This window comes from Acipenser ruthenus, chromosome 8 (assembly GCF_902713425.1).
Source record: "Acipenser ruthenus chromosome 8, fAciRut3.2 maternal haplotype, whole genome shotgun sequence".
Classification (NCBI taxonomy): Eukaryota; Metazoa; Chordata; class Actinopteri; order Acipenseriformes; family Acipenseridae; genus Acipenser; species Acipenser ruthenus.
Window position 1 is genome coordinate 6,287,859 of NC_081196.1, and position 123,732 is coordinate 6,411,590.

Sequence of the window (123,732 nt, forward strand, 5' to 3'; positions counted from 1 at the left end):
AGGGTGTCTTCATGTTTTCTCCGTGCAGCTGCTCCGGCCTGTATCAAGAGCTCATTTTCACTTTCATGACAGGATGGTTTCCAGAAATGGACTCAGTCTAGATGCAAAGCTTGTGTGCGTAGAGCTTCTTGAAATGGCTTACTCTTGAGATGTGTGACAGGGCTTTGAGTTCCACTGTTTTTTGGCTGTTACGTTTTTTAACCACCCATGCTACTTCAAGCCAAACCTCCCTCAGTGATCCTTCAAAATGAATTTCACTGGAGGCTGTCCTTCCGGCCCCTTGCAGTGTGCTTGTTTCACTTTGTGGAGGGGTACAAATGCATGCCCGCTGCTTGGCTCTGTATTCAGAATGTTTTTTTTTTTTTTTCAAACAGCTTAAAGAAAGTTTAACCTCTTGTATTTGCTTTTAAATATTGAATTTGACAATAACCATAGAAAAGTGCAACACAATTAATGTAAACATTATTTGTAAAAAAAAAAAAAAAAGGTGAACAACAACATTTTAAAAGCAGACAACAGCTTAAAGTTATTTCTTGATTTCATTCTTTCAAAAAAAAAAAAAAATACAAAGTCACAATAAAAAATAAGTAACAAGTTTCAGACACAAGTTGGCCATTCTTGGTTACTTTCTCTATACCCTTGTGTTTTTAGTTTGTAAACGCAAGCTGAAAATAACTTTAGGGTAATCATCTTAAACTTATCCTGTATATACCATTTGGAATAAGACCAACCAAACAGTGGTTCGCATAGATGCTTAAGCTGGTCAGCAGTTCAATTGTCTTTTCTCAAACCAATAGTTTTGGATTTAATTATGGTGGTGCTATCCTTTTAGTGGCTTTTAGCAGTTTTCGTTATCACAGTTCTTGTTATTTGATTCTTTTTCAAAGTTGATAAAAGGATATGAGTGTTGTAATTTAATTATATTCTAGGGTTATACTTGAAATACATCCATTTTTAGCAGGGCAGTGTTGCAATAGGAACTGAAGAAAGGAACCTTGGTTTTTAAAGTAAGTATGCCATTAAGGCAGCATTTAAAAAGACTGTGAGTTAAAAAAATCTGTGTTTTCATTTCTGTTAGCCATTGGCACTGGCAGATGATACATCAACGCATCACACAGTAGATCACGTATACACTCAGCTGCAGTTCAATCCTGCTTTGTAAAAAAACTGTAATATTCTTCACTATAGTTAACCTGTTTAACTTGTGCAGCACTGAATGAAATACCAGGGATTAGTGGATTACAGAAGGATAAAACATGCACATTTATATACAGTCACTTATATTAATAAACAGCTTTTCCACAGCTGATTAAAAACAGGCTTATATGTGTACAAATTAGGAACATTAGTGAGCTCCTCCGTTGTGTTTGTATGTATTCTGAAGAAACCCTTGGAAGACTGATGCACATAGCCCCCATATCGTATTCCAACAGCTTTGCTTTCCAAAGGCATAGTTCATTAAGACACTATACCATGCTGCCCAAGTACCGTGTGTGCATTTGTAATGGGCAATATGAAACTGACCCTGTTGCTAAGTATTATAACTCACAATTTGTTTTGAAAGGTTTCTGATCTTGCATAACCATCAACATAAAGTGTTTCTTTTTTCTGTGTATATATTTGACTTTAACCTTGGAACTGAGATTTTCACTGCAGTTGTTTTCATCTATCTTACTGGACCATTTTTTCAAATTACATCATGGTTTGGTTCTTGTACTGAGAACAAAACAGTGTCGAGCCAGATATAAATATACTGAGCATTAATGCCTTAAAAGCTGCACCTATTCAGTATCATCTTCATGGACTCATCTATGTATTCTTTCACTGTTCTTTCGTGACACAGTGAGAAGACATGCGCCACTGGAGAATGACCAGAATTTGCTGTAAAGCTTACGAAAAATGTTTGCTAAAATGAACCATTCGTAATAGTTCAGACCTCCAGTAAAGTCTGTTTCACAAAGAAAATGTTTGTTTTTCGAAAATAACATTGTTAGTATTGGCGATATCAGGTACTAGAGTTGAGAACAGCACGTTGATTCTGAGGGAACGTTACGTCTCGTTCTGTCTTGCTGTTTCTCTATCAGGACTTCACTCCCTTGGCGGATTCTGAAGACTGTCGGACATCTGTCCATTCCAGCATAGTGTTCTGGAGCGCCTGCGTCTTCTCTTTGTCTACCTGCACGTAGTCCACCTTCTCATCTGAGGTAATAGAGGACGTGGAGGGCTGGGGAGGAGACAGAATTGATTTAAAGATGTTAAAATGGTTAATAGTAAGAAGCACCACTGAAGTAATCCAGCTGTCCCAGTCCAAGCACAGGAGGGTGCTTTATTATTTACCTTTCTGTGTGGGATCGGTGAATTCGGTTTAAAGTCCAGATCTAGATAGTCGACATTGACGCACTTCCTAGGAGCAGGGCTGCTTGTGCCACTGTTTGCAGGAGAGGTAGAGACAGGGTTTTGCTGTTTGAAAGCATAAGAAATAAGGTAAGAGCTTTGAAAAACATACAGCTCATTATTTATTTTTTTGTATTTTTATAACAGAATGCATTATAATTCTTAATAAAGTGCTCGTCCTGTATTCAAATATTGAATGTAGGTAAAACCTTACTTTACATCAATGCTGAATTCTCAGAACTGAACTATAATTCCACATACCATTGCAACATAGTTATCTTCACTGTCCGCTGAATCAGTACTGGTAATGCTTTGTGTGGATATGGGTCGACAGTTTTGTGTGGAGATAGAGTTCATGACTGGCCTGCAATAAAAATGCAACAAAATCAGTTTTTACTTTGGTGCTACTTGAATGCAAGTTTTTTTTTCCATGATATTTGGTGAGATTTTTGTACAAATAGAAGTGATACATACACTGGTCTAATCCAGGACTTGGTGACTGGAGACTTGTGTGGGAACTCATCAATAACAAGGTTGTTTCTCAAATCCAGAGGTGTTGGTTTTGCTGAAACAGACAGCATTAGAAAAATGTATTAATGAGGACAGGAGAACTGAAGGCAACACACTGGCTTATAGTTGCATAGTTAAAGACTGGGATTCAATTACTGTTTTGTTGGCTATTGTTTGTTTTGTTGTGCGGTACTTCTTTAAAGGTGGATATAATATTTTTTAACACATTTTGAAATCAACAACTGATTAGCTTTATAACTTTTAATACAAAAATGTTGCGCTGGAGCAAAGTAAATCTGGCCTCTTATATGCTCACGTTTAAGGTTGCGGTCGACGGGGGGAGGTGTGATGTCACTGAGACGCCCAGGTCGATGGCACGGGGAGGCAGTGCTGCTCTTGCGCGTAGGGAGGGTTGCCGAGCAGACCGATGGGAAGTGGAAGTGGTGTGGGCCGGGGCTCATGGGAATGTAGATGCTCTGAGGGTTGTTGGCTGACGCAGTGTTAAAGGGAGAGGAGGAGGAGCCCGGGTTCATTGGCACATAGTTGTCTTCAGAGTCGCCGCTGTCCGAACGAGCCACAGAAGCTTTTGTCCTCTGTAACATAATCAGATATCGTCACAGGTGAAAAAGTGGCACTGTTTTATATGCGTTTTTGTTAAATGTCATGTCTCCTTCATCATTTGTTGTACTTTATGATATATTTCGTGCAGAAATATTTGATAATTTGTGAACTTTAGATATCAATGACTAGGTAACGTATGCTACCATTAATTTCCTGCACAATTAAATTCAGGTTTAAGCCCACATTTAAACATTTTCCAACCAGATGTTATTCTCAAAACAGTGCAGCTGAAAAATGTCAGCATTCTTAAAATGAGTGCATACCGTGCACAAGGTACCTCCAGTAACCGCTGTAGCCTTCTGTCCTAATAGAAAACTAAACAAATTCACTCTCTGCTAGTTACTGCAGAGTGCCAGTGAAAAACAAGGGTACAGTAGCTGTAAATGAGCCAGACAAGTTGTTGTTTTTTTTTCTTTTTACAGAGGTATAGGTTTCAGAAATCCTCAGAAGAACAATCCCCACTTTTAGGAGGTATTGACTCTGCCGCTGATGAGAAGCCGGGACTTACAAGATAGGAGCTGAACCCGTCGTGAACCGACTCCACGGACTGGCCGGTACTGCTGAAGCTGAGTTGCTGAGGGTGGTCGTTCGTCTCAAAAGAGGAGGCTGTGACAAACAAGACAGGCACTAGTACCTTTTAGAATAGCTACATATGTTTTAATGTCCTGCTAATCCCTCTATCCCAGTCATAACAATCATATTAGAAAGGTAAATGATACAGTAACACAGAAGTTAATCCATACATTCTATTGATCTAAACAGTTATTCGTCTAAATACCTCCAATATTTATATATTAAACATAGACCAAAGTTTTACTTAAAACAGACTCACACACACTGTTACAGGTGTTTGTTTTCACAAAGTCCCCTTCTGTTAATGATTTAAATGGTTGCAGTATTGCGATCAATTGAATAGACCCCTCTGTCTCTTATTGTATAATATATGGTATAATGGTGTAAGTAAAAAAATAAGAATATTGTTAATAGCAGATTCCAGGTTTGCATGGGACCTCCACAGAATATGATGCAGCGTGCCTCATGTACTAAATGAAGCCTCTGTGCTCAGACTGATACTTCCTGATAAAAGCCTGATGGGATTACCTCGATACAGCCTGAAGTTCTCCACTGCGGGCAGCGTGTTCCTCCGGGGGTTGGCAGCCACAGAGGCACTTTCCCCGTTGTGCTTCATGATGCCCCACTGCTCAGATATCTGTCCCGGTTTGGGGGGCCGCGGCGGCGGAGCTCCGGCCGAGTCGGTGGCCCCCATGCCCAGCGCATTGTGGTTCGTGTCGAAGGTGAAGGTGCGGGGGATCTGGTAGACTGAGCCGGGCAGGGTGGGCAGGTCATAGTTGTCGGTGGCCAGGGTGTTGTTGGGGGTCTTGAAGGTGTACACCTCCTCATTCTCCAGCTCCAGCTCGGGCAGGCTGGCCCGCACGTGGCCCTCCGAGCCGAAGCTTCTGGGCAGGTCGTAGCTAGAGTCCCGCTGCTGCTCCCCCAGAAAGGGGTGCTGATGCTTGCTGGGTTTGGGCAGGCTGTAGAAGCCATGTAGCTGGGCGCCCATCCCGTTGAGGCAGTGTGCGAAACCTTGGGACAGCTTCTGCACCGCCGTGTCACTGCCGATCAACAGGGAGGACCGCGTGGCCTGGGAGAAGCTGGCACTCCTGGGAACAACAATGGAAAATACATTTAGTTTCATCACGTTTCTTATGTATTATTAGAAATAAATAGGGTGCAGTAAATGACAAGGCAATACATTTAAGGGGCTGTGTAACCTTTTTTTTGCAGCTCATGGAGAATGACAATTGTTTATATATTTACTAAAAAAGAAAACGTATGAAAAAATTGAGCACCTATTTAATTCCCAGCAGACCACGATGTTTGTGTAGCTGTTTGTGAACTATAATCTGTCCCCATTTAGAGAATGAATGGAACATATCGAAGTCTTTGAGGCTCAAAGCTGTGTTTGAGCACATAGGTACAACCCATATAGCCCGTTAGCTCTCCACTCAGTAGACTGATTCTACTGTATTATATAGATGCTACTCCCATTGGAACCTGAACATATGCCTCCTGCATCCGATAGTATAGCTGCCCCCCGACAGTATCAGGCACAGTTTATCTCAGTAGGAGGGCAGTGTATTCGGACAGCTAGAGCAAGCCACAGCTACTTTACTGTAGGCATAATTGATTGAGTGGTAGTGCAACAGCTTGCCACAAGATGGCAGCAGACTCACAGTGAGCAGTCCAGGGTTGAACTCCTTTCCCACGACAATACTGGGTGTTGTCAGCGGTTGACATGCAGTTTACACAGTGCTGTTATTTTATAACAGCTGGAGGGATTCCAAGATTACTTGATAGTTGTTGGAGAAAAAATCAAACATCAATTGCCAGAGTAACTGAGAAATGTTTTATGTAAATTACAGTATTACTGTACTGTAAGGGCCAAGGGATGTTTTCCCACTTTTTTTTCTCATGTTTATTATTTTAGATTCCACTTCCAGATCATTATTTTGTATAGTCCCTTTAAGTTCCTAACCAGTCAAGTTGAGATAAAACAGATACATCTCTAAAACGTTCCACTTCATCATATTATACATACAGTCGGATTCAGCCCGAACTACAGTGACCTATTTAGTGATGTGTAGTTTTTTCTTGTACATCCCTGAAATCTCTGCTTGCATGCAATCACATTCATCCTGTGTGAACTACATCTCCCAAGAGCCTTAGACATTCATCTGTAGGAACAATTGAGTAGTTTCCCGTTTCAAATATTATTTAAGTTTGTAGAAATTGAGGATTTCATTATGACCACCAGCACTAGACACAAAGATGGTTAAATAAATAGCACTGTCGTCCCCAACGGGATCAACACGGTATTTATGTGTTGTCATCTTCTTTGATTCTTTACCCATAACTGTGGGACTTTTCCTAATTAAATAGACTTGTTCGTCCAAACAGTCCTCCTTAATACCCGCCACTCTTTTTCTATCTCACGGGCTGTAACCTCTTCCTACCCATATTGTCAAGGAGCAGCATTTTGAGTTTTCGAAGGTTGAGAGCATCGCGCTCTTTTTTGGCCTGGTTTGTATAGTCTCTTACAGGTAGGGGTCCGTGGTGAAAGTTTCACCTCATTGTATGTATACAGTCCAAATATAGTTTAGTTTTGTTGGAAGTCTTTATATAATGTTCTGGCCAGGTTCTCATGATGACATCATCCTTTGGCTTGTTTCTGATCTTTGTGTGTCTTTTATGACCAGTATTATGTGCAGCAAACAGCTTTCCAAATGGACAGAAACTTTAGAATGCTCATTACATATTGAGTCAGGTTGCCAGTTCCTACTGACTCCTACTGTATTTATTTAGCTAGGTTGCCAGTAATTCCTCCTACAAGTCTGGAGGACCTGAGATCATAGGTTGTCGCACCACCCAAAGGAAGAAGGAGGGGGCACGGCTGGTACAAGGAACAGACTTGATTTAAGATAGAACTGATATCCTTATGATTTTTATTTTATAATACTCATACCAAGTTAAATCACAACTGGTTCTTCCTTTATGTACCTGGTGGATCATAAGAAATACCACATTTTGTAGGAGAGGAGAATTGTTACTGTCCTTCCAAAGCGGATGTTTCATTGGCCAATTGAGTAAAACTTTTTTTTTTAGTGTAAAAGGAAAAACTGAATAGTGAATCAGATGTGGATTCAGGAAAAGGTTAGGCTGTTCTTGGCATTTATCTCCTGCATGAAGCAGCTCTATAGCGAACTGTCTTAATTACTTTCCAAACTGAATAGGCAGCCATCTGCAGTCATCAATGGACTGGCAGCAAGTCACATTTAATTGCACAAATATGAGTCAGTTTCAGGGTGAATGCAATTAATATAACTATGCGGCAACACACAGAGAGACAATAGTCTTGTTATCGAAAGCAATGTACTGCACACTGTACATATAGGACTGGAACTATTAAAAGCTCAAGGTAACATCATGCCAGCATTTGAACGTGATTGCTCACTTCAGAAGGAGGCCTAACCCCATTGTGTGGGAAAGCTCTGGAATGAAGAATAAGGCTACAGTCGGTATCTGTTTTTATAAAACATTTACCCTGAGCCATTTGATCAGTCACTGCGTGGTACCTGAGATCACCTGGTGCGTGTAGTCTTCTAGTCTTCTTCTCCGTGTTTCTGTGCTGTGATGAGTGGAGGGGTGCGGGGAGGGGTGCTTACTAAAGTGTTAGGAAGCCTATAACCACCTACTACATTACAGAATTAAAGTGGCTATAGCTAATGAAATAATGAAAACAAATTGTACACGTCTTGCATTTTCATTTGCTATATAGGATTCATAAATAGAGCAAGACGTAGAAAAGAGTGTTCTTATTATAGTACTGCACATTCTTTTTAAAAACTATAATTACACACTGTAACATGTTTCTTTTAAAAATGTACATTTGAGGCCTATACTATACAGCATGTGGCAAATGGAATTGCATGATGGGTAAGATAAATGGACTTATTTAGATACAACCAATTTAATAATTAAAACTCACCTACTACATTTCTACACATTACATTCAAAAATGTGAATTTTACTGTTGACAACCCATATTCTAAAATACTGCCAGACCCGGTGTCTACACGAGACCACAACAGTTCATACAAAATACGTATAATTCATCCTTCAGGTACATTATCTCATCGACTGACACTGACGTAATGTACACCGTGGAATTATTTAATGTGTATGGTTTCATACATTATTTTAACATTGGATTATGTTAAAATAAGTATTAGTCAAAGTATTAGTCTTTTGATTAATTTTACACAGAACATTTTTATTTTGATATCATTACAATTTTGTGTTTTAGATTCCATCCACATCACTGTTCTTGACAGCCAAGTGATTTGGCTCACGGTTATGTTGACCAAGGTTACCGTAGCAACTGGTTGGCAGTGACTTACACTGTACACCAAGAAAAGATTATCACTCTGGAAAAAATCTTGTTTTTATATTGTCTTTTATTATTGTTCTGAGGGAAAGATACTTGCTAGACTCAATTAAATTACTAATTTAGTTTGGTTACCAACTATCCAATAATCCTAATGCTCTTTATTGAATGTACTTCTATTTAAAAAGTGTACAGCGCTGTAAATCCCTGGCTACTTAAATAAGGGACACATGTTCAATGCATGCAGGCCTTTCTTTTGTATAGATAACAGGCACCACACATCAAGGTACGGTTCCGCCTGACCTCAATGTACGCCAGGTGTTCCAGGCCTCTCCAAAGATATTGCAGCGAGTTGGCCTGGGATGAGCACATCATATTGGATGATTAGTCATAACCGTTTTGAAGTCAATAACTAGGCTTCTTCTTTTCCATATGTATGTAACGATGACTTGTAAAAACATGTATATTTTAATGAGTATCATTCCTCTGCAGTTGATTGTTGATACACACCTAGCATGTCATGAGGTTTGTGACAGGTAGGACCCTGTGGCTGGTTCACTGTGCATATGCGTGCCTTTGTGGAAGCAGCTGCAGCCGCATTGCCAGGCAACCAATTGAGCAGGAAGGTTCGCCCGGGGCGGAGCTGATCGGGAGGTCCTGATTGGCTAGGGGGCGTGCCCGGGGGAGCCTGGATCATAGATCCTAGCGACTGCAAAGCCGTGGACTCACAGACGTGAGCTGAGTCAAAGAGTCTGTTCACATTGAGGAGGAGGAAGAGGAGGGGGGCGTCCGCTCCAGGGGGGGAACTTACTGCACAGAACCCTTGCATTTGCAGACGGGGCCCGTGAAGGCCTTGCCTAGCTGGGGCCGTCAGACGGAGCCAGAGTCGGCGGTAGGATGCCGGGACTCTGGCAGCAACATAACTAGGTTAGTTTAGGGGATTTCAATCCCATAACAGTATAGAGAGGGTTTCGTAGTGTAGTAGGTTCCTGGCCTTGTGTGGCAAACTTTTATTTTTAGCTTTGTTTAATTTTGTTTTGTCTTTATTAAATTTGACACTAGGGTTGCCATTGCTGGTACCCTAGTGGCAGTACCTGTGTGGTGTGTAAACACCCAATGCTCTGTCTGACTCATAAATACTATTAGTGTTAACTCATTGTGTGGAAATGTGTGGAATAATGCGGTCGGGCTGGGAATAAACAGCACCAGGAATGAGCTTCCAAAGGCAGCTCGTTCTTAGAGACTACTGCAGGTTAAGAAAAGTATTGCTTACATAACACTGTTGCATTTCATTTAAAGGAAAGAAAAGATATACAAATACATAATGATATAATATAAATATATTATATACAGTATATATATATATATATATATATATATAGCTATGGCCAAAAGTAATTCTCTCATATTGCCCACAGCATTCATATAGTGTTTATGTGATTAATCAAACAAGTTCCATAAATCTACCTCAAGACCCAAAAGGCATTACAAATGACATTTTTCATATATTCCTCTACATTATAAATTTATTACCGCACGGAAATAAAAACAACCTGGCAACTTGCATTGTAATGTAGTCGTAGTGGAGGGTGATTAATTAGTGCAACTGCTAGCCATTGCTTCACGCTACCTAGCAATTTCCTATGCAGTGGTCTGCTTTACAGAATGACACATTGGCACAATAGATTAGCACAATTGCTATTCATCCCTCACCTTCTGACAACCGGGCAGTAAATGCAGTAAATGCCCTGACAGAAAGCAAAAATGAAAGTGCACTGGGATATTGATGTCAGTATTTCTGGAGCAGCATGTTGTGAACATTTTTAATGGACATGTTTTAAGCATGCAGATAACATTTTGTGGCTAAAATTACAACCCCATTAGGACATTATTATTACTTTCGATTATTTTGTACATGCGTCGAAGAGGCAAACATGCTCTATAATACCATGCTGCACATTTAATTTAAACAAGTATTTTATGGTTCATTCTTTGGTTCATTTTCAATGGCTGCCTGCTGCTTGCCAGTGTTATTGTGCATGTAGTATGAATTGTAAAGTTCAAGTATGCATGCATGCCCGTGTTCAAAATAGCCAGATAAAGCTTGTAAACAACAATCCTGGTGATAGATATCACAGTCTGGGTGTGACTTCATTCTGCTGTATACTTCTGCACATTACAAAACCCTTTCATGTTTAACCTTTCTCATTTAAAACTCTCAAACTACTGATGTAATTAATCAGTTACCTTAAGAAATAATTATACTTGTATAATAATAACAAACAGGCGTAGGTTTGTATTGAGTATCGCTTTGAAAAACACCTGAAGCACATTGATTTGCACCTCAGTTTTGCTTCAGCACACACTATGCTCAGGATTTCAAAGACGATAGAAAATCTATCAGACCTGACCTTGCACTTGTACTGCTGCAGCTGGCTTAATGTTCATTCTGTCTGTGTGATGCTTAATAGTTACAATATAGGTCACATCAGAACTTTTAACTGAATCACACATTAAAACAACCGGATGTGGATGGTGCATTGATGGAAATGTAATGTAAAACAAATGGACATAACATGTACGTGCACTTATGGTTACAATTTTAATGCATTCTTCAGCACCACTGCAAATGGGCAGGGCAATGACGCCATAGCAAAATTGCAGCATGATCAAAATCGTGGACTTGCTAGTCACTAATGGCTCTTCTGCCCATAGAGGAATACAAATAGGATGAATTGTTCTGAGATATGAGATCTGCTTTCCCCAGGAGAAACACTGCCCTTAAATGCATCCCTGATTCTTACCTGACGTTCTCACTTTTCATGCTCCTGCACTGATGTAGGAATAGATAATCCTGGGGGGCGCTGGTGGAGAGAGTGGTCTGGGAGTGACGCAGTGGGGTGTCAAAGGTGAAGAGAACAGGCTGACTGGAGTGTGCGGGGGCTGAAGATTTCCGCTCCCCTATTAGTGGAGGGATAGAACCACTCAGATCTGCTGGTGTGGAGCGGGGGGCATGGATTGAAGACATCATGGATCTGGTAGCATCTGCATTACAAACAAAAAAAAAACAGACGATTGGACATCTCAAGGCTACAAGCCCAAACCTAACACTGCCTTACCCCCAGGTAATAAAAGTATGTTCTAGCTAATATCCTGTCTATATTTTCATTGATAAGAGGCATCTGAAAGGTTTGGGAAGCCAAAGGATTGCTCGAAAGTAGGAATGGAACTTTATGAGGTGTAGATTTGAGGGCGAAAAACAGTACAGACCATTGTAAAGGTGAAGATGGAGAATGGAGAAACGTATCATTTAAGACATTTAGGGGTAGATGTACTAAGATGGGCCAGTCGCAGCGCAAACATACCGCAATTTGCATTTTCGTTACGACAATTCACAAAGTGCACATTTTGTCGTATGTACTAAGAAAAAATATGTTAATGAAGAGAGCTGCAATATACTCATTTAAATATTATTTGCGTCATCTTAGCGAGATCTTTAGCGAGAGTTGTGCGACATTTTTTCAAATAAATTAGCGGCAGCTGAGGTGTGGTTTGCTGCAGCAGAGAGTGCCCGAAGGATAACGTTTATACATGCAAGGATGCAAGAATCAAAATAACATTGTTTTTGTTAAATGTAAACGTCATCTGTACAATGCATTCTGTTCCGTCTTCATTTTACCCATTTTAATACTGTTATATATAAAAAATGAAAAGCAGTTTAATCCCATCAGATTCTATAGTGGGGTCCCAACCTTCACCCCCAAAAAGCTTTTCATAATCATACAGTAGCCCTTCGCTGAACCGGATATGTTTGCCCGACATAAGGAGGTGTTGGGTTTAAAAACAATACAATAAAATCTCACACACACATACATTTACAGTTCTCGGTGTATTTTAAATACTGTGGCTGCAAAGCATTTGTAAAAATGCTAACAGCGTTGCGTTTGTTTAGTACATTTCATGCTACACTTCTGACTGGTTTACATGTTGTTTGCAACAATTATGACAGACATCTACCCCTTAATGTCTATGTCATAATTCGAAAAATCCAAACATGGATGGTTCCTTATTTCAACATTATTCACAAATCATAAATATCTATTCCTTTGTAATTCATGTGGACATGGATTACCATAGTCTGTATGCTCCTTAAGTCATCTATAGTGCAATTCATTCTAGCAATTTCTCAGTTAGATCGATGCAGTCAAAGGGTAGGAAAATTCAATGTTGTTTTTTTTTTTTAAACAGTGACAGCTCCCCTGGCTAGTTTTCAATACTCCTCAATTCCCTTACCCCAAATCAATGGGGAAATCCCTGTAATCAAGCAGGCCTCTCAGTGGGTATCTTCTTAAAAATCAGCTACAGATGAAGACCAGCCCTGCATTAAGGGACAAATGTTGCCATTCTCTACCCTCGCAGAAGTATTTCAGTAGCCCTTTGTATTGTATTACAGGTGATTTTTGAAGATGATTACAAACCCATATCATTTACTGTATTTTTTTAGGTTGTTCCGAGTAATTAGATCCACTGAATATCCATTACGATTAGAGCAATTGACTGTATTAAATGAGCACTTGGTCTCAATTAAAAAGTGATGACTGTCTCTAGTCTAGGGTTGGGAGCCATTCCATGCGAGAAAAAAGAGGGACCAATACATCACAGAGAGATAAAGTGATAAAGTGCATAATAAACAAAAAAAACATGTTCGGTTTTTGTGATCAAATCCTTGTTAAATAAACACCTTGTTCCAGTGATGCCATTGGAGTATTAGTAAACGTACAAGCACAACGCCTTTGAGTATGAATACCAGTATGAATACAAGTAATGAGTTTTCTGCATACCCTTGTTCTTCACATCATTCCCAGTACTACTTGAGAAAGCTTTTACAGGCGTTTTATTCTGCATAAGCCAACAAGCTCTAGCATGTACAAGGGAATAATATCTATTAGAATCCTGATGTTAGAGCAAGGAACCGAAGGTTAAGAAATCCTGAATGAGCAGATCTCAAAGCACACCCTGGAGTGATCCGTGATGGAGATTGTGCCCTGACCCTTAATAGCTGTGTGCACTCATAAGTACAGTATTAAAACCTTCACGTCAACTCTGCAGGAAATTCTGCAGGAAACCATCCCCAATATTCTAGAATTGATGGGACAGCAGCTACACCCACATGGATACCTCACAGGACTTCTCCACCTGAGAGATTTTATTTAACATCATGCAATCAAAGAAACTATAAAATGATATCGCAAAAGTCTACTGGAAGCCATAATAGTAGTACAGTATTTCGAAATGTCACATTTTTTGATTTCTGTCATTTTTTTAGTTAAGTATATGGAAAATTACTTAGCGGTATGCAATTCAATATGTTAACATAATATTATTCAGCAGGTTTCATCAGACTTTATGAAGCAAAATGAATGAATTCTATAGGGTGATGCAACGCTATTGGCTATAACTGTAAGTGGTGCCCCTCGTAAACTGCCTTAAACTCATCCTTTTGTAACTGCTTCTTGTTAATGGCGTAAACGCTTTGAATTAACAAATAAATTGGTAAGAGACCACACATGGACTATTCTTTATCCAGTGCAGATGTCAATTTGAACAGAACAGGCCTACACACAGTAAAATGAATAATGACAACAATCGGACTGATCCAACGAGGTCAGACAAATTAGGTCTCAGGTGCCCTGAGGCAGAAAAGGAGCGCACCATGACGTCAACTAGCACGAGTAGGAACATGAAAGTGAACTGAGGGATCTGCACCAGTGATAGAAATGTCAAAGGGACATTGTGTTGTGTTTCATAAACCAGTGGTGGCTGGCCCCAGAACAGAGAACAAGTCTCTTTGAACCCAGCTTTATTATTCCATTGTTATCTGTGTCTGGTGTTCTGATGGCTACAGATACACCACTGACTCGATCTGCAAAATGCAGTAAAAGCTCTTATCTTCCCGAGGGAGCCCAATCCATTGACAGGGGTATTGATTTAAAAAAAATAATAATTACCATCATACTCCCCTGGCTCTTACCTGAGCTCTGGGAAAGCATTAGTCTGGAGAGCTGAAACCGATCTGCTTCATTAGGTCTGAGAATGGATTCCTTTGTGGTTGGTGGAGACACCTCCAAAAGACTCAGGAGACCTCCTCTGTACCATTAGGATCCACAATTAGAGGGTCCTTCAGAGTGCGTTCAATTATTCGACACACTTTGCAAGCCCAGTAGCTGAATGGCATTGCTGTACTGTACAGCCAACCAGTAGGATTCAGCTATCACATTGCATGAGGATCCCGGAGAACAGAATAAATGGTATTTCTTGTGGTGGTGTAGTGCAGTGTTACACAGCTAGAGTGTTTTCTACTGAAAACTCAAAACAGGTGTACAGTAAAAATGATGCATGGTACTCTAAAAGGTTCATAATTGTTATTGCATGGCACCTTTAGTATTGTAATTACACACTGTAACCCACATTGCATGGAAGATCTACTGTAATTGGAAATAACTTGGCACCAGGAGATCATAGCATTAAACTACAGCACAAATAAATGAGAAAATACAGCTGATTATTTATTCCACATTGCTTTCATTAAAATCTTCTTCTGGTATGATAATTGCATAACAGCCAGTGCCACCTGTGTCAAAACCAGGTCATTCAATAGTGTTATCAAAACCACCAGGGGGGCCAACTGTAATAGTGGCAAGAGTTTTACAAAACATAACTTGATTTGTTTACAGTTATTATAATGTTAACAACCTGACCTACAGCCTTGAGTTTCAAGACTTGGTAAGAAGAGTTTAAGAATAAGTTGTTACGACTTAATGTAAGTATAAATCTGCTTTACTTTGTATTTCCAATTAAATGTAATGTTCTGTTTTGCTCAGTGAAATTATGGTGTTATGCTTTACATATGTAAACATGCAAAAATATGATTTGCTTTTTTTTTTTTTTTAAATTTCCAGATTTACCAAAAAGCTTTGAAAATAAGAAGCACAGTATGTAAAACTATTATGACTTCATAGTTCAAGCAAACCCCCCAAAATGTATCTGGAATGTATTGTACTGTAATAAAAAAAACACTGTTATACAAATATAGTGTGTCTAGAAGTCAGTTATGTAAAAGCTTTGATTACTAAGGCATAAATCTTGACATTTATTGCATGTCAGGCTATGGGTCCAATTTTTAAGGGCTTGCCTGAGCATTAGTAACAGAAGTTTGCTGCGGTTTGAATCTTAGGAAGTGAAGCCTAAGCAGTAACTCAAAGTGCATTTTAAAAATTATTTTTAACTACTACCAGTCATGTTTGCCTTCTGTGAGAGAGAGTGTGGTAGCCTTCACAAAGTACCAAAGCATGTTCCCTTTGGGAATTTTAAAATCCACTAAGTATGTGTTCAGTTGTGAGTTGCATCGAGATAATTACAACAGACATGAATTATTACCTTGAACTTTGTAACACGGTTGTTGTGTTTTTGTGAAGCTTGATGCTCACAAAGATACATTCATGCTTATTCATTTTCTATTTCATTTTTTTGTACTGTAGGTGAGGGGTGAGCAGCAGGAAAACATGAAAAGTGTGACTGATTTTTCTGTGCCCTGGAAAAACAGTGGAGTAAAACAATACTTGTGACTGGCCTGTGATACTACATTAGGTGTTATTAAAATGTTTTAGGGGTTATATTAATCTCAGACAGGGTTGTTAATCAAGCGGAAATAAAAAGGAAGAGAATAAATGCGATTCATTTCTACAAATGACAGAATTTAGGCTCAGTATATCATTTTCCAACTTTTGATTTATTACAATTCTAGGTGCAGAGGAAATCAGACAAAACAGAGATCAATAGAAGCCAATCAATGACTGGAAAAAATACATAAAATACTGCCTCAGCACTCTGTAATACCAATAGGGTACTCACATTCTCACACAATGTGAAAGGCATTGTTGTGTCACTAAATAAGTACAGATATGGCCAAAGGTTTTACATCACCCTATAAAATTAACAAATTTTACTTCACAAAGTCGAATGAAACCTGCTGAATAATGTTACGTTAACATATTGAATTGCATACCGCTTTGCAGTTTTTCTTATTTCTGAATCCTAAAATTCTAGGTGATGCAAAACTTTTTGTATATTTAAAAGAATTGATGATGGAGTAAGGCACTTATTAAATTTAGGCTGCTTGCATGTTTCCTTTGATCTGTATGTCAGTAAATAGGCCACTTATTAAAAAGGACAAAGAAAAAACATATTTTTAACAGTTGATTTCCGCGTATCTTGCTGGAAACAAAAGGCATTCAGAAAGTGATAAACCATACCACACAGAAAAAAATTGAATTCCCTAGTCCATCAATTACACAAACCAGCAGATCATTTCTGAACACAATATGAAATGAATCAAAGCAGAGATGAAAAGCAGTAATTTTAGTTTAGTTTCTCATACTGTTCAGTATATAATTAACAATGATGGATCCACCCAAATCGACCACAAATACCCTTATGAGAACCCAAGTGAATGCCTTAATTATAATCATCAGCTTGCATGATGGGTTTCAGTGAGAAGTAATTGAAAGTTGTAATTCATGTTGTAGGCGAGTGTTGTTCACACACAGCCCCCCTAACCACAGAGAGTGGGATCTGGCATGGATGCCTGCTGTTTCTTATGGTCACTTAAAGCTAAAGACAAAAACTTGAGACTTGTGGGGGAGTAAAATAAGATAAACAAACACAAACTGATTTTGTTCAGCTATGAGATGAGACTGTGTTATATAACTGGAAATGTGAAATATTTAGCAGTGTAAACTTTGCGTAAGATTATTAGCTTACTTATTTTTCATGTCAGCATTGCCCAGTATACAGCAGTCTGCTTGGGTAATATTTATAAACAATGTGCATGTCTGTGGAGCCTATTCAGTTGATCTAAACAGTGACAACTGATCTCCACACATACGCTGTTTAGGTAAAATAGAGGTATTTGAGATATAGAGATATTCTAGTATTCTAAAAGTATTTTGTTAGAATTTCTAAATATGTCAATTTGTAAGCTTATTAGTGTACTGTATAATATTAATTGTACTACACATGGCAACACTTAGTATGCTTAAGATGGGAATTCTCCATGGTTTTCCATGCTTTGTTGTGCTTTTACAATGGTAAAAAAGATGACAACTGGTATTTATGCAAAAATCTGCCGTGAAAAATCAACAGGCTGATAAAACAAAGGGCAATCTCTTCAGAGAAGCTAAAATGTGACTGTAGTGGAACAGCAGTCTGATGCTATTTACATTAAATAACCACATTAAATACATGACAACGGCATGCCTTCTTTTACATGTGCATCCAATATGTGGGGACATTTAACTATTTGATGATAATAAATATAGCAGACACTATGTGTAATTACAGTCATGGTTAGATTACATTAATAGGGTTCTTTGGAGATCAAGGTGTGACAGGATCCTGAACCTGACCCACACACACCACTCAAGTCATCCGTGCCACAAGGTTATGCAAATCAAACATCTAATAGTGTCTTTAGTGTATTTTGTGTCTGTATGTTTAAACCCCATGAAAGGGTCCTATTTTAATGGGTTATAGGACGGAAATATTTAGATCTGATATCGTTCGATCAATGAATAGGCCTCATACTCTGTAATATATAAATGCTATGCCTCCCTACTACAATTCAGTTCAAGTCATGATGAGCAAGACTGAAGATCTGTCAGCCTTTAATATATCTTTAATTGGTTTTAAAGATATATATATATATATATATATACATATATATATATATATATATATATATATATATATATATATGTATAGTTTTCTTTTTTTTCTTTCAACACAACTGAAGAAGGGCTTTTGTCTGAAACGTTGTGAAATAAATTATTTTTGAATAATTTAAACCTTTTGAGTATATCCAAAAAAAAAACAACAATATTACTAAACTGAAAATAAGCTTTCAAGCAGCTGCATCCTGACTATTTCTTGAAAGAAACCCATTGCAACCCTGATTCTCTGGAAATGTTCCTCCCTTTTATCTGTCTTTTCTACACCCAAGGGCCAAAATGACAGCTGTAAACCTCCTTAAATGCTGCACCTCTTGGATAAAGTGATGAAACAAAGGGATCCCCGCCCATAAATCATCTGGTCTGCTGACACTTTATAAAGCTGTGCGGCCCCATTCAAACATCTTCCATGGTCACTACGGCCAGCACTCAGGCCAAGTTCACTCGTAGCCAAAAGTGATAGATTCAACTGAATTATACAGTTGTGTGGGCTGTTCCTTTTTAAAGGAATATTACTGTGTGTATTACAGACAACTCCCTATAAACAGAGCTGTGCTTCAGATCTCTGCATGGAAAAGTGGGGCTGAGGATTCTGCTGTAACCAGTATCTACTGAGACTATTCAGATGGAAAATGTGAGACAGAAAATGGCAACACTCATCCAACAGTTTCTGCTGTATCTACTGTAGGGCCACACTAGGTTCAGATCCCAAGCTGATAGAAGTTGTTGGATTCAACGCCCATAACCTCAGTTACATATGATACAGAGAGAGGTACTATGTTTGGCTATAATGCTTGGTTGTGTGTTGAGTCACAGCTCCGACCCACGTTCAGTATGTACAGTACAGTATTTGCAGTTAAAAACTGCTGACAAGTCTACTAATTTATATTCTGTAGATATACCTGAGTTTGGTTGTATGGATACAATGGGGATGATTCCCATGGAATACTTTCCATTTTATAAGGTAGAATAGTCAATGATGATGGCAAATGATGGTTAGAATTCTAAACTTTGATGATATATGGTGGAACATTTCTTCCACCAAAAAATAAACCACATTTACATATGATTCAAGAGCCACTGGGTTCCAGCGGGTAACAGGTTACTGTGTAGTGGTATATCTCCGTACATAACTTTCCATGTCACCATTTGTGCAATTACTGTAAGTAATTAAGTTATGGTTTTAGATTTTGACAGCTTTAGTCCAAAAATATGACAAACAATTAGGTCAAATCCTTTCACTAACCACATACCTTGTAACACAGAGATTTAAGGAGTACGCCTCAAAAGCAAACTCCCAGAATCCCTGAAAATATAGAAAACACTAAAGTTAGTGAAAGAGAGTAAATATAGAATTACTGAAAAGCTTTGCAAAAACAACATGCCAGTACAGTAAATGGTATTTGTGTTACTCCCTCATGTCGCCCTGCATAGCATGTCTCATCCTAATGATCTACTTATCTGTGGGCTATAAAAACCATTTAGAAATATGAGCGTTGTCAGAAAGCATGATACTCCCTTCACCGACCCCCAAAGGAGCATGAGAAACACTGAAAATGGAGCAGCCGGGATCGCTACATGGGATCAGCAGCAGTCTGACCTCAATGCATTAGAAGGTCTCAGTTATTTTAACAAAAATCAATGCCTGTGAAGGACAAACAGGAAAACACGAGAGCAAGCTTAGCAACCATCCCCATCAGTGCGGAGCTGGCCTGGTCCGCTGCCCTTGGCTAACCTTGTAGAGAGTCCCAGGAGGTCGTGACTGACTGAGAAATCAGAACGTCAATATGGGCCACTGCTGCTGCTTTTACTGTACACTACACCACTTTGTGTCAGTTTGGATAACAAGAGGCAGCAGGAGGATAGAGCACACTGCTAGGTCCTGGTCGCTGTGCCTATTGTTAGAAACTGTATTTAGGCTAGCTTCACGTTTTTATTTAGGCTGCATGCATAGTTATGTTGTGCTTGTTAACGGTGTAATGTAAACAGTTCATGAACTATGTGGCTCATATTAGGAATTGAGTATACAAAACAAACATATTAAAGGCTTTGTACTGTATATGTAAGCTTTTGATACCCTTTTTTTAAAAAAGGGTATTAAAGTTGATGCTACATAGTAAACATAAGCAAGAGGTTACATCTTAAGAGGTTAACATCTTTATTTCTTTCAGAAAATAATGCAGACTGCTACAAGAAAATGTGCTGTTAAAAACACTGCCAAACTATTATTTACACCATTTGTTGTGAATAATTTGCTGACCCTACAGTTATTAGCAGCTGGTTTGCCTATGTTATTTCCTGAATACTGTACGCACATAAGTGGTGTGGAAACAATACAAACACAATACAAATTATTTTGTGGCTTCAACATGTGCTACCATTTCCGATAACAAAAAAAATTAAAATAATAATATAATAACTTTCATTTATTTTAGCACCTTTCACACAAAGGTGTCTCAAGGCGCTGTACAAAACAATCAACAACAATTAATTAAAGAAAATTTAATAAATAAATAAAATACAATAAAATAAAATAGATAAATAGAAAAATAGAATCAATCATCAAGATATTATAAAAAAAACATTGCAGACTGCAGTAAAGAAAGAGTTTAAGAAAAAGCAGCGGAAAATAAGTGTGTCTTTAAAACTGAGCTAATATTGTAGATTCTCTAATAAAGGTTGGTAGTGAGTTCCAAAGAAAAGGAGCAACACAGCTATAGCTATGCCCTCCGAGTGTAACACGTTTTGGAAGCATGCATTTGAACAATCCAGAGTGAGAGGATCTAAGCTGCCTCCCAGGGATGTAAGGGCTAAGAAGGCCCATTATATAACTAGGACCCTGACCGTACAAAGCCTTGTAGGTCAACAGTAATATGTTAAAGGAAACACAGGACTGGACAGGAAGCCAATGCAAACGTTTCAGGACCGGAGTAATGTGCAAAAACAAATTAATAGAGACTGTTAGGTCTAATAACAAGCATTTTAAGTTTTTAGGCATCTGGGAATATACCAGATTTTTAAGTTATAGTGGTTACGCTATTTTGAATCTCAAAAGACTGCTTGTTGTGATAACTACAGTATGGTGCAAAGATTAATGAATCCAAGGACAGCCACATGTTGTTGCTGCTTACAGAGACCCAGCCTTAGACGTTATGTCTGGAAGCTGTACTCCTGAGCACTGGACACAAACACCTTTTCACCCAACATAAACTTCAGTTGGGTTTTCATTAGCAAGCAGAACAGACATTCTTCTGGCAGCCTTCTAGGCCCAACTGTCAATCCTTGCTTCAAGACAGGTCAGGCCACTCCCACATCACTACACTACCTCATCAGGCTTTCTGGTGCCTAGCAACAGTAGGGAATATGAACAGACATGTACTGGTTTTGTTACCATTACCTAGTTTTAACAATAACATTGGGATATCAGGGGAAAACCCTTGAAGACCTTAGCATTATTACAGTTTTAATAGATCGTGGAAATGGTGGAGTATCTCACTGGCACTGACATGCTACAACGGCTTATATCATTAGCTGCCCTTGCAATGCCTTAGTAAATAACCATTGCATTACCATTGTAGTGTAGGCTACTAGTCCATCTGGTTTACAAAAACCCAGCACAGCTTCACAACAGCTTCATTTATTTGACAGTCCCGGTATATATCTCCCCACACAATAATGGTAAATTTTACTGTTTACTTTCCACAGACTTCCATTCAGGCAAGAATTGAGGGTGGAGCACTTGGCAATTTTAAATGACTCAAAATCGAACGGAAAATGGAAACAGAGAAGGTCAGACAGGAGTAAAGTGCAAAAAAAATAGACCATGGTATCCCTTTAACAAGGTCGAATTTTACACATTGGGGTGATGGAATAGCAAAGATGCATTGCTGGGAAGATGAATGCAGTTGTCTGATTTTCATGCATTACTAGCAACAGCTATAAAGAGATGCAATGCCATTACAGTGGCACATACATCACTGCTTAATTCACCTTGCTTTTAAATTGAGTGCAACATACCACAACATTCCTAATAGCCTTGGCTACTAACAATAGCACCACAACAGAGACTTCAATTATTTCCTAAATGGCTAAATCAACCTTCATGAGTTTTTGATTCATTACAATACTAGCGTATCAATATATAGTGGTCAGTGTGACTGGGAATGAATAAGTGTGCATATCGGGCAGCTCAATGTCACATTGAATCATAAGCAGTTGAAGTGTATGAGACCCAGGTCAGAATAGCTGCACTATGCAATAGGTCCCTAGTAAGACCATGTGATTTGCAGTTGTTTGGGGGCGTATGTTGTATAGCACAGTGACTGATTTTTTGTTAACATCCATACTGTGTGTTTATTGGAGCACGTATCACAGTGAGAGCCAGGTGTTCATTGGGGAGTGCACTATTGAAAGGATCTTTACAGTACATGGGGTTTCCTAACGAAATGCATTCATAAAATAGCTGGACCAAAACGGAAAAAAAATAATTACATTAAAAGAGAACTAGTGGGAACGGTCCTTAAAATTCCCCAGTCAGTGTTATATACTGTAGTATGTGTCCTTTCTTTATATGCCTGCACTAGTGGGTGTGTAGGCAGCTGTGTTAGTTCTGCAGTTTCAGTGGAGATGGGGGTCAGGCTAGGGTCTCATCTTGTGCTTTTTGCCAGAAACATGTGGAATGAGTTTCTCATCACTGCACTGGAGCACAGAGCAGCTTTCTCACGGTCTGTTAAGAGATTCTGTGCTCATCATGAACCCTCTTGTAACCCCCCATTAACACTACTACTATACATTTATACACAGGAGCCCTGCCTTTAGAGCCGAACCTCTAAGGTGCAGAAGTCAAGAAGTGTTATTGGAGTCAGGACCAAATGGTGCAAAGTACATATTTACAGCAGGCAGTCCTCAAACTGGTACATATCCACAGTGACTGCAATGAATCACCACCAGCCTGTTTCTACTTTCCATTCAATTGTATCAATCGTTTTTCTGTATTCTATAGGGCTTTTATAAAAAGCTAATTGTGAAAATATTAATGTTGTAGGTAAAAGATAGCAAAAATATTATGTGGGGAAACAAGGGAATCCTCTTTTTTTAATAATTTAGTAGTTGCCAATTGATTTTACCCTGTTTTTCTCCCAATTTGAAATATCCAATTGTATTTTAGGCTCAGCTCACTGCTACCACTCCTGTGCTGACTCGGGAGCGGCGAAGACGAACACACGCTGTCCTCCGAAACGTGTACCGTCAGCCAACTGCTTCTTTTCACTCTGCAGGCCCACCATGCAGCCAACCCAGAGCTACAGCGTCAGAGGACAACACAGCTCTGGGCAGCTTACAGGCAAGCCCGCAGGTGCCCGTCCAGTCTACAGGGGTTGCTAGTACACGGTGAGTTGAGGACACCCTGGCTGACCTAAGCCCCCCCCGCCCCCGGGCAGTGCTCAGCCAATCTTGTGCTGCCCCCTGGGAACTCCCGTCCACGGTCGGCAGTGGAATAGCCTGGACTCGAACTGATGACCTCCAGGCTATAGGGCGCATCCTGCACTCCACGCGGAGCGCCTTTACCGGATGTGCCACCCCGGAATCCTCTTTTTTTAAGGTTCCTCACATTGTTCATTACATTGATTACATTCTGCTGATGTGGTGGCAGCATGATGAGTATGTTTGACTTTTGAAATAGGAGCAAGTGTAATGGGAAAGGAAGCTTGTGCCCTGCAGGTAAATCCACCGGCTGGGGCACAAGCAACATTAACTTAACTAAGGAAAAATTTACCAAAGAATAACATAGCAGAACATTGACATTTATTACAGGAGAGAACCACTGTAAATACTGCAAACCGCTTGTAAAACATGGCGGACCGCACACAGGGTCTAAGGTTTACTAATGTTCCTGGAAATATTGTATAAGAGGATACTTTCAGCAGCCAAATCAGATGGAACTTGTTTAAACTGCCAGCTGGAACATTTCAGTAAGCCACGTGTGCGGAATCACTTTGGAACTGCCCACGTCTATTTAATGATCTAAGCAGAGGCAGATGTGTTAATACCACTGTCTAATGTGGACCTAAGTTAGAAAGGGTGTCAGTGAATGACATCTGAGGGAAAAAAACACAAGCAGCATTACTATAGAGTTGAAGGGTGGTGGTATTTAGATCCACTGCTATTTAGATAATTAAAATAGACCCCGTTGTGTTGCTGTATCATCTGTAGGATAGATTGCAGGTATTTCAGCTAGGTGAAAGGACCCAGTGGTGTCACTGCTGTCACAGGGAAATTCATCGGTCTTCATCTGTCATCGGTCTTTCCAATTGCCTTGATTGAGAAAGTGACTAAAAGAGTGTGTCATATCTCAGACTGCAGACAAATAAAAAGCAACAGAACTAGTGGAGACAGTTAATTACCTAAAAACAAGCAAATGGTTACTAGAAATAAGCTGCCACATGTATCTTCTTATTGGAAATCTTTGATCTTTGCTCAATGTCCTGTTGCTAATATTTTAGACAGTAGAAGCAACCAGCGGTAAGCCACGGTTTGTACAATTGTAAAGGTATCTTGTTTAACTAATGTCAGCAGTACAGTTAAAATCGAATTGCTGTAAAACTGTCCTGGGTTTTTATAAAACAAAAGATAATTAACCAGTAAATGTGTGCTCTAGTTTAAAGGTTGCTGGCAAGCAAACCAGAGAATATCTGATTAGTGAGGAGGCTCAATATTCGAGTATGAAATGTGTGTAGTGAATTATATCTATTGTTCATGTCTTGAAGGAGAGTTATGTTCACCTGCAGGCCTGAAGCAGGGACCAGAAAATGGATAGCAAAGAAAGAAGACAGTCAGTCAGAATAAATTAATTATAAGAGGCACGCTATTAATCAGAAGTGCAGTACTGTATAATGAGATTAGAATTTAATTTAATGAAACCTTAAAGTAGCACAGACAGGGGTCTAGGTGGCTTAGAATCTTGTCTATGCCAATGGGACATGAAGCTTTTCTGTCCTGTTGCTGGGTCAATTCCAGCACAAGCTAGTAGAGATTAAAAGTCATTTGTGTACGAGCGGACAGATATAATGATTAAACAAATGGAAACTCCTTATGAGGTCAGAAGGCTGGACAAATGACATCAGCATTTAGCATTTTAACTCCTGGAATGCCTTTTTCTAGACTACAATAAAAAATGTATAGGGGTCTTCACATTTTACAACATAGATAAAAACATACAAAAATAGTCTGTAGCATTTTATGTTATAACAATTTTTTTGGGTGGAAGTTGTCATAATGGTACTGTCTCCTAGCAACCAAATGTTCCATCCCATGACGTAGAACCCTGCGTATCAACAGATAAAGCCTGTATTTCTCTCTTTGAAGGTCTTTTCCATTATTGAGCAGAAATGACGTCTTTTTCACTGTGAAATGTATTAAAGAACACACTAGAGAATAGGGGCTGTCAGGATGCCCCAGGAAATCAAACGCTTTTTATATTGTTAACACGCCAGTCTCGAAAACAAGGCCCTCTGTGGTTCTCTACTACAACAGTTTCTATTGTACTGAAGATGACGGGCAAAGGCCAACACAATTCTGTCTTTACAAAAAAAAAGAATTTAAAAAAAAACAACACAATCGAACCTTTCAGACCTATTAGATGTGGTGATGCTTTTCCTGCTATACTTACTCAAATGAAATAATAACAATTAAAAAAAGATTACTGCTCATGGCTTCATAACTGTTCCAAGTTCTGAAAACTTCCACTGCTCTGTTTAACTCTCTTCTGGTAGCTAACTAAAAAAAGAAAAACATGAAGTAGCTGTAGCACCTTCCTGAAGAGTCACTGGCCACCGCTGGGACACGCAAAGCTGGCATTGAGGGCTCCAGTGTAACTATCCTGGGAGTCTGCAAATACAATATGTGCAATACTGTTGTCCATTACTAAAAGTATCCCGTTTGTCAGCCTACTTTGAACAGGACACACAATGTACAGTAGCTGCTAAATATAGTGTAAAAATACATAAAGGGTGAAAGGTGCAGACATATTATTCATAACTACCACTGGTAGTGGCACAACTAAAGAAGTGACCTGTATGCTAACATTGTACTTGGTCATTTAAATGCAAAAAAAGGAACACGGTTCTAATCACTGCTTCCTGTGAGCTGATAACAGTTGCATATTGACAAACAACAGAACAATTGCTGTATTTGTGAGTCTGACTTTGGTTACAGACAGACTTCCTTTGTTCCTAAAGACCAACAGGAGGGCTCCCTTAAGGCAGGAGGGCAGGCTGTGCTTTGGAGTGCCAACTTGCTTATCACTGGAGCGTCAGGCAACCTTGCAGCTGTTACAATGCAATACAATGCAAAGTTATATAGTGCCTTTCATAGTTATTCATCACAAGGGGTGGCACGTGGAAACAACACCACGAAATCAAGGAAATCAAGTGCTACGATGAGAGAGGAATGACATTCTAAAGATAATGGATGAACTGGACATCTCCTGGAAAACATTGCTGAGCAGGATGGGCTTGGATTACTGAAAGCTGCCACCCTGGGAGAGGGCCAAGCTGAAGGGGAGAGCCATCTGATGACCTTATTTATAGTGAGAGTACAGAACAGCAGCATATCATACAGGTAACCAGGTCCTTTGGCTATTTAGAGCTCTATAAGTAGGTAAAAGTACAATTGTTTTGCCTGTGATAGCAATCAAATGAATTATAGGCACAGCAAATTCATATCAGTCTTTCTTTTCAAAGTAAATTGAGTTGTGCAACCACGGTAAGAATTCCATTTTTTTTTTTTTTTTTGCAATCAACTTTTGATTTTGATTTGAGGAACAAGTTATAAATAAAGGTAACCAGTAATACACCTTAAAGGGGGGGTTCAAATGAATTTGCCTCCTTTTCTCTCTGGCCCTGTATTATCTGTTAGCACAGGGCCTCGGAAGGTTTGCTGTGGGCTTGATTGTGCTGGCAAAGACCACAGCGAGGGCTCCACAGTGAGGACTAACAACACATGAATTAATCAAGTCCCTGTGGAGCTTTTCGTTTTAGTTTTCTTTTCCGTAGAAATGGGATGTACTTCCCAGAGTGCTCATTTGAGGCATTCATGCTGAGCCAGCCTAGTTGGAGTGTGTCCTACTAATGACTGGCAGCAACAGAACCCTATGGACAGAGCAGATTGCCATTGCTTATTCCTTTTGTGACCTAATTAGCTGGGCCGGTGGGAGAGAAAAGCAAGGGGTCTACGGAAAACCTTTTTTCATTATCTGTCTATTTATGGAAATGAGTATTGAATGTGTTGTATGAATGGGGATGAGAAAGGTTTCAAGTATGTGCAAGACCACCCCCAGCAGTCTTTTATTCTATTTTGTTATTTTAAATAACTGTGACATTTTATGAACTTGTTTATTTTTAAACTTGTTTATGTGAATGTAATGCTTGTGGAGGGAAAGGGGCGATGGTGCTGGTCAGGCATGGTGCACAGAATTCATAGACATTACTGTCAAGAGAGAATGCTGAGTGACATTTTATTACAGATTAATCTTGCGTTATTCAGTCAGCAGGTTTGCATTATTTTGTCAAAGCACCCAGGCTTTACCAGTGTAGACTCAGACCCTGTGCAACAGTAATTAGGACCCCAACTAAAACTTCATTTTCTGCACATACAGTTCCTGATACCTGCTGCACAGGAAGTGGGTCTATAGTGGTGTGCCATGTTACAAAATGTAAAGTTATTTATTTTAACCAATAGTTCAAGAGACATCCAAGACTGAAATTGCCTGATTAATCTAACTTATAATACAGTACATTCACATACTGCTACCATAAAAAAAAAGTAATATAAGATAGCTGTCAAAACACAATCTGTGTCTATATCACCCACTACACTCAGTTTTACTCCAAATGTATCAGGGAAACATCGAAATCAATTTCTACCAGAGTTTCACAGCACAGATATGGTTGCAGTCACTCCAGTCTTGCTACATTTTAGCCAACATGCTACTGCTTCAAAAAATCATTTCACTTCCTCACCCCACAAAAATGAATTATTTTCTTGTTATACAAGTATCACTGCTGTGCCTCTCTTTTTGCTATTGACACATAATGGGTGCCACTCCCTAATTTTCATGGGAAAGGACCAAATACTCATATCAGTGAGGAAGGCTCGCGTCTTATTAATTTTACGTCACTATTTAAAAATTCATAGACAGACAGACAGGCAGACAGACAGACAGACAGACAGACAGATAGATAGAGAGATAGTATTCCTCAGCTAGGGATAGTGCTTTTCACCGTGATACTGAATTGAACGTGTTCCTAAGTCTGGACCGGGCAGGCAGATATACCGTTGTTCTCCTCGGACTGGTTGAAGCCGCAGATCTGGCAGATGCTGCGCACCCACTTGTTCATGTCGTCCTCGGTCTCGGCCACCAGGTAGAAGGTGCGGTCGGAGGTCTTGATGTCGAAGACGAAGCTGTCCTGGAACTCCTTCCTCTTGAAGGTGAGCCCGGCGTCCACCTGCTCACAGCAGTGCAGGTCGATGACGCGGATGGGCTTCTTGGAGTGGTCGTTCTTGTAGTACTCGAGCACGTCTGGATCCCCGCTCATCCGCCCGCTGCGAAGGATGAACCAGCGCTTCTTCCACGCCTGCAGAAGAGACAAGCAGCAGGGCAGGGTTATCTACTGCCTTAATACACAATCATATTAACATTCCTTAACTAGTATAACATTATATTCAAATGAAAACTGTGCTTTTGACCCCTCTTAACTGAGAGAGATATTATTAACCAATGGGGCAGTTTTTAAAGTGCAATGGTCTATTGGCTGTCAGGTCACACATGCCCTACTGTATATCTGTTGCAGCATCCACAATCATGTTTAATGTTGAACTAAAAACAATTCCTTAGTGTCTCTTTCTTGCATACTTTCAGAGTTTAGCCTTCTATCTGCTCTACTTTATCAGAAAGCATATTGCTTACACGCCCCCACCAGACATTAAGCTGTAGGCACGCAATCCCTTTCCTTGTCTCTATGAGACAAATGTAAACATGATACTGTCACTACTTACTCAAAGCTCAGTAAGGAAAAATGAATCATTTTTGTTAAACAAATTCAATTTTAACAACGGCTTATAATGCGTATGTTGCCTTTCTACTCTAAAACGTACGTATCATTTATTGCAGTAATTACAGAATTACTGAAAACTACTGTACACCTGCAAGGAAGATAAGACTTAGACAATCTAGTGTTGTTATCAATTAGAGAATAACATTCAAGCTGCTGTGGCCTAAAGCAGCACATGACCATCTCTTAAACACACAAAACTGAAACAAAAGGAAAGGGGGGCTTAGCATTGCAGGAGGTGTTGAAAATACACCTCCAGAGATCGGCATTGCACTTCCTGCTCTAATATCAATTCCATGTTCTTCTTCTAACCAAACACAGTCTAAATAGAAGCAGCAACTGCTACAACAACAGCTTTCTCTATCCTTGGTAACAACTGAACTCATTGTGGCAAACACACCTGCAGGGTTACCTTATCCTTCAATCAGCGAGGAGTAAAAGGGGAGGCACCCCCGACCGTCAGCGAGCGAGTCAGCGGGTGACAGTGAGTGGAAAGTCATGTGCTCAAGCAGCTTTGTTCTACTATAAATACTCTGGATATTTGAAAACCAAAACACAGATTAGTGAACTGTACCTGTTTGCCACCAGCATTGATCAAATTAGGTTGGCAGATAAGTATTTAAATTGATCACAATCTTGGAATGTGATGTCTATCTATTGTATTTGTAGCTGGTTTTACACAGTTCATCTGGCTCATTCCAGCCATCGCTGGGTTCATAAAGGGCTTGTCCTAGATACTAGTTAATCTATGTCATACTGTATTTGACTCTAAATGTTGAACTGCCTAATTGTGGTTGCCATAGGGATTTTTTAAGCCAGGTTTTTAGACTTTCTAACCCCTCCACCTTCATGTGGTCTTGGGACTAAGGTCAACATTTTCCTGTATGGGACATCGTTTGTGCTGTTTGTAGGGGGGCCAACTTCACGGAGCTGGGTTATGACCATATACATTTTTACAAAGGAAAATATTCATTCCAACATTTACAATGCTTGGCCTTTAGTTTATATGTCTCAACAGCTCTCCGCACAGTTGAAACTTTTCTAGAAAAGTTTTGCTGGTTTTTCCAATTTTCTAGTTTCTTTTAGTATTACTCCACATTACTCCACACTTTTATAGTTATTGATGGCGTCTATCTTTAATTATTACCCCTGTGATTTAGGGTAGTCAGAATGACCCATAAAGTCCTCAATGTTCAGAATGTTTTTCTGGTTTATGATGTTTTCAGGTACCTGATCCCCAGCTGACAGTCTCATCCTACATCACAGTGTATACAAAACTGTACAAATATTATATAAAACCATTTCTACACATCTTACATATCCTAGAGATATTCCATATTTTGAGTTCTGTAATTCCCTCTGTGCTGTAGAAACACAAATAAGTCTTCAACCTTGTCTTATTTCAGCTGCTGTAGTTGAGTTACACATCCACCTCAGACACAGGCAAGAATGGAATATGACAAGTTCAGGTCACAGTATGCGACAAGGCCGGCCTCACTCCAACAAAACTCTTCCTCTGTGTTCAGCACCTTCAATATGCTGACACATGGTTTACAATTCCAAACTCTTACTCATCCAGGGTACTTTGAAAAAACACTCCCTTTATTAATAATGCAACGCAATCCTTACTTAAAGAAATTGCTTAAAAATACTATCATATGGAATTCAGGGACACGTTACAGATGAGAAAACTAGGCTGGCTTGTGCGTGTACGGTAAGCGTGTGTGTCTGGTGGTTTGAGTGATATTTGTTCCTTTTTAAGGACTTGGGGCAGCATATCGAGAGAGCAATTAGACAGTATCTTGTTTGCTCACTATAGATTTTTATAGCAGTATGCAAACCTTTATGGCAGATTTATGGTCCAAATGAATACCTGCTAAAAGCAGATACTAGAATCTTCAGCTGGGGAGTGTCTAATAAGTGATTAATATAGCTTATATAACTATGCTCTTTTCAGCTGCTGGTTTAATACAAAAAACTCATGTATTGCAGGATGTTGGTAGCAAAAAAGTTTTACATTGTAAAAGTGTAGCCAAGTGTGATAAAGCATCATACAACCATGGGAAAAGCATTGTAAAACTGCAAAAACGTCATGCACAAATACCATGGTAAACTTTTAAAAGGGAAAGTTAACCTTGGCAGGATTCATTCCTGTCGACCTGCACCAGCTTAGGTCGGCCAGGGTGTCCACGGCTCACTGTGCAACAAGCGACCATTGTAGTCTGGCCTGCGGACTTGCCTGTAAACTGCCCAGAGCTGCATTGTCCTCCGACGCTGTAGCTCTGAGGTGACTGCATGTAGTGTGAAAAGAAGCGGTCGGAGGACAGCGTGTGTTAGTCTTCGTCGCGCCCGAGTAAGTGCGGGGGTGGTAGCAGTGAGCTGAGCCTAAAAAATAATTGGCTATTCTAAATTGGGAGAAAATGATAAAAAAAAAAAAAACCAATTAGCGACTACTACATTTGTAAAAAGGCTGTCATTCTGCATATCTGGAGGTGAAAACTGAAACAGTAGCTATGGTTCATAGCGCAGAAGTGTCAGCTTTGAGCTCTGTACGTCAGGGACAGACACTATGTGTAGTCCGCCACCTAACAAAAACTACTCATATTGACACGCTCCCTACAACAGGAGAATGCCGTTGCAAAGATCTCCGCAGATTTGTTTTGTTTTCACTTCACATTTGCACTTTGAGATATGTATTCACTGCACACCCCTATGAAAAAATGTCCCCAATACCTTGTGTTTGTCTTGTCTGTACAGTTAGTATATAGCATATACTGTGTGGCAGTAGCTAGTACTGCGTTTTTTTTTATTTTTCAAACAGGATTTCCACAGGCAGCGAACCGCGTTGATTCCAATTTCATTTTCTGCCACGCTGATAAATGCCAGAGGCTCAGGGCTAAATGAGTTTAATGGGGTGATGGAGCCTCAGTGTGAGTGGACTTTGTGGTACTCTGTCACTGCCTTCGCTTTGTTTAAAGAATTCTCTGATGCTACACACTGGGTAAGTGCTGCTCATGATGATATATGGCCATTTTTATATAGTCAAAGTAATAGTAACGAGGCGTTTTCCCTACTTTAACAACCACCTGTGAAGAATACACAATTTTTCACTGGAGAACCAAAATCCTCGAAGTAAAAACAATTGCAACTTTACATGAAAAACATGGTCTGTAAAAATACTCAAAATTGTCTTTACTCTCTACAACCCCCTCCCCCCCCCCATTTACCAGCTTTTTAAAATCAAACATAAAAACTACACCTACAAATTTCTTGTTATGACCTTTTTGCCATACATTTTCATGAGAAAATTGTTTCTAGTCTGGTAAAAAAAAAAAAAAAAAAAAAGCTTTTAGCTTCAAGATATGTTGTCGTTAAACATCTTGTGACAGTCTGTGGTCTGGAAAGAGCTGTTTGAAAGAAGTGCAGGTGCTGTGTTGTGTGCTGTGTAAACTGTGATGTTATTGTTTGAATTTCCAGCTTATTTGTAGTGTCTGTGAAGTGCATCTACTTCCTTAGGTCTTGTAGAAGATTTTAAATGCAGTATGAAACATAAACAAAGCATGTAACCGTGGGGACAACTCTGGGGAATTCCCTAAACAGGGAAGACATTAAAAAATAAACTGCAAACTCTCCAGACAAGCATCAGTTTCTTTTAATAATGCTGCATTCATTATTTTTATTTGTTTACTTTGTTTATTCATTTTGTATAATTAATACAAGTACATGTGTATACAGCAATCCACAGTGCTAATATAGTGAGCAAATAATATAGCAAGTAGAAAAGAGTTTGACAAAGAAAAAGAAAGAGAAAAGCAGGAAAAGAAAGACAAAAAACAACAGAACTGAAAATCTAGTCACATTTGGTTGAAGTAAACTGGCTCAGGGAGTGAGGGCCTATTCAGTTTTTATTGTTCAGAACATTTTAGAACCACTCAATTGGCATTATGGTAGATCATTGGGACAAAGGGCTCACTGGGACAGCTAGTGTCTCAATAAAGTTACTGCAGTGTGATCAGGGGGCGTTTTAACTGCACTACATGCGTGACAGGTGCTTCATAATGTACCTTGTACAGGGTATTCAACGGTTCACATCAGACACATTTATTTAAAGTTACTACAGGTGTCAACATGCCAGAGCGGGCACTCAACCCCAGTTATGTTATGTTTGGCATCTTGTATGGAATGCCTAACAGGTTATCCCATATCTAAGAAATCCATAACACAAGTGTAGAATGTAAACAAGCAACTTGTTTGTTTTTTAAACTCCTACAGTGTGTAACTTAGTGCAGTACCGTGACTGAGTTCAGCAGCAAACAAACTGAACAAACTGGAAACACTGAACTCTAGGGGTTAATGGTATTTTCCTCCCAGCAACCAGAGGACCAGCGGATACTGTAGGGGACTGTCACAGACTGGCTTGTTGGATGATGTCAGACCACAGAGGAGACAGACACAGACAGCACTGGGGTATATTGCAAAATAAAAGGTTTAAACAGAAACAAAACACTTTACCAAAAGAAAACGGCACAGTGGCCAAAATAAATAGACAGATACAAAACATACATGAAACAAAAACAAGTATCGTGCTGGTGTAAACCAGCATGGGTAGCAACTGCTTTCTAATAATATCGACTCTTTTGTCTCACGACTCACACCTCTCGTTCCGCCTCTGAACACACACTCCCTGTTCAGCCAAAGGTTCTTGTTTTTATATTGTGGCCGAGGGATTAACTGGCTATCAATTACCTAGTTTATCCCCCGACCACATTCGGCACAGGGTTTCTCATATGCGTGGTCAACAGCCACGCATTCTCACGATTTTTAAAAATTTGGAATCACCAATTATTTTTCTTATTTTCTCCCCAATTTGAAATGTCCAATTATTTTTATTTCAACCCGGCTCACCCCACACACTGTCCTCCGAAATGTGTGCCGTCAGCCGTCTGCTTCTTTTCACTCTGCACGCCCAACATGCAACCACCTCGGAGCTACAGCGTCTGAGGACTATGCAGTCCCGGGTAGCTTACAGGCAGGTCCGCAGGCACCCGGCCAGTCTACAGGGATTGCTGGTGCGCGGTGAGCCGAGGACACCCTGGCTGACCTAGACCCTCCCCACCTGAGCGGCGCTCAGCCAATTGTGCATCTCAACTCAACCCCCAGCGGACTGTGTCAGCGCTGTGGCACAACTGGCAGTGCTTGAGAGAGGCCCAGAAATGAATGGCAACTTTGTGGAATTCAGGTAACATTTTTGCAATTTATCTAGGCCTACTGGCATTTTTACGAAACACATATCCTAGTACAGCAATCTGTATTAATACAATAATTCGATTTTTGTTTCACCATACATCACAATGAAACAGCATGCCTTAAGCTTCTAGACAAAATGGATGGTTTGACTGCTAAATACCATACGAGATGTAATGAGATTTTAAAAAATGAATACCACTCTGCTTCTCTCTGATAGTCAACCATTTTACTGCCATCATTCTTACATTTATTTTTATCTTGACCAGTAGCACTTTTGTCTTTGGATTGATTACTATTTTAAGTACACCAATGGGTAAAACTTCAACTGTTGTACAGTAAAGATTTTAAACTTAAAAATAAATTCAGTAATACAATTAGAGTACTGTTCAGACAAGAAGTCTTTGTCATTGTATTCAGTGTAATAATTATACTTATATATAAAAGACATTCACAAAGATCTCTTATAGAAACCGAAAGCAATTTAAGCAATAATAGTAAGTAAATGTAAAACAAGGTGTGTATGTGTGTGATGTTCATATATAACATTGTTGTTAGCAATTACCAGAATTGTGACTATTTAATGATATCCTTTGTCAATAGGACAGATATGGGAATCAGCAAAACAACAGCCAATTATCTACCTTTTTATATACAGATTGACAAACACACTAAGCAAACAGGCACCGCACAGCAGTTGTGAAGGGGAGTGGATGCTACATCCCAGGAAAGTGGTCGAGAATGAACACGTGAGCCCCTTTGTAGTACAGTCACCTGTACAGCTGGCTTCAGGCTTTCCCTGGATCCGAGTGGAGCGCATGGTAGTCTTTATGCAGCTGAGTAAACAGCCACTGGCCTCTGTTCCTGTTCTGTTTGTGCCTTACAGGTGGTTCTTATCTGTCGTCTACAGCACACAGCATGTCCACGTTTACAGTCAAGCTCTTTAAATGTCAAAAAGCGCAGGAAGGCTCTCAGCCTTCTTTACCTTGTCTCAGTGTTCAGTGCTCAGTTTAGAGTGCACATGGAGTCTCTCAGTGTTCAGTGCTCAGTTTAGAGTGCACATGGAGTCTCTCAGTGTTCAGTGCTCAGTTTAGAGTGCACATGGAGTCTCTCAGTGTTCAGTGCTCAGTTTAGAGTGCACATGGAGTCTCTCAGTGTTCAGTGCTCAGTTTGGAGTGCACATGGAGTCTCTCAGTGTTCAGTGCTCAGTTTGGAGTGCACATGGAGTCTCTCAGTGTTCAGTGCTCAGTTTAGAGTGCACATGGAGTCTCTCAGTGTTCAGTGCTCAGTTTAGAGTGCACATGGAGTCTCTCAGTGTTCAGTGCTCAGTTTAGAGTGCACATGGAGTCTCTCAGTGTTCAGTGCTCAGTTTAGAGTGCACATGGAGTCTCTCAGTGTTCAGTGCTCAGTTTGGAGTGCACATGGAGTCTCTCAGTGTTCAGTGCTCAGTTTGGAGTGCACATGGAGTCTCTCAGTGTTCAGTGCTCTGTTTAGAGTGCACATGGAGTCTCTCAGTGTTCAGTGCTCAGTTTAGAGTGCACATGGAGTCTCTCAGTGTTCAGTGCTCAGTTTAGAGTGCACATGGAGTCTCTCAGTGTTCAGTGCTCAGTTTAGAGTGCAAATGGAGTCTCTCAGTGTTCAGTGCTCAGTTTAGAGTGCACATGGAGTCTCTCAGTGTTCAGTGCTCAGTTTAGAGTGCACATGGAGTCTCTCAGTGTTCAGTGCTCAGTTTAGAGTGCACATGGAGTCTCTCAGTGTTCAGTGCTCAGTTTGGAGTGCACATGGAGTTATACAACAGTAATAAGCAAAAGCATACTAAAGATATTCTATAGGGAAGAGAAGCAAGGTAATTTGCACAGAAATATGGTAAAGCTTGGTAAAAAAAAACAAAAAACGTATAGTTTAAGGCTGGGAAAAGAATGGTACAGTAAAAATACTATGTAAATCTTCCTAGGATGGGTGAGGGAATGGTACAGTAAAAATACTATGTAAATCTTCCTAGGATGGGTGAGGGAATGCTACAGTAAAAATACTATGTAAATCTTCCTAGGATGGGTGAGGGAATTGTACAGTAAAAATACTATGTAAATCTTCCTAGGATGGGTGAGGGAATGGTACAGTGGTTATCTTGTTTGTATTAAAACAATTGTTCCACGCTAAAAGCTTGTGAAAAACCCATCATGGGTCAATGACTTAATGTGACCGACTCTGCAGTATAAAGGCCCTGAACAGTTAGCTGTTCAAATTTCCTGGAGTCTGAAAGGTGTATGATTTTGGCTTCTTTGGAGTATCTGTATCAAGGGACCAGCCTTTAACAAGTAACAAATCTCTTCGAAGACAACCACTGATCGACAGTCAGAAACAAGTGGTGACCAGGATCCCCTTGAAATGAGATGTATACCTCAAGGGTTCTGTCCTGGTTAAATAAATACATGCTGAATGCAAGTCGTGAACGTGCTGTTATTAATAATCTCGGTTATCTTGTCCATAACTATTAAACACTCAGTACTGAAAAATGTAGCAATATCAGAAGAAACTTAATAAATGATAAATGTTTCAACTAGAAGTATTTTTCAATGTCATCAACTAGGATATACCAATAAGCAGCAGACCCACTTAAACCCTAAAAGGAGACACTTACATAACCAGAAGTCTGATTGAAAGAATGGACTTCATTCTAATACAGTTTAGTAAAATCCTTTGATGAGAAATCCAGGGATTGAAAATAGAGATACAGTACTGTGTCCATGTATTCTTTCATTTAGAATAGCTTTACTCTAGCTTTAGTGGCAGGTAAAAAAGAAAAGCGTCCACATTAGAAGACTCTCTTGCTGCACTGCAATCACATTAGTATTCTTGGCTTGAAAAGCTGAGAGTGGAAATTGTATTAGCCAGCAATGTCTCTTCTAATTCGATGAATAGGGTTGAGATGCCTTGGCTCATTAGTGCATCAGTATCAGTCGATAGCACAGAGATCTGCGGATTGCGTTGTGACTTGTAGACTTTGAAGGATTTGAAGGTTAGATCTAGTAACAGCAAGAATATGTTACAGTAATACATTGTGCTCTTTGTGATTTAGAAATCTCATTTCTAATGTTGCTGTCTGTAGATTAGCATTTACTCTTAATAAAGGGGGAGCGAATGTTATCAAATAAGCAAGGAATAACAACGGACAGTACAGTACATATGGAACTTCCAATGAACACATTCCATTTAAAGTTTTTTTTTGTTTAGAAAAAAAAAGTAGAAATATTTAATGAATGTTACTATTGGTACTGTACTAAATGGCACCACTGCAAATATCAGAAGATACCACAGGTGCGTAAGAGGGGCAATCCTAATTTATCACCCTATAAGATGCCAACCGACTGGTGTTTCATGTAAAATTTCACCCTCTTTCATACATTGTGTTAGGTCATCCAATTATGTTTTGCTTTTGCAAGATACATTTTCAGAATAATAAAAAATATAATAATGACCAATGGTAGTAGTCAAAGTCTCTGAAATCTAGTCGAAGTCTCTACAGTGCAGGCCTTGAGATAAAGCATGATTTAATCACAGCAATATATCCAGAAATAAGATGCTGATGCAGTATGGTCTTCGATTACAGCATCGCTTTACTGTAAGTAAGAAGCTGAGGGTGAGCTGTACGGGAAAGCCCACAGAGGATCATTACAACACATGTAATCGATAGTGCATCACAGTCCAGGAAAAGAAATGCAGTTTGACATGCTTTCTGTGAGCTTAGCATCTATATGTGAGTGCAAAACACTTGACACTAAATGACAATATACTGGACATCTCATTGAGTATGTATATATATATATATATATATATATATATATATATATATATATATATATATATAATTTTTTTCCTTTTAACAGATTTAAAATTTCCATTATACTTTTCATGTTTCTCACCTGTGTGATAATCATACTACATCTATTCTCGACCATTCTCTGTTGGTGTTTTTACTTAGTTCATTATATACTATGCTGAATTTCTTAAGTGATGTGTTTTAAATAATGACCACTAGGTCTGTGCAACTGTAATTTCGGTCCCCTCTGTAATAGTGATTTTGTACAAAGGTTTTCCATAACTCACAGTTGCCACAGTTGCCACAGTTGCAGAGGGGCAGCAATTACAGTTGCACACCCCTAGTAGTCATCATTAAAACCCCATCACTTTAGAAAGCTTTTAGGAGTCTTTTCAGAAGCCGATCCAGTTGTTAAAAAGAGGCATTAGTTAGTAAGCATGGTAAAAAATGAATAAAGCAGAAACACAGACAATTGGATGTTTAACAGGAAATAATTAACATATTGCAATAAGAACCTGCATAAAGTATGTGTCTCCTACTCTCTCTCCCTCAAGCAGGCATTATGAAGGTCATATGAGTTCAAGGTCATACGACAGATAGCGATAAGTATTGGTTTTAACTATCATGGTAACCTAAAATGTTATTATGTCAGGAGTACTTAGTTCAGTTCAGGCACCAGCCGTGGAAATATATACTTCACAATATAAACAGCAGGTTTGCTAACTGGAAAGTCGATTTGAGCAGTCAGTTCATTTGTTTCCATAGAAACCACTGTATAGAGGTATAAGACAAAACTGGGGTTAATAATTTGTGTGAAAGGGAATGCAGGCAGTTTATTTTAAAACGTGTATGAAATATGACACTGGTGTGATAAATCTGATGGGAACGTTAGCAGAGCCAAAAACGTAACAATAATACATATATATATATGTATATTTAAAAAACACTAAACAAGTGATAGCTTGGGCTTTAAATCTTTTTTTTAATTAACATTAGGTCAGATGATATCACATGCAGTCTACTCTGCAAAAAAGAAAACATTGCCTTTGTTGACTTAACCAAGCTACCTTATCAGCGCAGGAAGTAAACACTACAACTTATATTATAATTGTTTAGCCTCACAACAAGTGCCTGCTGTGCTTCAGTATGCACAAACGCACACGCAGACACACGCACACGCAGACACACACACACACACACACACACACACACACAAAATCTGGACCAATGTTTGCAGCAACAGATGGTTAAAGAACTACCATATAGGTTATCGTCCTTGTGGTTTCACTATAAACAAATTGGCTGTTTGTAATCTTTGTTTGTAGAAATAATTCAATATTTACCTTGGCCTACGGCTAAAAGAGATGAGGATAGCTCTGTACTGTACATCAAGTACATTTTTCTACCAACTTATACATCAGTGTCTGTGATGTGCAAAGAACGCTTCAAAATATATTTTGCTTTTACATTTTAAAAAATGTAAACAACTGAATAAACAGGAAAGATAAAGAAGTGCCATTAGAACCAAAGGTAACTAATACCACCTTAAATGGCAAGGGTAGTGTTCATCATTAAAACTTAAAATACAAAATATGAAGCTACTAGAAATACAGTATGTTTAACTCTCAATAGAAAAAATAATAATTATATGAATTCTAGATAATTCTAGGTTCAAGTAATAAAATGTATAGAGGATAGACAATCTGCTGGTTTAGGACAGAATACCAAAGAGTAATTCTTAAAACAGAATTAATCAAAAGTATTTGAGAGACTCTTCAAATGACAAATAACAATAATAATGATCAACATTTTTATTAAAGTCAAACATAAAAATGATCCATAGTGACTCGGTACAACTTTCTGTCGCTTTGCACTTTCTGTAGACTCTTTTGTGTTTTCTTCCTTCGTAATCTTCCTGTGTACCCCCTATGACCCTTAGAAGTATCCCCAGGGGTACGCATACCCCCCTACAGCATGTATTTAAAGATATGCCCAGGAGCTGTAGGAACTGTTCTTAGTGCCACTAAAAATATATTATACACAAAAGTAACGACATAGTCAGCACAGGGATAGCAGCTTGACATTCAAACTAGTTCAACACGTACCACTCAGCATAGCAATGGCTTTTTACAGACTTTACTCAACCTATATTTAAGTATATCAATTAACAAAACCCAGGGACTTGCTACAGTCTCTTTACAAGTGGCACTCATGGGTAGCTGCTCTTCAGAATGACTCAGAAAAACACAACCTGTAAAGAAAACTCACTACTAATAATTCCTGTTACGAATTTGGAAAAGTGAGCAGTGCTTTGTCACCATTCACTAAAACAGGAAAAAAAACTGTGAGGACTGTCTGTAAATTTGTAGGTCAACTTGAACCTCACCTCACCCTACCTCCAACATAATGGTCGCACTTGCCGCAATGTTGCACAATGATATTCCAGTTAACACTCAAACTTTGTGTCCATTATTTACTACTCGTTTTACACATCTGTGAACTATCAGATAGTTGCCATTGAGGACGTTTCCTTTGTCATGTTCTATTAAGCACAGCACACTAACCTGTACTACTTACCTAAATCAGAAATGATCAATGTTGCATAGGAATATCCTGCTTGATATTCCTATATATCAGGCTGTTTCAGACAGTGAAACAATAAGAATGTTCTATAGGACCTGACTGCAAATGGACTCATTTATCTTCTTGACAGGTAGCACCAAAGGATCCTTTCAGTCAGAACAGAATACATCAGTGTTCAGTGAGGGTGGTGGTTGGGGGCAGTTTTATTAAAGGAACAAGCAGTCATGCTGCTAATGCACTAAAAATAATTTCTTTCAGTCCTTTCAAAGCACAAGTCGAACATTTGCCATGCTGTGCACCCTAACATTAAAAAGGCTGTAAGCCCAGAACATTGCTAGTTTTTTTTCTGTTTAAACATAAATGGATCTGCAGTATTTCAACCCCTTAAAACACATTTTTGTGTTCTTGAAAGTGAAACAAAAGCAGCTAATTTGCTTGCTTTTAACAAGGACAGCGCATACATCCTGACCAGGTTTCAGGTGGACCTGAGGGTTTGGCAGTGTTTTTAAGGGCAGCTCACACATCCCGACCAGGTTTCAGGTGGACCTGAGGGTTTGGCAGTGTTTTTAAGGGCAGCTCACACATCATGACCAGCTTTTGACATCAATCGCCGTTCCCCATCTCTGAGAAGACAAAGACCAGCAGGTTCCTAATCCATTTGAAGTGTACCCATACCAGGAAAACTGAGCATGATGGTGTTTGACTGTGACCTTGGTACATGAACACCCAATTCATTTGATACTCATTTGAATACAGTCAAAGGGGATCATCATGTTCATATAAACGGATAGGAACCTGGTGCAGTATTCATTATAAAGTACTGGTAGATGCAGCTTTACATTCCCTTGTGTTCTGGGGCTTTATAAATATTGAATGGTTAAATTGTGCCTGCATTTTCTTTTTCTTTACATAGTTTTTCCTGACTTTGTATATTTCACAAATTGGCAATTAATCTAAGGTCAACTTGACCTCTAACACTTATATATATATATATATATATATATATATATATATATATATATATATATATATATTCCTGAAATGTAATATTGTGATTGGCCCTGCCATGTTTTGTCTCGTTTTGTGTCCAAAACCTTGCTTGACTTGATATTTTTTGAAAGCGCAAGCAACTTTTAAGAGTCACACAAACATCTTTCATACTGTTAAATAAACAACCCTTCTCGCACCATACCAGACTAAAAAAATATTAATTTAAAACTGTTTTATTTTATATATCTAATGGATGCTGTAGGCTCTAGCTGCAACTTACATTATCTTTCTCAGGTTTCCAAATAGTCAAAACAGAATCTTTGGAAAAATGTCAACCATGAATAAAATCATACAAAGATAAGGCCCTCCCAGTCCACCCACTCATGTGCAGTTTAGTGAAAGGACAGCTGCTAAGCAGAGCGGCAGGCCAACATATGAAAGCTTCATGCCCTGGGTCACCTCAGATGGCCTCGGTTCAGTTCTGGATGGGATTGCAAATGAAATGAGGCTCTGTGATCCAGAGCATATTAGCCCACATAACAACAGAGAGACAGTGCGTCGTGTGTAAACGGGCAGCTTTGCAGAGCAACATATCAAGGTATGGGCTTGGTTGTACTTTTGTCTTTTTTATTTTTTTAAACACCTAAAATAAAAAACAACAACAAACTCAGCTGGATGTCTTTTCTACATTGGTGGTGCTGGCACTGATAGCAAACAAAACAAATGAGTAAGTAGTGTAACCTCTCACGTACGCAGAGCCATGCTTCTCAGCAGCACTGTGTTTACAGCAGACCAGGTGATGACACATCTTACCTTTCCACAGCCAAGAGGCAGATGTCACAGTGTGTGCTACCTGGCCTGTTTCTGTTTACAGCCTAGGCTGTAGTGTTCACTTGAAAACAGAAGAGAACGAGAGCCAGCACCATGACCTATGGGAAGCTAAATTATGATTTAGAGATATCTCGAAATGCATTTCAAGATATCTAAAATTGAATTGGGGATATCTCAAACTAACTCGATTTCAATTGACTTCCAGTCCTGTTTGAGATATCTCAAACTGAATTTGAGATATCTCAAATTGACTTCCTGTCCTGTTTGAGATATCTTGACTTGAATTTGAGATATCTCAAATTGACTTCCTGTCTAGTTTGAGATATCTCAAATTGACTTCCTGTGAAAATGCTCTATGTTTTGAATGGACTTCCGGCCCATTTCAAGATATCTCAAACTAGACAGGAAGTCAATTCGAGATATCTCAAACTGGACAGGAAGTCATTTCGAGATATCTCAAATTAAATTCTAGATATCTCAAATTAAATTCAAGATATCTCGAAATGAATTTGAGATATCTCAAATTGACTTCCTGTCCAGTTTGAGATATCTCAAATTGAATTTGAGATATCTCCAATTGAATTTGAGATATCTCAAATTTAATTTGAGATATCTTGAAATGAGTTTCATATATCTTGAAATCGAGTTAGATTGAGATATCTGCAATTCAATTTAAGATATCTTGAAATGCATTTCGAGATATCTCTAAATGATAATATGGCTTGCCATACATGACCTTGGGCAATGAAGTAGAAGCAACACTCACAAACTCTGTGAAACCTCTCGGTTGCAGAACAAAATGGGTTTTGTTTAACGTTATCAACACAGGATTTATTTACCAGCACGGGGCATTGAATATTTGAATATTATGAAAGTAGCATTAGTCATTTTCCGAGATGGCTAACACTAGATCAGCGATGGCGAACCTATGGCACGCGTGCCCAGAGTGGCACGCAGAGTCGTATTTGTTGGCACGCAGAGTGAGCAGCTATCTGCTTTTTTTTTTTTTTTTTTTTTTTTTTGCACGCCCTCTGATTGGCACTTTGGAAAGCCAGTCAGTTTGATTTGCAAGGACGGCCCCGCCCCCAGTAATTAAGCAGTGCTAACTGTAGGCGTTATAATCTACACGTTCATGGTTGGCTGTTTATGCTGCTGAGCTGCTTTATTCAAGTACCCTGGGAACAAAAAGCTGATCAAAAACAGTAAGTCTGTCCCATGGAGGATCAAATGTAATTGTGGTCAGCTATGGATGTGTCAGCGGGACACGCGGGGAGGAAGGGATCGTTAGCCTGATGCTCGTAGCATTTTACTGACCGTCATCTCCTGTACTAAATGGAGAAATGGCCACAATCTTTCATACTTTACACTTGGGGTCGGGGGTCTGCGAGCCTAAAATACGTTGAAATTACATAACCAAGCACTTTCGGCTTACGTCTTTTCTAAAAAGATGTACAGCTTTTCGCACACGTGCAGTGCAAGGTCTGCAGGTGTCACTGGCGGCAACACGTGTATTTGTGCGTTGAACTTTAAAGCAAATGTCCCACGCAGTTTTGATTGTCAAACCTTTCCCTTGTCATACATACCGGAAATATATTTCACTGTCACATACTCGTATCTCAAATTATGTATTCTTTGTTTGATGTACTGTTTTTTTGTTTTTTAAATACTATCTTAATTACGGGTCATACTGTGGTATGTTACCCCTCTTCATACAGTGGGGAAAAGCAGGTTGTAAATTCTCAAAAAACAATCGTCTCAAAATAAATTATGCCTCTGATATGTAGAGTACATTTGTGGATACTCCTTTTTTTTTCAAGGTAGTTTGACACCACAGAAATCTTTTTCTAATAAGTATGTTATCTGCTACTCGTCTTTTAAATATTTATTTTACAAAATGTAAAAAAAGTAGATATGTTTTATGTAAGTAAATATACAGTTGGAAAAAAATGACGGTACAGTGGTAATGGCTGCCACTGTGTGCAACTGCAAACAAAAAAACAAAACAATTATGGCCAGGGTCACTGGTGCAGCGCGCCAATTGAGCAAACGTCTTATATTTATTGTATGATGCACTGTGATTGTTGCTTTTACTGATGTTTAGCATTATAATTCTAAACTTAATACGTCATGAAATTTGATTTATGTATTTTACTGTAGTTTAGCAATATAATATTCAAATTATGTATTTATTGTATGATGCACTGTTATTCTTTTACAAGCTGTGAAGTGTTTTGAGATGATGTTCCACTATGAAAGGCGCTATATAAAATTAAGATTGATCTTACTTGAATAAGGATTAAAGAGTCATTGTCCAAAATATATAGAGGGGCATATGCAAAAGTTGATGGGTCTCTGAGGTGCACTATCACTATTGCTTTTTATGTCTGTAAATTTACAAAAAAATATAATATAATCTGTGAGCAAAAATGGATCTAGCGACGGAAAGAACATGCATATTCATAATTATTCACGTTTTGTCTGAATTTAATCAGTCTTGCTGCCTCACTTTGCCTCCCACTGGTCTGCAGCGAAGTAGTCTTCCACTGCCTTCTACCACAGCCACGCTCCCCGTCTGCAGTGTCCAGCAAGAACAGCAGTGGGATGGGGTTGAAGAGAGAGAGAGTGTATGTTTGGTCTGGCAGTTATGATGGGGATGGGGATATGGATGGGATTGTGGGAGGGGATGTGGTGGGCAATATTAACTGTGGCCATGTTTTGTTAGGTATGGCACCCAGCAAATATCTGCAATAGTGGGATAGCTGTTCATGCTGAAAGCTGCTGTTGTATAGAGACCTCTTCTGGGGAGATAGTAAGACAACCTGTTTCAGCGTGCTTCTATGAACCACGGGTTGAAAAAATGTCAGCGGATATTCAGCAGCAGAAGTCCCATTAGTCATAGGAATATAAATATTATTCCTCCACACCTGCTCTCCAGACGAGAGGGGGAGGGGGCTTCAGGGTTTGGGGAGGTTGCGAGGGGATGAGGGCGGATGGAGGGGTTCTGTCCTAGTTCATGTAATGTTCTTGATTATTTTGTATTGTGGATTGCTGTTTTTTTGGTATGTTTGCTTAATAAAAACTTAATTACAAAAAAGGAAAGTAAATATTGTTTTAAAATTACCGTTTAGCCGCCATATAACCTTTTACACCCCTAATTAATCATTGGCACCCTTGGCACTTAGTGACGTATATTTTAAAAAAAAATCCAACTTTGGGCACTCCAGCTAAAAAAGGTTTGCCATCCCTGCACTAGATCATAGTCCTTAACTTCTGATGAACCCTGTGTTAAAAAAACAAACTAGTTTCTTTACGAAGAACAGTAGACATGCATAGACTCACACATCCCAGTATCCAATCCTGGCCATCAAAATACATAACACTTATGTGTCTAGCTAATTGCTAGTGGCCCCATATTCACACACACACACTAAATACTGTGTTATAGCTATAATTTGACTGTGCTTTTCAGTTAGGAAGCTTGTAATGAGGTGGTGTTGACTGATAGCTGTGGTTTCTTTTATCAATCTGCAGTTCAGTGTGGTTTCTGCTGAATCGCCCAGTGAATCAATAGGAAGATCAAAGAATGATGTTCTAAAAAGATAAGGTTCTTCAGTATTCAGTCATTTGTAGTAAATACATAAATAAATACAATAAATAAATTATGGACACTTGTGTTGTAAAAGTTCTAAGACTGACATGGGATAAATGATAGCAATGCAGTTTACTGATGTGGGGCACTTTGATTAGCATTATAGGGATTATCAGGAGTAGGGTTACTAGATCTCCCAGGAGAACTAGGATTATCCCAGTTTTCAGCCTTAAATTTTTGTCCCTGTCAGATACAATAAAACTGTTAACGGAAGCTCCTGAGTGTTTGATCTGTTGGCTTAAAACCTGGCTGAGATCATTTTTGCTGAAGGCTAACAATATGCAAATGATGCAAACTGCTCTTTGAAAAAATGTGTCACGAGAAACAATCCTGCTCAACAGTTCGGAGCAATTAACATTCTGCAGTCAGCTCTCTTATGAACTGTCTTGTTGTGATTAAATTATTTACAGCTATAGCCAAACGTTTTGCATCACTCTATAGAATGAACTCTATTTTGCTTCAAAAAGCTGAATGAAACCTGCTGAATAATGTTACGTTAACATATTGAACTGCATACCGCTTTGTAGTTTTCGATATACTTAAAATGTGACATTTCGAAATCTAACATGAAATACTATACTACTATTGTGGCATCCGGTAGACTTTTGCGATATCATTTTGTAGTTTCTTTGATTACATGATGTTAAATAAAAGTTGTAAATTATGTTCATATAGTTTTTTTTCTTTTAAATATGTCACAATGCTGGCAGGGCAGCAGTGTGGAGTAGTGGTTAGGGCTCTGGACTCTTGACCGGAGGGTCGTGAGTTCAATTCCAGGTGGGGGACACTGCTGCTGTACCCTTGAGCAAGGTACTTTACCTAGATTGCTCCAGTAAAAACCCAACTGTATAAATAGGTAATTGTATGTAAAGATAATGTGATATCTTGTAACATTTGTAAGTTGCCCTGGATAAGGGCGTCTGCTAAGAAAATAATAATAATGCTAAAATTCTAGGTAATGCAACACTTTTGGCCATAACTGTAAACTGGTTGGAAAATATAACTCAACTTAATGTCCATAATTAAGTGCGCTTATGTGAATCTGTGCTACAGGGCGCTATCACCAAAAAGTACAGTTGTGCTTTTGTTATACATAAAGAATAGTGTACACTGACGATGTTCTGCTGGATAGAAACACCAAAGTCCATCTACTGCCCATGGTGAATGGCCCTGCAATCTGAACACACCATATTAATTAAGCAGGGGTAACAGTTATAGGCTCAGTGACGTATCCCTTCAAATGTGGGGGTATGAAGTCATCCTCCAAACTTAAAGTTAATTTTGTAATTGCTTTATTCAAGCTTGCCAACGGTTACTAACTAAATGAAATAAGCTAGGGTAAGCAGGGACTGAAAACTAGAGTTAGACTGAAATAATTCCAGACAAATCTGAAATCACTATGTAGTATTGTATGGTTACTCTGCCACAAATTACATTTGTAATGCTAGTGAATTCACTGAAAAAGAAATGTTCTGCATTCAGATATGGGCTACACAAAATCTAGATTAATATGAATCCTGATTCACCACAATCTGTTTAGAATTGGATCAGCTGCTTGAAAAGATGTTCCAACTCCCCTTTGATTTACAAGATGCCCTCTCCAGTCCTACAGCAACTCTGGATGCACCAATCCATTTAAGGAAGAGACAATATCTTAATTAGTTCATCCTGAGTTGATACAATATGTCTCACAAGTAATATATTTCTTCTTGACATTCTTTCTGCATAAATTAATCTTCTCTATGGTACATTCCTGCAAGCAATACATTTCATTAATGAAACCACTACATTATTTTCAGGAAACCAAAGGGATTGTATGCTGGTATAAGCATTAGTTACAGTATATACCGTCCCTGCTGCAAAACACACAAAGGACGCTACATTATCAGTCTATGTTTTATTCCAATGAGAATGGCAAGAAGAAGGACTTTAAAATGTTCTAGAACTCTTTTGATATTCACAACTGGGTTGTCAGAAGGAAAATCTCTGGTTTGAGCTGTATAGGTATCTGTTGCAATCTTCTGATCACTTGATAAACCTTGAACCATTAAACTTTATAATGAAACTAGCAGGTTTGTGTTATCATCCTAGTGACCTGTGTAACAGATGTCAGAAAAGGTGAGGTCAGCTATATTAGTATATCTTTAAGTAGCCTTCCACATGATGAATGAAAAAGGCAAATCCGATACATTTTCTTATTGAAGTGATACATAAAAAAATGCGTTTAGCTATAAGTGCAGGGATGTTGTTATGCAAAGACGTAAGTCAGAGTATAAGGGATGTTTAAATAAAATAATTAATCCAGAGCTGTTGTAGGACTTTTGTGCTATAATTCCTAATGGTGCTCCATAGAAAAATTACATTTAACATCACTATCATAGACACTGAACTAGTCAGTATCCACAGCACAGTGTATTCTCCAGCCTTGATGACCATTTATACAGAGTCCAAACGGCAAAGCATTTAGCATGAGGTCATGTGGTAATCTAGCCTGCCATTGCATGCTATCACGTCATCTCTTAGGGAGCCCTCAGCTGTCATAACAACATAACAAATCTCTCTTCTGTCATTTCTAATACAACTCTCCATCTGTAATAGCAGGCATGGTACTAACAGGTCGCCTGCCTACCCAATTCCCTAATTGCTCCCCAGTGAATAAAGAAGAAAAAAAAAAAACAGCTGACATGTGCGAGAGCTTTACTTTATTTAAGAGTCAATCTCTCGAGCGGGTTCAAACAATTACGTTGCGTGTGTTGTGTTGGGATTGACATACTAGTATGGGACTGAATGATATCAGAGGTTACATTTGCACTGTAAAGGGAGGACTTGGTTTTGTATGTGGGCTACGTAATGTGTAATCATAACTGTTTCAAAGTTCTCTTCCTGTACTTCATAATTTAGTGAAGTTGCCCAGCAAATTAGGGTCTGTTATACAACAACCATTTTTCTAGGTATCCCAGAAGGAATGGTTTTTAAAACTGGAAGGGGACCTCCCTAATCAATGAATAGGGCCTAATGGATGGACTTGTGCAATGCCTGTACATTTAGACAGGGTTCATAAGTGATGCTGGTTTTGCAGTGTCATCACAAACATGTGCAGAGGAATCATTTAAATTTGTATGTTAATTGACAAACATATTTTCAAATCATTGACTTTGATGTTGATGTTTCTTACTGAACAAATAACTTGAGTAAACCTTGACTTCTCTCAGTATAGATGTCTGGCTTTAGTTTTGTAAAATCAACTGGAGTAAATGTTTTTGCCCCATGTGTTCTTAAGAAAAATAAATCACGTCACCCATTTATAATTCAAGAGCCATTTCCAGTTTAAGAATATCTTAAGACTGAAGAGCTGTCAAAACTAAACATCCTTCAGCCACTTCCACCAATTCAGTATTGATTATATAGTTGTTGTGCTCATAGGCTCACGTCTATTACATAGCAACCCACACCTACATAAACAAGCTCTTGTGAACCTGTGCGACCAGTCGCTGTGTTTATCATGATTTTACAATGCTTGTGATTCCAATGAAACAGCACAGGCTGTAAATAACCAAAGAGAGCTGTAATGTAATACCACTTATTTTCCATCCTTTGTGCGGCAGCAGCAATCAGAATTTGTGTTTCTTGACTGCCTAGATACTGTATCACCCGGCTAGTCTTTATTGCTGAATTGTTTTGTATCACTTTCTTTTTGGGTGATATATATATATATATATATATATATATATATATATATATATATATATACACATATTGCAGTGTATTATTATTATTATTATTATTATTATTATTATTATTATTATTATTATTTATATATAAAGTATATTAAAATAATATTTATGAACTTGCTGATCAAATTTGTTATTAAAATCCACTTGAGTCCACATTTTCTAGAATTGCTGGACATTTTGGAACCTGTTAAAAAAATCAAACCCATGATTAGATTTGTGAACGAGAACTCGTACAGTACATTCGATACACTATAATATAATGTCTAGATTATCTCCCTGTATGAAAAAAAGCACCAGCTTACAACAGCCAGAGCCCAACATGCATGAGAGGGTAATATGTTTTAGTCCTTGCAGATCCCGAGATGAAATCAAATTAGTTATCTAGTTAACGGGAGAGGCTTCATAACCCATTACCTGTCCAGCAAGCCAGACACAGCCTCTCTTTGTCTGTTTTCATTCAGAACAGAGGTCAAAAACCAGGAGCTGATATGGGCTGCACAGTTTCAGTTTCAGCCTCCTCTCCTCATGTATATAAAACACCATAGTGATAGAAAGCATATTTAAAATACACAATGGACAACCTTTACTGTCTGGGCAGTGACATGACTGTCTGAGCCAGGAATCGTATTCAGTCTCCCAACAAAGATTAATACCACTGTGCTTAAGAGATTCCACGCCAATACTAACATAATAAAAACACCAAATAGTGATATTATATAAAAAACATATAGTTTATGTTTTTTAGTGTAAAAGAGAATTTGCACAGTATAACTTGCTCTGATATTGAAAAACCAAGGGCTACAGGGATAGGATTTTTGGATTTATTTTTTCATTATATTTTACTCCTGTTTTTCTACCTAATTTAACAGCCCAATTCACATGCTGCCTCACCACTGCAAACAACTTTACCCAACAGGAGAACTAAAGATCAATGGACGACACCCATTCTCAATGTCAAGCCATCATCTCTTTTCACCAGCAAAAACCTAAGCAATGAAGTTACCAAGCTACTGAACGTTGGGTGAACTATTCCCAGCCAAATGGGATCTTAATAAGTTGCGTCCCAAATGATGAGAATGATATGCAGCAAATTAGGAAACATTTCATTTGCCCAAACATGGGTTTATAGAAAATAGTTATAAGCACAGTGATTTTTTTTTGGGCAACATGAATTTGCATTCAATTTGACTCCACTCTGCAGGGGTGGGGTTTGATGGTAAGCACCCGAACGAAATAAAGATGACACTGATAGAAGACTGCTTAGAAAGAAATGAAAATACTGATTTCATTATGCGAAACATGCATTAATAGACCTGCATGAAAAGCATTGTGTATTCTGAAGTATATAAATATCATACCATGCGTTGGTTATAAAGTGCACAGTAAAGAGTGTTGCAAGTGGGTTGTGTGCTAAAGAAATACTAGAATGTGATTATAAATGTCTGTATGTGTAGAACATGGTTAATGCAGGGCATGGAATAGATTAGTGCTCATCTTTAGCAATCATATTTAAAACTGTAGTGACAAGCCTGCATTTATTAGTCTTATCAGAGTCAGGTTAAATGGTGCCCTGCTTTAATTGACAGAAAGTTGTATTGCTGTGAGATTGAATCCTTCTTTAATGGATCTACAAAATGCATTTTTTATGCTTCATTACAGCCCTTTGACATTCTACCAAACACATGGTAAAGAATTTAATGCTGATAAGTAATATATGAATTGTAAACTAACAGGACAAAATTGAGAAGGATTTTTTTATGGTGTGTTCCATTATTCAAACACATTCTGAATAGTATCGAAACCGCAAAAGTACAAAATATGGGCTGAGAAAAGTTGTTTTAAAAAAAATGAACATTTTAAAACACATAACAGTTATTGAATGTTCTGTACCAACACATTCACAAAATCTGACAAAGTACACTAGGCTGTCAATAGTACAAAAAAAGTTATTTTGAATCATTCATGTATATCACCTGAAATACTGGGTGGTACATTTTGCACAGGCTTGCTTCAAGACTGTCTCAAAGGTACAAGTTACTGGTGGCTTTATGAAACATATAAACTTTTCAAACATTGCTTATAAAACTGTGATCCACCACTTTATAGTATCCTTCAGTGACATTGAAAGTGTCAGCACACTTGAGGATGAAGTAGAATCCTTTTACTGTCACTGTCACTGTCCTATGTGTAGATCTGATAAATAGATCTATAAATAGTCTCTCTGGTTTTAGATTTTTCCAGGTTGTTTTGGTTTCTGTGTAAACTTGTGTGACTCGATCATCTTGGCAACATGTTGAAATAAATTCATTTTTCAAGTCTTCACTTTCATACAGCACCCACATTTCTCAGACATGTGCTACATTTTATACGGCCTGGAAGGAGGCAGGCTGCCAGCTCTTACATTACAATTAGCATTGACATCTCAAGGTCCTTCTGTCATCACTTTACTGCTCCTTTTAAAGTTTCACAGTGTCAAGACATCCTGAACTTCAGTAGCTTGAAGAAATACAGCTCATAACTCTTCTGCCATTACATAATTACCAAATAAGGCCATGCCTGTGGCGAAATTTCCCCCGTGCTTCCCTCTTTGAGATGATTCTACACAACCGTACGTCAGTCATGTTTATACTGCAGAGTCCTAATTTGACTGATTGGGACATGGATGGCTTCAAAATAGTAGTTCGGAAAGGCAGCATCATCACAGTCCTTGTCACCTTGTGCTTGCCACTGGAGATAACCAGCCTCAGAAAGTAAACCCAGTAACCATAAAGAGTATTAGAATGAATCATTATCAATTCATATTAATAATTCAGGAATTTAAAGTCAAGTCCAAGCCAAGCTAAAGGCATGTAAAATACATTGTAGGTAATGACCTGCACTTGGACATGGATAATAAAGACATTGATTTAGATTTTGTCCACTGAAATGATTCATATGACATGTCTGTGTGTGTATGTGTGTGTGCTCTAGACAGCCTACCTTACTCCCTCTGCTCAATGTGCTTTTACACATGATAAAGTCACACAGACACAGGAACTAGGGACTTTATTCTTGTTTTTTAAGTTATCAGGGAGCATGTGAAAATTGGATATTTTGTGATGGAGTGTGGAAAGCCACAGGGTTTAAATGACAACCTGATTTTTATCGTTGCTGCAATACACATTTGAGGTCATCAAAACCAGTATGTTTCCTTATGTTTTACAAGAATGAGATAAAACATATTTACTGGGAAGTGGAAAGTGTGTTTCATTCTATACCATGAATGCGTGGTGCGCATCATCATCACACAGACTGTAGATCTAGCAACCCCTGCTTCCTGAGCAACATTTCCTCAATGATGTTGAAACAGTGTGTCCGGTCAGGCGACTGCCTATGCATGCTGATACAGACTGACGCTGCAAACACCATTTCTTTTAAACAGGAACCCACATTCAAATAAATGTTTGAAAACAACATTATCAGACAGCATACGAGACAGGTTAGTTAACGTGGAACCCACAATTGCCCACATTCTATCACACTACAAACCTCTTGTTAGAATATTGTAGTCATTCCATCATTTAAATATATATATATATATATATATATATATATATATATATATAATGTTTATTTTCTACAAAATCACATTACAGCTGATACATTCGTAGAACATGAGTGTATGCTTTATATCGCTTTCCTGTCACATATAACACAAGTCTGTCTCCCCTGCTGTTGTTGACCTGTGATTCTGATCTGAAACAATTTATTCTATCATCGCTACTCTGCTACAGCTTGCTGAGTCAACATTTTCAGCAGGGAAACTGTTAGACACATTGCACACACAAACATCCAAAACACCCCATTGGGCCTCTAGTGTGTGTGGGGGGGTGTAAGGATGTGGGTGTGTTTTCTCTGGCTTCAGCTGCAGTATTCGCTAGTCCTCCTGTTTACTTCGCTCTTGCCCGTCCTCTCGGTCCATCTCTCTCTGTCTCTCCCACACACAGAGCAATCAATTCACAGGGCAGGTGACATGTGGGGTAAGACAAAATAAGGGTGTGCTAAAAAATTGGATTTGTAATTACTTTTACAAATGTAACATTTGTGTGCAAAGTAAAAATGAAGGAAATGCACACGAACAAAACCTGCTCAGCAGTGACATTATAAGACTGCATATAATACTGTGTAATTATATATATGTGGTGCCAAGTCATATTTAATGATAACACTGTATTGCAGACTAAACCAAACGGCCTGCTACTCAGTTAGTGTCAGCTCTGCATTAACATTGTCACATTGCTGCTGATTCCGGCTTTTCAAAGCACTCATCCCAGGCAGCCTGCATGAGATGCACCTTCTCCAGTGCATGCTCCGGCTTTTGGAAATGACTTTGTGACGGGGTGGGTGAATTCCACTTGCTTAGTCAAATACTCTTATAAAAGTTTACCACAGTAAATGTGCGCAGTCATTTTGCAGTTTTCCATGGTTGCACTATGCATTTACCATAGTTTCCCATGCTTCTTACTATGTTTTGCCATAGTTCTCTGCTCTTTACAATGCTAATTTACTATGCTTTTATGGTAAACTTTAATAAGGGCAGGTTTAGTGAAGCTCTGAAGAGACCTGGTGGTGAGTTTCGGATTCCAGATGCAAGTGGTTTCAAAGGTAGCAGTGTGGGTGCTCATGCCCTGTGCAGTTAATGGGAATGCTACACATAATAGCATTGAATTCTCCCAACGCTGCTCTCCTCGAACAATGTTAATGTGAAATCTTCCTTTCATGAGTACCAGGAAATGACCATGCTGAAAATATCAGCAGCTGTGAAATTGAAATACACATTTACAGATTTCTTACTGGAGAGCCAGCTGATATAAAGCCAGCACATGCTGAAGAGCAATTAAATTCATTTAAGACACAGCGATCACATTTTAAACTTAGATTTTTACAGTAAGGTGAATTGAAACGTTTTTTTCTTTTACTGTATGAGGAACGCATTTGACCTGCCTTGCTATACAGAAACATTTCTAATCAATGATCAATGTATGCATTTATTGTGTCTGCCTATTATCTAATGGTAAAGTTTTACATGGCTTTTTCACATTGTTTGCCCACTCCAATAATTAAATTATTCTCATACCTTTCAAATTGGATGCGAGTACTATTCTGTTACCTAACAAGTAAGCATACTGAGGAAATGTACCCTAAATAGAGCTCAATGATACACATGCTTAAAGTCTAAATCAAAGTCACTTGTTGTAAATTAGTTACTATAATAGGCAGTGTGGTACTGTACTCTATGTGCTATAATAAGGCTGGCTAATTAGTTTAAGATCTGTAAGTAGTGCTCAGACTTCTAGTTGAACTAAATGCGACAGAACAATTTATTACTGTACATTACATTCCTTATCAAAGTCACGTGGAGACTAGCTTTTTTAGCACAACCTTTTAAAAGTAAGCAGGAAAATAGATTTTGTCTGGAGTGTAATGTGCCCACATACAGCATTTAAAATGACAACACATAAACTAGCATGTGGGACAGAGTGAAACTGTAAGAGAAAATATGTTAAGGGCCACTGCATGCGCCAATAAAAAATTTGAATACTGGTAGCACCGGGTATTTTGCAGCTTGACATCTACCTAAAACAAACTCTACAGCTCAGACTTTGTGTGCTACAGCCATTTTCACAGTCTACTTCACCACCCAACCAAAAAACAAGTAAACATCCCTAACCATAACCACAGACTCCTACTGCCACATTAACTATATGGGGCCAAAGTGGACCTAATGCTGTATAAAAGCTCATTAAAGATTCTGTTTTGATTAATTCAATAAATTCAGTGACATTTTTAACTGTTGTTAAAAAACAATAACAGTCAATTTAATAACTAAATAGTTGAAGCTTTGTGAATAGGGCTCACTGTCTCAAATACCTTGCCAAAACCGCCCAGTTGTTAGTTAAGCTTTCTGAACAATACTGTCCATCATAAAGCCCTCACATTGATGTGGATTACAGGTGTTTGAGGGGCTTGTAACCATTTTTATCAGTTTGGTACTAGAAGTCACATTAAGCCAGTGGTACACAACTTTGGCCCTTGAGATTCATGCTAAATCCAGGGCTTTATTCAAAAGCCTAATTAGTTAATTGAACCTGATTGGAACAAAAATCCAGACTTGAGTTGTGCACCACTGAGCTAAGCCCAGAACGTAGATAACATAAACTTATTTATTAGAGAGTTCGTATTGAAAAGTGTGGATCAGTGGTGCACAACTCAAGTCTGGATTTTTGTTCCAATCAGGTTCAATTAACTAATTAGGCCACCCCTGGTCCTGGAGAGCCCCTATCCAGCAGGTTTTATAGGTGTCTTTACATCATCAATGGCTAAAGATCTGGAACACATGTTACTCTTGACTAATTAAACCAATAATTGGTTCAATTAAGTAACTGAGCGTTCGGTTGAAACGAAAACCAGAAGACTCTGTAGCTCTCCAGAATCAGGGTTGGAGACTCCTGTCAGGATACTCAAGTATTACCTTTATGTCAAAAGCTGTCTTGAATAACAGAAGCTGTACCTCACATCCTGTATTCAAATCTCAGGATTACAACAACGTTCTTCGAATCATGCTGAATGATCCACCCTCTTCCAGGATGTTTTTAAAAAAGCTTTTGAAGGACAATGGCATCAATGCCATAATCATGTGAAAACAATCAATACAATGTAATTTCTTTCACAGAGAACACTGCAGAGCTTTTTTTTATATAGACCCTAACTGGCATGAAGACAAAAACCTTTAATAAAATAATAGAATAATAATGTAATCTATCATTTTGTATTTGCTGGCAATTTCCCATCATGGGACTCTAACTACTGGAGGTGTCATTTGGTGTCAGTATTGTACAAGCTGCAGGAGTGCGGGTGTCTTCAACAGGAGGCCCATATAAAGATACTCTTTAGAGCTGCCATGACACACAACATGTTGCTTATGATATGCCATGACACACAACATGTTGCTTATGATATGGGCTGGCACAACTCTGGTTCTTACCAACCATTCCACTCCAAGTTTAACAACTGAAGATGTGTAGCCTCATTGTTACACATTTTGACTAACACATTAAACAACTGTGAAATACAATATTAAAAACATTGAATTACTGAGGGGCCCCTTATTCTCAGCAGTACAGTATGTGACCATTTTCTGTCAACATGGCCTAACTGTGAACTAACCTACTTTGTGAATTATCGAATCATGAACTAACGAGGGAGCACTGTAAACCTGCAGTAAGACCTGCATGCTGTAGGGTTAATTGGATCAGTTACCAGTAAAATGGTTGTGTTTCCCTGCCCCAAAACTCTTCCATCCTGTAGGCCCTATACCCTTTTGACAGTGTTATGTAAGGTGTATCTTTTTGGTCCTCTTTCACTCCATTCCAATCCAGGACCTTAATTATTGATTACCAAAGCCCATAGTTTAAATAAAGAATTAAAGACCTGGCTGGAACAAGCCTATGGACCTTTGAATTGAAATAAGGACATTGTTGGAACATGATCCTGGACTGGACTAGATTGGATTGGAAGAGCTACAGGTAAACACCACTGTATGAAAATGCCAATGCAACTTCTATTCAGTCTTGCTCTGTTTCAAACAGAGACTGCTGGCTGTTCCAAAGCATGTACTAATAAAGAGGATTACATTGAAACCACTAAACTCACGTGGCTTGTGAATTCAAGTTGCATCCAAACCTAGTCCTTCAGAGGCAAAATCACAGTACAAACATTAATAATGTTTTTGTATTCAGTGAATATTTTTTAAAGAATAAAAAAAAATAATAACTTGACCTGGGGACTTTCACAACTTTTCACTTTTAGGACAGATTGGTCTCCATAACAAACATAACAAACAAATGATTGAATTGATAAGCTCTAAGTTTGCCAAAAAAAATAATTAAAAACAGTAACTGAACAGTCAAGAGGGATATTACATACTGTATGAGACTGAGGGAATTGAAGACAGGGCTAACAAACCTAATGTTAGATATATATAAAAAATAATTCATTTTATTTAATAAATGCGTCGTACAGCAAATGGTGATGCAGCAGTTTGCAGTAAAAAAAAAAAAAAAAAAAAACAAGATAAAAAAAGAATGGTTAGATACGAAAATAAACCATCCACAGTAAAAATGACATTCCAGACCCGATACTCCGCTGTGATTTGTATTTTTTGGAACTTGAAGTTATTTAAAGGAGGATGTGATTTGTCTGGCACAGACAGGTTACAGTAGTAAAAAGGCCTGTACGACGTAAACACTTTGCTTGACTATTATCAGTCCCATACAAAAGTGAAAGTCTGACTCCTTCAAAACAAAAACAAGGAAAAGGTCTGTTGGAGCAGGAACTGGGAGGGGCTTTCAACTCGCAGTGACCTCCGAGGGCACAGCTATCCCAGAGACCCCTGCAAAACAAAACAGGTCCCAGCACTGCTGCTGCTGTTGCAGCCGTACACAATGTTTGGAAAACTTTTATTCTGTTTTGCCTAGTAGTTGTAAGACGTCACTACTCACATAGCCCCAGGCATTCAGCCTACTACTGCTCAGTGGAAAAGCGGTCTCCACACAGATATGAGCTGTCTGGAATGCTGCATACATGAATATTTCCCAAATGATGTCAGGTATGATAAGAAGAAGCAGCAGTGGGTGTTAATACAGAGCTGTCTGTGTTGGTAGCACGGAGTGGCGAGTTTTGGTTTTCTCTTGGACAGCTCTCTCTGCGTCATGAGAAAAAAGCAAGCCGCAGTCTATCGATACAGAAGGAAAGACCTTTATTCAACCTCTGAGTGACGTCTGTAGGAAGTCGCTGCAGCACAAAACTTTTTATTTTGATGCGGGACACCTTCACAAGTTCCTGTAATGGGAACAGAGATCCCTTGAGGTAGGGGTGGAGGGGATTTAAAACTCCTTGGCCACTTAGGAAAAGGAAGCAGAGCCAGAGAGGCCTTGGACTGTAGTTAGAGCTGAATGCTGGGAGCCAGAATATCTTAAGGACCCCAGGGTCGGGACAGACACTCCCTTAAATTAATAGTGAAAACATTTTTTAAAAAGCCCCACCTCCTCCCTTACTAAAAAGAGTTTACTAAAATATACACAGTAATATTGATATGCTTTCACTATGCATTTACAATTATAACATGTTTATACCATATAGTCTATCCCTGTGTCATTATCCATGATTTCACTATGCTGTCATACCCCAATGAAATAATGTCCACAGTCAGTCAAAATGTTTAATTTAGACATCTCTGTGTTATAACTGTCTTCTCAAGGACGGCTCAACAACTGACTAACAGAAGACACACAACATTATTAACTGACGTGCTGACAGTAGAATTACTCACAAATAATGTGTGCACCATGTTCTTCCTTTAATTAAGAAGATGAATAATTATGTTATATGTACCGGTACCCTGCCACTCATAGTGCATGTAGATACTGGTAATGCAGACAAGAAGACAGGGTCCATACCATGTTAACGTATATGTTCATAACAAAGAAGGGAATAAACAGGAAACATGTGATTATTTGTTCCTGTTATGCTTGAATCCACCCACGCAATTCCTGTCTTTGTACATTAACTTGTGATGGTGGCGTATTATATCTCTTTGCCTTTTTATTGATGGTCACTGTTACAACAGTATAACCCCTTTGTAAGGGATCAACAGGGCCCTGTTCTATAGCAACCTCGTCTCTTCCCTCGGGTGCCCTCTCTAGATCTCCCAACAGAGGCTGTCTGATCGACCCCCGAGTCATCACTGATCTGCATGATGCAACCCTGTCTGAGCAGCAAAGCTGGGTCAAAAGTCACATTTCATCTTGCTACTTACTTGATAAAAGAAGAAGACAATGTAATAGCTTTTGTTATTAACAAGTTGCTTATTAAAGTGAGGTAAACAATAACACCTTAAAAAGGTGTTTTTTGTATCCTCCCCACCCACAATACTAGTTTCTTTGCATGGTAATTTGTTATGCACTAATACAATACTGGGTGCTTTAACTGTATTATTACACAACGGTGTCATTCTACAAGCGATACCAGTAAGTGGCATATGCAGTATATACACAAAGCCAATCATTAATCTTCCAGCAAGAACAAATATAATATATTATGATACTATGATTAATAAACAGTGCCTGCTTGGGAAAGGGATGAGTCACTGATTAGCCCCACATTATTGCCACCTAGACTTTGTTTATAATTTACTGACTGTCTAGGAAAGTTTCACACTAACAACTAGACTACTCCTATTTACAAAACTCCAACAATCAGTCACAGCAATCTCCTACTCTCTAGTGCTTAAGACTCAGACAGCCCTTTAATTTTAAATACCTACAAGCGCAGACTTCAAGGATTCACTTACTGCAGCCAAACAGGTGACAGGATTAGCTAGATCTTAAACCTTGATAGTCCTACATAATCACTACTGCATACACCTTATACATGTCCTAATCATAATTATTATTGGATTTCCATTCAAACAAAATCAGCTTGGGAACAAACTCATTTGGTTTGGGAAATACACCATTGTATTGATCATTCTTATGTCTGAAACAGAAGCACAATGCTGCAGTAAGCTGAAGTAAAGTAAAAACAACTTGAATGCCTGTTATCAGCACAGGTTTGGGGAAGAACAGTTCCACACGGCTTGAATATTCTTGTGTGTGAGATGGAACTGTGAAAATCTTCTGTGTTTACATACTGTACAGCTATGGACAAAAGTTTACCATCACCCTATAGAATTAACAAATGTTGCTTCATAAAGTCGAATGAAACCTGCTGAATAATGTTACATTAACATATTGAATTACATACCGCTTTCTGGGTTTCCATATACTTCACGAAAAACTGTGACATTTCGAAATTTAACATGAAGTACTGTACTACTATTATGGCTTGCAGTAGACTTTTGCAATATAATGCTGCAGTTTCTTTGATTACATGACGTTAAATAAAAGATCTAAATTCTGTTCATACTGTTCATATATTATTATTATTATTATTTTTTTAAACAATGTCTCAATCCTAAAATTCTAGGTGATGCAAAACGTATAGCCGCAGCTGTATACCTTGAAGAAAAAAAAAAAAAAAACACATTACATAATCATCATCATTTGCATCAGACTTCCAATTCATATCTTGCCCATGATAATGTCAGAGCGCATTTGCATTTTTTAAGGAAGCTCAAAAGGAATGATAGCACAGCTTTACACCAGGGAAACAAGTATGGTTTGAGTCACCTTTTAGATTACCTGGAATTGAAGCACATGCAAAAACCATGAAACTGAAATACAGAGTACTGTACAGTTATAGCCAAAAGTTTTGTATCACAAATTTTAGGTTTGGCATAATAAAAAAAAAAAAAAATATATATATATATATATATATATATATTTTAGCTCAAAGATATATATATATATATATATATATATATATATATATATATATATATATATATATATATAAATAAAATAAATATATATATAAAAATATATACACACACACATACACACATACTGTATAGGTGTGTGAACATAATTTAGATATTTTATTTAACATCGTGTAATCAAAGAAACTACAAAATGATGCATCGCAAAAGTCTACCAGAAGCCATAATAGTAGTACAGTATTTCACGTTAGATTTCAAAATGTCACCTCTTTCCATTTTTGGCAGTTTTTGGTGAAGTGTATGGAAAACTACAAAACGGTATGTAATTAATATGTTAACATAACATTATTCAGCAGGTTTCATTAACCTTTGTGAAACAAAAGGAGTTAATTCTACAGAGTGATGCAAAACTTTTGGCTATAGATGTATATGGCTATGCAGTAGTATTCTTATCTATGTTTTGGCTGATATCCCACATTACTTTATCAAAAACAGTCACCTTACACTTAATGTGATACAAATGATAAAACCTATTCCAAGAACTAGTTGTTTTTAATTCTCGCCTTCTCTTGGTTGTGCAAATTGGCATATCATGCAAACACCTTAAGTTTATTGAATGATTAACAAGTCAGGTTGGGAAGAATTCATCCTTTTCTTTTGCTGATTAACATGATAAAATAGGTATTTTTCTTGCAGAGCTACAGTTGCCGTTGGAAACCTGTTCCGAAACAGTGTTTGGACTGAAACCTCTACAGGCAATTCGAAGCTGATCCTGTCATTATGTTTTTACAGGGTACAGGAACAGCAGATAATATCCAGGGGTTATTTTTGAATGGTGACACCGTAGGACGACTTAACAGAAAAGAAAGTATTATCGTTGTCATCTCTACTCAATGATTAATATCCTGGTCAACGTTTAGGATTTCTTCCAACAGGATCTAAATGTTAATTTGCACTCTGCACTGTTTACATTCCACGTAAAATGAGAATCCAGAACTTGCAGCCTGTAAAATGATGCAGAGGGTAATCAGAGGAGTTTGCAGTCCCAATTGAAGGTAAAATCACCTCCACCACCAAAGTCAATTTCCTTTTGTCTGAGTATTTTTTTTTTTTTTTTTTTTTTTTAAATTTGTAAATCGCCAATTGTGTTTTTTTTTTTTTTACCCCATTTTCATCCCAATTTGAAATGCCCAATTTTAAGCCTGGCTCACCGCGCTGACTCGGGAGAGACGAAGACGAACGCACGTTTCGGAGGAAGCGTGTTTGTCTTCGTCTCTCCCGTCCGCTTCTTTTCACTCTGCAGGCCCGCCATGCAGCCACCTCAGAGCTACAGCGTCGGAGGACCACGCAGCTCTAGGCCGCTTGCAGGCAGGCCGGCAGGCAGGCGCCCGGGTCAGTCCACAGGGGTCGCTGGTTCACTCACAGGGGTCGCTGGTTGTACCTGCGATCTCCGGGCTATAGGGTGCATCCTGCACTCCCCGCAGAGTGCCTTTACTGGATGCACCACTCTGGAGCCCCTTTGTCTTAGTATTTCTTAAAGTGATTATAGTTAACAAAATAATTCCATAAATCTTACCTGATCTGCAATTCCATTGGCTATGTAGGTCCCAAAGATGCAGTTTTTAAATATACACAACACATAGCAGCAGATGGTTGTTTAAGGACAAGATAGAAGCTGCTAAAGGGGTGGGGACAATGTCACTCTCCAGGTGAAACGACCAAGAAAGTGCAACACTAACTGGAAGCATGGCTTTCAAACACAGATGAACCTAATGTAGTAAAATGTATCAATCGCAATTCTTTAACAGTACATAGCAAAAAATAACTGAGGAATCTCATTTTTGCACAAGTCTTCATCTAAGTGTTCACAATGGTAGGAGCGCTGGCACCAATGCACACAAGCCAAGTACTGGCTTTGTGGCCAAGTAAACTAAATCCTTGTCATATCTAAAAAAACAGCTCCACTTATGCCCAGTGTCAAATCTCCATAACCATATTAACCAGAGCTGAAGGGGCAACTAAGCTTACATTTCATACTCATACTTTAGACGTTGCATTTTGGCTAAATCTATTTACAGAATGATAACATTTGTCAGGGTAATGGGAAAGGCTTTCATGAAGATAGGATAGACACCAGTCCTTTGCAATTACTTTCCCTTGGGAACACTATCTGGCCCTCTAATCCACCCATTCTAAATTTCCATTAAAAAAAAACTCCCTGTAGAAGAGTATAAGACAATTTTAAACACTTATATGATCGAAGCCATCCAGTGTAATTCAATAGGGACTAATGGGAGTAATTCACAAAGACTACTGAAAACAGAAAAGAATACCTGTTACAAAACTACAAATAAAATAACCTTTTAAAAAAGAAAAATGTAAAGAATTTTGTGAATTTCATTGGGGTCCCTTTAAAATGTGAAGCCACATGAAAAAACAAACTTAACCCTAATCTCAAGGAAGAATCCAGAATGTGAAAGAGAAACTGCTTAGCAGTGCTACACCGAAGAGAAAGTCTCTCTAGCCCAATGCTAAACGAAACTGTTGAGCATGAAAGCAATAGCATGCCTCACAGAATCTGCTAATTATTTTACAGTCTAATGGCCCTTCAACTTTGTACTTGGTACAGCGTTTTCCATAAAAATGTTACTAGCTAGATTTCAAAGGTTACAATAAGTTGTTTTAAACAGGCAATACATTTGTATCTTACGTTACAGGTTAGACATGTCTTCTTTCATTTATAAATTCAGTTGGAAAGTTGGAAGCATACAATATTCATAAAAAATTCCTAAAATAAAGCCTTACAGTGTACATGAAACATATTGCGCTGTCTTTGCTGGGTCCTGTGTTGTCCGTAATGCATCATTATATTATTAAACATATTGTTTTTCAATTGTTAATCACTCATCATAAGCCATGAATCAACTGCGCAATACTTTTCTCAACATGCTTGAGAGAAAAGGTCTTCTTAGGATCTCAGTGTATCCAGAACACACTCCCCCCTGCAACAATGCGGCTTTTCTGATCCCACAATGCTTCAATCAGAGCCACTCACGTCAATCGGAACACCAGCATTGTTGCAGGGGGGAGCATGAACTGGATACACTCTTACCCCTTTCCACTGGCACATCCGAGTTGTGAGGCACCAGGCCCTCACGTTACTGCCAGTTTTCCACTGGCTGTTTGTCACAACACATCTGAATCTGACTTGGAGCCAAGCAGGGTTGGGGCGGGGTTCATGTTTTTTGTTATTAAGTTGCGTCAGTCAGTACACTCAAGGATGACAAACAGCTTGGCATGCATCGAGAAGCAGTCTTCTCCTCTTGTGCTAATAATGGGTAGCACAAGTCATCCATAAACCAGATAAATAGCAGCAGGAAGTAGTAGAAATAGCAATTGATTACTGTTCATTTTATTTCTGGTTAATATCCTGCTCTTCTTTTTTTTTTTTAGAATAGTATTGGTTAATAACAACAAACATTTGTGTAATGAATACCAACACTGCGTATGGCTTAAACAAACTCCATATCACGGTAGGGTGGCAGGAGTGAGACAGCACATTCAGTACTGCATTTCATTGCGACATTGACAACTGTCACTGTACTACACAGGAACTGTCATTTAGGTCTGACGCCAAGAGCCACAGAGGAGCTGTAGACCATTGCAAAAGCACTCACCAGCACTTAGACTAACATACTGCTTTCAAAGACATGCAAGCTCCACACCACATATACCCATGTGCAATTATTTGTTTGTTTATAACGTTAAATAATGTGCATGGAATGCTGCGAGGGTCACCTGGAATTGTCTGTAAAATATTATCAATAATACATTTCTTAAAAAAAGAACTGGGTGATTCTGGCTGTCACTTGAATAACTATATTTTGGTGTCCTATCAGATTTCAACTTTGTCCTGTAATAAACCGTTCCAGTCTACAGATGCTCCATTACGAAGATAGTATGCCTTGTTTGGGTCTGTTTAGGACACACATTTAGGGCATGTCAAATGCAGAACAAACAGTGAAGTCAGCATTGCTGGTGGGAGGGTCCAGGGCGGGATGTAAAGACCTTGCACGCCAGTGGGCGTGACTTGGCGTTGTTTTGTCAATAGAGATTTGGCAGTTTGAGCACCATTCTGAAAAGGAGGCATTTGCATACATTTTCATTAATGTTTGTGTGGGATGTCTTCAAAACATGCTGAAGAACAGTCATACTGTTAAATAATAAGATCAAACAAAATGGTAGGTAAAGATCTGCTGGACACTGCCTCCTTCATGCAAATCATTTGAACAGCTTCCCATCAAACATTCAAGATTTTAACCAACGTCTGCTGGAATTTTTCCAGATGAGTAATACATATAAAACACTTTAGCCAATCTTTGCATAAGGTATTGTTTTTACCCCAGTTAAACCTTGACAAATGACCCACAGTCTGTTTTTAAATGTTTTTTTTTATTTGATTTAAATCAGGAATATACTGATCTACGTCAGTGCCAAATAGGATGAAAACATGGCAGGCCCCAATGCAGATAACATGCTAGTGACTTTGAAGATCTCCCTTTATTATGTCATCAGACATTTCAGAAGATAGTAAGATAGCCGAATAAATGGTCCTTATTATGTCTAACCAGACTAGTTTATAAACATCCAGAAAGCGCAATGACACCTGAAGGTTTCGTATTGTCTGGGGTAATCAGTTTATACTGATCACATGCACAGCTGCACTATGTTGAGGATGTTGAGCAATACTTACCGTAACCAGTCTATTAAAGACGCAAAAGAACTGACAGCATACCAGATTTTTTAAGTATTAATTAAAATCGTAAAAAGTTCTATTTTTGAAAAATCTAAGACATTTTCAGCATCTGGTTGCAAGGAGCCTCCATTAAAAAAACAAAACTTAGTATACAGCCGTTTGGCCTTTTCCAGTTTTATCCAGAAAAACAACAACCTTTGGGTAAATTTCCACCTGGCTCGTCAGGTGGAGGTTTGGTGGGTGTAACTTGGCTTGACAAGCAGGAACAGAGGTTCCATGTTGATCTCCAGCCCTCCTGTTTGGATTAGGTGACATTCAAATTGGATGGGAAATAGGGGGGGGGGGGGGGGGGGGTAAAATCAATAAATAAATTAATAAATAATCAGTTTGGATAATCCAGTTTTGCGTTTATGTTGCTACTTGTATATATATAACGTGGTTAAGTGCTGTAGGGACAAAGCAGCAAGCCCTTGAGTTCAATGGCCTTACTTCTATTGTTCAAAGCACACACACAAAAGAGGCTACCAGGGCGGAGACAATCACCAGTTTAGAAGCAGACAGCCATCACCCTGGTATCAGCATTAAGCAAGATTTGTCCATGTCAGGGTTATATTCAAGACAGAAGCGTTCTACAGACCGGCTTAGCCTTAGACATCATAATGCAGAAGGCTATCTTAGTTTTCTAGCTTTCTAATATAGGAATTACCAGAAGCAGCCATAAGAACTGCTTGATCCAGGCTGATAAAAGGCAGATGCATGTTGTGGTGTTTTGAACACAGAAAGTGGCTTTTAAAAACAGTACTGCTTTAGAATGTTTGGCATGTCAGAAGCACAGTGTAAAGTTGCTGTATCTAAAACACTGCAGTATTTCAACAAGGTATTTTTTTTTTGTAATCGTATTGGAAAATAATGTTTGTGTGATCAAGCTGTGAAATTCAAATTATGTCCTGTAATTGCTAGAGATAATAAGCCACAAACAGCAACATAAATGCAGTGTTAACTCAGGGGGTGAACAGAAGGTATTTGCATTGGTTATTAATGGCACTATAAAAGGCTGTAAAAGTTGGCTGGAGTTTTTGATCAGCGAGAATGTCAATAAAAAGGTTTGTTCTCAGTAGCTGGAAAACTGCCTCTGCATAAAATATTATACTGTACATATTGCTTATTCTGGTACATTCACATTATTCTGATAATGTATTTTGCACACTTAATACTCTTTCTGGCAGCACTCTCGTGGTAATAAGAACTACAGTATAAAACGTGGTTACTTAACAACATACTGAACTAATGTCATTATCCCGTATTGATTTTACAAGAAATGACATGTAATCAAACACTGTCCCCAAAGTCTGCATCGCTTAGTTTTAGCTTCAAATAGTTTTCATTACTAACATTCTCACGTATCTGTTAAAACCTACTATCACTGCTTAGACTATTCTAACTACTTTATCAATGGGGAGCAGGCGGCATGCAAGCACTAAAGTCGTTAACGTCTGAGAGACCGTCCCCTAGCAATAAAAACCAAACGCCGCGCGAACAAAAACAACTTCTCTTTTCAAACAACTACTACCAACTGCAGAGCTCTTTACTAGCAAGCGGCACAGGTCAGGAACACCTGCTATAGTATAACCTTTGTTCGGAGACACAAATAGATAAGAGTCTGGAATTGAAAAATACATTCCATACACAATAGTAATACCTCACTGCAACCGTTTGAGCACTAATATAATAGTAATCATATTTCATCTTTGAAGTAAGATCATTTGATACAACTTGATAGAACCCGAACAAGTACCGGTAGCTGTGATTTTAAAAAAACATAGCTCATGTTGCCCGTCTAAACCCATCGTATTTCCATATTGTTTTATTAAAAAAAAAAAAAAAAAAATACACACTTATTCGAGCTATAGTGAAAACTAAACGAATCCTATTTCATATTAAAAAAAATACAATGCATAAATAGACACAGAGATTTTTTTTTTTTTTTACTTACGTATCGCCTTAATTTCTTCTCTGGCGGGGACTTTCTTAACCAGCCCTGGTAGATAATTTCTCCTCCACTCATCCTTTACTGTATTGTAGTTTCCTTTGAATCCAGTTGCAGCATTCACAACAAAACAGAACCCCGTTGAATCCCTGGTCCCATTCACTTCATGCTTGGATGCAGAATGCAGTGCTATCAGTGTCAGACACGCTCTGGTGCAATCTGGTCCCCCAGTAATAATTACAACAAGAACTCCGTGGAACTGTATCCAATAAACAATGCTCCCCTTCTGTTAACAGCTATGGCTAATTATTCCTCCTCAGTGAGACGCGCGTACTGCAAGAGCCAGACTGTTACAATAGATAGAGTTCAGCACAGTCCCGTACTGTAGTTTTAACCAGATATCGAGATGTAGGAAGTAGGGAGACAGCTGTTTGTTTCCAGTATAGCAGATACCACGCCTACAGCAACGGGAAAGGCTGGGCTAAAACGGCCAGCAGGATCGTTTTGTTATGTTTTTAGACACAACATAGTTAACTTACAGTAGAGTACTGTGATTAAAGACCATAACTTTCTTTAAGTTTAATGAGACATTATGGCAGGGCTATAAAGGGTAGGTGCTGTATGACATGATAGTTTTACGATGAGCCATAACGTCACACAATCTCATTGATAAAGGTCTATACTGTTTGTTACTGTTAACGATTCAATCTTTTATATCAATACTGATATACTGAAATAGATAAATTTATATCACAATTGATTCTATATGTGAATTACAATTGTTAGTATCGGGAATGCAGTTATCATAACTAAACATTTCTGATATATTTTTTTAATGGATAATTAAAATACAGTTTAAAGTGGTTTTTTTTGTTTGTTTTTTTCAATACAAATTGCTATTAAAAGAAGCACGGATACCGAAGAGCACTGCAGCGAAGGAAATACCTTGTAACAATTGTAAGACGCCCTGGATAAGGACGTCTGCTAAGAAATAAATAATAATAATAATAATAATAATAATAATAATATGTTCTTATGTACTTGGGGACAATATCTACGGGGACCTTATAATTAAATCTGTGTACAGGCCAGGATAATTACCTTCTCAGATCTCCCAGCCCACAGAAGTTTGTATAGATCTGTGCACTAAAGCACTTTAACCATTAGAACACTAATAAAAGGATTGAGCAAAACTAAAACACTGGCTATGAAATGTAGAAATGCACCACCTAGTGGATAGCAAAAAACAACAACAAAAATCACACCATAATAGCACACATTCACGCATTGATTTACTTATAAAAAAAAAAAAACACTGAAATAGCTGATTGAAAGTCAATCCAGTCTTAACAGTTTGTTTAAAAAACAAAACATTTAATATATTTTATGACATTGATTAATAATATTCAATGGCAAACATTTCTTAAAATCAGTGTTAACCTGACAATACTTGTGTGCCTTATTATGAGGTAATCTTGTTTTGAGAGTTCAGCTCACCCAGTCTATTGCCAGCCTTGTTTGGTGCCTGTGCAGTAGGGGTCGCTGCGGAGTGGTGAATCGAACCAGCACCACATTATTTTGCCACCCTTACCAATGGAAACAATTACAAATGTGGTGCACCCAGCCAAATGTGTGCACTGTGCATCAACCTGCAAGCTTCTGCAGTCAATGTGCATGGACCAGGTGCCTGATACAAAACACATGATAGTGTTAAAATGAACTCCATTATACTAAAATGCTATTTGCAGAAAAGTGACCCATACAATTACATAGATGCAGTATATCTATCTAATATATACAGCTATGGCCAAAAGTTTTGCATCACCTAGAATTTTTGGACTGCGACAATTAAAAATATTAAAATATGAACATAATTTAGATTTTTTTATTGAACACCATGTAAAACACTACAAAGCCACTAAAAACGATATGGCAAAAGTCTACCGGAAGCCATAACAGTAGTACAGTATTTCATCTTAGATTTCAAAATGTCACATTTTTCAATTTGCCAGTTCTTTAAGTATATGGAAAACTACAAAGTGGTTTGTAATTCAATATGTTAATGTAACATTATTCAGCAGGTTTCATTTGACTTTATGAAGCAAAATGTGTTCATTCTATAAGGGGTTGCAAAACTATTTATTTTAAGATACATAATTGCAATGCTCTGCTGTGCATAATTCTACTTCCTTATATTTTAGTTGATAAAACATTACATAACATTGGATTGGGCAATTGTTGCTGACGTTTTTACTAAAGAAGGACATAGCATCTAATACAGCTACAGACAATTTTTTTTAAATCTATATCTATTTTAAGTGGACACATTTCTGAATTATATACGGCAACCCATTTTTGTTTTTTAAATGTTCTATTTTCCCGGCTGATTGCCCATTATTGATTATTCATTGCTTGATATTACACAGCATATTTATATGAGAAAATGCAAATATAAATGTTTTCAGTTCTACAAAGGCACTGTGTTGTCAGGCAGGAAACACCTACAATATATGTGTATCTCTTTAAAAATATAAAAGGCACTTGACCCGATATATAAAAACCCAAATGTAGCTGAGATTTGGTAGATAACACTCACTCCCTTGCAATGTACAAAGACAGAGTGAGTGTTTACCCAAAGTCACTTCTAGATAACCTTCAAATCACACCAGATAAAATCACCCATTGTTTTTCTGTAGAACTGTTCATATTTGTTACTCTAAAAAACATGGTCTGGAAGATGAAATTGCAATTTGCTGACTCCACGTGCAAGACAGATAACCAGACACCAAAGGTAAAAACGCACTCTTTACTTGATAACATTCTGTAATATACAATTCTGGTTACAAAAGACACGAATGGGAGAACCTTGGGAAAGGAATTACATCTTTGATATTGTCAACTCCCAGGATGCACTGCAGATAGCGCTCAAAACCCATCCCAAACCCTCCGTGGGGGGCGGAGCCAAACTGACGCAACTCCAAATACCTGGGAATACAGGGAAAAACAAGTTTCAAGATATTTTAATAGTCCATGAACACTATTAAATTGGATTAATTCATGGTTTATATTTATTTTACAGAAACAAAGTTGGTTATATAACAAGACGCATCAACAAGCTGGCCACATGGAGAGTTTTCTTACCAATGGTAGGTGTCTGTCATCCTCGCCCTATGGAGAAATAAACAAGACTGTATACAGCTCCACAGCGAGTGTTCAATTGATTTTAATGTTATATCCACTTGACTTTTTAAAAATTAAAGGCAATATCCAGGCACTAGATCTATCTGTTCTGCCTGAAAAGGTCTGTCTTTCTTGGAGATATCAGTTACCATGTCAAATGGAAACCAAGCGGAGGAAACAGCGTTGAGACTAGAAGTCTATTTCAATGTCTTCGTAGTGTTTGTAATTTCATTTTAACTTCCTTTTAGTATTTTTAGATACAAGGTTGTACCACCAGGCATCGGCACTGTTAAAAAGCAGGCCACAATGACAAATTTAAAGTACTGTGCCAAGGACATTCCCAGCGGATGATAATCCCTTTAGGGTAAAACACACATCTCTGTTTTCATCTCTGTCACATGATAAATATGTGTGCATCGGTGATCACGCTTAACACTTTTGCTGTGTATGGTATGGATTATCCTGCGATGCTTGTGCAGTAAATGTGAGTTACCGGTCTAGGCGTGATTGTAACAGGTGCAGTCGCTCTTCTCTCAGGGTGCCTCCACAAAGCTCTCCTACCCCAGGCACCAGAAGATCCACTGCAGCGGCCTGATAAACACAACCAGAACAGGGTTTTAACAAAAACAATGCACAGTACTGTTCAGTAGAATGCATATTGTTTCATGATATTGTGCAAGTACTGTATATATTTTATAAAGAGCCCTCCCCACAGTCAAAATCAGGACAGATTGCAGATGCTGGATTTAGAATATTCTAAATTGGCTGGGTAATGTGTTTAAACTTTAGGGTTACAAAACACCCTGCAGCGTTCACAAGAAACACTTTGCTGAATCCTGTGTTGTCTATATCACATCTACCTGCTTTTCAACGTAATCTGTGGAGGTTTTATTCTGAGGAATACATTTTTAAACATTTGCTAGTTTGCTAGGAGACAGAGCATAATTGTATGTTTGGATCACACTCCCTCCTGCTACAATGCTAATGTTCGGTCTGACTCTATCCCATCCACCCACCTCGTGTATCGAATCACAAAAGCATATTAAAAAAAAACAACAAAAAAAAAACATGTATTATACACTGTATGCTGTTGCCAAGTTGCAACACACAGTATGTCAATAATCATCTGAACATGGCAGTGATGCCAGTACGTCCCTGCATATATGGTGCTCGGTTTTATGATGGGTAAAATCAGACACACGTCAAGCGAAGACATTAAAACGATCATGATTTAACATCACATTATCTGCAGACCTCAGTATTGCAGGCCAGTTCCAAATTACTTACAGTATGCTGCGGTCCATCTTCATTGTCCCTGGCGTAGAATGGCTTCAGATCGTATGGGTAGTTGATGACAAACAGCGGGATATTTCCACAGTGCTGTACCAGATACTTCTCATGTTCTGTCTGAAGATCACAACCCCACTGAAATACAATGGCAGATATGTATAAAATAACACATTTATATACTGTAGCTCCTTCCCCATTTAACAATATATTTATTTTCCCCCTAGACGACAGTTTAGACTAAGGTTATCTAAGAAATGGCTCTTTATAGTCCTGTTTGAATGATGAATTATTCCCAATAACTTTTTAATACTTCTTCAAAGGATGATTTATTAACAACAGCTGTTTGGGTAAAAAAAATAAAATAAAAAGGATATGAATCAGCTTTTCCTTAATTTCGCTGCATCAGTAACTTATTTTAAGTGTTTTTAAGTGGTTTGAAAACCTTTCAGTAAACCAGAAGCTATAGAAATTGTTCTAATAAACACTAACAAAATACAATAGTCAAAAGCTTTGATCTTGTGGGTCTGACAATGAAAACTGACTGATAAATAATACACCCCACTACTGATTACTGTTAGTTTCAAATTCTGTTCTGAAATGTGTATAGCTCTACAGTTTATTTAACCTTATCAGCAATGTATCTTGAATCATTTTACACTATTCACTGATTTTTATACAATTATTAATACCACTGGTGCCTGTAAATTTTTTTTTTTGTATTAATGCATTTCCCTTTTATGTTTTGTGCTTGGATGTCTCACAGCTGTATGATTTTTGCAACTCAATACAAATATTTTCAAACTGCCCAGTTATCTGTCTTTAGATAAAAGCTACAACTATTTCTAAGTTAGGCTCTCATTTCAATCTTTTTTTTTTTATTGTACGTTTGATGTATACAATTTATTCGTGCTAATACCAACCATGTTAAAAACCAAAAAAACAAACAAAAGGGAAGTGTGTCTGTCTCACAATTCACACTTCTCTTTTTTTCCAATGCAGCGGAACACTCGATAGACTTATTAATCCACAGAGCCACCTAGGGTTGCATTTTATTCTATAGTTTAACAGTTTGTTTGTTTACTTGCCTCTGGTTTGAAGTTAAACGTTTGTGAACTCTGTTTCAGAACATCTATAGCCTCTGTATAAGAGATCCTAAAGAAACAAAAGCAAAATACATGTAGGTTATATATATATATATATATATATATATATATATATATATATATATATATATATATATATATATATATATATATATATATGTTTAGTTTTGAAAGCTCAAGCAGAATACTTACACTTTGAATTCATTCTGCAGCATGCGATTCAACCTGTCCTTAAATGGCAAGAGGAAGTTAGTTCTGAACTCTCCATTAAAATGATCACAATTAGAAAACAAAGCTGATGGCTAAGATTGCTTTTCTGCATACCTTGTGTCCAGGGGATACATATTTGTGAAACAGGTCTATGTCTTCTGAACACTGAGCAAGAACACATTCGGTAGAAGTTTTAAAAAGGTTCTCCATGACCTGAAAGTGAATAATAATAATAATAATAATAATAATAATAATATCTGCTTAACACATAGAAAATTATATTTTATAAATATTATATAGTTGCACTTAATTTTACAGCAGGTACCGCCAACAAGAATTCAATATATATTTATTTTTATCTGGTCTTTGGAGAAGTGTGTCATTGCATCTGGTTTGACCAGAAAGGATCCACAAATGTGTTCTCAGAAGTTTGCTACATAGGCTTACATCATAGCAGCTTCTTATAAGGTAACTATTGTGAAAATAGGAAAATAAAAGGAGGTGATAGTTCAACTGGCTCTCTGCACTTGTGCCAGCAGCAGTATTACTACCTGGCATCTTTACCCAGATTAAGAAAGCTGACTGCCATTTAGGAGATAAGTGCAGTTTCTAAATTTGTCTCAGAAACAAACTATCCACTTAAGATGAGAGGAAGAAAATAAAGCAAGTGTCTGTTGTGGTGAATTACATCAGCTTGTGAATCAGCTTCTTCTTTTCGGTAAACTGAAATTTGACTCGGTTGTTTCAGTTTCATTTTTGTTCATTAGATGTTCAGTTACTGTTCCAAGATAGCATATTGCAAGCGCTATAATAAAGCAATGCTGAATGGAAAACAGACCTCTCTCACCAACAAGCTGTCTGAGCTCCCAATGATATTCACGATCCTGTCTCCCAATACTTTCTGGAGGGCAGACAACATTCTGCATTCTCATTCATGTTCTTGCTATACGAGTTATTGTTTATACAAGAGACTATAACTGTAATTATGTCAAATAAGACTTGTGAATGGTGTGCAGCAGCCCTGCTAATAATTTAGCTTCTGGTCTTTGGAAAACAACTCCTGTATAATGAAAACATACCTTCATTAGATCCTCCAGACTCTCTGTGAAGGAGATCTCTGCCTCCACCATGTAAAACTCAGCTAGGTGTCTTCTGCTCTGGGAATTCTCAGCTCGAAAAGTCGGCCCAAATGTGTAGACATTAGAAAAGGCCCTACAAATACGCACAATACAAATCTTGTCAGTTGGTAGGTATTTGTTGTACAACATTGTGTATTTTTTTTTTTACAAAGTACAAAGTAACATAACTGATCAACATCAACCCTCACAATACGACAACCTCAAGTTTCAAGGCCATTTAGTGGACGAAGGACAAGGTGAGTTAGTCAGGGGGCGTTTCTGACCATTACTGGCAGTCAGATAGGCTGTCAGTAGTTTCACAACATGTAAGAAACTATTCAAATTTCTAAACCCTAAATTAAAAAAATTCCTCCGAAAGTCTATCTTTCAAAAACGATCATGACAACTGACAGCGAACATACAGTACCACAGGCATTACAGGGTAAATCCTTCAGATTATTTTCTATGGTAGCAATTCTGTGACTATTTAAAAGTAATAATTACAAGGCACAGGAATGGCTATGGCTGCCTGTAACCTTCTATGAATCTACTATACATGTTTTGCACAACAATCTCTAAATACATCCTTTTACAAGTCAATTTACTGATGCAAATGTCTAAATAAGTGCAGGTAAAATAAGTTATAACATGCCTTAATTTCCAGTATCTCAGAATGGGCTACAGGTCTACATAGAACATTCTCGGCTGAAATGTTACCAGCTGTAACAAATGTCTAGTGTATACTTCTGCTATTCTAAAAACCAACCACTGTTAAAACACAAAAAAACTGCCGTTTAAGGGATTATACTAATTGGGCAGAAAGAGGAGTTGCAACTAGCCATCTGCTGTTTCTGATTTAATTAGCGGCCTTCCAGGCTCTACTCTTTTCTGTATCTGATGAGTAACTGATTGAAATAAAATTTGAACATGAACCTGATGTGACTACAACTCTTCTGCATGAGGCGCATCCTGATTGTTAGGATTCCTTTCCAAGAACCACCAAAAAATGGTATCTTAAAGGATCAAAACCACAGGTGTACACAGGAAAAGCTGGCGGCCAGGCAGAGTTCGTCATCACATAGACTTGCATGCAAGTCAGAAATGCAAGTACCGGATACACACTTGCTGGGGCTCCCAGGGCCATGAATTGGGCTTTGTTTAAATTTAGGAAGGGGGCTGTGACAATAATGAGGGTTATTGCTAAAAATGTCTGGGTCAAAAGCGGTCTGGGTCAAAAGAGGTTAAAGAACAGGGGCTTTATTCACGGAGATAAAAACCCTCAATGTCTCCTTCTAAAATACATCCTTGGAATAAAGATCATGTTAAAATATATCTGTATAAAATACACCACATACATACAGTAAGTAATTTATGAAAGCGTATTCATAAAATGTCCTAAACTGAGCGATGGAGGGGGTTAGCGGAGGGATTGAAACAGACTCTCCAACCAGACTCTCCACCAAGGAGCCGTGACTAGATTCCTCGCAAAAATCTAAATGAAAAACTCTTTCGATACTGCAGTCTTGCATTCGATTTCCTTTACCCTGCCATGACTTCCAGGTGAAGCTGTCCTGACACAGTGAGAAAGGCAGGAACGGAGAAGAAATGGGATTTCTCATCTGCTTGCTGCTTCTCTCTGGTAGCCGGCTGGGGATAATAAAACAAAAGCAAAAGGTTGAGAGGTTTAGGTGCATTTATTTGACTGAGGCCCTGTACTTCAAAAGGTACTAAAACAACTGACTTCTAAAAACTGCAGAATTCAAAGTGGTCTTAGTGTAGGATCCAAGAGATTTCCAGAGTTGTCTACAGCTCTGGCCAAACATTTTGCATCACCCTATGGAATTAACACATTTTGCTTCATAAAGTTGAGTGAATAATGTTACGTTAACATTGAATTACATACCGCTTCTTTGTAGTTTTCCCATATACTAAACGACAAACTGACAAATTGAAAAATGTGACATTTCAAAATGTAACATGAAATACTGTTCTACTATTATAGCTTCCAGTAGACTTTTGCAATATCATTTTGTAGTTTCTCTGATTACGTGATGTTAAATAAAAGATCTAAATGATGTTAAGTTTATTTTTTATTATGTCTCCATCCTAAAATTCTAGCTGATGCAAAGCGTTTGTCCATAGCTGTACATGTGTATGTGCTAGTAGTGCAAGACAAATACATATCGACGGGAAAGGAGTCAGATGCTCATTTCCCAACAAATTCAACAGCGTTCAATTGTGAATGCAAGTTGAAAAAGACTTGCTCTACTAATCCAGGTGCACTTTAAAACCACACAAATGCTCAACATACACAATCAACACAGTTCAAAAGTAAAACTTATTTTGTGCATTATTAAAATCTGCAAGACCCACTGTGCTTTAGGGAACCAGTATAAAACTTTTAAAAAATGAGAAAAGCGGATCTTATATTTTCTCACATGAGAAAATGTACTTGTACATTTTGGAGTAGTGGTTAGGGCTCTGCACTCTTGACCGGAGGGTTGTGGGTTCAATCCCCAGTGGGGGACACTGCTGCTGTACCCTTGAGCAAGGTACTTTACCTAGATTGCTCCAGTAAAAACCCACCTGTATAAATGGGTAATTGTATGTAAAAATAATGTGATATCTGTATAATGTGAAATAATGTGATATCTTGTAACAATTGTAAGTCGCCCTGGATAAGGGCGTCTGCTAAGAAATAAATAATAATAATAATACACAGTTTTACAATAAACCGATATTTTGACCATCAGATCAATCTCTTCATACTAGGATATAGATATAGATAGAGATATCTATATCTATATCTATATCTATATCTATATCTATATCTATATATATATATATATCGATATATCTATATATCTATATATCTATATATCTATATATATATATATTTATGGTATGAACTATGTACTCTTTAACATTCAACAGAATATTTCTATGACAACTTCCTAATCATTCCAAAAATAAGACATCATTATGACCTAATCATCATTCACATTTGTACAATTTTGATTTATAAATCAGATACTTTTCACCATCTGCCAGTGAGCCTCTTCTGCTCTTGACTCTGTCTTTTAATTTGCTAATTGACTTTAGCAAGCCGGGTTCTGGACTGCCATTAGGTCATTGGAAATCAACTTCTGGGCCTATATTTAGCCAGGCTTCGTAACTAGGATTTATAGTCCTGTACTGCACAAACCTAACTCATCTCTTTGTTAGTTATAAACTGCATGGGTTGTTTCAGCCAATCAGGTTCCAAGTAAAGCAACCATTGAAATTCACACTGTAGCAGATTAGTCTGAAGCAACACTAACTTAAAATAGCCTAACTTAAAACTTAAAATTGATAATAAATAATTATTATCAATCAGGTAATTCTAGTTGAAATACAATAGTGTGCAACTAATTATGAATGTATAAATACATATTTGGAATTAAATAGGCAATTACATTTAGTTCATATAGCTAATTAAATATGAATTCCTGCAGCTATTTTTCTGTTGCAGAGAGAGGCAATGAGTTTTACAGACAGGATGTCACACATGAATGGGTTCCATTATGACAAATGGCCTGACCTGGAATAATGGGTCTCGGGTTTTAATCACATAAGACCTGGTTTAAAATGATGGACGTATAAATATAGAGCATTGAGTGGCATGAGTGCAGTTATTCCTGATGCTAAAGCAATGCATCAATTCATATCACCTTGTAATTCACCACTTACTGAAATCCTGCAGGACAAAATAATGATAAATGAACTCACCAACACAAAGCTTATGCATAGCTATACTAAGGAGGCGAGGGAGTTAACACACTGGGTATAGTTACATGCAGTACAAGGTGGATACTACTTTGCTCAAGCCTCCTCACAAATATCATGTTCATGAATTGTTAACCCATCACCTCTCCCAGGGTCAGGCTGCCAATTGTGCAAGCTTGGAAGCTGTGGACAATTTTTATGACCATTTATTTGAACCTCACATGTGCAGGAATAGCAAAATGACCAGGATCACATGCACGACATCAGCACTCGTCGGTTAGGATTTTGTCAGGTTCGGTACTGCAGCGTGTAGATCCTGACCTTTTTGCAACTTCAACAGGTTTCATTTCACCTTTAGAAAAGTGTTGAGAAAGTGTTGTAAATGCTCCGCCTAAAGGAACAGGAACTTTGCATAAAAGAACACCTTTTTGGCACTGCTGGCGATTCATTCACAACTGATACAGTACTGTTTTGAAACCTGATAACGCATCATCATCATCATTAGTCGTGTCATTGCAAGAGTGTCTTGAAGCACACTGATTGGTTTATTCAATTTTTCCAGAACCGCTGTCATTTATCATTACCTCGTTTTATATGCGCTGCTGTTTCTCTTGTCATTCTCCTAAAAAGTGTAAAAGTGTTAGCGCTATAATACACAGCATTGCAACACACCTTGGGACAGATTTACAAAGGGCTCTACGCCCTGGTGCAGTTTCAACTATTTATATATCAAACTGCTAATGCTTGAGTACTAGTAAAAAACAAACTGCACTGTTTTTGGTAACATTAATTATCAGGAGGACCAATACAGCTCATTAAGAAGCTACACTCAATGAGCACAGCAATGGCGTGAGGCAGAAAAATGTCATCTTTCAATCCTGCTATTGGATAATTAAAGAAACTGCAAATTATCTACACTGGACAGGCCACATCTTCTACTAACATATCCCAAGGCTACAGGAGCTTTATTAGGAGACCCAACCAACCATGGTTACAGCAGCACTGCACCCTATGATCATATTATTGCTGAAATGAATGATATTGGCTCAGTAACAAAAGCAGGCAACTACCTTCAGCACTAGTCGTTTAATATGGAGTATTAGTTTCACTTACAGACTTTCAAAGAAAAGGAAACCACTTCCTTGTGGTATAAAATTATTCTAGGTATCATTAAACACATGTTTTATACCCTCATGATATTTTAAGGTTAAGCCACCTTTTTGTGTAAAGGGGAAAATAGAATTTAGGAGGTTTTATTTCACGCGGAAAGAAAAAAAGAGTCAGTTTCGGGGCAGTAATGCCTGTTTATTTAACACAATTCTGCTACCGCACAGGGACAAATCCTGTCCTATTTGCTGTGTATTAGGTGTAAATAATTGTGTTCATTTGTTTTGATTAACTTGACTGAAGATCAACACACATCCTTGATCGTGCTATCAAGCTAACTTTTTTCATCCGGTGAACCTAAGCAAGGAATACTGCAAAGCTACTGAACCAGCTGGTTATGAACTAGTAAACCTCTATGAACCAAGATGAACTCTGAATCCAATCATTTTTTGTACCACAAACTTGCCAGCAGTTGCTTCAAATCTCTCAAGGTAGTCACCTGTGCACCACCAGACAAGGATATTATTCGGTATGAGATCTGAACATACTGAGGGGCAAGTTTTGCCTTCAGGGAATTTTCACAGGCAGTGCGGAATCAAAATATCTCCAATAATAAACAGCAATTTGCTTATTTGATTGAACTAGTAATGTTTTTATATATTAATGTCACTGTTAAAACTTTCCTGCTTTACTTACTTCAACTTGAAAGAGTTCACCAGCTCCTTCGCAGTCATTTGACGTGATAACAGGTGTCTGGATCTGCACAAAACCATTCTCCTGAAACAACAAAAGTATATCTTGGTAATCCAGATAAGTGCAGGATATATACTACATCAATGACTACCGGTAATTATTCTATCATTATAATTCTTTCCTGATCAAGAAACTTTGTCTCATTTTTACCTACAAAATGGGGTAATAGTGAGACAACCATGGAGTAATGCTTGATGTCTTAAAGGAGTACATCAATTTGATTTGAAACCGACATACAGCATGGGAGTTTTTTCATGCCAAGATGCAGTAGCAGGTTTTCCTTTTGTATTGCTGTCTTTGAAATATCTACATATTTCAAGTCATAAAATATCAGCAAAGAAACAGAACAGAAAAGAAAACGATCAGTGAAGCTGCTATATAACTTAAGAAATAAGTAATATACATTACGGTGGGTTTTACAATCAAGTCACATGTATGTAGGGAATTAAATCAAGTGCCCCATTTCTTTTAAGTATGAATAACCAAGGGAGTAGGTCTGAATACTATACAACCCTAATCGATTATGTGTTATAGCAGTTGATTTACTACAGCATTTCCTTTCTGAAAGACAAACATAATCAATTGATTTGTCCATGTTGAACAGACTATATTACTACCATTCTACAAGGGAGGCGAGCTAATATTGCAGATTAATGAACATACATGATATTTTCTGCCATAACATGGAAGAGCTGTTTAGTTTAAAGGGCATTCCAGGAAATGGCTGAAATGTTATCCCGCCAATGGCTAAAGCAGTGTTTTATAGCTTATCTTATGTTTGCACAAATCAAGGGCAACAAAGCTTTGCAAGCGCACATTTTTTTATTATCAATTGCCATAAAGAAAATATATATAACATATATCTATATATATATCTATATATATATATATAATGACATGTTACTGAAGTTCCAAAATAATATTCAGAGACAATAAGCAGTGTGGTGTAACGAATCACTGTGTATCGATGAATCAGGACACTTTCTTTACATGACACCCCGCCCTGTAATAGAAGTTATGTATCGTTTGTATCGGCATGCAAGACCAAAAGCACAGCATCCTCATTGTAGTTCACCTAGTGGTTCTTCAATGAAGAATAAGTGTGTTTGATAGTTGGTATGAATACACAATCTCCCCCAGCTCATTTCATTTGTGTCTTTCAACAGATCAGCCGGTCATTAAATTATCATTTGGTCTTATTATGCATCCTGAAAGTAGCTCATCAGGCCCTCTGCACTTTGTATCATGACCTGCTTCTTACAGACAAGTCCTTTAGACAGAGGCTTAGTTCCGGTAATCCCACTCTTCTTTTTGTTTCAGTTGTGAAGCACCTGCCAACCTCTGTATGCTCTACTACTCCATTTAGTGACCGATTGTCTAGTTACTGAAAACTAGCTGCAGGTGCCCCCTTGTGGTTGTACAGGGGAAGAACTAACCTTGATTTGAAATATTTAGTGTAATAGAAACCATACTGTAGGTGTACCGGCAATGGTTAACGCTCTTTGAAAATCATACTCAACTAAAATAAAACTGATCCAAGGATGTAGAGAAGGGGTCTTTAACCCTGGTCCTAGAGAAGCCACAGGGGCTTCTGGTTTTCATTCCAACCAATTCCTCAATTACTTTACTGAACCAGTTATTGGCTTAATTAGTCAGGATTTACATATGTTCCAGATCGTTAGCCACTTATGATGTAAAGACACCTATAAAACCTGCAGGATTTGGGCTCTCCAGGACCAAGGGTGGAGACCACTGATGTAGAGCTTCAGTGTGTTGAACAATCTATTATTTGTAATGGACCAGGTCAAACCTTATAATGGAGAAAGGAAGAATGATGCAATGCCTAGGCTAAATAAGCATACTGTATATTACAGTGCCTGTCCATATGACTTAAATGCAATGGTTGCATTTATTACATCCCACAGGCATATGATGCAGTTTTCAAATGAAAGGTTCCTGATATAAGGTTCATATGGAAGCAGAATAACAAATTCCTTTAGAGATTTTACATTTGATTCAACTTGTTCATGTGTTACACTTGGAATTCTCACTGACATTGCGCTTTAGGTGTTAAAGGGATGCTTTATAACCATCTATTAATATTCTATTATGCATGTTCTGTATCACTCTTTATTGTTGTTTCTTCTTCAACCGTTAGTTGCCATGCTTATAACCTATTCCAGCAAGATTCTGAATATGAAGAGGGGAAGCACATCAGTGTTGCACAGGATGCAGTGAACAATGCTTCAACTGTAGTTTAAGGGGTTTATGAGAATGACAGGGAATATACATTATATGATATTAAACAGGTAGGTCATTACATAGTATTATTATTGCTAAATATTAGTATTGTTCCTAAAATGTGACAAATATTCTGATATGCAAATGTAAAAACAAACACAAAACAAACCTGTGTCTTTAATTTTCCACTTACAACTGATTTTTGACATCTTCAGAGCTAGTGGTTTTATATCTAATAAGCAAATCAAATCTTTTATCACTATTAACTTGAAAATTGCATTCACACAGAGAGAGAGAGAGAGAGAGAGAGAGAGAGAGAGAGAGAGAGAGAGAGAGAGAGAGAGAGAGAGAGAGAGAGAGAGAGAGAGAGAGAGAGACGGTTAGGATTGATTAAAGTGAATTTGTACTTCATAGCCTCACCTTAAAAAAAGACTGGATGGCTGCAGTTGCTTCACTCCGAATCCTCAGCAGGGAACCAAACGAGTTTGTCCGGCACCGAAGATGTGGAAACTGTCTAATGTATTCCACAGGGTGTCTTTCTTTTATTTTAAAAGGAAAAACCTGCAAAAGAAAGACATTTCCCACCTGGTAACTGAACACATTCAGCCTCTTTTTAAAGCAAGTCCAGATGTGAGTGCCTTTAGTGCAGTAAATAACACTCATTTTAAACAGTGATGAACCAGATTGTAACTTCAACAAGTTATTATCAGGGCGTTGATATTAAGAACCAAAAGCTACAGTACTGCCTCCCCATGCTAATATCTACTAACTGAGCCCATGTCTTAATTTGGTAACCGGCTGCACTTATGCAGTGTTAAATTATTTTGGAAACCCCATAGGCTCCTCTTATCTCTTCACTAAATCCCTGAAATGTCTAAACGGGACACTGACACTGGAAAATAAGACTAAATGCTTTCATTATTTCTCTATAAATCATGTAAATGACATGCTAGCAGTGGAATATAGGGGCAATTAGCTTTTTCGTCTGTGATATTTTCAGACTTGTGTTATATTACGAATATACAGAGAAGGAATAGTTCCACTAATAGAATAAAAAATGCAGTCATGCTTTCTTTGTTGCGCAGGGATACTGCTCTCTCAGCACTCTTGGCGAGAACAGTTCCTTCAGGGGTTAGCCAGGCTCAGCTAGGCTCAGCTGGGGAATCAGAGCTTTTAAAGCTGTTGAAGATCACAGCAGGGTAAGTGCTCAACACCAAGCCCTACGCTTTGATTTTACCACTTTGCAGGAATTCTTACAGAGCCAGAACCTCCAAAGGTTTGTAACAGGACCAGGTCCTTTGCAAACTATTGATCAATGCGAGACGTGAGCAACATACATATTTAACAAATAATAAAGATATCATCCCCTTCTGACAAAACCCTAAGAGCAGCACCAGCTGTATTTGTGATCTTTTGTGAAAACACAAGATCAAAAAAGAAAACCAATACAGACAGTAAGTGCAGTTTTCTTTTTCAAATAACACAATATTCATGAAATTGTATATGAGACAATGATTAATAACAACTAGAGCCCCCAAAACAACAGTTATATACCATTAGAGTGTGCACAACTCAAGGGGCTAGAACATTGATCCAGATTTTATTCAAACAACATACCACCGGGTCACAAGGTCCCACCACTCGGATGTTGTCCGCCTGCAGTTCTACACTTTGTTTTTTGTGAGGACTCTTTATCAGGTTTCCAGAGATTTCAACTGCACTTCCATACGTGAGGTGTCTGAAGCCATTAAACAGACAGAGTGTCATTTTGTGACAAAAAAACACAAAGCACACAGTATGTGTCAAAATTACACCTACAGTTGTCTACCTTTATGGCAGCACATAATACTGCATCTGCTAATGTTTACTCTTGTCAAAAACAGTAATGGGCAAGGTGCACATCACCCTAGATCATTTAGTTACAACCTTATAATCAGCTCAAAGAGCAAATTCAGACCAGACTGCTTCAGGCAACAGTCGTGAAACGTATAATGTCACGTTTCCAACTGCAGTCTACAATCCAATCTGCAACCGGACCCTATGCAAAAGTCGCTATACTAAAGATTGACGATATGTATAAAGCTTTTGAATAATTTCCATTTATAAATTAATGAAACCTACCTCCAATATTTCCCTGATAATAGAATTCATTCATAGTGCTCTGTTAAGTTTTGCTTACATTCTTTTTTTCTGAAGTTTAAAACCCAACTCTCGCATCCTTCACATCGGCTGCTAATATTTTGTAACTTCATCCATATGAGCCAGTCACAAAACAGGTGAGATCAAGCTATGTCAGCCCAGTCTGAACTGGCACTGACAGAGGGGGCATAAGCCTCTCTATGGGGTCCTTATACATTTCATATCAAGATATCTTTGAGATATGTTTGATATTGTTTGCTTAGTTTACTCTGTCATCTTACCTGTCATCCAGACTGGGACTAGCTACGACCTGAAGGCTTTGTAGGGAGCTCCCATCATTGACATGGAGAAATAAAACGTCTTTCTGAGACCGGACAGAACGAACCCAACCCTAAAATAAAATAAGAACAATATGTGGATTCAGCTGTCCAACAAAACAATGTTGCGCCCTCACACTTCTCTATCACAAGCTAGAGAAGAGGCTTGTTATTATGATGTTTTATAACCCATCAGTCAAACACAGAAATCTCAAGCATGTATCAGCAATAAAATGGGTGTATTGAAGATTTAATGATCAGTCCCCAGATAAGTAATTTATTTAGGGGAGACATCACGGACAGGTTCAGAAGCACTGGAAGATAAAACTTTTAAAAGGTAGACTGAAAGTAGAAGTGTGTTGTAGTTATAATTTTATTTGGACTATTTATCAAAAACATGAGCAATGGAGACTTTAGTTCTAAACCCTTCCTAAAAGCAAAGAAACCAAATGGCAAAAAGCCAGAGGTGTTAAATTGTTATCATTCCTCAGTGATTAACTAATTCTTTCAGGGAAATAGGGGAATTCAATCTGAATAAAAGTCCGATTTTATTCCCAAATTTTCCTAACTCTCAACCCCTCCACCCCACGAGAAACATTAGCTTGTGAGATGCCGACGCACTTGCCAACCGCTCACTTTATATCCCCAGATTCTGAAGTTGGGTTACTCTGGTATGTAAAATCCTACTATACTATATATTATATCTGTAATACATGTACTGTAAGGAAGATATTTTAATAACTAATCAAACTACCAATGCTTCCCAGGCACCTGACTGCACTGACACAGGTATAGTACCAAGTTTACTTGTATTATTATTTATTTTATTTTTTTTACAACATTTGCATTTTTAATGTTTATGAACAAAAGGTAGGCTATGAGAAATCATGTTACTACAGCTTTAAGACATATTATACAATGCGTTAAAAAAAAGAAAAAGAAAAACAGTACAGCTGCCTTACCTGGATTTTTATGTTTCTTCCGATTTCCTCAGATGCCAGCACTTCACAAATTCGCAATTTATTACCCACGTTTCTACAGTAAAATCTGCACTTAGATAAAACAGTGCTAGAAACACCAGTGAAACGCACAAGCAACGAGCATCTTCTGAGCCGTAACATTGCTTAAATAAATATCAATATAGGCTTTACATAAGCTTTTTCTATTACCATATCCACAATTAAAAATTCACAACGTCAAATACCAGTCAAGGTCACTGCCAAATTCAACTAAAACAACTACACATTAAAACATTCAGTGCCAACGCAACCGCATATAGAGAACCGTTTCTACATTGTATACTTTTACTAAAACTTCCAGTTTACTTCTTGCATTTCTGAGTTATTTAATATAACTGAACGCCACGTTTTCCGCTTGTTTCCTGTAATTCTGCAGTTTGCTTTCCGCTACATTGCCTATTGGCTGGATTCAGATTATTGACGCCCAAACTAGCCATTCGCGAAATGGAGGGTGGTTCTTGCGCAACCTGTGGAAGAAATGCACGCCGGGGGTTGTAGTTTTATCTGTTTTCCTAGTGTTTAAACTCTCCTTCGTTTATTTCCAGCCTTGTTCTTGAGTCAGGCAACTTTACATATTCGCACCTTACATAAACTTGATTTATGAAACAGAGAAACTTTAAAAGCGTTCAAACTCTAAAGTTGTTTTCTTCTCAATTAAATTAAATAAATACATTATATGTGTTGTTTATTATACATTATATTTGTTGAAATATAATATTCATTACAGGTAAGGATTGCAGGACTTAACTTAGTCAATTAACAGTGTAAGTGGCAGTGCCACTACCAGGTCTTGACCGGGAACAAAAGAACTTGTTGACTGAGTAGATAGCAACTCTTCATTATTCTAAACAGTGACTAACATCAACCACTAGAGGGAGACTACGACAGCGTCGTTGTTTCTGTGGGTGAAGCAGGTGATAATGAGACGTGTTTGCAGTATGGTAATGTTTTTATGCATTACCATACTGCTCTGTACTCAACCCTGCTGATCCTGTTACTATGCAGCAGTAAATGTTTAAACAGGAGCTAGATGATCATAGGAACCAAGAAGTCAAACAATAAGAGCTTGGTTAGGAAAATAACCAGTGTAATAAAATACATATATTTAAATATGTGCGTGTCATTTTCAGGTGTATTGTAGAGTTTCATATATAAATTAAAATAGACCCACCCTCCTCCACCCCAATATATTTACAATGGAGAATTCATAATAAAAAAAAGTCATGACAGCACATTCCAAATAACAGTAAGGTAAGGGCACATTTGAAAAGGCATCTACTGTAAGTGTCATTGTTGTGCTTCTGTCTCTAAGAGCCAGGGCGTATAGGACAGTGAAAAGCATCGACCTCTGTGGCCAAGTAATTTCCTGCTTGAGCAGTTGCCTCGGCACACAGTGAGGATGACCTGTAATAGGGTTGCTGTGGTGCTGATCACACTGGGGATCTTTCACGATAAGAAGCATTTGACAGATCGTAGACCCTGACCAGATCAATAGAACAGAACCGCAGTCCCTGCATTGTTACTATGGTGACTGGGTGCCAGTGGAACCAGAACACTCTTCACAGTTACAACCGCTGATGAAATTACTGAAAGATATTTGAACATCATGACATCAGTACTGGATAGGGTTGCCAACTTTCCATTATTTCAAAACCGGACATCACTACCAGTGGTTCTGACCGGACACTGTACAAATTCCCTTAAAACCCCGATGGACTGGACTGATACCAAGTCTCGGCCTAGCGCTCAATGGACTGTATCCAGATTACACAGCATTCATTGGATGGACATGGAGACTGTGCTGCTCCCTCACTACATGAGAGGTTCTCCTTACAGGTGAGAGTCACATTACCACATCCTTACTGTGCATATATTGAGAGTGCTGCCCATCTTACTATTCATGCTATCACAAACATCTCTACCATGGAGAGTGCTGACAACTATAGCAACTTCCACACACACACACGCACGCACGCACGCACGCACACCAAGTGAAACAAAACCCACTCTACAATCTACCCAAGCCCTCAACTCTCTGAACGTAATAGTGTGACTTTTATAACACATTTTCACATGTTTGAGTCTCTAAATAAATACGTTGTCTGCAGAGACTTCTAATGAAATGTACTTGATTTCCAGAGCCATGTAGGCTCTCTCAAGCATGTGCTGCCCTTCATCAGGCTGGAAATAGCAACGAAAATATCACAATCCCGATAGGTCAAGTGTAAAACACATTCAAGCATGCTCACCTCAGTTGTGAGGTTGGGTTGAGAGAAGATTTTTTTTTTTTTAAAGGTGTAGTAGGCTACGTAAAACATAATTTGAACCCACGACCATATGCAGAACTTTGAAACAGTCTATGTACAGTAATAGTATTAGTGGTAGAAGTAAAATAAGTTTTATATTTCTCAACAACAGAAAAAGAAAATATACCAGAGGGAAAATAATATCTCATAGAAAACTATTTAACAAACAAAAATACATGGGGCGTGTGCGGAGTTCAACTGATGCTGGAACTAACCTGGGTTTTCAAAATTCACTGCAGTAAATACCGGCACATCTTTCCTGTAGTTAAGTAAACAAATAGGGCAGTTAACAAAGTCTACTGCCATTCAGATAATAGTGAATGCGCAGACAGCTAAACTATGGAAGACTACCATAGTTACCAAGGAATCTTGGTAGACTTTATTGCCCATAGGTGTATATAACATATGATACAATACTTTACCCCCCTCAGTAGGGCATACTGTATTGTGTCTACAATCCTGCCTTAAAAGCCAGCATTTTCTTATGCAAAACATGATCTTTAATGTTATGTCTGGACCAAGGAACAGGGTCTAGTTACATAAATTGCCATTACAAGCTTAAAACAATGAAATTAAGAACAACATCTCAATCTCCCTCTAGCTTTGAAGCAAATGGTTTGGTTAACTTTCTGTTTGATGTAGAAGCAGACACTGGACTGTTTCCCTGGAGTTTATTCTCTGAAGCGACAGTTCCAACTCCTTTTGGCATTGTCTGCATGCTCAGTGTTTGTGATGGTCCTTTTGCCTGGGGCCTCTCCTATGTTACCAAATGATTGTGTTTAATATTTAGACTTCTCTTTCAAGTACCCGTTTTTTTATTTCATTTATTTCTTACCAGAAGCTATTGCAAACCTGTCAATGCCTGCATTGCCATTTTAAAATGAGACGCAATGTTTTGCCTTAAACAATATCATTTGCCAGAATGTATCATTTCTTTGTCATGTTTTGCACTGTGGACACTTAGTTTAGCTGACACCAGTGGGTCATGTGTCACTCCGTACATGACATCTCGCATCAGTTTAACTCTGTCCTTATTATGTCATCTGTGCCTTCTGCAAATATTTTATGACACACGGTCAGGCATTTTTTGGGTCATTTTGTGTGCAGAGAATTGAACAAATGTGCCTCACACAAACTTTTATGTAACACCAGTCACTGTGTCATGATCCAGAGCCCCTGATATGTATTTAGCCTCTGAATAGTCGTAATTCTTGGGTTATAGATAATCAACAACAACGCATTTGACACAATTCCAGCATCTTGAGTACAGAATTACAATCCAGACTGTAAACCACTGACTGTAAGTTCAATCATTTCTACTCTCTTTGGCACCAGAGCAAAAACTTCAATCTGTTTCAATGATGCTATTATTTTAACTTAACACACCACATACCAATAGATGGCAACCTTATACTGCAGGAATGCTGAGGAGTATTTCTCCTTCACTGTCTCAGAAGTAAGATGCAATAGGGTTGAACACCCACATACTTTTTGGGTTGTACCTTGTTTTTCTATTCACAAAGATCGGTCATTATTAATAGATGTTAGAATGCATTTAGCATCTTGCTATTTTCGTGTGTGTGTGTGGCGGGGCGGGGGGGGGGGGTGTGAGTCCATTAATTCCATTGGAATAACATATGAACTAACACAACTCTTCTCTTTGAGTTCTAATTGAAAAGTAAACATGAATTGTATGCTTATTCATACTGTGTTCGTAACCAAAGTATGGCGCAATATGAAGTATACATGCACTTTGTTTTAATTTCAGCTTGTGTTTGTTCATGATAATGCTGCCCATGTTCATGTTGAATTCATGTTATTGTTGGGGTTCAGTATGAAAAAATGTTTCTTTTGGCAGAGGGACACAGGGAGCCGTGTATATTTGCAAAGCATTTATTCCACACCAGTATGTTGTTCTAAAAGGAAAACAAAAACATTGTTATTACAAAGCTTTAGTTTTAAAACTCCTAAACGTTGTTAGATTTCGGTCTCTGCACTCTATACACTTATTACAAATAATGCTTTGTGAATTTGTGCGTGACATGCAACACTTCATTTTCCAAAACAGAATGATTTCCAATACGGCATCTAAAACTTAGTCCATTATTAATTGAGCAGAAGATATCTCAAATCCATTTAAAGATCCAGAAACATTAAAAAGATACATTGAAGGTAATCTTAGAATCCCACAATCCTGCAGGCGCAGCACTGTCTGTTTCAGCAAGGTCAGCGAAAACACAGGTACAACTCTATTTCCATTTCCATTTCAATCAATACACGACTGGGATCTTCAGACTTGTGCTTTCTCTCTGAGTTTTCAAAAGAAACTGAACACATGTGAATGGTCTCCTATGGTGCAGCTGTTGGTAAAAACACTGTGAAGAATCTTTCTCTCTTGACTATATTCTTCTCATCTTCTTGCACTCTATGATAAAGCAGACAAGTTTCTGGTTACATTAAAGGTATTTTTTCATTTTCCATTATTACTATATAGATGTTGTTTTTATATAAATATAAATAATAATTATATACATGTATTTTATTTTAATAAATATTTTAATATAAAAAATATATGTTACCAAGCTTCTCATTTTTCCCATTTATATTTTAATTTATTAATTTTATTTTTTTTTATTTTAATTTATTAATAGTTTTATAAATAATTTTTTAATTTATTTTGCTTTTTAAAGTTTTGCCTCTTTTCCCTGCCTTGAAGCTAAATTCTCTTTTTTAAATACTGATTTGAATTACCACCAACACTGGCCTCCAAACTCATTTTTTACTGAACGACATTGAGGCTTGACGTCTTTTACAAGATAAGTTCTGGGTATATTGATCTTTGAAATCATCGCTGCTTAATATTGCATGAGTTTAGGTAGGCAACAAAACCTTCTGCCCTAAGGCAGTTTCTTTTTGAAGGCAGCTCCTCCTTGTTGTGTAAGAAGCAATTCCGGCCTCTTGTATCTTTACATTTAAATTAGTACAGTTACCTTAAGCCTACAATGGTGCCGCATATACTCTCCCCCCAAATACAAATCCATCTCCTCCAGCCGTCTTTCAGAACGTGCACATCAATCAAAATGTATAATTGTAGAAATACCAAATGCGCACACATAATCATTACAATCCCTTTTTGAGTTTCTGAAATGCTTTATTTAATGTTCCAATCTGCTGCATTTTAAAAACAAAGCTGTTCTCTTTGAGAAAGAGAGAAAAAAAAAACTTGACCTAACATGTCATAAACTGCTGAGTTGACGAGCCATTCTCCTTGACTTTTCATTATCTGTGTGAACTGAAAGGAGGACCGGTGGCTGTGCTTTGTCCCCTGCTGCCACACAGCTTACCCTGCTCTGCACCTTGAGTCGAACGTCACATGCACAGGCTGCCGGAGCTACTGGCTGCGAGACAGGCTCTATCGCGCATGGAAACAATTGCTCTGGGGTCATGTTCATATATACTAAATTAAATGCTTGCTGTGGTTTATATTACCATATCAAATATTGCTAATCTTAGACATTTTTTATCTGAGAAACTGAATGATCAGCTACTTCATCGGCAAGCACTAGCTATTTAACCTGCCGTGATATCATCAACTAGAGCTCTAAGAAGCCTCTGCTGCATAAAGAGATACATTATAACAGTGATTTCAATTGAGAGTTTACTTGCTTTCTCTTCCCTTGTGCCATACATTTACAATACTTTATTACACTTTGATATGCTTCTACTGTGGTACACAGGCGTAAAGGTTTCTAATGGGATGTTTAAAATACATCTGCAACTTATTTTCTTACTGACCCAGTCTCTCTTTCTATAATTATTCTTTCTTTTCATCGCAAGTTGTCCCAGATTGCTGCAAGGCTGCTAAAATATTAATGAACAACAACAACAACAAAAATAGAAACACTTATCTCTTCTATAAATCAGCTAGCACCTTGTCAATTACAGAGTGTAGAAATGCATGCTCACAGACATACAGTACCCACACAAGGGTTTTCCATGAAGAGGTTTAGAATGAGGGGTGAGGTTTTCCTGCTTCCTTAATAATCATTTATATGGAAGTACAGCACGAGGCACTGGAAAAGATGTTGCCTAATTGCAATACAGTATGTACTTGCTCTCCTTGTCAAGATGAAAAAAGCAATTACTAGTTTATTAAACTGTAACATTTACGTATTTACTGAGAAATTGTCAGGTAATTGTAGCCACTTAAAATGAATCATTACAAATCTGCTGAATATATTAGTTCCTGAAAAGTTAATTGTTATACTAAATTCCTTTAATAAACTGAGTCACCAAGCGTAACTCAATGGAACAAAGAGCATGTCCCAATATAAGGATAATTGGTAACACTTTACATTGTGTCTCTAATTACTATGTATTCACATAGTAGTTACTTGGTAAATACATGTGTACTTACACATAATTACAATGTTATTGTGCATGGTTACAATGTATTTAATGTTTAAATCTTTTTGCACCATATATGTAATTACATAGTTGTATCAGAATATGGTTAAGGTTAGGAGGGTTAGGATTAGGGTTAGGGTTAGGGTTAGGAGGGTTAGGGTTAGGGTTATATAGTCCAAAAACGTTTTACACATTAAGTACTTTGTAACCATGCATAATAACATTGTGATTCTGTGTAAGTACACATGTATTTACTAATTAACTACTAATTAGAGACACTTAATATAAAGTGCTACCGGATCATTTTTTATGACTAAATCCAATAAAGAATAACATTTACATTGTAAACAGAATAGACAGAAGCATCCCTTACAGCAGGGGTCTCCAGCCCTGGTCCTGGAGAGCGACTGGGGCTTCTGGTTTTCCTTTCAATCAATCTCTCAGCTACTTAACTGAACCAATTATTGTCTTAATTAGTCAAGATTAACAGGTGTTCCAGATCTTTAGCCATTGATGATGTAAAGACACCTATAAAACCTGCAGGATTGGGGCTTTCCAGGACCAGGGCTGGAGACCCCTGCCTTACAGTATAGTTACACAGCACAAGAGGAATAATCATTTAAATTACTTTACAGACTACAATAGGCACCTTATTAACTGGAAAAAGTCAAACTATCATGTTGTAGATGCCTTCATTTCAATTACATTTAGGTGCCCTGGAAGATTAGCAAGCATTCATAAATGTCAAAGCAGTTTTACCTCCAAAGTCACACTCATTTCCTGAAGGGGAGGGTGGCCTACTACCGAACCAACAGAGATCCCTGGAACACAATTTTCCACACCTTCCCTTGACTCCCAACCACCAGATCCTAATCCAGTTGATGCCCCATGGGAGGAACATGCAACAGCTGGGGTTCAAACTGCAGACCATTACACAAAGTCACATGCAATCTTTAACTCTTGAGTTATTTAAATAATATTTTTGACAGTCTATAGTATATTAAAATAAAAAGCCAACAAGAGTTTGAAATATTGCCATGAATATCAAGCCAACTCTAACCTTAAACTTGACCCTAACCCAACTCTAACCCTATCCCTAAATCTACTTGTGCCTTTGTACAATAATCTTTTAGAATTAATTTATTTCCAAAGTCAATGGGCATCAAGTCACCATATCCTGATCCAAGTCCTAACCACCTTCCTTTCCTAAACCTAATCCTAACTCAAATCCCAATCATCCCCTAATTGTGTGCCTTTTTAATGTGAGTCTTCCTCTCATACAAAAACACCTGTTTTCCTGGGATTGCGTTCTTATTTGTGGTGTAAACCTTTTTAAGTGTATTTGTCAACAGTGCACAAGCTACAGTGTGTGGAGTCATTCAGTGATACACCATCAGTGATAGCTGTGTAGTCAACCTCCCTTCTGTGGCTCTCTGTTTTGTTGAAAAGATTTTAAGACTAGAATCAGTGTGGTATGACATTTAAATGTGTATCTCATGAAGTATGTGACAGTCTGTTGTCTGTAATACAGAATTGGGCCCAGGGATAGTCTTTCTGTAACAGTCCACCTAATAAATCAGCTTTATTATATCAACAGGAACTCATTTCGGGTGTTCAGAACTTTATTTGCCACAGTTTCCTTGACAACAAATGAAATTCTCTTCTTACATACTCCAGCTTTCCCTAAACACATTATGCAAAACAACTGGAATATAATAAAAAAAAGGAAAATAATACAATTGTACTGGATAACTTTTGTATTTATGCATTACCTAAAATGAGTAAAGCCCTGTGTTGAAAGTAAGTCATTTTTTCTTTAGCAGAAAAGTTATTATCTGTAATTAAAGTGAGTCATTAAGATGTCCTGTGTATACTAAACATGTAACTTTACTTTTTTTTTAAATATCATATAAAACCTTCTTTTGAAAGAAGAAAGCAGATATAGGTTTGGTTTTGGGCAATTCAAATGAACTGTGTCCCTGTACATTTTTAATTTGCATATCTTGTAACACTTTCCTGTGAATTGATTTATAGCTACTCATCCATATCACCAAGTCAAAGCAGATCTAATGAACCGTAGATCACGGCAACAGCACTGTAAGAGGTTGTTTGTTGGAATGAACATCATTACTTCAAATACTCAATCATAATTCTAAAAGGTATTGACAAAGGTATTGACAATGTCGACCCAGGGGACTTTTTCGACCTGAAAAAGAAACAAGGCCCAGGGGTCACAAATGGAGATTAGATAAAGGGGCATTTAGAACAGAGAATAGGAGGCACTTTTTTACACAGAGAATTGTGAGGGTCTGGAACTAACTCCCCAGTAATGTTGTTGAAGCTGACACCCTGGGATCCTTCAAGAAGCTGCCTGATGAGATTCTGGGATAAATAAGCTACTAACAAACAAACAAGCAAGATGGGCCGAATGGCCTCCTCTCGTTTGTAAACTTTCTTATGTTCTTGTTCTTATAAATCCTGAGGTTAAACTGTAAGTAGTGAAGCGGACCAACACTTAGTCAAATGCCTTCCTCAGTATGCCATGTTGTGAAAAGACGAGGGAGAGTTCGAAAAAGTTAAGAGTAAACAGGTTGTCAGCTCTCACTATCATAATAAAAGGGGAACAAATAGTTTATTGAATTGATGTGAACAGTTGCAGTACTTAGATCTGCTACTGTTCAAATATTGAATTTGGAACAAAGCTGGAATTGTGCTTACTTTTAAAGACAGAAATACACTCAAACCCAACCCTAACTCTCACCATAACTCTTGTCTTGTACCTTTTTACAACAGTGAATCCCCTTTTCCAAAGTCTAAGACATCATTGCATACAACAATGCCCGCTTTCCTGCCCTAACCCTAACGCACACTGTTAGAGATAATGCTCCTCACAAAATCCTTTTCTTTTAATGATTTAAATGATGGCAGTATTTATATCCGCCATTGTTAATATCAATTGAATAGACCACAGTAGACCATTACTTGAGGTCCTAGTCTATGAAGAAGGCTCACATAGCTTACAATAACTACACTGTGAGCAAATAAACTAGTTTCTTAAAGCCAACATTTTTTTTTTTTTAGCTCTGCCTAACAATAGGAAGATACTGGCAGCAGCTTCTAGTCAATATCAAAAGGTACTTGAGGCAGACAGATCTTTATACTGACAATGTACTGATTGAAGTTCTGGGCCAAAATATACTCCAAAGAGCCTGATATTCTATCATGGAGAGAAAGACATCTCATCATTCAATGACAGAAAACACAAGCCTGTTATATCGTATTGTGTGTTGTATCGAGTTTTTTCAACTGGGGCATTGTTACATGACAATTATGAACTGCAATGCTTTTATATAGCATAGGCCTAAGTGCAGAGCCTCACAAGAGTTTTGAAATAAAAAAAAACGATGGGCATTTATTAACAGAAAATAGTTTACCTGAAAGCTTGCTATAGGGCATGTTCTCAGTAGTAACATAACAATTATAAACATCATAACAAAGAGTACGAGAAAAGTTGAAGAAAAACAACATTAAGTAAGAACCTGGGCTTCTGTAAGGGGGTGCCCATTTAACCCCCTTGGTGACCCTTGGGCATCTGTGAGGAAGTGCCTGTTTAACCCCATTTCTACCCCCTAAGCCCGAGTGACTTTTTCCCACTGGGCTTTTCTATAGCGGGTGGCCCCAACGCTGGCAGCGGTGCTGGGCCCTCAGGCAGCGCCGGCTGCACTGGGCCCTCTGGAAAGGGATGTGTGGCTGACTCTCTCCGTGCTCCCCTCAGCAGCAGGTGTAGCGGCTGGCTCTCTCCGTGCTCCCCTCAGCATCAGGTGTAGCGGCTGGCTCTCTCCGCGCTCCTCTCAGCAGCAGGTGTAGCGGCTGGCTCTCTCTGTGCTCCCCTCAGCAGCAGGTGTAGCGGCTGGCTCTCTCCGTGCTCCCCTCAGCAGCAGGTATAGTGGCTGGCTGTCTCCATGCTCCCCTTAGCAGCATGTTTAGCGGCGCTGAAGTTGGCCCAGCGGTTGCCCTGTTGACTGAAGCCAGGGGAAGCTCGTCCCCTTCCGGCTCTGACGACGACAGCGGCTCCTCCCCCTTTGGCACTGGAGAGGGCAACGGCTCCTCCGCGCCCGGCTCTGGAGACGGCAGCAGCTCCTCCCCCTTTTGCACTGGAGATGGCAGAGGCTCCTCCCTCTCTGGTGCTGGAGATGGGATCAGCTCCTTTGCTCGCCTCCCCGTTTTTTGTTTTGGGGCAGGCAGTTCCGTCTTCTCCAGCCTTCGGGCAGGCAGCTACTCCTCATCCTCTTGGAGGGAGCAGGATACCACGTTGTGCCCGAACTCTCCGCAGGCAAGGCACCAACCTTGATCCTCGGGGCCACCGAGGAGGTCCTCCAGTCCGCCATGCCACTGGGTTTGGGATGCGTTGGGGTTCCAGCAGATCCAATTATCAATTTTTTTTTTTAGAAATAAAATGTCAAAACAAAATATTAAACAGTTGTAGGCTGGGCATTTGACTTCACTACAAAATAATATAAACATCACCTCACCTAATCCTTCCCCTTCCCTTCCCCTCCCCTCCCCTCCCTTCCCTTCACCCTGACCCTCACCTTCACCTTCACCTCACCTCACCTAATAAAGGATTTAGTTTCCTTTTTATATATGTGGCCACTCCCCAATTAGCAACAATTACCTAATTGGAGAATGGTCACATCTGTGATTGCTGGCAGGGACAGATTTAACCCCATCCCTGCCAACCTTACATTCCCACACACACACACACACACACTATTTACAGCAGCAGGGCTTCTGACCTGCCACAGGCTAGTACATACAACAAAACATACTAATAACTATTAACTATGGGATGTAATGCAATCTATGTAGCAATTCAAGCTACATACATATGTCCCATAACATGTTGCTGCCAGGCTGTGATTTGTTCTAAGTATCATAAACACCAGCCTGAGGGGTTCTTTAACTTGTCAAGTGGAATTTATGTTCTTTGTATATCCACTTACTTTGCCTAGACCTTGATAACTTGAGACGGCTTTCACTGATGACCAATTGTGAAACAATCAGATGGTTGAGTTGGTAGATGCTTGGGAACCTGGCAGTTTGTTAACAGTCATTTGTGACCATGCAGGCAAAATAGTTCCCATATATGTGGACCACAACAAAGAAGAAAATAAATAAAAAGGCCACTTGCAAATGTAAGCCTCAGTGACGTGTGCCACAAGAAATAAGAGGCTGTTGATGTAATGTGTTCCTGAACTTTAAACGGGCAGGCACTTTAGGAAAGACTGAGAAGAAAACGATATCCCTGTAAGGAAAAGCCTGAAAAATGTATGCAAATATTAATCCAAGCAGAAAATACTTTATGTTTTATACATTTTTTTTCAGACTTGGCTATCTGCCAGACACTCACTTTTACAGCCCATTCTTTTTAAATATGAATAGGGCTTGGTTTAACCCAGACAACAACATGTGTCCAGGGGAGGTATGTTAGTTTGAGCTGATTAAATTAGAACATACATTTGTTTCTCCACACTTATTCAATGTTGAACTAAAATAAAATGTACTGTGGTAAAGACCATTTAGTGTGTTTTGTGCAATCCTGACATGACAGCTGGACATTGGGATCAGAACCTGCATAAGTATCACCATTACAGATGCACATTACAAAGGAGGAAACAGATTTGTTTAGTTTTTCTGTAGTTCACAGATTTTTTGTGCTGAATAGATCCACCAGGATTCAGCATCCTATTGTCAGGGCTGCTTGTTTCCAATTTTGTTGGATTTAGGGAAATGGATTTTGGAATTAAATTCAGGGCAGGGAATAATTGCTTTTTTTGTTGTTACTTGTACTGTGCATCTGAAATCCTGTCAGGGGTGTAGTAATATAATATATGAAATATACTTTGCATTCTATATATGAAAAAGGTCATACATATTGCATACTGCTATACTGGATTCATTTCAATCAGAGCTGTCTTCTCAGGAGGCCTACATCATGCATTGCTATATATCTTGATTAAAAAAGGCATTTTCCATGACTATGCTGTAGAACTTATAAACACATTTAAAAAAAAAAATGTAATATGAAAAATACATTCAAAACATATCCAATAAAAAAAATTACCGATGAAAACCTATTTAATTTTTTTTTCTGTGTATTATATTTTACTGAAATAAATAGACCTTAACATGGCATAATAATCATGTATGATCTCAGTGTAATCCTGTTTGTTGCAAATGTATGGGTCTTCTGAGAAAACCTACTTTTCTTAAATGTGCGGACTGCACTTTGATGTACAGCAGAATCAGTTATTGAGCTCATTGAGGCTCCAAACTGCTGGCTTTGTACCCTCTTCCTCTCATCTCTCTTGCTGTCCCCTGGTTTATTATTTTGCATGGTCCCGTAAACCGTAGGATTTGTTTCACAAAGTAAATAAAGTCTTTTGGGACTGTTAAAAGCTGGTTAGAAATTGTTGTTTTCCATCCAGATAAAGGTTTTATATGGTGCTTTAAATCAATGTGAGACCTACAGGATTTCTAAAGCATTTAATAAGAATCCAAAATGAAATGTACCAGACAGCTTCCACCCTCAGGTTCTTAGACTCTCAGGACTCTAGCTGGTGTGCTTTTTAAAGCACTGGGGCAACCTCTTTCTGCTACTCCATGCTATTAATAACTATTACTCCTCTGCTCACTTTAACAACGGGGTGATGGTGGCAGTATTTCATTCCTTTTTTTCACACGTTACAGATCAGTTGACGCACTACCGTGGATAAAATGACCCTGTGCGACTACCCATGCAAAAGCGGTCTGCCCCTCTACAGCTGACCCCTGTGCAGTCTTCTGGAGACGGACAGGTAACACTGCCTCCATTATTTACAAAGTCCAAGCAGTTGGAATATCCATCTGACTATCATTGCAGAAAAACTGAAATCACAATTCAGACTTTTAGACAGCATGGTTCAGACTTGGGGAGTCTTGACAACATCGCCATTTGCCTTTTTACAGTGTATTACACTCTCTAGATTTGAAATGTGTCACTAGTGTGATTACTTTATTACAGATGCACAGAGACATTTTTCATTGGCTTTTTGAGGAGCTTAAGCTGTCTGGAATGCTCATTATTTCCATTGCCCTGCAACATTCTTAATATAAACCCATGTAAAGTAGACCCGTTAGATGCTAATGACAGCTTTGTCTGTTTTTGGTATCGTGTTAATTGTCCAGCAAAAATTGTTTTGTCTGTTTTGGGGAATATTGCTTTATTGTGGAAGGGAGGGAGGCCATTTTAAAGCACTTTCACTTTGTATTATTAGCCACTGACTTAAAATATTCAACTACATTTATGAAGGTGTTTAATCTACATCGATTTCACTTATAAACAGTTATTTTTCATAACATGTTAAGAAGAAAAAAAAAATACCAGAGCTGGAAAATGTAATGGCCAAAAAAGGTAAATTACAGCTGCCCACCACTTCTCACAACACTCTTTCAAAGAACTTCACTGCTGTCTGCTGTCTGCTGTCGACTCAGTGGCAGATAAATAAATTGTTTCATAAACCTGGTAAATAATGATATAAACAGTAACAGCAACTGACACACAAAATCAAATTTTAAACTCGTAAGAGATATTATTAAAAAAAGGCAGATAATACGTGTGTGCCTCAGTTTTACCCTGTGGAAAGAGGTACAGTAATTTTTACATTAGAACATGCGTCAGACCTTACATGTTCTTATTTGACTAAAACAGTGTTTCTTTTTTTTTCTTATACATTTTTTAAACAGATTATAGTGCACTTGCTATTTGTAGGTTATTGATCATTTTTGTTTTGCACCAGAACACGTGGGAACCTAATGAACAGACAGCGCTGGCTTTTACTTCTGTGAGTGATTGTTTTCTGCTTTTAGTGCCAGCAATCCTTATTCAGAGCCATTCCAGTGCCAGCATTACTCTTTACAATAACTCGGAAGATGAGACCTAAAAACCTCTTGAAATTTTCAATAGACCAAGAGTGCCATTATTATACTGGGGCTGGTGGATGGACACTTGCTTTGAAGATATTCCTTAACCAAGAAAAAAAAACACAGTCTCTTCTTTTCATGCAGCTGAAACTGTAGTTTGGTATAGTACTAAGACTGTTGAAAAACAATGGTGACTTTATCAGAACATGCTTTATAAGCATTCTGTGAGCATGTTAAATTGTATAATATATAGATAACTATAGTCTTACAATGTTTAGCTTTCAGTTAATTTGTCGTTTTCAAGAAGCGGTCCTTGAAACCTGCTTATCTCTACTGTATGTGATCCAGTAGAATCTAAAGGACATTTGCATTAAAAAATACATAGAACTAGTATATCATTCTTCTTACATACTGTTGTAGTAAGTAAAGGGGTCACAATGTTTGTACTTCATAAAAAATAATAATACAAAAAAAAAATGGTTTAGGACACACATGTTCATAAATAATAGGTGTTGATATGGATGAGATACAGCCATCTGAGATTTCTTTGTATCAGTATCAATCAGATGGAAATTACGTAATATTAAGATCAGTTATACTGCTTAGTTATTGTATTAAACTAGGTATTACAAAAATATAGCACTGAGTGGTTTAAGAATTGATAAAAGCATTTCAGAATTTTGATAAGTACTGTTACTTGTGTGTGATGTTCCGTCTCTTAGTGCGATCAATAAAACAGTCCTCATAGTTGTTATTATGTTAGCAGAAACAACACATAACTATAACAATATGAATGCACACATGCCCTTGCCACACAAACACATGCACACGTTCTTTTAACATCACTGTTTTTTTTCTATTTAAATGTTTACATTCATCCATAATGAATGCACTGTTTTTAACAAACATCAGCGCTTGTGAAACAGTTTCGATTACATTAAATTAAACCTGCTATAACTGCAATGCAGTCCAATAAAGAGGGAACAGAGAAACTAAAAATGAAAAATAGCTTATTATAATTAGAATAATAGAAAGGGAACTGACAGGACATTTTCTTTAACTGCAGTCGTAATTGCAAGATGTAGACTTCGATATAGAGCATTCTGGGAAAGTGGTTGTCTTATGAATAGCAATTGATACTTGCTATTGCTGCACTGATTTTATTTTAACAATGGAACAGTTGCTTTTTGTAAACTCAGCTGTACTAAACTAAGTCAAATAGACAAACATGTACCTCAGAATTTATGATTGAGTGTTTAAAGTTGATTTTAGTACACCCCTTTTACTCGCCATATCACAGCTGTTTCCAAATAGAGTATATGTATTGGCAATTGATATGAAGTTTGATTAGTTAAAGTCTAGGTGGACTAATACAAAATGATTGCTTACAAGAGGCACTGTTGTGCAAAAATGACTTCTGGGGGTTGCACAAAGGGTATACCACCTCTCCCCTTGGAGAAAGGGAATAGCTGAGGGCTATAACAGGGTCCTTCATGAGCCTTTGAGACCGCTCTATATGACGGGGGATAGCCAAAGCAGTGAATGTAGGGTAAGAAGTTTTTTAGACAGACAAGAGTGCTTAACCCATAGGCGCCTAACCCACATGGGGCAGAAGGGGCACGTGTCCACCCACTTTGAATATGGGGAGGGGGGCAACTATATATTTTGCCACTTTTTTCGTTCATTGTATACACATTATACTATGTTTAACACTGTTTTTGTCTCTAAAGGTTTAAAATAAAATCTAAAAATGGAAAGGTGTTTAGAGGATGGACCACTTTTATAAACACTCACAATCAATTCCCCCTCACTAACATATTGGATTGACCCAAGATCTGTGAGCATTCAGCTAATAATTACAAATTAAAAACAAAACTTTGTTTATTAAGGGAATGGCGGGAATGGCGTTCAAGAGAGATGAAGGTTTTTTTTATTACTACCAAAAACTCTTTGAAAAAAGACAAGGAAGAGAGAGTCAGACCGTTATTAAAAATGAAATAAGCAGTCTGCCGGTTAATGTTGCTGCGGGGCCATGAACGAGTTCAAGTTCAATCCCACCAAAATCTTTAACTTGTGCAAAAGATTGAATGAATATTGTTTGAATTTTTATAACGTTTAAATGCATTTTCAGATTTATTTAGCCTCGTTTAAAACGCTGCTCGGCGTTTGTACAGTACACGTCCCTGTCAGGCTTCTGAATTATCATGTCATTGTCCTTTCGTTGGGGAAAACACTTGTTTATGTTTGTTAATATTAATCATGTACTTACAAAGTGTGCAAAATGCACAGAATTGCTTCATAAATATCGAATGTATATTTTTGTTCAGGTGTCTCTGTTGTTGATAGTCGCTGTCATAAAAGTACTGTAGTGCTGCATCAGCATGGACTGAGCTATCGTGAATCATGCTACTTTCACGTTGTGTGCTGTATATATTTAAGCTATTTCAGTTTGCTGTTATTTACACAGGCTGAAAAACAAAAGGCTTAGCATCAGTGGAGGTCTGCCGCTTAAAGACATGACAATAACACATTTCAGATAGTTATAATGCTTGCAGACCAGCGTAGCAGGCAATCCAATGTTATTCATTTCTGTCTAAATGGGTCTGCTGAAGTACTTAAAAAGCAGCCCAATTCAGTAGCAGGGAAGAAGAGCAGGTGCCTCAGCATGAGGCAGAAGAATCTCAAGTAGGGACGGGGATTTAGGTAGTTCAGTAAAAGTAGGTATTGTCAAATGGTTTTGCACACAAAATGACCGGATCTTACAATCTCTCTTTTAAATCAGACCAGGGATTCAATTAACCCAACTTGGTTATATTAAAAAGGTTACATATACAAACGTGTGTATTTACTAATAATTTAAGCTCACATTCGTTTAATAATAATAAGGTATATTATGAACTGGAATGACTGTAAAAAAATGTAGAAATAAATGCTGATTGATAAAAAGGATGACTCCGTATTTACCAATGTAGCTCATTATGATATACTGAAATCTCTTAGGTCTGGGGCAGGTACATTTTACATACTTGGTGCATCCATTTTTTTCATTTATTTATTTATTTTGGTGCCTAAGGATGCAGGAAGTGGGAGTGTTGTCAGTGAGGCAGAGTGAGGTGAAAACGGATTTGAGTTCCCCCGTGCCGCTGGTGTCTTGATACTGCTTTTTAACCCTACATCACTGATTTTAGGCTGCACAATACTTCTTTAGAGTAACACAGTATACCCCCAAATATTGATTTCTATATCGGCTCCTCCGCTAACCTGAGGAATCAGCAATCAACACATGGGGAGTGTGACAGTACAAAATAATAATAAATCAAACAAACAAATATCAAAATACAATATTGCCTGAAATCCATATCTAGTATATTCTAACATTTATATTTCATTTTCACTTTGTATTTATTCCTCAAGGCTGTCACCTTCCTTTACCTGCATTCTAGAGAATTAAGTCTGGGGTGTTTAATTACTTGTAACGCTTGTTATGAATAATTACTGACATTACCTCAGAAAAGTTTAAATAATAATTTCACACATACTTTATACCTTATCTCATACACACGTATATGAAAACGGGTATGACTAACTGAATGAATATATTCAGACCTGGTTAGGGGGTTTAATTGGTACAATTTAATAATAAGGAATTTGCTGGAACAGAGACCAGGAATGAAAATCCTACCCATGACCTCACCCATTTCAGATTATTTATTTCCTTTCAAGAACATTTACTTTCAAACCACACCTGATGAAGGGACCTGTGCGGTCTTGAAAAACTGTGCTTGGAATATATTTTGGTGTTATATTTGTCAGTGTTTTTCAGTTTGTGACTCATCTCTTTTGTGTTATTCTTTTTTGTATTAGTAAATACCGCATGGTTGAAAGTTAAAAGTTATGGACAAACTAAAGTAATCTATATAGAATAAACTGCAGTTACAATATCAGGTCAATGGTCGCAATATATGCTATGCACACAAATAAAAAAACAATTTTTAATCGGCCATAATGCTCTTGCATGTTTTTTTGCACACTGCGTTTAACTAGTCAATGATATTTTTTATAAAAATGTATTCGAATGTATTTCTTCAGTGGTAACTGGAATTATACATAGATGCTACATAGTTAATTCAATAATAACAATACATGAGATATGTGGATTTTTTTTTTTGTTCTATTATCCAGTTGTCTCACGTGTGCTTACCGCTTTGCCTTTCTAAATCGAACAGCTTTTAAAATTATAAACAAAAGAAAAAAAATGTAAACACAAAATATTCTTTTATTTTTTTTTTTCACTGAAGACTACACTGTTGTAGCTCTAGAAGTTATCTACATTCGCATTTATTTACAGCTTTCTCTTTTTGTTCTTATTTACATGGTCAAATAATACAGTGTAAAGAAACACGATGTGTCGAGAATTTTTTTTTTTTTTTCAAAATGAATCCAAAACGTTTGAAAAAGTACAACGTTACAACACCACAGTTCTCAGTGTTGATTTTACAATGCAGTTCTCAGTGCTGATTTTACAATGCCGTTCTCAGTGCTGATTTTACAATGCAGTTCTCAGTGCTGATTTTACAATGCAGTTCTCAGTGCTGATTTTACAATGCAGTTCTCAGTGCTGATTTTACAATGCAGTTCTCAGTGCTGATTTTACAATGCAGTTCACACAAAACCATTTTTTCATTGCACTTCCTTCACAAAATACAGAACTTAAGAAAAAGATGACAAAAACTTAAACAAAACAAAGTAAAAAAACAAATCTGTGTGAGTTCACTTGAATGGTATTTTTTGACACAATAGAAAACACACTGGTTACACAATTTACCTCAAATAAACCACTTAGTTTCCTTTCAGGCTCCATACTTAATTAAAGTGGCTTTATAAAAAAACAAAAAAAACAAAAAGCTTCTAGCAGCTTGTCCAAGCACTAAGATCGGTGTGAGTCTTGGCAGAGAGTTCGGTGATGTGGCCGATTGACAGGATGGACATTTCATTGACACACCCATGGGGGGGGGGGGGTTTCGAGCGCAGATGACATTGTATTTGTCTAAAACCACTGGCATGTTGGATGAAGCATGGGGCTCTAGAGTTTAATTACCCTACTGGGCTGTGTTTTGTGGACCCCTTCAGGAGAAAAGCAAAGGCTATGAAGGTGCTTGTGTCAGCATCATTTTACAAGTTTATTTGTACCCAACAGTCAATGTGTTAACAGTGTACTCTTACAAGTTAGCGTTTAATTTAGCAATATGGAACTTTTGTTTTAAACAACTTGCTTAGCAAGCTACAGAAAAATAAAAATATTGCACATTGCTAAAACACACGCCACATTTTCAGATTACGGCCCTAAAAAGGGTGAAAGCGATTCTTTACACTTTTTGACAAATAAACCATTACATTTTTTTAAAATTCCCAAACATGTTCATACAGTACTTTATTTCACATGTGCTGGAAACACCCCTTAAATAATATTGTTCAAGTACAACATTTAGCATTGAAGGGACAATATTTCACATTTCTGAATTCACATTTATCATTATGCTGTATTGATATATATATATATATATATAAAAAAACAACTTTGAATAAAATACCACTGGCTGTTCTTTCACATAGATTTCCTTTTTCACATCTATCACAGATTGACCCGAGACTTTTGATTATACTTGTGACCAAAAAAGATAAAAATAAAAGATTAGGGTAATTACAGCAACACTGAACTACAGTATGTATCTGTCCTGTGCTTGTCATTTCAGTCCTTGGCCTCAAACTAACCATTTAATTCACTAATTTAGTCACGTAGTGGCAAACTGAATTCATCTGGATTGTACAGCACGTTCAGTATACCAGAATGCAGAACTGCAATGACATTGCTGCCATGACAACCATGGTCCGTCAATATGAGTACTTAGACCTATAACAATGATCAAGGCATACCACAGCTTTAGAAAATGTATTATGAAAAATTACAATAAGGTACAGAAGTAGATAGGTTCAGCTGGAACATGGACATAAGGACAGGAACAGCATAGGTGACCAGAAAAGTCTCTCTGGGATTTGAAATGGGATTTCAAGTATAAAACCAAGTAAGGAAATGAAAAGGCCTCCTCTTCTTGTCAGAAGCGTGAAAAAGCTGGAATGAAAAAAAAAAAACTCACCACAGACGTCGAGACAACAAAAAAAAAGTCACTCGTACACCTCAGTTCACCTCCTTCTCCTTCTTAAAGTATGAAGATGGCAACAAAATAAATCGGCAACTGTATATTTTTTGTTAATAAAAGTACAACACAGTCAAATAAGTGGCCACGTAAACAGCTGTCTTTGGCAAGTAGTCCTCAATGCTGTCCTTTTTAAAATATGTTCTCCTTAAAAACCTCGGTTTTCATGTCACCTCCTGCCCATCTCGCTCTGTCTCATGAAATGAATGTTGTTCACACTGTCCGACAGCTCTGGGTACTGGTCCACTGAAATCACAAAGTAGCCATCATATCCCTGGACTCTACCGGCGCTCAGCAACTGCTGCTTCTCGCCATCTGTCCACGAGCGTGTCCCTTCCTCCCCCTCCCGCAGTCTCTGCTGCTCGCTTGCCCAAGCCTGGGCCACTGCCCGCTGCCTGGCCAGCTCAAGCACGCGGACTTTCTCCTCGTCCATGGTGGTCCCATAGCGGGTGTTTAAGCACAGAGCTCCATACTGGAGCAGGATGTCCGTGTATCGTCTAGTCCTGCCATTCAGCACTGTGTTGATCTGGGACACGGTCACGTTGACCCCGGTCTCCAGGGTCCTCCTGCCTCCTGTCATGCCGATGAGGGCGAGGTCGCCCTCGGGTGGCCCCAGCTTGACGAAGTAGTGGGTGTCAAGACCGTTGATGGTGAAGTGCAGGTCCTGCAGGTAGTAGGCCCCGTTGAGCACGGCCGCCATCCTCCGGCCATCCTCGTTGGCCAGGCTGATGATGTCAGTGGTGACGCGGCCCTCCTTGATGGCGAATTTGACCCCCTTGCCAAATAAAGAACCCCCAGAGGCGAAGCGGCTCGAGCCCTCGGGCTGGCGACACCCAGCACTGCTCGATCCGTAGATCTGCCCAAAGCGCTCCAGCTTGACAAAGGATTTCAACTGCTTCTGCACTTCACACTGCACTCCTAACACCGACTGCAAAAAACAAAGACAATCGGTTAGTCAATGTTCCTGATCTTTACAGACCACGACACCAAATATATCCTTACCCTTTGATTTCCAACCACGTATAATTACATTTTCATACTTAATTTTGATATAGAATAGTTTTGGAATACATTATTCATATTGCGAAACGCAGGCAGTGTTGTTTTATATACATATATATATTCATATTTATCGTCCAAATAATTCTTACCATTTACAAAAACTTCTGCAAACAAAGAAATAAGTAGTAGTGTATCGTCAGATAGACATAGTGTGAGATTCGGTTTAGGGTTACTAATTTAGGGAATGTGGTTGTATTTTGGTGTGTACATACAGTATGATCATTTGAGACAGCCCTTTTTTTTGTATCCAAACCCAGACCTTAAAACCCTACATTTATATTACATTCACTTTTAGTGTATGAGCCAAATTCTAGAGAGTAAATGGTAACATCACAATGAGTTACCATCATATTAAATTCTGTTAGGTGTGACCTTTTTGAAAAGCCCCCCCAAAAAACACTGACACAAAAAACACTCCTTTAACTGTAAACTAAATTAAACCCATGCTGCTTAATATAGACTTAAACTCAGTGGCTCAGCAGCAAACCTTTCTACTCCCCACATGGACTTTTATCAGTTGTTTCCACCTTTGTTGCTGCAATGTATTTGTGTTTAAAATAGCAGCAGGAAGTTTCAACTGCTTTTTTATGTGAGTCATGCTGTTTCATTAACACTTCAAACATTTAAATATTCACAGTCTGACAATGCTGCAGAAGTGTATGAATGTTGAATCACAAAGCTGAATCACAAAGTGTGCCCCAATTCTCTTTTTAAAGCTTCCATCTAAATCTCCAACGCTAACAATGACCGTCTCACAAATTGGATCAATATAATTAAAATGCGTAAGACAGTGAAGGATTCTGTGGGATCAGATACAATATGGGTGTTGACTTTCCCCCTTTAGCGTTACTTTGGTAAGAAGAAGAGTTCCAGATGCTTGAGTCTACACGAATCATAGCATTAATACAAATGATAGTTAACAGCTCTATCGCCATGCCATGAGTCATATCTTGGTCTCCGATCTTGAGCTTCACCCTTTTAAAGACAGGAGAACAATAAGCGAGTCTGCCACACAGTTTGTCTATCTCACTACCAAGGTCATGAAATGGAACACTGCATAACGTCTGTGATCAAAAAAACATTTAATCTCATGTGACATTTCATCTCGTCTCATTTTTGTGAGTTAAAGGAATTTGGCAGAGTGTGTGCTTTTCTTTGCAAATCCTTGTACGACATGATGTCACAAAGCACAGATTATTCATAAGTGTACATCTTGGTTGCAATGGACCAGTCTGGCCATTCTTTGTATATAAATGAGGCCTCTTGCCCTGAATATTGGTGTGGACCTTTAACATCACAAGGGGTGGCCAATCAGAATGCCAGCATGTCTTGTATTGTAGTGTCTTCAGGGATTTGTCACCAGAGGCCATTATCATCTAACTGCATTACTGTACACTGTCCAAACAGCAAAGTGGCTTATTTATTTGGCTAGTATGTTGTTGCCACTGTTTTCTTGTGGCCTGATGAACAACTTAAAAAGCCACCACATGAGGAGTGAGCCTTGAAAAATGATCCAGCGCCCAGGGTTAGGATTTCCACAATCCCTAGAGGGAATTCCTCCATTACAGCCGATGTCATCATGTGTTCTAATATTTCTTGACAGGCCACGCTTTCCCTGGGATGAGCTTCTATTTTAAAACCCTCAGAATAAGCTCACAGTATAACAGACGACACATCTGGAAACGCTGAGGCCAACACCACAGGGAAATGTTAGTTAAGACTGAACACAACCGTATTGACAAACCCTTTTGAGATGTTGCCTGTCATGTCATTGATGGGCCAAGTGGCAGTATGGAATAAAGGTATTTTTTTGTTTTGCTATAATAAACCGCAATACTTTACTGGCAAGCAGCGATGCTTGGTGTTGACCAGAAGGGTTAGCACTCTCCTCTTCATGGGAAGTGGGAGGTAGAAAGGGTTAGCAAATCAGGAGGAAATGACTTCCCCTTTAATGTGGAATACTTCTTACTGCGCATACCTTTCCTGTGATTGTTTTAACATAAAAATTAAATAAGCATGAATTATTTCCATTATAGTACACATACCCTCACTGGAGCTTATAGTGGGCACAGTGCAGAAAGCAACTGTATAATATGGAACATAATGAACATTACTATAAATAAATGTCATACTTCTTAATTACTAGACGTAATGTATTGTTAAGCATGTGTATTATGTTAATGCTATTTTTCGGAATGTCTGCACATATTGAACGCAACACGAATTGGACATGTGTTTATTATAAAATGAATCAGTTTGGAATTAATTAAAAAAAATCCTAAGAAACACTGTTAAATCACTAAAAAACGAGTTTCTTTCTTTCTTTCTTTCTTTATTTATTTATTTATTTTTATTAACGTTCATCAGTTTTCATTTAAGGCCAACTTATTTTTTGTAAAGTATAACATAAATACAGTCTGGAGAATTTCTGTTGGGTACTGGGTTACAGCACGTCAAAACGTGAGAAATAAATGCATTAAACCCTGGCCTACTGCAATCTGATGCCAGTTACAAGATGGATGATGCTGCATAAAGGTAAAAACTACAAACCGGTGTAAAAACTCAAAACATAGTACCAAAATCACTTCACTGGGCAAAGTATGATTGCACTTGTTTGTGCTCACTTAGCACCCCATAGTCCGGTACTACCAACCTTGGTCTTAACATTAGTGCCTTGCCCTGTGATCAAGATTGGGCCCTCAGAGTCTTCAGCACCTAACGCAGCTTAATACTGTAATACTATTTCATCAGCTAGCAGCTCCAAAGCTGCGGGATCTGCCACAGCAGCCCTCTTCACAAAACACTACAAGAAAATGAAAGACATCATCTTATATTCTGTTTGTACTTCAAGCCCTTTAATATTCCAAAGGCCAGCGACGACATGGTGTCCAATAACAGAGACCCCAACGAACAAACAATCCACTGCAAAACCTTTTCACTGGTAAGAAGATTGCTTGCTTGACGGGTATTGGATTTTAAATGCCATTAAGAGCACCAGGAGAGGGAAGAGAAGAGAGCTCATTTGACAAAACATCAGGTTAAAAGCACACCAGTGATCTCAAAATTACATTGCCAAATACCAATGAATTGGAATGCAATTAAATGCCTTACTTCTTGAATAGCAGGGGAGCTTATAATGCTATTGATGGGGGCGGGTGTGCCAGTGGTGTTTTTAACATGAGTTATGACCAGGTTTGCTGCTCTGAAATGGCTGCAGGCCAGTTAATACTGAAAGATCATCGGGGGATTTTAATAAGATTCACGCACCTGCACAAAGAGGAAATATAGATTTTTATCGATCGTCCTTTTTTTTAATTTAAATTATTATTATTTTTTTAAAACTGAATCTAAATTGCAAATACCAGGAATGTGATTGAATGCAATTTCAATTCGCCTTGTGTGTATGTGCTTTGAAGACGCTCTGCAGGATAATTACGGAAGCTCCCAACAGAGCACCAAAGGCGCTTTCTGGAGCAGAGATGTCCTCTGTGAGTTCTGATAAGGCTGCTCCCAAAGGAGCCCTGCAAAATAATGCATTTAGGAGGCATTCTTTTATTTGCCGTATTTTAATTCAGAACTGACTCCAGCTTGTTAAAGAGACACGACCCCACATACCGCCTACATCCTGAATGAAAGTACTTCAAAGTTGCCGTTGGATACTGGGGGAATGAAGCATTAATCAATAGGCAATAATGCCAACTAGAGGTGTGTGTGCCGGTATACCTTCCCTGCCAGGCTGCAGGCAGTGTTGGGGTATACAGTATATATGTTACAGCCATTATGTTTAACCAGGCATTTGAAGCATTTGGATGATACCTTTTAATAGGACCAGCTGAATATGTATATAAAGTATGCTATCTTTCGAGACCGCTCTTCTTTACATGGTAAAACTGAGGTAAAGAGAGTTCCACTTGAGGCTGAACTGACCTGTAAGATTAACTTTTTTTTGTCATTTGGTTAAATGCCTGGCTTGGCGAAATTCAGTCTTATGTTAGTTCAGGGCGTAATCTTTTGGTGGACAACAAAACAGAATATCAGTCGACTGAGATAACGGCCTATTCTTTAGTTTTGGTTTGTCTGGTTAATATAATATCTCAAAGGCACTGTATTAGGGACGGTGCTTTTAAATACACAACAATAGGTTTCCGGAAATAAAAATGATTGCTGGTACCCAAAATATGCAGAAATGCAGAGTTAATTTGTGTTCAAAGGTAGTTACTACTTGTTTAATTCAATTTAACGAATAGCATACAATTAAATATGGGTGGCTTGGCATATCTCTATTTAAAACAATACCCCCACTGTGCATATAAAATTGAGACCAATAGTATAATACATCACTGAGAGCAGTCACACTTATAAAACATCTGTCTCTTAGTCACTGTGCTGATTATGTTATCCGTATCCCATAACTCATTCCCTTTCAGGTCATCATCTTCACTGGGGTGGCTCGACAGGTCTGTAAATCCAATACAGCCCATTTCTGAGGGTAGTCGTGGGGGTGGACAGGTCAACCTATACCTTACAGCCACTGCATGGGACACTGCAGTTCAACCCCAGCAAGACATAAGATCACAATTTGTTGAATTATTCAAAACGCATCGAGGCGACTTAAAGGCTAGGTCATTTTAGGATCCCATTACGCACATACAAGTGTTTGGTTGACAGATGGAATACAAAAAAAAAAAAAAAGAAGTAAAATCAATATGTGGCTGCAAATAAAATACTGTATGTGTTCTCAGTTTAAGACATTTCCATTAAAGGTAGAGACAGCAGTTAGAACATTTCAGTAATGCCTTTCAGTAGCGGCATCACTTCTCCTGCCAGTCTGTCAAGCAAGCTTTTAATTTTCACTAATAAAGATGGAGGAGTACAGGCGGGCCTACTGATTACCTTGCTGCTGTCCCACTCTTGGGTCTTCATCTGAGTGTTGATGAGCTCATAGGATGGTTCCATGGCGTTGGTGTCTGGTTTGGGATACCCAGGGATGACATTGTAGAGCTGGAATCCAAATGTGAGCAGCCAGCTGTTTACATCTGAGGGTGAGGGAGAGACATAACAACATGTGTGTCAGTCAGTATAAAAACATATCTATAAATAAATGTCTATAGAAAATGTAAAAATGTTATTTTACATTGACAGTTTTACAAGGGAAACTCAGACTTTTGAAAACAATGAAGCACGTTTTAAAATATTATAAGCAGTGGTGTCCATAATGTCAACACAATGTCCATTATTTTTTTACATGCTGCTTGAAGTCACTCAACTATAAAAAGAAATTGTCTGTATAATTCTGCTTTGTGCAAAACAACCATGTGTAAATAAGACATACATACATAATAAATACATACTGTACAGTATCAGGGTGGATCATTTTAACATAAGTTTCTGCTAATTACCAATCAACTCTGAAACTGGGTAAACAGGATTACCCAGCCTACTTTATTTTTAGACTTTTATTTTCATGTGCTATTTTCTTGCATTGGAGACATGTGGCTGGACAGCGCGCTTATTTTACCTTTCAAAGATATCATGTTACCAGGAAAAGAGCATACCTAATGAATAACAGGCATCTACAAAACAATAAGGTAATGTTGTCAGAAGCAAGACACATAATGGAACTGGGAAGAGGACAGAAAATGTATAAACCTTTCCTGTGATTTATTAGATACAAATACGCATGATATAGACACTGACCTTTCTCTCTTTGCAATAACTTTGAAAAAGAAAAGTTTTGAATTTACATCTGAAACGCAAAATGAAAAACAGCACATACAGTTTGGTGGACCCTGTTGCAAGACTGCAGACAAATGCAAGCAACTCTTTCATTATTCTAAACAGTGATATTCTGTCTATCCAAACTACCCATGGATAAGAAAACATATAAGAGCTCATATTTTCCATAGGTTTAAATGTCCAGCAAATGGCAATGATGTACATTATTAGCATTATATGCAGAATGCCCTTTGGTCAGTTGGTTTAGAGTCAAGGAAAAAATGCCCTTCATTATTTAAATGAATCTCTAACCAGTGTGTTTGCCTCACACAGAAAATCATGGCATTGTATGTTCGTACACAATGATGCTCATATATCTATTATTAGCCAGTGGGTGGGTGTTTTTCTGTGTTTTTTCAATGTTTTCTTCTAGAAATCTGTAATTGTGCTTGTTTTGTTTCTCCAGCATTACAAAGTCGTTTACACATTTTCAAAACAATCCATGTCATTCATTCATGTTATTCCAGTGTTGCAGAAACAAACACCTCAACTAACATGTTTCCGTGCACGGAAATGTGTAAAAACAAGAAGAGTGTTGCAAGCTCTTTGACATTATTGTACTAAAAAGTCTAAAGTGATTCATATGTGTAGCAACTGCACCATCAACACTCTCAATATCAAAAGGGAATTGTGATAGAGGCCTTTAAAAATCATCCATTTTCCTCATGTCCCTGGGCCCCCATCTACCACGTCTTGTTGCTTTCAGCAAATTGTTATCGGTTTTGTTTTGATGATTCACTTCGAAGGTAGGAACGGCTCTGCATTCAGACTCCCAATTCAAGCACAATAAGAAATCACACATTTTAAAACACCCTCCAATAAACAGCTTTTTAAAAGCAGGCTTTTTTTTGTTGTATCTAAGTTATTCACCACAGGATGTGAACAATTACTGTGACAACAAGAACTGCAATTGTTGGCAGTATCTTTTTTTTTGTGGTTTACCTGCCAAAAATGAAGGTATTTATTTTTGAGACAATAAGGAAGCGAGCTTGATGCAGGGAGATGGAACAGAAATGCCAGTTCCATCAATCACATTTTAGAAAGCCAATTGGTACAGTGCAATGCTTCGGATCACAGCAACTAAAAGCCTGTTTAACAAGGCTGCCTGCATCGGTGGTGGTGAGCAGAGCTTTTGAATGCAGTACTGTTCTTGCTTACTGTAGCTTGTTGTAAATAAATTCAGATCCTTTGCATAAATGGAATATAGTGTATTGTGAAACACCACCAAATTCACAATGCAGCCACTCTGCCTACCAAGTTGGTTGGTATGAATATATTGCCTACCTTTTCTTGTTAAGAATGATCAGATATGCTCATTTAAACATGAACTGTTAAATATTACCGTATCTGACCCTATGGCCTGGAACATGGAACAAAACCTCATTGGGCAGTAACCCCTCCATTAAATACAAACCTCTGCTCCGATACATTGAGTGTAACAACCCTGTATATGATGCAGCGTGAAATTGTTTCTTGTCTAAAACTAGAACGTATTTATGCTATTAAAATATAGAGTCATTGTTATCAATATAATGCTGAATTACCTGTCATGTAGCACTTCGTTTCCTGGGAGTTGCTGATAGGGTTGTTGTTTTTGAACATGTACAAGTTGAATGGCATGACATTGTTCTTGTTGCTGTTGAGACGTCTCCAGATTCCGTGATCGGGGGTGGTCCAGCGTCCTGCAAGCACGTCATAATCCCGCTTGCCCATATGCACCAGCTTGGTGAGTGGCTCATACAGACCTCCTTGATAGCCAATGATCAGCTGGAAACTGGGATTGGTGTCCATGTAGACTTCTCCATAGGCTGTGTGGAGGATCTGTTTAATCATCAGACCAGTCCCACTGAAAACTGCCAGCGGGGTGCCGATATTATCACAAGCCACATAGAACTCATCTCCACTGCTGAGCTCCATAGCGAACAAGTGACCCTGAAGATCATAGTAGAGGGAGGTTATCTCCGAACTGGAATGGTTGTACATGTGGGTAACTCGAGTGGGGCTGGAAAGATCTGCGTAAAAATACTGCAAGTGGTGTCCGTGACTGGTTTTGCTGGACACCCTCCTGCCTAGGCCGTCATAGCGGTACTTGATGTTCCAGCCACTGACCTTGTTGTAGGCTCTGACCAAAAAGCTGGCGGAGTTGTATTCAAAGAAATCATTGCCTCTTTGCCTCAGGAAGCCATCCTCATCCATCCTATACTGGATATCGCCAAGCCTGATAATCCGGTCCCTCAAGTCGTAGCGGAGTGGCGTCAAGCGGGCACTGCTGCCAGGGCTCAGCAAGTGCAGATTCCCATTCAAGTCGTAGCTGTAACGCCACAGCGGTTTATCGTTCAAAGACACCGTCTGTAATTGTCCGTCGGCATCGTACTCATAGGAGTAGCGAGTCGTGTTTGCATAAGGGCCAACTTTCAACTCCTTCCCAACCACCCTGCCCATGTTATCATACTGCACCATCATCCAGTACATGAGAGACCTAAAGATCTCATACTGGACCTCTTTCACTCTGCCATAGGCATCGAAATGCTTTGTGTGTGTCATTACAGCAGTGGTGATGATCTGGTTGATGTCGTAGTAGATGACGCCAAATTTTCCGAACTGCTCCGACTTCCCAGACACGTCATCGTACCTGTAAAGGTCGATGGGCAGTGGCGTTTCGTTGATAACCGCCTGCATGCTGGTCACCCTGAAGCTGTTGTCGTAGTTGTAATCGAAGCGAGCGTTGACCATGCCTTCCTCACTGAAGCGGAAAATCTGCCTGTCGATAAGTGGGCCAATCTGCCGGTAGCGTATGGTGCAGGTGAACCCCTCGCTCTGCAAATTCACGGTCTTCAGCATTCCTGCTGCTTCGTCATAGGCGAAGGCGACTTTAGTGGTGTCATAAAGGATCTCTGAAAGCTTTGTGAGCTTCCCGTACTTGTAAATCACTCTTCGGCCAGTAACAAGGTAAGCGGTTTGAAGCAGCTGTCCATCTTCATTGAAGTCCTGAACCACTGAGGCGTTGCCCTCAGGAGGCCAGTAAATGTTCCTGTAATAGCCAATCGAGCGGATGGTTTCTAATGTCTGCCGAGCCACGTTGGGCATGGTGACGGAGGACAAGCGATCATTGTTATCAAATTCGAAAATGTACTGTCTCTGGCTGTAGAGGAGGAGCACCATGGACTGTGGGGGAAACAAAGAGGGGAAACAACTTATTTTTGCAGTTAAACAGACACACAGGTAATGTGCATGAATTGGAAATGTACAAGGTAACACACAGTTCTAATTAATAAATATACCACATATATATAAATGCATATTTGCCCCAACATGTGCACGAGTCAATTAAAAGACATCTACTTGAAAAAATATATAAAATATTTTATGACATTGTAACAGTGCAAACAATAGTCACCACAGAATCAAAGGGGCTTTTTTAAAAAAGAAAATGAAAGAAAAACATACCACTTTTCATTGTAATGTAGGAAAATACACCAGTTACCCAAAGCTAAAAGCCTGACCTTGTCCTCTGCTGTTGACTCAGTGACACAACAGCTATTATTGTCTTTCTATAAGGCTTGTTTGACCTCAGTAGTATGGGAGCGTCTAATGTTTTACCAGAGCAGTGCCCTGGTGGAGATAACTTGACTAAAACCCATTATTATGAAAAGACAAGGAGTTCAAAATCACAAGCTAGCACATCATGGTGCCTGCAATACTAAGCACGGTGAAGACTGTTCTGTGATCCGTCAATGACAGTGAGAGGTAAGCTGCTCGCACTTACAAAAACAGAAACCTGCAAAGTTAATGCTTAAAGGGCTAACTGACAGCAACCTTCCTCTTGAGCCACCCAGTGGGATCAAAGAGGGATTTTTGACTTTCACTATATAGCTGTATATACTAAGTGGGTGCCATTTATCTTACAAACACAAGGCATTGTCTCCTTTAGCTCAATTTATTTTCTTTTAATGGGAGAAATGTTTGTCAATGATGAAACCTGCGTATAATTTTTCAAGTTCCATGTAAGACATATTAAAATAAACATTACATGATCAATAAATCAGCACAATTGATGACACCTGAAACCTGGAAGAAACCCATTCAGTACTTCTGTTTGGTGAAGCCGGTTAGTGAATACCATACCTTCTCCAGGTAGGTGTAGCTCCAGGACTTGCCATCAGCAAAGATCTGAGACCCAATCCTGCCGGACTGGTCGTACTCCATGCGCACGGACATGGTGCCCCTCTGGATGCCAGCGACGTGGCCCCTGGAGGAATAGGTAACGTTCACACCGTTCAGCCTGCTGCTAGGAGACCAAAGAGTGGGCCGCCCGGCCTGGTCATAGTGAATTCGGAGGGTGAACTTCCGATGGTCATCGTAGATCTTCTCGGTCCTGGTAATGCGATCGAAATCCAACGATAACAGGTTCCTGTTATGGACCTGTTATGGTAAAAACAACAAATCAGGATAGGTTTTTGCAAACTATATTTTTGTATGATGTACCATGGGACAGTGTGAAATACATATTGTTTTGTTTTTTTGTTTTCTTGACAATATACACATAAAACCAATAACAAACATTCATACATCAACCCAGCTCCACCTGCTGGCCAAATATTGAAATGGCGTTTTTCTTTCATAAAAGGATTGCTTAAAAGTGAAAGTATAATCTATATTTTCTATACACACTGTACAGCAATATTCTAGAAATGCATATTCATATTCTGTCTATTGTATAGCAACATTACTGGCTTGCTGTCTTAGGAAAACCAAACAAAATCCTGCAGCTTATCAGTAGCCTTTCGATGAAATGTCATTTCCCATAATACATTACAACATTGTGCTATTGTCCTAAATGGAAAGAAAAAAATCAATACTGCACATGGAGTCTCTGGCTATAAAACATGGTTCTATTGGAAATGCCTGTCATGTGGTTAGAATGCGCTACCGTTCCACAGCAGTACACTGCAGTCCAAATGCTAGTTGTGATTACTGCCACAGAGTGCTTTTTAGAAAGTGGCCATCCCTTGGGCTGGGAAGAGTTTGAAGGAATTGTCAGTTATTAGGCAGATTTGGTTTCCAATCAATATCCCACTCCCCGAACAGACAGAGACGATCTTTACCAGACTGAAGCAGGAATGAAAAACAAAATAGGATGTGTTGATAATGATGGGAATGCAGGTTTGCAAAATCCTTGTAGAAAAATCTGAACACAAAATGCATATTAAGTACTACAGGTATCACAGCTAAAGTATTTAACAGAGCAAGGAGGCACATAGAGAATACAGAACGGAGCACACATATTACAATTTTAAATGTTGTAGCCCCTTTTAAAGCTTATGAATTAACTTGTGTACATTGTTATACACATACTCTGTATTTATTCTGTATAGGTCAGGATATAGCATACCAGGGTCTGATTTGGAAGACTCTCTGATTGATTATGCAATAGTGCCCTAAAACCTTTTAAAACCTCCACAATGGCTGAATCACACTTTGCTGTAAGGTGTTTTTTTTTTTTTTTTTTTTTTAATTCTGGGTTTGTCTGGAATTCATTGTAATCTATTATTGATATTGCCCTTTTTATTTTTGCCAGCTGGCAAAGTCACAATTCTGAGGGACTGACAGAGCAATTACAAAACAGTATGTTCCAGAGCATGGGTGCACAGGAAGAAACATCAAAAGAGCCCTACATTTTTAATCATTGCATGGAATGATTCCTTCACAAGCCAACTTGTAAAGGGAGCCATACACTCAGGAGAGATATGCCAAATAGATTTTTTTTGGGTTAACACACAGATGTTAACATTTGCACTGGGTGTAGGCAGAGAAAAAGACCCTGGTCTTCCACATATCACTACAAATACCTTGCTAATACAACTCACACTTCACCCTCAGGGTACTGGTTTTATCCGGCTTGCAGAATGAATTCAAACTTTAACCACTAGGCTCTCAGATCGCTTTGTGAAAAGAGGAGGCATGTTTACATGAAACCTAATGACGCCTCCTCACACTGTCTTTGTGCTGCTTAAACAAATCCTGAACTGGAACAAAGACAGCAGGGGGAAATGCCTGTGAGGTGACGGAAAAAAAAAATAAATAAAACAAGCAACACAGAACCTCAGGCTTCAATGCGAGTTCTGTTTAATTTAAAATGTGTATACAGCAAAAAAAAAAAAAAGCATTGAGCCTGTCCTCCTCTCTATCTACCAACTTCTCTCTCTTTCGTCACCTCTTCTCGTCTCATCCAGAAGCACACTGAATTATCACAAGGATCAAACAGGAAAAGAATGAGGACAGGAGTGACAGAGTGAGTGTGGTGGAATACAAGACTGATCAAAGACCCTGCTTCCCTGAAAATATCTGAAGATGTTAATACCGCAAACATTTACAGTGTTGTTCCAGTAACAAAAAAACAAAAAAACATTAACTCTCTTTATCCTGCGGTTGTGCTGACTTTATCAGGAACATGACTCAGTGACTTCCATTTTACGTATACAGGTTTAAATCACTACTTAATGTAAGGCAGTTTTTCAGTAGTAAAAGTAGGATTTATGTCCTTGGTTAGAAGAATGCAGTGACCAATTATCTATAAATGATTCATGTATTTATATTTTATTCACTAGTCTACACCTTTTTAATGACACTTGTTTTAAATAAGCTTTGTCATTTAAAAAAAAAAAAAATTGTTCAGTGTCTTTGCTTGAATGTATGGCTTCAAAATTTAAATGTGTTCGCCACATTCGCAAGATCAGCGTATTAAAATCCAACTTTGTACATTTTTTCACTTAAACTATTTATCAGTTAAACTTTGTGCCTCTTCTTTGTTGGACTGGTAATTGAAACAAACTAAAACCCTTGTAATCTGTAATCCTCATTGGTCTTTCTCTTTAATGAGCAACTTGGTACGGTTCTCAAATATCACAGCTCTGGGACAAATGGATTCTTCTTGTTTAGATTTACTTTTTTGTATGTTTTTTTCTGTTTCAGTGACATGCTAGTGACCTCAAAACAGCCACAGGGAAGCAGCTATTTCTAGGGTAACTGAGATGCAACATTTTGTTTCCAGTTTGGGTGCTGGCGAAGGGACACAAACGGGTCAAGTGACATGCACCCCCAAGGTCATCCTGTGAGTGAATGGTTGAGCTGGTATTCCTGGCTCTTAGCCCTTTGCTCAAACAATTAGGCTGCCCCCACATCCAATTGCACCCTTGGGGGTTTTATCTATTGAAATGCATTAGAAGCTTTTACTTTTAAAGATGAGAAGGGTGTTAAAATGAACAGCCTCATTGACAACGAATGACAGACACTCTGGCACCTCACAATGAGCAACCAAAGACTACAAACGCTGCGACGGGTCAGCAAGCTTTTAGCTATTGAGTACATCATCCTTTCAACAATCACAATGTGGCTCGTGTGCCTCTTTTAAAATGATGTTTAAATCTGTAACATAGGCCTCACAAAATAGAAGCTCTTGTGTTGTATTTATATAATGGTTTATAGAATGGTTTAGGTTCGGTCCTCTAAATTGTATTATATTTGTCTCATTGGAACAAGTAAATCCATACCTTTGGGTCCCTTTCAGTTACTAGGGCAGCTTTTATGGTGCCGGTGCCCTATTGCATTGTTTCTGCTTGTGCAATATGGTCTGTAAAGGGCTTTGCAATGACACTGCAGAAAAAGCGTGTGCACTCTTTGGTACAGTGCTGTAGATTCTGTAAAACATATCTTTCCCTTTAACGTTCTTGCAATGTAAAAGCTTGCAACGCCCAGACATTGCGAGGTCCTGCGTGGCATGAAAAGAATCCCACTGGTTTTGCATTTGATTTGATCGTATGGTGTTGTAACTCACCCTGAGCCTGCGTCCGAACACAGTGACCTGGCCCCGGGCCTGCTCTTTCCGCTGCCTCCACTCCACCAGGTTGAGCCCGTTATCGATGGGCAGGGTCACGTTCCTCTTGCCCACGGTGGGGTTCACCGTGCCAGCCAGCAAGTGAGGCTCCGTGTGCAGGGACACCTCCATACCGTTGGCCAGAACCAACCGCAATGAGCCATCCAAGCCAATGTAGTAGCTGTTTCGGACTTGATCTGAGAATGAGAATTAAGAGCCGTTGTTATATATGCAAGTGTGAAGTCACTTCAAAAACAAGCCAGTGTGAAATAGCTTCACAATACTCATTGCTTTCAAAAGAAAACATGATAAACCATAATCAAACTATGATATTCCTGACATAGTTACCCATTTAGAATTTTTTGAAACAGTGCAAACCACAAACCACAGACAGTCACCCTGTGACTCCTACAGTATGACTGACATTCGAACCATATGTTTTTACCTGGAGCTCTGAAGCCACACGTAATCGTGTTGTACTGCTATGGCCGAAGGTTTTGCATCACCCTATAGAATTAACATATTTTGCTTCACAAAGTCAAAAGAAACCTGCTGTAGTTTTCGATAAACGAAAAACTGACAAAAATTCACAACTGTGACATTTCAAAATCTAACACGAAATACTGTACTAGTATTATGACTTTGGCTATCATTTTGTAGTTTCTTTGATTAATTGTGTTCATATAGTTTTTTTTTTTTTTTAAACGATGTCTCAATCCTAAATTTCTACCTGTACACATTGTTGTAAAATCTCTCTCTAAAAAAAAATGAAAACGAAGTCGCTCTACTGACTCTGACAGCAACGTTATCATAATCCAATGTCTAATGCCATGGAACTAAGACAGGATATAGGCATTTACTCCTATTCCCTTTGTAAACCCCCAAAACACAGGTGAATCAGTGGATGTGCATAAATGGGAGTGGAGTACTCGAGGTCTATTGTTTCTTAATCTTTTTCTGAATACCACATTTATCAACGTCAGTCTACAAGCCTCCTGTCAAAAAAAAATGAGAGCAACCCTTGCTAAAAATGACCCTCATTAAACTCCATTGTGAGTTAATGAGCCCTCGGGGAGGCGAATAATTATTTGATTGCATGAAAAAAAAGGTCTTTGTGTTTTAACTCAGGTTGTATTTAATGCACTGATCTCGCAGAAACCTATTGTCAGATAAATCTTTTTTTTTAAATCCAAATCTTTGGCTGGTGCAGGTTAAGCACAATTCCATGTTAACAAATTATAAAGCAATGTAATGGGGGTGAAACAATAAAAAAAGGGTACAATCATCTTGACAATTTGTTCACAAGTCGAACAAAGGAAAAAATAAAGTCTAAGAAATGCTTGTGCATTGAAAATGTGGTTGATTTAAGAAGAGGTAATACAGAACATGTTTAAATGATTGTCCTGCTCCTTAGCATGCTAATCTGATTCTATTCATTTCAATAAGATCATTGTTTATTTCAATGTCGTCTTTAAGCCAAACCCTACCTCCTCAGAAAGATGTACTGAAAACATAAT

At 38.3% G+C, this 123,732-nt stretch overlaps 3 protein-coding genes across 18 annotated transcripts in view; all 3 read right to left on the reverse strand.

Moving 5' to 3' along the window:
- Nucleotides 1-375: 375 nt before the first annotated feature.
- LOC117972633 (GRB2-associated-binding protein 2-like) lies at nucleotides 376-68,830 on the reverse strand. Its single transcript, XM_034922383.2, has 10 exons — nucleotides 68,380-68,830; nucleotides 28,586-28,886; nucleotides 11,275-11,515; nucleotides 4,627-5,186; nucleotides 4,034-4,131; nucleotides 3,221-3,497; nucleotides 2,869-2,959; nucleotides 2,656-2,758; nucleotides 2,338-2,460; nucleotides 376-2,224 (listed from the first exon to the last, which is right to left on the reverse strand). The coding sequence occupies exons 1-10, from the start codon at nucleotides 68,449-68,451 to the stop codon at nucleotides 2,081-2,083; spliced, it is 2,010 nt and encodes a 669-aa protein (XP_034778274.2). The 5' UTR covers nucleotides 68,452-68,830; the 3' UTR covers nucleotides 376-2,080.
- A 2,335-nt stretch (nucleotides 68,831-71,165) lies between these two features.
- Nucleotides 71,166-87,064, reverse strand: LOC131737689 (probable asparagine--tRNA ligase, mitochondrial). Of its 2 annotated transcripts, XM_059028286.1 has the most exons (14): nucleotides 86,559-87,064; nucleotides 85,561-85,670; nucleotides 84,758-84,878; nucleotides 83,561-83,701; nucleotides 80,843-80,923; nucleotides 76,818-76,921; nucleotides 75,236-75,368; nucleotides 74,271-74,369; nucleotides 74,139-74,176; nucleotides 73,929-73,995; nucleotides 72,841-72,978; nucleotides 72,047-72,144; nucleotides 71,515-71,541; nucleotides 71,166-71,358 (listed from the first exon to the last, which is right to left on the reverse strand). In XM_059028286.1, exons 1-14 carry the CDS (start codon nucleotides 86,715-86,717, stop codon nucleotides 71,214-71,216), a joined length of 1,461 nt encoding a protein of 486 aa, XP_058884269.1. In that variant the 5' UTR covers nucleotides 86,718-87,064; the 3' UTR covers nucleotides 71,166-71,213. The 2 variants fall into 2 exon arrangements, with proteins under 2 accessions (XP_058884269.1, XP_058884270.1); XM_059028287.1 differs by lacking the exon at nucleotides 71,515-71,541.
- Nucleotides 87,065-105,725: 18,661 nt separating this feature from the next.
- Nucleotides 105,726-123,732, reverse strand: part of LOC117405505 (teneurin-4) — a 187,493-nt gene continuing 169,486 nt past the window's right edge. For all 15 annotated transcript variants that reach the window (XM_059028289.1, XM_059028299.1, XM_059028304.1 and 12 more), the window contains 5 exons: nucleotides 122,177-122,412; nucleotides 118,468-118,764; nucleotides 115,887-117,507; nucleotides 113,461-113,603; nucleotides 105,726-108,433 (listed from right to left, as the gene is read on the reverse strand). In XM_059028289.1, coding sequence (XP_058884272.1) covers nucleotides 107,675-108,433; nucleotides 113,461-113,603; nucleotides 115,887-117,507; nucleotides 118,468-118,764; nucleotides 122,177-122,412 — 3,056 coding nt within the window. In that variant the 3' untranslated portion in view covers nucleotides 105,726-107,674. The remainder of the gene's footprint in view (nucleotides 108,434-113,460; nucleotides 113,604-115,886; nucleotides 117,508-118,467; nucleotides 118,765-122,176; nucleotides 122,413-123,732) is intronic.

What these genes read in the sequence shown, in the direction of transcription:
- LOC131737689 (XM_059028286.1), bottom strand. Translation starts at nt 86,717, where the DNA reads ATGTTACGGCTCAGAAGATGCTCGTTGCTTGTGCGTTTCACTGGTGTT. An exon ending in AGTCCCAGTCTGGATGACAG is followed by an intron (nt 84,879 to 85,560) that starts GTAAGATGACAG and finishes TAATGGCTTCAG; the next exon opens with ACACCTCACGTATGGAAGTG. An exon ending in GTCTGGAGGATCTAATGAAG is followed by an intron (nt 74,370 to 75,235) that starts GTATGTTTTCAT and finishes ATTCACTTTCAG; the next exon opens with GTCATGGAGAACCTTTTTAA.
- LOC117972633 (XM_034922383.2), bottom strand. Translation starts at nt 68,451, where the DNA reads ATGAGTGGAGGAGAAATTATCTACCAGGGCTGGTTAAGAAAGTCCCCG. An exon ending in CCAGTCCGAGGAGAACAACG is followed by an intron (nt 11,516 to 28,585) that starts GTATATCTGCCT and finishes TTTGTAATGCAG; the next exon opens with ATGCTACCAGATCCATGATG. An exon ending in AAGTCCTGGATTAGACCAGT is followed by an intron (nt 2,759 to 2,868) that starts GTATGTATCACT and finishes TTTTTATTGCAG; the next exon opens with GCCAGTCATGAACTCTATCT.